General features: G+C 44.4%; 2 protein-coding genes across 3 annotated transcripts; one reads left to right on the top strand and one right to left on the bottom strand.

Moving 5' to 3' along the window:
- Nucleotides 1–21881: 21881 nt before the first annotated feature.
- LOC137419591 (uncharacterized) lies at nt 21882–23838 on the bottom strand. Its single transcript, XM_078766474.1, has 4 exons — nt 23824–23838; nt 23286–23400; nt 22837–22938; nt 21882–22459 (listed from the first exon to the last, which is right to left on the bottom strand). Exons 1-4 carry the CDS (start codon nt 23836–23838, stop codon nt 21882–21884), a joined length of 810 nt encoding a protein of 269 aa, XP_078622600.1.
- A 46650-nt stretch (nt 23839–70488) lies between these two features.
- On the top strand, nt 70489–137495 carry LOC137418014 (uncharacterized). Of its 2 annotated transcripts, XM_078770743.1 has the most exons (5): nt 70489–70628; nt 86912–87096; nt 87220–87344; nt 121950–122090; nt 132607–137495. In XM_078770743.1, the coding sequence occupies exons 2-5, from the start codon at nt 86924–86926 to the stop codon at nt 134259–134261; spliced, it is 2094 nt and encodes a 697-aa protein (XP_078626869.1). In that variant the 5' UTR covers nt 70489–70628; nt 86912–86923; the 3' UTR covers nt 134262–137495. The 2 variants fall into 2 exon arrangements, with proteins under 2 accessions (XP_078626869.1, XP_067960087.2); XM_068103986.2 differs by having other exon boundaries at nt 70491–70628; nt 86912–87344.
- Nucleotides 137496–144179: the final 6684 nt, after the last annotated feature.

The raw sequence follows: 144179 nt of genomic DNA, 5'->3' as shown, positions 1-144179 counted from the left end.
AACGCCGTGTCCATCTGCTCAGTCAAGGTAACGCCGCCTTTGCCCGGCTTACCTCGGAGAGCTTCGTGCAGGGGGCGCAGGAGCTGGGCGATACGGGGCAGGAACCGATGGTAAAAGTTCACCATGCCCAGGAACTCCTGCAGCCCTCTGATCGTGCGGGGGTGCGGAAACCCCTTCACCGCCTCCACCTTGGCCGGCAGGGGGACGGCTCCGTTCCTGGTGACATGGTGCCCCAGAAAATCGATTATGGCGGCGCCGAACCGGCACTTTGCGGGGTTCACAATCAGGCCATGCTGGCCCAGGCATTTGAAGAGCGTGCGGAGGTGGCGTAGGTGCTCTTCGCGGGACGCGCTGGCGACGAGGATATTGTCCAGGTAGACGTAGACAAAATCCAAGTCACGCAGGACGCTGTCCATCAGTCGCTGGAACGCCTGAGCCGCATTCTTCAGACCGAAGGGCATGCGCAGGAACTCGAAGAGTCCGAATGGCGTGATGAGCACTGTCTTCGGGACGTCCTCCGGCCTGACGGGGACCTGATGGTAGCTGCGTATGAGGTCCACCTTCGAGAAGAAGGACATGCCCGCCAAACGGGCGGAAAAGTCCTGAATGTGGGGGACGGGGTAGCAGTCGGGAGTCGTGGTGTCATTGAGACGGCGATAGTCCCCGCACGGTCGCCATCCCCTGCCGGGCTTCGGCACGATGTGCAGCGGCAACGCCCAAGCGCTCTCTGAGCGCCGAACGATGCCGAGTCGTTCCAGGGTAGCGAATGCCGCTTTTGCCACCGCCAGCTTCGTCGGCTCGAGGCGGCGTGCCCGGGCGTAGACCGGTGGCCCGACGGTGGGGATGTGATGGGCCACCCCGTGCTTGACGGCCCCCGCCGAGAAGGTGGGCCGCATGAGGGCCGGGAAGCCGGCGAGGAGGCGGGTGAATGCGTCCGCTGCCGGAAGCGTACAGACCAACGTGGCCGGAACCGAACCGTTCGGCAAGCCGCTTGGCAAGCCGCTCGTTGAGCTGCTCGACGAGCTGGGCAACGCACAAGCGAGCGAGCTGAACGTCTCGGCCTGGACAAGATGTCTGCGCTTGACATCGACCAGGAGCCCATTAGCGCACAGGAAGTCCGCGCCAAGCAGTGCCATGGGCACGTCGGCGGTGACGAACGTCCATCGGAAAACCTGCCCTCCGAACCGCAGAGAGAGGCAGCGTTTTCCGTATGTACGGATGGGCGTCCCATTCGCGGCAAGCAGAGCGGGGCCCCCACTCGCGGCGTGCTTGTCTGACGTGCCGGCGGGAACGACACTCACCTGCGCTCACGTGTCGCACAGGTAACGGCGCCCGGAGAAGGTGTCCGTTATGAACAGCAGGCTGCTCGAACGGCCGGCGCTCATCGCCACTATTGAGCGCCGGCCCGGGCGTTTCCCGACCTGTTGAAGGAGCATGGCGGATGACACTGCCGAGCTTCGTGGCCGAACTTGGCGTGGAACCAGCACCAGGTGGTGGAGCTGGAGGAGCGCGGCTGGCTCCGCCAGGCCGGTGGAGTTGGCGGGTTTCCCCGCGGTGGCGGTTTTCGCCGCGGCAGTGGGCGGGGCGTGGCGGCGGTCACGAGTTGCATATCAGCATGCTGCGTATGCTGTATAAGCTGATGCTGTGGATCAGCAGCATCAGCAGCAACAGCAGCATCAGCCTCGAGGGCAGTGACGGCCACGCTGACTCTCGCCCGCGTGTCCGAAGCGGCGAAGTACCTGTCCGCCTCGGCTGCCAATGCGCGGGGTTCCGTTAGCCCGGTTTCGGCCAACGCGAGGCGAACCTACGCTGGAAGTTGGCGACGGAAAAGCGCCCGGAATAGAGAACCGGGGGCTTCGTCGCCCAACAGTGACAGCATATGGTCCATTCGGACCGACGGGCGCATGTCACCGAGCTCGGGGAGATCCAGGAGGCGGTCGGCCCGTGCGTCGTCCGTGAGGCCGAACGTGGCTAGGAGTAGCCGCTTGAGTGCCTCGTACTTGTGGCCGTCCGGTGGGTGGCGAAGGACGGACACAACTCGAGCGGCCGTGCCGGGCCCGAGGGAGGCGACGACGTGGCAATAGCACGTGTCATCGCCGGTGAGGCGCCGAAGCTGAAATTGGGCTTCGGCCTGGACGAACCAGACTTCGGCCTGAGCCTCCCAAAATTCAGGAAGTTTGATGAAGTTGGCCATGGCAATGGCGTCGCGTGTGGAAGGATCGCTCCGGCAGATCCAACGTCGAGGGGGTCACCAGTAAAGCGCGGCGTTACGCGCGCTGCTTGCGAGCAAGGAGGAAGCAGACAAGCGGTAACTTATAAGCGTCTTTATTTCAGGAGCTCACTGTAACACTGGCGCGCTCCGGGCTGCGCGCCCGGTGTATATCATGAGGCCACGCCTACCCCTCGGGCATGGCCACCGCCCACTTGGTGTGCGGAATGATGTCACCACGCCAGTGGGCTTTTGTGTCCGCCACAATAGATTAGAAAAAAAAATGAACATTGAAGACGACGCTGCTAAAATTAATACACCGCTCTAACGCACAACCATGAGTTTAAACTACATTTACAACAAATATGAAAACTATTTTCATATCACAATGTTAAATATAGAATATATATATATATATGAGATAACATTTTAAAATTTTTTTAAAAAGAGCCCTATCTTCCAATGGTAAAAAATCCTTCAAAAAATTCCTGGATCCGGAATAATATCCTGAGTTTCACCAAAAACTAATCAATTCCTTCTTATTGCAAGGGCAATCATCCCACCAACTTTCATCCAAATACGTTCAGAACTTTTCCAGATATCTTGTTCACAAACGCACGAACATGAACGAACGAACGAACACACATACATACACACACACACACACACACACACACACACACACACACACACACACACACACACACACACGAACGAACACACACGAACGAACGAACACACACGAACGAACGAACGAACACACACGAACGAACGAACACACACGAACGAACGAACACACACGAACGAACGAACACACACGAACGAACGAACACACACACACGAACGAACACACACACACACACACACACACACACACACACACACACACACACACACACACACACACACACCCACACACACACACACACACACACACACAGGATGGAATGCATTACTCCCTGGCGGGAGTAACAATGACAAAGGAAGGTTCATTAGTTAATGGAATAACCCGTGAGTGCAGCGGAACGCTGCGGTTTTTAAAATCAGAACTCCTGACCCGAGGATGATAATGCAACCAAACTACCCGAGCAGTGATGATGCAACCAAATTACCCGAGCAGTTATGATGCAACCAAACTACCCGAACAGTTATGATGCAACCAAACTACCCGAGCGGTGATGATGCAAACAAACTACCCCGAAGGATGATGATGCAACCAAACTACCCGAGGATGATGAATTTGCATGACATTTCGGGCGCTAAAAAGTTGAGATCTGGCGATCTATGAATTGAATGCAAATCGGCGCTCAGAGGGACTAGGTGTTGAAAAGGTCGGGACGGGGTGTTGAGAGGGTCGGGACGGGGTGTTGAGAGGGTCGGGACGAGGTGTTGAGAGGGTCGGGACGAGGTGTTGAGAGGGTCGGGACGAGGTGTTGAGAGGGTCGGGACGAGGTGTTGAGAGGGTCGGGACGAGGTGTTGAGAGGGTCGGGACGAGGTGTTGAGAGGGTCGGGACGAGGTGTTGAGAGGGTCGGGACGAGGTGTTGAGAGGGTCGGGACGAGGTGTTGAGAGGGTCGGGACGAGGTGTTGAGAGGGTCGGGACGAGGTGTTGAGAGGGTCGGGACGAGGTGTTGAGAGGGTCGGGACGAGGTGTTGAGAGGGTCGGGACGAGGTGTTGAGAGGGTCGGGACGAGGTGTTGAGAGGGTCGGGACGAGGTGTTGAGAGGGTCGGGACGAGGTGTTGAGAGGATCGGGACGAGGTGTTGAGAGGGTCGGGACGAGGTGTTGAGAAGGTCGGGACGAGGTATGGAGAGGTTGGGGGACGAAGTGTCGAGAGGGTGGGGACGACGTGTCGAGAGGGTGGGGACAAGGTGTTGAGAGGGTGGGGAAGAGGTGTTGAGAGGATGTGGAAGAGGTATTTAGAGGATGGGGACGAGGTGTTGAAAGGGTCGGGACGGGTTGTTGAGAGGGTCAGGACGAGGTAATGAGAGGTTGGGGACGAGGTATTGAGAGGTTGTGGACGAGGTGTAGAGAGGGTGGGGACGAATTGTTGAGAGGGTGGGGACGAATTGTTGAGAGGGTGGGGAAGAGGTGTTGAAAGGGTGGGGACGAGTTGTTGAGAGGGTCGGGACAAGCTGTTGAGAGGGTCGGGACGAGTTGTTGAGAGGGTCGGGATGAGGTGTTGAGAGGATTGGGACGAGGTGTTGAGAGGGTCGGGACGAGGTGTTGAGAGGGTCGGGACAAGCTGTTGAGAGGGTCGGGACGAGTTGTTGAGAGGGTCGGGATGAGGTGTTGAGAGGGTCGGGACGAGGTGTTGAGAGGGTCAGGACGAGGTGCTGAGAGGGTCAGGACGAGTTGTTGAGAGGGTCTGGACGAGGTGTTGAGAGGGTCGGGACGAGGTGTTGAGAGGGTCGGGACGAGGTGTTGAGAGGGTCGGGACGAGGTGTTGAGAGGGTCGGGACCATGTGTTGAGAGGGTCGGGACGAGGTGTTGAGAGGATCGGGACGCCGTATTGAGGATCGGGATGAGGTGTTGAGAGGGTCGGGATGAGGTGTTGAGAGGGTCGGGCCGAGGTGTTGAGAGGGTCGCGCCGAGGTGTTGAGAGGGTCGGGACGAGTTGTTGAGAGGGTCGGGACGAGGTGTTGAGAGGGTCGGGACGAGGTGTTGAGAGGGTCGGGACGAGGTGTTGAGAGGGTCGGGACGAGGTGTTGAGAAGGTCGGGGGTGCGAGGTGTTGAGAGAGTCGGGACAAGGCGTTGAGAGTGTCGGGACGAGGTGTTGAGACGGCCGCACTTTGACGAGGTACGGGTTTCATGTCAAATTCCTAGGTAAATGAAGGAGAGCGCCGGAGTAATCCATGGTGTGGATCCGTCCATGGAAATTGATGATATTAAGTGAAACTTTGCGGACAGTGGAGTTATCGACCCTCAAAGATCCTGTAGATGTCTCAGCACAATCACGAGTAAAGATCTCAATACGGGTGTCTTGTCTTGAACTTTATTCTTCCAACAATATCACGATCACACACACCAAGAGGAAGTTACGAACTCCTATCGACACCATGTAAACGATTACAATGCAAACAAAATACCAAAAGTTAGAACAATGTCACATGATCTGATGTGCACCTCGATAGAAAAACTTTCCAATTGACAGAGACAAAGAGCATGATACATGAACTCAAAACCACGTGGTTTGGGCCCAGAAACATGAGGCTGAGGAGAGATTGAAACAAAATAATACAAAAGCTCGATAGAAAAATACCCCCTTGAAACCACAAAATACTTTGCTCCATGGATGTCCTACATATTTATACACTGAATTATAACGAAGGAATACCTTGTTACCTCTTTATTCTTGGCTCCAAAGACGAGTTTCCTTGCTTAGATTCGGCGGCTTCTCTTCCGTTCAAAGCCGTTTGGCGAATGAATAAAAGCCATTCGACCTATTTTCGAACATGGTCTAAATAATCACACACGTACATTACAAAGTATTCCAATGCATGACTCTGGGCTTGACAATCACTTCTTGTGGTAACAAAGTGTTCAAACTAAAGTACATCGATGCAAATCAATGGTAATACACAGCACTATTTCCTGATCACGTATGTACACAAACTTGTGAGTTGTGATGCGCTCCTCGCCAAGAACATTGTCCTGCATGACCGGAAATGCGTCAGAAATTAATCAAGATAACGGTTAATTAAATTTAACATTACCAGTTGCAGTACAAATAAAATTAAAATATATCATATCATGAAGTTATATTTAACAACCAGTAACAGCAACCATAATTAAGTCGATGTTATTTACACCGATCCCTCTGCACCCACGTGTGGTGAGACGCCCGCGCCACGTCAGTATCATTAAACCTTTGATTGAGGGATCTTCAAACATTGAAGCATTTCTGATGACTGTCTCCATCCACCCTCATCCTGGTGTTGATTTAACGGTTATGGTGGAGATCTTGGGATGAGAGGGTCCTGAGTTTGAATCCCGATCAGCCAATGAATTAACACCAGGTGGGTTGATTCACCTGTCATCCTTCCGAGGTCGGCAAAATGAGTCCCAACTCACCTGGTCCTCTCTCAAGGAGGTTGGTGGCAGGATTTGCACTCCGGATGCTGTAAAACACCTCATTCTGTAGCACACACAGTGGGGTGTGTCGGGGTGGTGCTGAGGTCACTTTGATGGTGTTGACGAACTCACCAACATATAGAATAAACCAGGATCTCAATGCAATCTCTTCGTTTCCATGGTGACAGACAGCTTGGAGACTTGGAGTACTTCAAAATAATTGAAAACCTTACATTATTTACGAACTGGTATCTCCGCCCAGGTTAGACTAGCCTCTTCAACTAAAGTATCAAACAAGTCCGGATACGCCGCTGTTAGACTGTCTTGTTTTGTTTGTTTTTGTTTACATAGACGAGGCTCATGGAAGAACAAAAGGTTTGTCGTCGAGTGCTCGCCAAGTGTTTTAAGCACACAAGCAAGAACTTCATCAAAACCGTCGGTAAGGAACGGATGGCTTGGCAACCGATAGCAAGCTGCTTGGTAACTGAACACACAAGCTCGACAGACCGAAGACCCTTTTGTGATTCTGTCGTTTGTGTAATAAACAACATATTGTGGCGGCACAATGATCAATAATTCCGCGCACCAGTGGGTGGCGCAAGCGTCCAGGCGTGGAACTGAAATACATGCCCCGCCTTTCGGCCGACCGGCAATGCCCGGGGGCAAGGCGTGGCCTCGGGGCATATATGTGGGCTCGAAGGTCGAGCCCGCCGAGTGCTGATGTGCGAGCTTACAATAAAGTGCTTTCGTTTGTACCATGCGTTGTGGCCTACCTTTTTGGCAAACAAGTTGTGTATGCACAGCACCACAGTATATTGCAGGTGATATTCAACCATTTACACCTTTTGTTACCTCCGCAAAAGAAGGTGGATGTAGGTTATGTTTTCACCCGTTTGTCTGTCTGTTTGTGAACAGAATATCTCAAAAAGTTGTGGAGAGATTCGGATGAAATTTGGTGTATGAGTTGCTAAGCGACAAGAACAACCCAGCGGGCACACGACGTTGTTTCAACGTCGAATAACGGTTGGAATTAGGTCGCGACGTCGGACAACCAAAACCCAACTTGAGACCAACGTCGTTTTGTCAACATTAATACCTACATCAAACCCCGACAGTCATTCAACGTTGTTTCACCATTGGCAACTTGGCTTGATTTTTTAATCGAATAAATGACATTGTTTCAATGTTGGTTGTTCGACCCTACATCGACGTTGGTTGTTGGTTGTTCGACCCTACATCGACGTTGAAAGTGTGACATTGTATCAACGTTTATTCGACGTTGTTTCGACGTTGTTAGGATAGCCAATTATATGTAGTAATTTGGTAGTTTTAATATGCTTTGATTTGATTTTGTTTTGTTTTATTATTTTCTACCTATGTGGATGTACTACTATGTGTTTTATCCAATAAACAAATTCTGATTCTGATAAACAATTTCGTGGCACCGCGTGACGTGGCGTGACGTATCTGGGCCAGGTCCAGCCTCGTTTTAGTTTGAAGAAGACGCTGCCATCTTGGAAAAAAACGGAAACAAAGGAGACAAACTCGTCTAGAAAATCGACAATATCATTGGGTAAGAGCGGTCATCCAAATGCAGCAATGAATCAGAACTTTTCTTTAGTATGTAGGGATGGTCCTGAAAGAATATTTTGCCGTTTAATATAGAGATCAATATGTATTTTAAAGAAATGATTGTGGCGGCAAACTGGCCACGGCCCACGCCACACATTGATTGATTAATGATATGGCCTACATCAGTACATGCAGCCGGCCCCAGCTAGCGTCTGGTTGCCGGCACATAAACATTATGATTCTATAGCCAGTACTGGAACATTGCGTCAGCTGTGAAAGTTATTGTAGGCCTAGCTAGTACGGATACGTATGCACATCATCTGTCAGTTAACGTAATCAGGCATGAGATTTGTCTGTCTAAATATGTAAAATTCCGTCTTTTTATTACGGAGATCTCATCAGTCCTTCCCTTGGCCTGGCCTAGGCTAGGAGTTTAATAGCTCAGCCGCAGTAACCACAATTTATAGCACCAGAACATTGCCTAATTAGAGTGATGATGTGTGGGATCAGATACACAGATAAGGGCACCGCAGGAGTCATTACGTAGATACCTGTATAATCCGAGTGCTATTGGTTCTCTGTGGAATATAATACTGGATTTTCAACACCTGTGAAGGCAAATTTAACTCTCAAAAACACCTAAAAAGTTTCTGGAGCTGTAAATTTGGTCCCAGATGTCACCAAATTGCACCTTCCAAAATTTTCCAAAATTTCCCGGGGGAGCATAGCCCCAGACCCCCCTAGTCTGTACGGATAAGGGGGAAATCCAGTAACCTATTTAAAATATTAGAGGTAGTTGCGAAATATCACACACAAAGTATGTGTGTGTGTGTGTGTGTGGGGGGGGGGGGGGGAGTGCACAGAGCACACACCCTAATCTTTGGATGCTGTGTTTGTCAAGGACATTTCCCCCAACTTTCCCACACATTAGAGGTTGCATTTAGGCCTTTATACTTTGTATAGCATTCAGATATAGCTAGTCCAGATGTACGCAAGATCTTAGCAATTCAATGATATTGACATCATTGACTTCTGGTACACAACCCCAAACGACTTTATTACCATTGACTTTGTCAGGTGCATGGTGCATGTTATTAAATTGATTAAAATAGGTAGATCTATGCAGTCTAACAAATAGCATGTTGTCCTCAATATTCTGCATGTCTTAGAAGAAGGTGGGGATTAAGCCCATGCCATTGGGCCTTTACACAAGCAAAATGGTCGTGGATGAAACTGAAAATTACATCCGGGGTTGCATGCTATTCTTTGCAGGTAAGGATGACAAGCTACAACTATAAGCAGTGGCGGAAACGCAACGCAGAAGTACTGGCACTTGCTGCTGCAGCATCTAGCAGCAGTGAGGAAGACAACCACTCCATTGAAGGGTTAGGTGCATGTTCGAGTGAAATTGAATCGCCTGCCACTTCACAGGACACAGATTCAGATCTTCGATTATCTGAGTCTGACCGAGTACTGTCATCGGAAAACTCTGAGTCCGAAAACTCTGAGTCTGATGTTGAGTCTGAAGAGTCAGCCACAGACATTGGTGTAGACATTGCGGCATGGGCAGCAAAGAATAAATGCACCAGATCTGCATTGAATGAACTACTCGAACTTCTCAGACGCCATGGGCACCAACTGCCAAAAGATGCACGGACATTGATGCAGACTCCACGAAAAATAGATTCAGTTGTGAAGTGTGGTGGGCAGTATGCTTACTTTGGCATTGAAGCAGGCATTTTGAAGGTACTGACCCAGAACCCATCTTTTTCCCAGCAGAACTCAATTAACCTGAACGTCAACATTGATGGTGTGCCACTTTTCAAATCATCTGGTGCTCAATTTTGGCCTATTTTGTGCAGCTTCGCCACTTGTGAACCATTTGTTGTTGCATTATATTGTGGGGATGCCAAACCCAGTGACACGGCTGAGTACCTATCCGACTTCATTGAAGAATATGTAGGCTTGAAAGAAAACGGGATCACATATGGAAACAAGAAATTCAAATTCAACATAAATGCTTTCGTCTGCGATGCTCCAGCTAGAGCTTTCTTGAAAGGGACCAAGAACCACAATGCCTACTTTTCGTGTGAGCGGTGCACAGTAAAAGGGTCCTGGAATGGCCGTGTTGTCTTCAATGGTAAGGCACCCTGTGAGTGTCGCCCACGGACCAAAGAAAGATTCAACACTGTTAGTTACGACCATCATCAAATACGGGAGTCGCCATTGATACAAATTGGAATTTCTTGCATACAGCAGTTTCCACTAGACTACATGCATCTTGTATGCCTGGGCGCAGTAAAGCGCATAATTAGCCACCTGAAGCAGGGCCCTGCTGTGTGTCGTTTGTCTCCTCGACAGAAATCTCAAATATCAGAGAATCTGGTATCCTTAAATGGACACATGCCAAGCGAGTTTGCAAGACAGCCCAGGTCCCTCTTCGAAGTAGACAGGTGGAAAGCTACAGAATTCCGACAGTTTGTATTGTACACTGGACCTGTGGTATTGAGAAATGTTGTATCAACTCGACTTTACAAACATTTCTTTACATTGACAGTCGCGCTATCCATTATGCTGGATACTGAAAGAAGAATCAAGAAATGGCTATCTAGCCTATGCAAAGGAACTACTGGTGCACTTTGTGAAAAAATGTGAAACTCTATGGTGACACTTTCACCGTCTACAATGTGCATGGCCTAATTAATCTTCATGAAGATGTGCAGTATTTCAAGAGTTCACTCAATGACATTTCAGCATTTCAATTTGAAAATTACCTACAAACATTGAAAAAGTATGTCAGGAAGTCTAAAAATCCAATAGCTCAAGTGGCCAAACGACTGACAGAGTTGGAAAAGGCAAATGACCATCCTGCTCCCTCCAAGAGCATGTTTACACGCATATCAACAAGACTAAGGGATAGCTGTTTCCTGCTGCACACTGATGAATTTGCCTTTGTGGTGGACACTAGGCAGGATGGCATGTTTGTCTGCGATGTCATCAAGCAGCGTCACATGTCAAATTTCTTCGACAGTCCTTTTGAATCTAAGCTCTTTAACATCACATACATCAGGAACCTACATGACCGAACGAAGAGGAGGGTGCTGGAAAGACGAGATTTTCGGCGCAAAGCAGTGTGCTTGCCATACAACCAAGGGCATGTGTTATTTCCTATGCTTCATGAGGTGGAGAGGGCATCCATGACAACATGAGGACATATTAACAGCCAGAGTAAGCATTACTAGACAACCTGCTTCATCCTTTGAATACCATATCCTTAGATGTTCCTCTATTTTCCAGTATAGATTATTTCTGATTAGTGCTAGTATTTTAGTGTATTATAAATACATAAATTGGCATTGAAGGCTCTGCATGGTACAGGTCGCATGCTGCCCCTCCCTAAATAATATTTTTGCCCTGGAAATACTGGTACATTAATAACTGGTATTATACTCCAATAGTCCTATGCACAACTGTTTCAGACGCAGCATGTCACAGTGGTCAAGAGCTGTATGGGTTGAGGGAACCACAGAAGAAGAGGGTGTCAGCCCCTCTGTCTGGGTCACAGATGGATCTGTGTACTGGCCGCCAGGTGCCAGTGCAGCCCAGGCTATGAAGGACCAGCGAATGCCAAACAAGAAGTGGCAAAAATTCCCCCTGGTCAAGATCAAATTAACCTCAGGTGACTGTTTAGTCACATATGTAAACTAGTTAACCACTGCAAAACATGTGCTCGTGCTTCAAAAGGTTAATGGTAAATTGAAACAATTTCCCTATGATGCGTTTCAGCGAGTAAGGCAGAGTGCGAAAGATATGACGACACAACAACAGCAGAACTAGATGACAGCGATGAAGAAGAAACAGGAGAGAAACGCAAAAAGAAGAAGAAAATCTACAATGACTGTATCATGGGTGTGTATGTGGAAAATATTAGGAAATCTGTTTCTAGTTATTTTTCAAACATAATGTTAACTATAACATCTGCTTTGCATGTTAATGTTATGTTCAGGTTTGATCTCTCCAGACTCTCCAGTGGAAAGTGACCATGAGAACAAGGATGACAGAGATTCCGCCCAACTGGAAATGGAGAACCTCGATCTGCCATCACCACCTCCGAAGATTGCTCGTAAGGTTGCGTGTCATTCGTCACCCATCCCGTCCACATCGAAGCAACAATCAAGATCATCCCCCAGTGGCAAGGAAAGGTCAAGGTCCTGCACACCTCCTAGCCACAAGGAGAGGTCAAAGCCCCCAGCACCTGCCAGCCACAAGAAGATGCCAAGGTCCCCAACACCCCCTAGCCGCAGGGAGAGGTCAAAGCCCCCAACACCCATCCCGTCCACATCGAAGCAACAATCAAGATCATCCCCCAGTGGCAAGGAAAGGTCAAGGTCCTGCACACCTCATAGCCACAAGGAGAGGTCAAAGCCCCCAGCACCTGCCAGCCACAAGGAGAGGTCAAGGTCCCCAACACACACCAGCTGCAAGGAGAGGTCAAGGCCCCCAACACCCGCCAGCCACAAGGAGAGGTCAAGGTCCCCGACACACACCAGCCGCAAGGAGAGGTCAAGGCCCCCCAACACCCGCCAGCTGCAGGGAGAGGTCAAGGCCCCCAACACCTGCCAGCCACAAGGAGAGGTCAAGGTCCCTGACACACACCAGCTGCAGGGAGAGGTCAAGGTCCCCGACACACACCAACTGCAGGGAGAGGTCAAGGGCCCCAACACCTGCCAGCCGCAGGGAGAGGTCAAGGCCCCCAACACCTGCCAGCTGCAAAGAGAGGTAAAGGTCTCCGACACACACCAGCCACAAGGAGAGGTCAAGGCCCCCAACACCTGCCAGCCACAAGGAGAGGTCAAGGTCCCCGACACACACCAGCCGCAAGGAGAGGCCAAGGTCCCCAACACCCCCTAGCCACAGGGAGAGGTCAAGGTCCCCGACACACCCCAGCCGCAAGGAGAGGTCAAAGTCGATATTGAGGTCCATGACGCCCATTAGCGATACAGGCCATGAATATAGTTTTGCTGTATGGTCGGGCAAAGGGAAAGGAAAGGGGAAAGGGAAGGGGAAGTCAAACAGCTACATGTATAGGTCTATGTCTAGGTCCTTGACACCCTTGGCCCATGGCTCAAGGTCACAGTCCATGTCCAGGTCGGTGTCTAGTGGGCGATCTAGGTCCAGATCCTGGTCGAGTCAAGACGATGGCAGAAGAATTTCAAAGACAACTTCTGCCCGGATTGGGCCTGCCAACCCGCCGTCGGCAAGACAGGGACATTCAGATGTCTTCCCAATGACTGAAGCAAGTAAGCTTTGAAGTGTTTCTCTTTTGTGTGTGTAAGAAATATTTAACAATATTGATGGAAAATTCAAAGTACATTACATCCTCCTTCATATTATTATACCAGCAGCAAGGAGGTATGTTAAGAGTTTTCTGGTAAATACATGTAGAGGTCCTTTTTGAATGTTCTAAAACATTGTGCCCTTTATCTTAGAATTCCAGCGAAAGGTGATGTTTCTCCTGACAGAAATCAGGGATGAGGTCAAGAGTCTTGGCAAGAGAATCGAGCCTGATGGGTCCATCTTCCATCTCGTCAAGATGGACACAGAAGACGAGTTCTACGAGATGGAGGAAACCTTGGCAGATCAGAACAAACAACAATTACTGGTGAGGAAAGAAGCAAAAACAAGAAAACAACACTGGAATAAATAGTGTATAGTATCTAGTAGAGTAATCAAATCGGCTTGGAAGGATGCATAATCTGATATATCAGTTCGGTAAAATATATCAATCTCTGGCTAATACCTGATGGCTGAAGATAGATGCACGGTTTTCTTTTCAGACTGCCCGACTGAAAACTATTGGTGGTGTTTCGGTCAAGGTCAATGTCAAAGAAGTGATGAAGAAGTAAGTTCCGTGACAATAAATTGCCAGGACTGAAATTTGTTCTTGACTACAAAAATTCAAATGTTACTACCTACCCTTTTTATAATTTTGCGTTTTATGTAAGAATATAACAAAAAACAAAAAGACAATAATAGTTATAATTTTCTATGCTTTGAATTTATGAAATATTTTGTTTTCTCTCAACAGATTGATGACAAACAAGCTCATGGCTCTGATGAACATGTCGGGGGCAGGAGGCAAGTTGCCCTTCAGCAGGACGAGGCTTTTCAATGCTGTCCAAGGTGTGCTACTTTGCACAAGTTACATACTCAGTGTCCAGCTGTACCTACAAACCACCTGTGAACTGATTTTAACTAAACATTGTTTAACACTATTTTGTGAAATCCTGTTGAAAGCTTCATGTTCTCTACATCATAAACATGGTGATATCCATCATTAACTTTCTGTTCTTTCTGTTTTGTTCTGTAGCTGGTGTTCTGGCGCAGCAGAAAGGGAGCAGCGAAAGCATTGAGACGCATGCCGGAGGAAGTAACCTGAAACACGCCCCGGACAGGAGGGGAGGTGGTGGCACAGAGAAGACAGAAGAGAACTGAAATTCAAATAGCTTTGTACAGCAGTGGATAATAAAAGTGTTAATTACCACTTGATCCTACTTTGTCACGTTATGATTTTGCATAAATTACAGAGTTCTGAGGTGAAATAATGTTGAAATGAGGTTGAAAACCGACGTTGATTCCATGTTGATTCAATGTTGAAAACTAACGTTGATATCCAGTCTAAACCTGACGTTGGATCAACGTTGGAAACCAACGTTGTATCAATATTGGAAAAACGACGTTTATTCAACATTGGAAAAATGACGTTGATCCAATTTGCAAATCCAACTCGTTTTCAACCTCGGATCCACGTCGAATCTTGACGTTCATTCAACGTGGATCCAATGTCTGTGTGCCTACTGGGATGTTATTAAAATAATCACGTGACCTGCTGGGAGACTCGAATGTGCGGGGGTTCACACGTTCATGCTACGAGGCTGCGTCATCACGTTGTTCAAGACGTCACTGAACGAGGCTCCACCCCCTATGACCTCAGTTCGCGGAAGTTTTTACGCGATGCAAAATCTTCATCAGCTGAAGAGGTAACATGTCCGTACTCGTACCCAGGTTAAGGAGTTATCAAGTTATTAATGAGAAATGTTGAACAATGATCGTGTTTGGTTCACTTTGGTAATGAAGGAGTGTGTGGAGAGTGCGATCGGGAAGATCCGTGTGGTTCGGCAGGATGACGTCAGTTTTAGGGAGTGAGAGGCAGACAGAGGTGCAGGTTCATTCGTTTCACCACCGTTAGATCGATGGAGGTTTTGTTTTCATGTCTGTTTATCTATTTGTGAACAAGATATCTCAAAGAGTTGTGGACGGATTCGGACGAAACATGGTGGAGACGCTGGGTGTGGGACACGGACGATTTTATTTTTATACCAAGTCGAGGCTCATGTAAGAGCTAACATGTGGAACATATAAAAAAGGGAGCGGGAGGGGGTGAGGGGGAAGTACAATCACAGTGGAAAACAGGAATATCGGGAGATTTGTGGAAGAGAGAGGGAGGGCTGGGTGCGAGGTTGAAGGTTCGAATCCGGTAAACGTTTGAATCAGTTAACGGTTCGAATCCAATAAACGTTTGAATGTGTTGAAGGTTTGAATCTGTTAATGGTTCGAATCTGGTAAACGTTTGAATCGGTTAAAGGTTCGAATCCGGCAAACGTTTGAATCGGTTAAAGGTTCGAATCCGGTAAATGTTTGAATCGGTTAAAGGTTCGAATCCGGTAAACGTTTGAATCTGTTAAAGGTTCGAATCCGGTAAACGTTTGAATCTGTTAAAGGTTAGAATCCCGTAAACGTTTGAATCAGTTAAATATTCGAATCCGGTAAACGTTTGAATCGGTTAAAGATTCGAATCCGGTAAACGTTTGAATCGGTCAATGGTTCAAATCCGGTAAACGGTTGAATTGGGTAATGGTTCGAATCGGGTAGACGTTTGAATCGGTTAAAGGTTCGAATCGGGTAAACGTTTGAATTGGTTAATGGTTCGAATCGGGTAAACGTTTGAATCGGGTAATGGTTCGAATCCGGTAAATGTTTGAATCGGTTAAAGGTTCGAATCGGGTAAACGTTTGAATCAGTCAATGGTTCTAAATCCGGTAGACGGTTGAATTGGGTAATGGTTCGAATCCGGTAAATGTTTGAATCGGTTAAAGGTTCGAATCCGGTAAACATTTCAATCGGATAAAGGTTTGAATCGGGTAAACGTTTGAATCGGTTAAAGGTTCGAATCCGGTAAATGTTTGAATCGGTTAAAGGTTTGAGTCCGGTAAACGTACATGGGATAAACAAGATGGGCACTACAAGGGATTTTAGGGGGAAAAAAACACGGAATTTGAAGGAGGTGGGTTTGAGGTCGGTTAACGGGGGTAGAAAAGATCAAGGTTTCGGATGGGGGAAGATAAGAGATGGTGGTGAACACCTGTTTTGCAGACCTGGAGGGAGGAGTGGGACTAGTTATACTAGTTATGCTAGTTATACACCAAAACAAACAACAAAAACGACCGGGAAAGACTTATCTTTGAGGAAGTTGGCAGAGGTGGTGAGGTGGTGAGGCAGTCTTGTGGTGAGGCATTTGCCCTGAAACAACTTGCCTTTGCCTCTTGGAAGGCTAATCCAACTGAAGGAAATCTCAGTTCCTTCCACCAAGCTCGGAACAAGTGTGTGTCTACCCTCAGGAGTGCCAGGAAGCACTATCTCTCCTCACTCAAGAATGAACTCTCAAACCTGTCTCCTTCCTCCAAATCCTGGTGGCGTCTGGTCAAATCCGTTTCTGGTGTTTGTTCCCCCTCCATCCCCTCCCTTACCTCAAATGGCCACACAGTTGACATCGCACGTGACAAAGCCGAATGCCTCAACTCTGTGTTCGCCTCGAAATCCTTAGTCCCAAACCCATCTCTCTCTGTTCCCACCTTTCCCAGTCGAACCCAACTGCTCCTGGACTCTGTGTCCTTCTCTCCTGACAAGGTGGAGGAGTTTTTGTCAAACCTCGACTCTGATTCTGCAACTGGACCAGACGGCATCAGCCCACGGGTCCTAAAATCCTGCTCTGCCGCTCTATCTCACCCTCTCTCTGTTCTTTTCGCCCTATCTTTTGCTCAAGGTCATCTGCCAGCATCCTGGAAATCAGCTAACATTACCGCTTTACACAAAAAAGGTGCAAAAACAGATCCTTGCAACTACAGACCAATCAGCCTGCTCCCAATTATCAGCAAAGTCATGGAATCCATCATTGCTTCGGATATGAAATCCTTCCTCTTCTCCAATGGCTTGATCTCTGATCATCAATTTGGTTTCAGACCAGGTCACTCTACTCTGGACATGCTGCTTCTGCTGTCTCAACAATGGATGGAGGTCCTCAATGCCAAACAGGAAATCAGAGCTGTCTCCCTTGACATATCAAGGGCCTTTGATACGGTCTGGCACTCAGCTCTGCTCACCAAACTCTCCTCCTATGGTATCCATGGAAATCTCCATGCATGGCTTGCGGACTTCCTCTCTGGTCGTAGTCAACGTGTGGCCCTGAATGGATTTCTCTCATCTCCCCTTCCTGTTCAGGCTGGAGTTCCCCAAGGAAGTGTGCTGGGCCCTGTGCTTTTTCTGGTCTTTATCAATGATCTCTCTGACTCTCTGGAAAATCCTCTCTATCTCTTTGCTGATGACTCCACTCTCTGCCGCTCCATTCCTCTTTCCTCAGATCGGCAGTCTGCAGCCTCCTCACTCTCTGAAGACCTGGACAAAATCACAGACTGGTCAAACAAGTGGAACATGTCTTTCAATCCTGCCAAATCTCACTCTCTTACTATGTCTCTCCGAAAAGATCGACTGGACAACCCTCCCATCTACTTTCTCAACAATCCTCTCCAAGAAGTTCTGTCACTCAAGCTTTTGGGTCTCACTATCTGCCATGATCTTTCTTGGGAAAACCACATTTCCAAGCTGGCCTCCAAAGCCAGTCGCCGACTGGGCATCCTCCGTCGTGCGAAGTCCTTCCTCGGCACACCTGAGCTCCTCACCACATACAAGGCTTTCATCCGCAGCTCAATGGAATACTGTTCTCCCCTATGGGCTGGTGCTCCTGCCTCACACCTGGCTCGGCTTCACGCTGTTGAATCCAAAGCTTTCAAAATCATTGGAATCTCCCGCGATGAAGCTATCTCTGAGGGCCTTTCACTCACTCACCGCAGGCAGGTAGGTGGTCTTTCTGTCTTCTACCGACTCCTCTCCGGCCTTGCTCCCCCAGCTCTCTCTGTGCTCTGTCCCCCAAATATTCCTACAGGTCGCACAAGATCTGCCAGCAACCCTCTGATGGTTAAACTGCCGAAATCTCGGCTCTCTGCTCACCTTCACTCTTTCATTCCTCTTTTCTCCCGCCTGTGGAACAAACTCCCACACTCCCTTCAATCCCTCTCCTCCCTCCAGGTCTTTAAAACAGCTGTTCACCACCATCTCTTATCTTCCCCCATCCATAACCTTGATCTTTTCTACCCCCACTAATTCACCCCAGATCCACCTTGTTTGAAATTCCAACTTATTTCCTGGAAATCCTGGCAGTGTCCATATGTTTATACCTCTCCCACCCCCCCCCCTTCACATGCCTCCCCCCCTTCACATGCCTCCCCCCCTTCACATGCCTCCCCCCCAAAGCCCTCTCCCTCCCACAGATCTCTCGATGTCTCCATGTCTCTCGGTCCCTGCTCTCAAATGTTGTGTTTGTGTCCTTCCCCCTCTCTCCCTATCTTGTCTACCGCTCCCGATGTTATTTGTTTTATGTGTCTGTTTGTCTTTCTGTGTGATTAATGTTCGCTCTTTCACGAGCCTCGATCTTGTATACAAAAAAAATAAAAAAAATAAAAAAAAAAATAAAAAATAAAAAAAAATAAAAAAAAAATAAAAAAAAAAGGTGAAAATCGCACATCCACAGCTCAGAGACTGGAACCGGAAGTGATGATACGAGGTGAACCTTTCGAACTTCGTTTTACTAAAACTCCCATTGAGTGATGGATCAGATGTTTGCAGTCTTGTAGTGTTTAAATTATTTTTTGGGTATACTCCCTTATACTGATAACTCAATCCTCAAATCACCAAGCCAATGACGAGGCGCTGCGCCGTGGTGGTGATTCACAAACTCAGTGCCCCCCAAGTGACCCGACCCTGACCAGATCAAAATTACAAAGAAACAAACACAAACAAATCATCTTTCACAATAAATATCACCTCAAAATTTTAATGTAAGGTTTTGCAAAAGGCATCAAAATTTGAAGCATTGGTGAGTCATATCTTCAGACCAATCCTTGCATAAGGCCTAACTATATGTCTAAATTATCAAGACACAAAATAATCCAAAAATGATCAAGCCGTTGTCATAATATTGATTTTCTAGTTTGCAATACTCATCAGTCATCACATGTAATATCATAAAGTGTCTGAGGTAATTTAATTGTTTATACAGATTTTTATAAGACACACTGTCATAGACCTCCAAATGTCTTGTTTGGTAAAGAGGCAATGTACAAGTAGACCATATCCTTACTCATTTCATACATTTTGTTGTATAGCTTGAACAAAATATTCATGAAGATACATACCCAGTGTTAATAACATTCACTTTTTACTTTTGTACGTGTAATTTTGATTATTAAACACAACAAACTGTTCAACAATTAACTATGATTGAGTTGTGCTTTTTTAAGCCTGAATTAGTTGTAGAAGTGAAAATACAAGTAGTAAGTTTGCAGTTCATACAATGTAACATTCACATTGCCCTGATTATACACGCACATTCAAAAGCATTTGGATACTTTACTGAGGAAAATTGCAGAGAAACAACATAGGAACACAATATATTTGTTGAGAATTGTTCTTCTAAATAAATGGGTAAATATGTCTCCAGACATTAAGGTATCAATTCAAAGTGCTTATGCAACAAAAATATATGCATAGGGATGATATTTGATCACCTGTTGATGGTAAAATGTAATGAGTATGACTTGACTCCATTATAAAGTATCAAAATACTTCCGGATGGAAGTGTAGTAAGGGCTGTAAGGCTAAAACAAATTCCAAATGGCTTGGTATCTGGTGTTATTTTTCACGGTGGCAACACGGGTTCTGTTATCTTGAGCACTGCGATGGTTTCTTACCCATTTCTTGACATACTTTTCTGGCCTAAACTTGCTTAATGGTGGTCCCACAAGAGAAACAAAAATTAAGTCAGAAACATGCTGCACCGTCAGCTTATTTCGCAGTTTATAATCAATCAAATTCATTTGAGAGAATCCCCTCTCACAATCAGCACTCGTGACAGGAAGCGTATCAATTGTTCCTTTCAGCATTTTTATGTGATGGGGAACAACACATGGATCATCAACATAATCTCTGAAAGCACATTTGGTGTCCTCAAAGGGTACTTGCAGACGTTCACACAGTGGTTTAAGTTGTTGTTCTCCTGCAATCCATGGGCTTTCAACATCTGAGGGCCATTTTGCAGGATTGATAGTGTCAATCTGCCGAATCAACAATTTATATTCCGTAGATGATGCTCCACTATCCATGCCGCTCCTCTGCGATGCTACATTGCACTCCAAACGGCTTGACAGATTGTCTATCAATGATTGCAAAAAAGCATTTTTGTTTAACTTAGGTTGTCGTCGCCTGCCCTCTTGAATCATTACTCCTTTGAAACTATCCTCCTGCATAGCCTTTACATGCTGTGTGTAATATGGATAATCTGTTCTTTCACTGAGCTCATTCTCTCCATCTTGGTCCTTTTGTTGAGCCAATGCCCTGATGGTCCTTTTCACAGCTTGGTAAGCTTTTACAATTGTGGTACTCTCTGATTGTAGGATCAAAGACAGTTCAGATATCTCTGATATGGCATCCAGCATAACTGCCAAACTATGAATGAATGCATCAGTCTCAAGAGTGGCCTTCAATCCACTGTATGTAGCAGTTTCATTATTAGACTTTCCCGTATTAGATTCATCAGTAAAGTGCTTGTGTAGAACCTTGTAATTGTTCCACAAGGCTCTGAGAGTACGAAAACTGGACGGGGTCCATCTTGTGTCAAGAACCCGCTTCATCTGCAAAACTTGTTTTTCAAGTTCTTTCGCACACTCTTCTAATTTGCGCCGGGCTTTGGGCGAGGTATTGTACAAGCTGTACAATTTGTCTATAAATATCTTTATATGGTTCACTGCAGTAACAGAATCCACCGCATCTCCGACAGCAAGCTCAAGTCTGTGACACATACAGTGCCATATAATAATATTTGGAAACTTTTCTTGCAATCTGGTCATCACTCCAGACTTTTCCCCCACCATTGTTGAGGCACCATCTGCACAAACTCCAACAAGGTTTTTCTTCAAGTAGGCTTTTGTAAATGTATGCTTATCTAACGTGGAGAGATCATTGTTGGTTATGGATTCTGCTGATAAGCTCTCTAGTTCAATTAATTCTAATGGAAATGCAAATGCATCAGTCGATTTGGTTTCTGAATACATGAATGTTCGTATATATAATATTAATGCCGATTTGTGGCTTACTGTGGTTGATTCAGAATATCATGAGTGAAATCTTACAATTATCACTGATAATTGCTGAACACAGTTCACTCCGCATGTTGGACGCGATGGAAGACAAGATCTCTGTTGCTGAGTATCGTGAATGTAGTCCAAATCCTAAGTCAACACCATTTAGCATTTGTAACTCACACAAGTTGACATGATCTGCAAAAGGTCTATTTTGTTTCACTAAGTAGTACACAGTTATAAAAACTTTTTCAGTGACACTTGAATGGTGCGATTCACTTATCGTGAAAGCAGAAGCTATTTCATGTTTGTTGGTTTTTTTACAGACATGTTTCTGCTTTTTGATGGCTTACAGACGTCTTATGTCTTTTTATTTTGTTTCGTAATGAAGCCAACTGTGCCTTTTTAGTATCACCATTGGGAAACACTGCTACAGATAACCATTCAGGTCTAAGATAGACACCTTGGGTCATGACAACTCCACAATGTAGTTTTTTTAAACCTTTGAGCAAATATTACATAATAGCCCCCCTTCATGTGCCACCAACCATGGATATTTGGCACGAAATTCTTCATATTTCGCATCATTCCAGCATGCAGGTAAGTGACAATTGGGATTCAACTCTTGATATTCTGAAGGTTGCTCTGGAGTAGTGTCCAACTCCTTGTGATCTACAGGTGTCATGGCATCACTGTCAGCTTCCTGGCAACCCATTGGTGTGACTGGTGTCATGGCATCACTGTCAGCTTCCTGGCAACCCATTGGTGTGACTGGTGGCATGGCATCTCTGTCAGCTTCCTGGCAACCCATTGGTGTGACTGGTGTCATGGCATCACTGTCAGCTTCCTGGCAACCCATTGGTGTGACTGGTGGCATGGCATCACTGTCAGCTTCCTGGCAACCCATTGGTGTGACTGGTGTCATGGCATCACTGTCAGCTTCCTGGCAACCCATTGATGTGACTGGTGGCATGGCATCACTGTCAGCTTCCTGGCAACCCATTGGTGTGACTGGTGGCATGGCATCACTATCAGAACGATTTGGTGGTGCAGAAGACATCATGCTTGGACTGGCTGTGGGTAAAAAAAAACAAATACAGTAGTGATATAGCAAAAGTGCCTTTAAAAATGTGTTTAATTTACAGCAACCCCCCACCCCCAACAGCATTACCAGCACTTCTCGTGGTCTACGGGATTTAGGTGTATTATTCGGTACAAATTTATATCACTGGCATTGCTTTTGTCAATGCAATACCTAACTAGTATTTAGCAGATAATCCTTCACATAATGAATTGTTGTAAGCCTGAAAATATGCTTTTTGGATGAATATCTTTTCAATTCAAAACGGCTTCATATTTCAACATCGCTCTAAAGATACAGTATCAAGACAATGGCATGAACCTATTTTTTTTACAGCTTGCAAATATAATATAATGCGACAATTGCTTACCCTTTGTAAAATATGATGTGATTGTGTTTGTTGTGGCTTTAGTTCTTTTCCTCTTGCTTCCAGGCTTATTTGGTTTCATGGAAGGACGCTTAGCTCCAAGTTCTGAAATATAGAAATGAATCAAGATTCGTTTTGCTAAGAAATTATAACAACGACCACATATTATGTATTGAATTATGTAAAGGAAACTTAGCAATATATTACGCATAAATATTTTAGCCAACATTCAACTGACTGTACGTGTGCAGAATTACAGGAAAAACCCACCGAACCAACTAAGAGATAACAAAAATGGAAGTAGGGATATAGTCCAAAAAAAAAAAATCGACTCAGGTGTGGTCTTTTAAATGTTTACCTTCAACTTCAAGAAGAAATATTGTATCACTTTCGCTTTCCCCCTTTATAAAATAGATTTCTGTATCATTTCTGTAAAAAGAACACAATCCTACTTTTAGCCGATTTTTGTGATGCTGATTCCCTGTGTCCATCGTTGAATTTTCCCTTATTGGACGTCAAGTCGTTCTCATCTTTCTTTGCATCAGCTTGTGCCGCATTCTGCCAAACCTGTTTTCAAAACAAAGAAAATTTATAGGTATCACAAGTATCAGCATTATTACTAGTACATCAGTTAATTTCATTGTATTTTAAGGTATTATACGGACATGTTAGTGAATGAAATGCATGCATTCTAAAGCACTTACTGATTGTGTATTAAAAACAACGTTCATTTTATAAGGGCCGAGGTCCACGCGTGTGCTCTTTGACCTGTCTTGCCGCGCATGTGCACGTTGTCCTCGCGCTTTGACAATGTGCAACTGCACTCGCTCTTCCGGTCGCTTTGCTTTCTCTCAAAGAAACACGACATCTTGTCAAATGAGGTTTAAATTATGCAGTAATTTACGACGATTTCATTCTGTAATTACGACGTAAGTAATTCTGTAAGTTTCATTCTGTAAGTAATTTACGACGAGTTTCGATTCCACTTACGAAATCGAAACTCATGCCACGGGACGTGTTGACGTCACTGCGTTTTAGCCTGAAAAACACTGCGCTTAGCCCGATCCCTGCAGTTAAGCGCGCGACATGCCGACAGCCGTCCAAACTTTTAACTTATGAAATTGAAGGCTGTCCTTCAGTCTTTTTGAATAATTTCTGAATAAATGGTAAACTATCAAATTACGCTAATTCGTACATGCAAGGTAAACAAAGTAGCACAGGAACGCCTTTAATTACAACAGAGCATATCAATTACGTACCTCAATTTTCCTCAAATTCCTTAATTGGTCCTAGCAATTTGTCGGCACGAAATCAGCTCCGTATACGGAATGCTGGCCTAGCCTGGGGGCCTCCCGCCACGCGCGCCCCGCCGGCCCCGGGAGGCGGATGCGCAATCATCAATGTCGATAATACTATGTTTGATTTGTCAAAAGTTAGTCACGTATATGGATAGCCAACACAAACTAATGCGATGGAACACCACGCGCAGCGTATGAATGGAGACGTTTTTAATAATAATACAATTCGTACTACATTTCTTTTCTTTTTTTATTTATAGTGTAGCGGCTACCGCTGGGTTTACACAATCGCCTTGCACCTACCAAGGACGCGGAGCGATCACCATGCCGGGCTCGTCCAGGACGCCTGGGCAGGCCCGCGCTCAACTTGCCAGGCCTCGGCCAGGACGCCCGGGCATGCCCGGGCACGCCCGGCCACGCCTGCTCTCGACTTGCCAGGCCGCGTCCGGGACGCCCGGGCATGCCCGGGCATGCCCGCCCTCGACTTGCCAGGCCGCGGCCAGGACGCCCGGCCACGCCCCCTCTCGCCTTTCCTGGGCAAACGCTCCGGGATAATGTGTGTATATATATTGCTGCCCGATAAACGGGCTTTTCAGAGTACCCGAGTTGTTTTGAGACAATAAAGAAACTCGGACGAATTCCAGCTTTTTGTCGCGTCCATTCTTCCGACTACGTGGGAGCACAGCTCATTCATTGGTGACCTACCGACATGGACACGGCAGTTGCCCTTAAACTGCCTACCTTCTGGGAGGCTCACACGGCGGTTTTGTTCGCTCAGACGGACTCCCTGTTCGCCCTGTGGGGCATCACGGCCGACGACACCCACTTCCACCATGTGGTAGCAGCGCTCAGTTCAGCCACCGCGGCCCGCGCCCTGAGCCTCCTCGAGAGCCCGCCAGCCGCTGACAAATATGGCGCGATTAAAAAGCTCCTCCTCGACGCTTTCGCCATCCCATCGGCGGAACGCGCACGGTGCCTGCTCGACCTGCCTGAGCTCGGCGACACACGCCCGTCCGAGCGAATGGACTACATGCTTTCGCTGCTCGGCGAACACTCTGACATTCCTGTTCCGGGAGCTGTTCCTCCGTCAGCTGCCTAGCCCAGTACGCCTCGCCCTGGTGAGCACGATGATCACGGATCCCCGCGCCCTCGCCAGGGAAGCCGACAAGATCTCCGCGGCAGGCCAACGCATTGCAGCAGCGACCTGGGGCCCACCGCCGTCCGACGCAACGCCCATGGCACCCGAGCACCCGGCACGGTCGATGACCGAACTGCCGACGCAATTGGTGGCCGCAACGCCGAGCCGACCATCTCCAGCACGACGACCGGGGCCTCCACCTGACCAAGCATGGTGTTACTATCATGCCAGGTTCGGACAGAAGGCCTGGACATGCCGACCCCCGTGCACCTTCGGCAGGCCGGGAAACGGCCGGGCCGGCGTTCATTACCAGCCATGAGCGCCGGCCACACGGGCAATTTACTTTTCATCACGGACAAAGCGTCCGGACGGCACTTCCTATGCGACACCAGCACCCAACTTAGCGTCATACATGCCTCCGATCAGGACAGGCAGTCCGCGGTTTGCGGCCCCTCCTTGGTTGTGGCCAACGGATCGGCCATCCGCACCTTTGGCCCGCGCAACGTCACCCTCTGCTTCGGCGGCCAATGCTTTGCTTGGACTTTTGTAACCGCCAGTGTGCCCATGGCTCTGCTAGGTGCCGACTTCCTCTGCACACACGGACTGCTGGTGGACGTCCAACGGCGTCGCCTCATCAACGCCGAGACCTTCAGCTCCCTGGTATGCACATTGAGCAGCTCCGCTCCGACCGAGCTGGCATGCGCCCTCCCGGCGGCGAACGAGTTTGCTCGCCTGCTCACGGAGTTCCCCGCCCTCACGCGGCCGATGTGTTCGGCCGTCGCAGTACGACATGGGATCGAGCACCACATACCAACCACGGGCCCGCCGGTCTACGCCAGAGCCCGCCGCCTCGACCCAGCCAAGCTCGCCGTGGCCAAAGCCGAGTTCGACGCTTTGGAACACCTCGGCATCGTGCGGCGCTCCGATAGCGCGTGGGCTTCGCCACTACACATCGTCCCAAAACCAGGGGGCGGCTGGCGCCCATGTGGCGACTACCGCCACCTTAACAACGCTACCACCCCCGACAGGTATCCGATCCCGCACATCCAAGACTTCTCCGCCCGTCTGGCAGTACGGGTCATTTTTTCAAAAATCGATCTCATACGGGGATATCACCACGTACCTGTCAGGGCGGCCGACGTCCCTAAAATGGCCGTCATCACGCCGTTCGGCTTATTCAAATTCCTACGGATGCCGTTTGGCCTCAAGAACGCGGCTCAGGCATTCCAGCGCTTGATGGACGGCGTGCTGCATGACCTGCCATTCCTCTTCGTTTACCTGGACGACATCCTTGTCGCCAGCACGTCCCGGGCCGAGCACCTCCTCCACCTCTGTACACTGTTCGGTTGCCTCAGCGAACACAGCCTCATCGTCAACCCGGCCAAATGCCACTTCGGCACGACGGCCGTTGATTTTTTGGGTCACCACATCACCAAGAACGGGGCCGTGCCGCTGTCAACCAAGGTCGAGGCCATCACCACGTTTCCGCGTCCCCGCTGCATAAAGGCCCTGGAGGAATTTCTGGGAATGGTGAATTTCTATCACCGCTTCATGCCCCACGCTGCTCAACTCATGCGGCCCCTCTACGAAGTCCTCCGGGGCAAGCCGGCCAAGCACGACATCGTCTGGTCCGCAGCAATGGACGCGGCCTTCCAAAGCTCAAAGCGGGCCCTCGCCGATGTAACACTGCTCGCTCACCCGGTGCTCAACGCTCCCATCGCCCTCACCACAGATGCCTCCGACTCCGCGGTGGGCGCCGTACATGAGCAATGGGTGAACGGGGTTTGGCAGCCACTCGCTTTTTTCAGCCGGCAGCTCCGGCCGAACAAGCTCAAATATAGCACGTTTGACCGTGAGCTCCTCGGTCTACACCTGGCCGTTCGCCATGTCCGCCACCTCCTGGAGGGCCGACCCTTCACAGTGTTCGTCGACCACAAGCCGTTGGTTTACGCAATGGCCAAGGTCACGGAGCCGTGGTCGGCCCGCCAACAGCGCCACCTCTCCGCCGTGTCGGAGTTTACCACGGACATCCGGCACATCGCCGGCAAAAACAACGCCGTGGCCGACTGTCTTTCTCGGGCCAGCGCGAACGCGGTCCACCTCGGCATGGACTTCGTGCTTATGGCGGCGAACCAAACCACCGACACCACGGTGCAAGCCCTCCGGGCGGCGGACACGGGCCTCCGCCTGGCCGACATCCCCTTCGCGGACACTGTCCTGCTCTGCGACATCTCCCAAGGCCAGCCTCGCCCCATCATGCCCATTACCTGGCAACGCCGCATCTTCGCCTCCCTCCACGGCCTTTCCCACCCGGGCCGGAAAGCTTCCCAGAAGCTGATGTCGGCGCGATTCGTCTGGCACGGCCTTCGACGGGACGTCCGCGATTGGACCAGCACCTGCACAGCCTGCCAACAGGCCAAGGTCCACCAACACACCCAGGCCCCGCTGGCACCTTTCATAGTGCCCGAACGACGTTTTGACCACGTCAACGTGGATCTGGTGGGCCCCCTCCCCCCATCACGGGGGTTCACACACCTGCTCACCATGGTGGACAGGACCACCAGGTGGGCAGAGGCCGTTCCCCTCGTCTCCACCACCACCGCCGACGTGGCGCAGGCTTTCATCCCCACCTGGGTCGCCCGCTTCGGCGCACCGGCAAACATCTCGTCGGACCGCGGACCGCAGTTCACCTCCGAGCTGTGGGGCGTGGTCGCCCACAACCTGGGGGTCAAGCTCCACCGTACTACGGCCTACCACCCCCAAGCCAACGGGTTGTGCGAGCGATTCCACCGCGCCATGAAGGCCGCGGTCCACCTCGGCTTATGGCGGCGAACCAAACCACCGACACCACGGTGCAAGCCCTCCGGGCGGCGGTCACGGGCCTCCGCCTGGCCGACATCCCCTTCGCGGACACTGTCCTACTCTGCGACGTCTCCCAAGGCCAGTCCAGCTCGTGGGCTCGTGGGCACGTGGGCTCGTCCAGCTCGACGCTACCAGTCCCTGGTCCGCGCTCATGGCCGTCCTTCAAGACAGCGGTTGGGCCGACTGGCTGCCGTGGGTCCTTTTGGGCCTCCGCACGGCCCCCAAGGAGGACCCCCGGGCATCCACCGCCGAGCTTGTCTACGGCCAGGCGCTACGTGTCCCGGGCGAATTCGTGCCTGACGCTACCAGTCCCTGGTCCACAGCTCACCAGCGCTCGGACCTCCAGGAGTCCACCCGACGGTTTGCCCCCGTGCCAACATCCCACCATGGTGACCCCCAGTCCTACGTCCCCCCAGCACTTCGCACAGCGGAGTACGTTTTTGTGCATCATGACGCACATCGGGGGCCACTCCGGCCGCCGTACAATGGGCCCTTCCGTGTCCTGCGACGGGACGACAAGTCGTTCGTCATCGACATCGGCGGCAGGTCGGACCGGATTGCGGTGGACCGCCTCAAGCCGGCGCACGTGGACATCGACCAACCGCCACGGTTGGCCCTTCCGCCACGGCGAGGCCGCCCCCCATCCATGGTGCCCCCCACTCGACCGCCCACCACCACACCGGACCCCCCCCCCACGACCCACCAGGGGTCGCTTCGGCCGGGTCATCAGGACCCCCCTCAAATTGACCCTGCCGGTGCAAGTCGATTCTGGGGGGACGTGTGTAGCGGCTACCGCTGGGTTTACACAATCGCCTTGCACCTACCAAGGACGCAGAGCCATCACCATGCCGGGCTCGTCCAGGATGCCCGGCCACGCCCACTCTCGACTTGCCAGGCCGCGTCCGGGACGCCCGGGCATGCCCGGGCATGCCCGCCCTCGACTTGCCAGGCCGCGGCCAGGACACCCGGCCACGCCCCCTCTCGCCTTTCCTGGGCAAACGCTCCGGGATAATGTGTGTATATATATTGCTGCCTGATAAACGGGCTTTTCAGAGTACCCGAGTTGTTTTGTGACGATAAAGAAACTCGGACGAATTCCAGCTTTTTGTCGCGTCCATTCTTCCGGCTACATGGGAGCACAGTTCCTTCAATAGCCAAATTTTTTTTTTTTAGGTATACGTGTGTATACGCAAAAATGTCCTATATTTTTTTTAAGTATACGGCATATACAAAAGTATAGCCTCCACTACATCGGAGTCTGCTTCTCATCTGAAATATGTTTCTCTCTCTCTTTTCCAGAGTAATAAATTTTCCTTTGTGGTGAAACTTTTTTCCCAAATGTTGTTCGAGAATTCTCACCTTTGTGTAATTCCCTGCTATCTAATCGGGACTCGAACAGAACTTCACACCTGTTACACATCAATGTTCCAACATTCTTCAAAATGAGAATATCCAGCGAGGGCTTCGGGGGTCGAGCACAAGGGTCTTCATGTAACTTGTGGTGTTGAACTTCTCTGTGCAGGTAAAAAACTCGCTTTGCTGTTGTACACCGCTCCTTTCCTATGCCACCTCCAGGCATTGCAAATCGTCATTGCCGGGCACCGAAGGGGGCTCGGCAGTGACGCACGCTGAAAGAGAGTACTCAGTTTTCACTCTGGTTGTTGTACACCGCTCCTTTCCTATGCCATCTCCAGGCATTGAAAATCGTCATTGCCGGGCACCGAAGGGGGCTCGGCAGTGACGCACGCTGAAAGAGAGTACTCAGTTTTCACTCTGGTTTCTTTCTTGTTTGTTTGTTTGTTTGGTTGTTTTCTTGTTTGTTTGTCCGGACGATATCTCAGCCATCCTATGAGCTAGGAAGCTGAAATTTCGGCACAATAGTGAGCAAGTCCTTTATCAAAAACGGTATTTTTTTTTTTGATTAATCAATAAATTGAGGAGTTATTTAATTATTAGCGATTAATTAAGTACAGTGGTACCTCGGCTTACGAGTGCCCCAACGTACGAGTTTTTCGGGATACGAGCCGTCGCTCGGGCGGTTTGTTGCTTTGGGATACGAGCCGAGATCCGATGTACGAGCTCAAAAAATTTATTTTTTTGAATTTTCCGGTCGTCCCCTTAGTTCCGGTCACGGTCGGTTCCGGTCCGGTCACGTGGTTATCTTGCCGTGAAAGCATCTCTGCTTGGATATAAAACACGCAATCGTCGAAATACATTAGCGAGGAATCTCCTTGCTCCAGCCGGTGACGTCATCGGCGGGGATCCCCGCCTCCAGAGTGGCTGGTCACGTGACCGCCAAAGCGTGTCGCGCGTGCGGGTATAATGAGCTACACCTGTGGATCACGTGACCACGGAAGCACGCCTCGCTTGAGAGGCATGGCTTTCGGTTTGCGTTTTGCTTTATAAGGCGCGATAAATGGGCTTTTGAGTGTTAGCGGTTCATGGCGTTGACGGTTCATGACGGTTCATGGTCAAAAACCCATTACATCAATTTTACCAGGCACTGTACAGTAAGTACAGTGGACACCAAATGCACGGTGGAAGGCTAGAAGTAGAAGATCGTCCAAGACAAGTGAGAATAAGCCATACTTTGGAGATGACGTCATTCGCTGGTCCGATAACCAAAGATGTGGTATAAAAAACCAGGTGAGCTAACAATGCAGCAATGAAGGAATTCGGCCAAGGCACCGGCACACAACGACCTACCTACATCGAAAGACTCAATGCCAATGGTGACAGAAGCCAAGACGGCCGGCTTAAACACCGCCGAAAGACCACGGTGTACCAACTTACGATGCAGAACATCTTGCACTTAATATGATGACAACAGGTGCCATCCTCTGACGTACCATTACAGGTACAGGTACAGTACACGTGAGCACAGAGCAAAAGTTCACTGAAACCGAGATTAAGAAAAAAGAAAAAACACCTCGTGGTCTGTGCTCGATATCCGAGTTTCAATCTTTTCAAACACATGATGCTCTCGGTCACGGTATCTCCTGCGAGCTGCTTCTCCTTCAACCACACAAACAACAACTTCTCCATATCTTCATGGATAGAGGTCCAGTTTATTTCTTTACATTCTCTTGTATTATGTACAGTATATACGAGGTCGTGCTTGTTTATACATTATTTGTTATTTATAAAGTACATTTTTGTTATTTAAAAGCACCTAACAAAAAAAATTGGTGTTTTTTTTTTGAGGCTGGAACGGATTAATAGCATTTCAATGCATTTGAATGGGAAAATTTGCTTTGACTTACGAGCGATTTGGCTTACGAGCTCCGTCACGGAACGGATTAAACTCGTAAGCCGAGGTACCACTGTACTTATTTAATTAATCAAATTTCCTTTCTCTTCTGACCATTAACTCAGGCACCTTTTGAGTTAGGAAGCTGATATTTGGACATGCCAATGACCAGGTGATTTGGCTGCAAAGGATATTTTTGATTTATTAATTAATCAATTAATCGATTAATTATTTCATTATTTGATTAATGACAAAAAAAAATTTTTTTTTTAAGTTACAGATTCTGATGAAATCGTGGTAGTTTATGTGTTCTCTGACCAAATTGATTAATAATTTAATTTTTTTATGATTATTATTAATTTCTTTTCATTATTAATCATTTATTTATTTTCTTTCTCATTTGGCCAATATCTCAGGCACCTTTTGAGCTGGGAAGCTAATATTTGGACATGAGTGACCAAGTAATGTGGCTATCAAGGATATTTTTGATTTATTGATTTATCATTTCATCTATTAATTATTATTGATTAATCGATTAATTATTTATTGAGTAATCAATTAATTATTTAATTTTTTATAAATGACTTATTTAATTAGATTTCTAAAAGATACATCTTCGGATGAAGCACTAGTGGTTTAGTTATGCGATTAGCCAATTGATTATGAAAATATTTTGTGATAATCTTTTATTGATTTTAATTATACAATTAATCAATCAATTAGTGTACACCTCTCCCTCCCAATGCAGCCTCAATGAGCTGCACTGCGGTATTGCCGGACGCCGGAGGCACCCCGGCAATGCCGCGCTGCAGCATATTTAATTATTTGGCATGGGGCGGTGTACTTTGAATGTATGTGTACTTGTTTGTTTTCTTGTTTTCTTTCTTGTTTGTTTGTCCGGACGATATCTCAGCCATCCTTTGAGCTAGGAAGCTGAAATTTCGGCACAATAGTGAGCAAGTCCTTTGTCAAAAACGTTTTTTTTTTTTTGATTAATCAATAAACTGAGGAGTTATTTAATTATTAGCGATTAATTAAGTACTTATTTAATTAATCAAATTTCCTTTCTCTTCTGACCATTAACTCAGGAACCTTTTGAGTTAGGAAGCTGATATTTGGACATGCCAATGACCAGGTGATTTGGCTGCAAAGGCTATTTTTGATTTATTAATTAATCAATTAATCGATGAATTATTAAATTATTCGATTAATGACCAAAAAAAAAATTTTTTTTAAGTTACAGATTCTGATGAAATAGTGGTAGTTTATGTGTTCTCTGACCAAATTGATTAATAATTTAATTTTTTTATGATTATTATTTATTTATTTTCATTATTAATCATTTATTTATTTTCTTTCTCATTTGGCCAATATCTCAGGCACCTTTTGAGCTGGGAAGCTAATATTTGGACATGAGTGACCAAGTGATGTGTCTATCAAGGATATTTTTGATTTATTGATTAATCATTTCATCTATTAATTATTTATTGATTAATCGATTAATTATTTATTGAGTAATCAATTAATTATTTAATTTTTTATAAATGACTTCTTTAATAAAATTTCTAAAAGATACATCTTCGGATGAAGCACTTGTGGTTTAGTTATGCTTTTAGCCAATTGATTATGAAAATATTTTGTGATAATCTTTTATTAATTTTATTTATACAATTAATCAATCAATTAGTGTACACCTCTCCCTCCCAATGCAGCCTCAATGAGCTGCACTGCGGTATTGCCGGGCGCCCGAGGCGCCCCGGCAATGCCGCGCTGTAGGATGTTTAATTATTTGGCATGGGGGCGGTGTACTTTGAATGTATCTGTACTTGTTTGTTTTCTTTCTTGCTTTCTTGTTTGTTTGTCCGGGCGATATCTCAGCCATCCTTTGAGCTAGGAAGCTGAAATTTCGGCACAATAGTGAGCAAGTCCTTTGACAAAAACGGTATTTTTTGTTTTTTGATTAATCAATTAATTGATGAGTTATTTAATTATTAGCGATTAATTAAGTACTTTTTTAATTAATTAAATTTCATTTCTTTTCTGACCATTAACTCAGGAACCTTTTGAGTTAGGAAGCTAATATTTGGACATGCCAATGACCAGGTGATTTGGCTGCAAAGGCTATTTTTGATTTATTAATTAATCAATTAATCAATTAATCGATTCATTATTTAATTATTTGATTAATGACCTTTTTTTTTTTTTAAGTTACAGATTCTGATGAAATGGTGGTGGTTTATGTGTTCTCTGACCGAATTGATTAATAATTTAATTTTTTTATGATTATTATTTATTTATTTTCATTATTAATCATTTATTTGTCTTCTTTCTCATTTGGCCAATATCTCAGGCACCTTTTGAGCTCAAGCTAATATTTGGACATGAGTGACCAAGTGATGTGGCTATCAAGGATATTTTTGATTTATTGATTAATCAATTAATCAATGTGTCGATTAATTATTTAACTAGGGCATGCCCGTACGTGGGTGCCCGTTCCTTGCCAAAAAAAAAAAAAAACGCTACCCGTACGCTCTACCCCGCCCGTACGCCCGTACGCCCGTAAACAAAAAAAACAACGCTCTTCGCTTCCGCCCTTCGCTCTGACTGAATTGGGAGAAATAATGCGCATAAGAAATCGAGAAATTATTATTTTCTCCGGAAGAAATCGAATTACGAACCGTAATGGCGCACGCGCTCGGCTCGGCTCGGCTCGCTCTCACATCGGCCACGCCTACGCAACAACGCGTTCTGTGATTGGCTGCCGGAAGTGCAGTCTTCACTGTCCGGAAGGTCGCATATCGCAGTTACGATGAATCGCAAATTAGTTTTAATTAGTTTTAAAACATAGTTGAACGCCAACATAGTTTGCCAACGTGAAATAAATGAATACGCTCTCAAATGTGCCGTCCGAGGCAGAGTCTGTTCGCCACTTTCGGCACACGTGATAGCTCGCTGCTCTCTGATTGGTTGAATCGTTTTTTGGACATAGCTCGGTAACTACTTCTCCGATTAATATGAAACCTTGAAAAGGCACATCCTCGGGTCCCCAGCAATATACCTGGCAAGTTTAAAGTATATCGGACCGGTAGTTGTCGAGAAACAGCGGTCACAGGCAAACAGACATACATACATACATACATACATACATACATACATACATACACACAGAGATTACTGGAATTATAGATAGATTATTCGATGAATTACTAAAAATGTTTTTTTTTTTTTCAGTTACAGATTCTGATGAAATGGTGGTGGTTTATGTGTTCTGTGACCGAATTGATTAATAATTTAATTTTTTAATGATTATTATTTATTTATTTTCATTATTAATTATTTATTTATTTTCTTTCTTATTTGGCCAATATCTCAGGCACCTTTTGAGCTGGGAAGCTAATATTTGGACATGACAGTGACCAAGTGATGTGCCTATCAAGGATATTTTTGATTCATTGATTAATCATTTAATCGATTAATTATTTATTGAGTAATCAATTAATTATTTATTTTTTTATAAATGACTTATTTAATTAAATTTCTAAAAGATACATCTTCGGATGAAGCACTGGTGGTTTAGTTATGTGATTAGCCAATTGATTATGAAAATATTTTGTGATAATCTTTTATCGATTTTAATTATACAATTAATCAATCAATTAGTGTACACCTCTCCCTCCCAATGCAGCCTCAATGAGCTGCACTGCGGTATTGCCGGGCGCCAGAGGCGCCCCGGCAATGCCACGCTGCAGCATATTTTATTATTTGGCATGGGGCGGTGTACTTTGAATGTATGTGTACTTGTTTGTTTTCTTTCTTGTTTTCTTTCTTGTTTGTTTGTTTTCTTGTTTGTTTGTCCGCACGATATCTCAGACATCCTATGAGCTAGGAAGCTGAAATTTCGGCACAATAGTGAGCAAGTCCTTTGTCAAAAACGCTATTTTTTTTGGATTAATCAATTAATTGAGGAGTTATTTAATTATTAGCGATTAATTAAGTACTTATTTAATTAATCAAATTTCCTTTCTCTTCTGACCATTAACTCAGGCACCTTTTGAGTTAAGAAGCTGATATTTGGACATGCCAATGACCAGGTGATTTGGCTGCAAAGGATATTTTTGATTTATTGATTAATCAATTAATCGATTAATTATTTAATTATTCGATTAATGACAAAAAAAAATTTTTTTTTTAAGTTACAGATTCTGATGAAATAGTGGTAGTTTACGTGTTCTCTGACCAAATTGATTAATAATTTAATTTTTTTATGATTATTATTTAGTTATTTTCATTATTAATCATTTATATTTTCTTTCTCCTTTGGGCAATATCTCAGGCACCTTTTGAGCTGGGAAGCTAATATTTGGACATGAGTGACCAAGTGATGTGGCTATCAAGGATATTTTTGATTTATTGATTAATCATTTCATCTATTAATTATTTATTGATTAATCGATTAATTATTTATTGAGTAATCAATTAATTATTTAATTTTTTATAAATGACTTATTTAATTAAATTACTAAAAGATACATCTTCGGATGAAGCACTAGTGCTTTAGGTATGCTATTAGCCAATTGATTAAGAAAATATTTTATGATCATTTATATATTTTAATTTCACAATTAATCAATCAATTATTGTACTCCTCTCCCTCCCAATTCCGTCTCCATGTGGCTGCCATATATACCCCTGCCACCGAAGGTGGATGGAGGTTGTGTTTTTGCCCATGTATGTCTGTCTGTTTGTCTGTGAACAAGATATCTCAAAAAGGTGTGGACGGATTCGGACGAAATTTGGAGGAGAGGTAGCATATGTGACAAGGACGAAATGATTAGAATTTGGTGAAGATCCGGATTCGGATCCGGCTGGTCGAATGTTTTTAATGATTCTCCACCATTGGGAGATAGGGCCAAAAACGATACATAGTAGGACATTTAAAAAAGTTGTGGACGGATTCAGACAAACTTGGTGGAGAGGTTGGATGTCTGACATGGACGAAGTGATTCAATTTTGATGACGTTTCGAATCCGGATACGGATCAGATCATTTTAAAGTGATTTTTCACCATTGAGTTGTAGGGCTAAAATCGATAGATATCGATAAACACGATATCTCAAAAACGTTATGGACGGATTTGGACGAAAATTGATGGACAGGTTGGGTGTGTGACAAGACAGAATCGATGCGATTTTGGTGAAGATGTGGATATGGATTCGGATACAAGTATTATTTAATTTCCGAAGTAATTCTTCACCATTGAGAGATCGGACCAAAAGCGATATATAACATGATATTTAAAAAATTATGGATGAGTTATGTCTAAACGAGGTGGATGAGTTGGTTCGGTGATCAGAACAAGCCGATTCGATTTTGGTTTAGGTCCGAATCCAGATCTCGTCTATCAGTGCATACAAACATAAACTGTTTAGCCTGGCGGGGGTCGTTCTACCAAGTGCCGTTGTCGTTCACCATATTTTGGATAACGCAGCCTTCGGCTCAGGCATTAAACATGGAAACGCAAATCGATTACAACTCGCCACGGAAGGAGGCAAAACGCTGATGCACATGACGCCGGAAAGGACATTAATGACACCACCCAGTCGTAGCCATGGTGAAGCTCGTGACTGAAACACGCGAGGATATTGTGGGAAATTGTGAGACTGCAGCCAAAACGCAGGCTTCTCATCGACTACGGAAAAGGGGTTTCCTGCAATAATTGTCCTCAATTAGGTAAATTTATTTCACCTTAACAGTTGACGAAGCACACCTGTAAAGAAATGATCTGTAAAGATGACACATCAGAAATGCCTTTATACACATTCACGTCAGAAATGCTTTTGTTATAAGCCTACACATTCACCTCAGAAATGATTTTACACACATTCACGTCAGAAATGCTTTTTTTTATAGGCCGACACATTCACCTCAGAAGTTCAAATGATGCGATTACAAATCTCCCCTCACTCTCTCCTCAACTCCTCCACCCCCCCCCCCCACCCCACCCACACTCAGCTTAGTCACTGGCATTCTCACAGTACCGTGTGCACGGAGGTATATAATAAACCTGGAGAGCCAATGATGGCTGTCGGCTGAAGCTAGCGGAAGTTGCTTGGCGGCCATATTGGGAAGCCGATTGTGTCTGCGTCCGTGTTTGATCTCACAATCAGCTGATCTCACAATTTCTGATTCATTTTGGATGCTTACCGACTGTAAGGAGTCTTATTTGTGAACGCGCTGTTTCAAAATGCCACAGTGTGTTGCATTTGACTGCACAAATACCTCAGGGAAGGCCTCCACATGCACATTTCACAAGTAAGTGACAAACCGCGATCGCGGGTGTTCTGCTTTTTCAGTTTTTGGCGTGGTCACGGTGGTGGGGCTAGGTAATTAAGTTTCAATGAAGTTTCAATGAAGTTTGAACACTGTGTTTGAATTTGATGATGTTAGACCATGCGCAGGGTGTGCAATACGACACAGATCTCAAATATAACTGTATTGTGTATTCACTAGGGCTATGTGAGTATGTCAGACTGATGTCTGATTGACTCATTCATTGATTCAGATTGAAGTATCGAGATTGACTCGTCAGCTCGTGATCATTGTCAAGTGATTTAATTTGTGATGAGCTTAACTTAATTGTCCAGTCTACTACTGTCAGGGTTTCCATGCCCTCCTGTGTCACTCGTGAGCAGAAAGAGCAAATGGGGGTTACTTGTGGAAGGTACGAAAGTCCGACACATGGCAAACATTAGCAGATGAAGTTGTATTTAACTATACATATGAAACTCAAAATATTATTTTGATATGGAGTCGTTTTGACTCGGATGTTGTGACTGCCCTCTGAGGTTTTGACCCGCAACCACATTTTGTGACCACAATGTATTTTGTTTCAAGGTTTCCAAAGGATAAGGACTTGTGCTCTCGATGGACATCTGCCCTGAGAAGGGAGTCCTTCTACCCCACCCCAGGCACCACAGTTCTGTGCAGTGATCACTTCAATGAGAGTGACTTCGACAGGACTGGTCAAACCGTCCGACTGAAGCCGAAGTACTCGAAGTACTCGATGCATGTCACATGCTTAAACTTGCAAGAAACTGTCTTGGATCCATGAAAATGATGGAGGATGGCAACAAAAAAGTCATCGCGTGGAAATACATCCAGGCACTCTTTGATCTGCAGAAGAGGGAAGGCTTGCGTCTGGGGAATAAGCTCTCCCGGAAACACATCGAGTGGAAGAGCAATGTCATGAAGATGGACACAGCGCTCAGACATTGAGCACTAGTGTGGCAGATGCAATTCGGTTTTGCAGGGACACTTTGCAACTATCAGAATTTCAGGGCAGTGAGGCTACCTGCCAATACATTGAAACATTGGACAAACTGTTTGACATTCTAAATTCTCGCAATCCATTGGCACGAAACTACAAGGCACCACTCATGACATCACGAGAAGGACTTTTCCTGCCATTCCTGGATACTGCCTACAGTTACTTGTCCAACATCAAAAACATGAATGGTCAAGTTATGACCAATACGCGTTTGAAAACCCCCTTCATTGGTTTCATGATCTGCATAGAGAGTGTCACAATTTTGTATTTCACATATGTCAAACCTGCCTCATCTCCCCTGCGATACCTGCTCACGTACAAAATGAGCCAAGACCACTTTGAACTTTTATTTGGAGCGGTCCGCATTGCATGTGGAAGTGGGAATAACCCAACGGCCCGGCAGTTTGTTGCCGCATATAAGCGCCTCTTGATGCGACATGACATCAAGTCTGCAAGTGGGTTGCCCTTTGTCTGATATGGCGAGTTCACCAACACTTCATCTAAATATTTAAACTGTAAAAGATGTGTTGCATGAGATGTCTATATCTCCGCTCCATTATTCATGTAACAATTACCATGTCCTGCTGAACGTTCCATTGCAACATGTAAGTCTTGTATGTTATGAATAGCAAAAACTTCCGAAACCCAAGAATTGTGTGGGTTAACTACATGACAGCGTTTCATGTCATTTATGTGACTGGTTTCTAACATCTCGGTAATAGAAACATACACATCTTAGTTACAATATAATGACTGACTTAAGTAACATCATATAGTGTAGCAGCATAGCAAACCTGTTGTGCATTTTGTGATACAAGCACCAAATTTGGCACAAATGTACATTAATATGTTGCGAACATTTTCAGATATTGGGCCACTTGAAATTCCGTAATTTTTTTTTTCAAATTTTTTCAAATTTCGTAATTTCAAATTTTTCGGGTGACACCGTCACAATTTCGGTCTTCGAGGCCGGCCGATATAGTGGGGCGGCTTAGCCCAAATATTCAAAAGAATTGTGCATTTTGTGATACAAGCACCAAATTTGGCACAAATGTACATTAATATGTTGCGAACATTGTGTGGTCAGCAATGAAGACGAGAGTCTGAATTACATGTATGCAAAAGACCTTGTGAACCAGTGAAGCAAATACACGGGTAAGCATGAATTAAATCTAGGGCATGATATAATTTCCATGATGTTTACCTCTACACTCAATGGTGGAAGGAGGTAATGTTTTGATCCCAGCTTGTCTGTATGTCTGTTTGTCTGTTAGTCCACAAAATTCCAGACAAAGCTTGTAGTAGTGGTAGTTGTAGTGGTAGTGGTGATAACAGAAATTGTTATATAGAACTGAACTTATATTATTATTATATGCAGAAAATAACTTCATTTCTATATGCCCTGCAGTGGACAGGTTAATTGGTTTATGCACTGAAGGGGTCACCCTGGTGTGCACTGCTGTGTTCTGCCTCACTGAGTTGTTCAGGTATGATGTACTCAGCACAAGCTTCTGGTCGGCCCGGAGGTGGGGGTGCGGGGCCTGTCACGGAACGTCAAAACAAACGGCCTGCCGGGGCCGCCCAAAAGTCGGGCGTGAGGGGCGCGTCCACTAATGGAACGCCTCTCGCTTCCCAGATCGAGGGCCACGTGGTCAGGAGAACCTCGTCCCTTCCGGTCACACTTTGCCTATCGGCCGGCCTCGAAGACCGAAATTGTGACGGTGTCACCCAAAAAATTTGAAATTACGAAATTTGAAAAAATTTGAAAAAAAAAATTACGGAATTTCAAGTGGCCCAATATCCGAAAATGTTCGCAACATATTAATGTACATTTGTGCCAAATTTGGTGCTTGTATCACAAAATGCACAATTCTTTTGAATATTTGGGCTAAGCCGCCCCACTAATATAACATGACAACAAATCAGATCTTTATATTGAGGAATATTATAGAACAAGCCAAAGAATGGCAAACGACGATGTACCTCAATTTTATAGATTTCTAGAAAGCTTTCGACTCCTTGCCGAGAGAAAGTCTGGGTCATAATGAAGAAATACAGCATACCTGGAAAATTAGTGAACCTTGTAAAAGCCCTTTACCAAGACTTTCAATGTGCGGTCGTCGACCAAGGTGAAACAACAGAATGGTTCAAGGTGAAGACAGGAGTTAAACAGGGGTGTAACATGTCAGGATTCTTATTCCTACTAGTGGGTGATTGGGTCATGAGAAGGACGATAAAGAACACCGAGCGGTAATTTTGGGCACTTTTTTTTTCAAACAAGCTCTAAACCATTGGATTCCCCAGGAAAAATGCGTCTGGAATCAACTTCAAACTTAATGAACACCATTTCCTTAAAGAACGGGATTCTGAGCCCGAATATCAGTTCAAATATTAGTATTCTATATTAATTAAATAGTCGGCGGTCCTAAAATTCGCTCCAGCTGCATCATCAGTGCGCCACGCCTTTGCTTTGACAGGCTTTGTTTACAAAACAATCGGCTTCCCAATATGGCTGCCAGACTATTTCCGGTGGCTTCACGGCGGCTAATGCTGTGAGGTGGCCAATTGGCTCTCCATATTATATACCTCCGTGACCGTGTGGTGCAGCAGAACGAGATAGCTCTTCGGTGAAGATGACAAAGCAAACCACCTGATATTCACACCACGAGCGATTGAGGAAACGTGCTCAGTCCAGGAAGTTCTCCCTAAGAGTCAGAACAATGAATTGCATAGTCATTTGACTCCAGGATCAGGATACCTGACCCGGTACGTGGTGTTTGTTTTGTACGCAGACCCGGTCCGTGATGTTTGTTTTGTACAGAGAACTTATGGTTCCTGAAAGTTTGGTGTAAATGGAATGTTTTTATTCACCGTTTATATTTTAGATTCTGAAAAGAAAGTGAAGATCAGGTCTGAGTTTGGCGCTGATTCGTTCTCTCAATGCAAGTTTGAACCGCTGCCACGTGAAGTGCGGACATCCGGTGTTGCACGAGCTTCATTGTTTGAGCTCCTTCACTTGCGGAGAGACTTTCCATACAACTTTCATTCCCGATTTAACGAAAGAGATGGCTGATCACACACATATTTCTGGTTTTAAAGGCGGTACAAGGGGCAGACCAAAAATATCCCGATTAACCTCTTCTGAAGATAAAGGTGATTGTAAATTAAGTCAAGAATACTTGAATAGCCAATCTTCCCCAAATACCTCAAAATATTTGAGCCTTCGAGAAAAGTATGGAATGAACAAGGAATATTACAAGCAATCTAAGGAAGCTACTCGGAAAAGGAAGTCAAGAAGTGAGGAAACAGTGGAGGAAATGGAAACAAGATTAAAAAAACAAAAATGTCGTGATCAAAAACGGATAGCTACAGAAACTGAGGTAGAGAAAAGTCTCAGATTAGAAGAACAAAAATCTCGTGATCAAAAACGGATAGCTACAGAAACTGAGGTAGAGAAAAGTCAAAGATTAGAAGAACAAAAATCACATAATCAAAAACGGATAGCTGCAGAAACTGAGGTAGAGAAAAGTCAAAGATTAGAAGAACAAAAATCTCGTGATCAAAAACGGATAGCTACAGAAACTGAGGAAGAGAAAAGTCAAAGATTAGAAGAACAAAAATCACATAATCAAAAACTGATAGCTGCAGAAACTAAGGTAGAGAAAAGTCAAAGATTAGAAGAACAAAAATCTCGTGATCAAAAACGGATAGCTACAGAAACTGAGGTAGCGAAAAGTCAAAGATTAGAAGAACAAAAATCTCGTGATCAAAAACGGATAGCTGCAGAAACTGAGGTAGAGAAAAGTCAAAGATTAGAAGAACAAAAATCTCGTGATCAAAAACGGATAGCTGCAGAAACTGAGGTAGAGAAAAGTCAAAGATTAGAAGAACAAAAATCACAATCAAAAACGGATAGCTACAGAAACTGAGGAAGAGAAAAGTCAAAGATTAGAAGAACAAAAATCTCGTGATCAAAAACGGATAGCTGCAGAAACTGAGGTAGAGAAAAGTCAAAGATTAGAAGAACAAAAATCACAATAAAAAACGGATAGCTACAGAAACTGAGGAAGGGAAAAGTCAAAGATTAGAAGAACAAAAATCACATAATCAAAAACGGATAGCTGCAGAAACTGAGGAAGAGAAAAGTCAAAGATTAGAAGAACAAAAATCACATAATCAAAAACGGATAGCTACCGAAACTGAGGAAGAGAAAAGTCAAAGATTAGAAGAACAAAAATCACATAATCAAAAACGGATAGCTGCAGAAACTGAGGTAGAGAAAAGTCAAAGATTAGAAGAACAAAAATCTCGTGATCAAAAACGGATAGCTACAGAAACTGAGGTAGAGAAAAGTCAAAGATTAGAAGAACAAAAATCTCGTGATCAAAAACGGATAGTTACAGAAACTGAGGTAGAGAAAAGTCAAAGATTAGAAGAACAAAAATCTAGTGATCAAAAACGGATAGCTGCAGAAACTGAGGTAGAGAAAAGTCAAAGATTAGAAGAACAAAAATCTCGTGATCAAAAACGGATAGCTACAGAAACTGAGGTAGAGAAAAGTCAAAGATTAGAAGAACAAAAATCTCGTGATCAAAAACGGATAGCTACAGAAACTGAGGTAGAGAAAAGTCAAAGATTAGAAGAACAAAAATCTCGTGATCAAAAACGGATAGCTACAGAAACTGAGGTAGAGAAAAGTCAAAGATGAGGAAGAACAAAAATCTCGTGATCAAAAATGGATAGCTGCAGAACTCATATACCATCTTTTTGGATACAAAATGTGTGCCTTCTCAAGGAAACAGAAGTTTATAAACACTGCTCCACGTTCTAAAAGAGACGGCCTGCTAAAAGGAAACATTGAAGATCTTGGTGACATTGACGACATATTCTACCCAAATATCGTGCAATATTATGAAAACAGGCCAGCATCACTTGACAAATTGACCTTGGCAGAGTTCACAAGTGACTATGACATTTATAATCAGGGTAACAAGAAAGACAATAACTTGGACAATATTCCGGAAGATGATAATTCTGATGTTGAGGATGAAAAATGTGAATTACATTCTGGCATTCTTGTCTTAATGAACAACATGGGGACACTCAGAAAGCGAAAGAGAAGGGCTATCATAAGATACTTCCTTAGCAGTGCTGATGAGAGTTCTTACATGAAGGCACTAATGATGCTTTTTTGTCCCTTCCGAAATGAAGTTGCTGAAATACATGATTATAACAGCATAGTTAGTAAATACCGAGATGTTCATGAAGAGGTTGATAATAAGCGGAAGGAATTTGAATCAAATAAGGACCTCTTGGTTGAGCTTGAGAATTTTGATATGACTGACGATGATGAAGTAGAGGAACCAAGTGAATATGTTGAAGAAGAAACAACAACAAATGAGGAAATTCTTGATTTTATGAAAAAGGCATCAAGGATTTATGATCGAAAATCAGTCAATATTGAAGAAAGACGAAAGCTAAACAAAAACATCAACTCTTTAAATCAGCAACAACGTAAAATATTTGATGACTTGATTGAGATGCCAGATGACCAACAGTTCAGCTTGTACATGAGTGGTGATCCTGGGACTGGAAAAACGTACCTGATCAATACACTCATTCAAGCACTGTGGGTGAAACACATGAAATCAGGTGTAGATCTAAACAAGGAGCTCCTATTGGTCATGTCACCAACAGCTGCTGCAGCCAAGCACCTGAAATCAGGGGATACAATCCATGGGAAGTTGCAAATGATGGGTGGTGAAAACTTTGAACGACTTCTGAACTTTTCAAGTGAGGCCAAGCTTGCAAACGACTTCTTGCAAGTAAAGATAATAATTCTTGATGAAATAAGTATGGTGGGAAGTAATTTGTTTTTCAAGATAAATCAAAGGTTGGAACAGATTCTTGGAAAACAAGATGGACCGTTTGCAGGTTTGAGCATAATAATAACTGGTGATTTATTACAACTACCACCTGTTCGAGACAAGCGAATATTTGAAACACCTACAATCAGAGCACGTGCAAATTTTACAGCTGTGAATACATGGAAACGATACATCAGAATGTATATGCTAACTCAGAAAATGAGATCTAAAGATGACATTGCTTTCTCTGAACTTCAGACACGTATAGGTAGGGACGAAGTAACATATGAAGACATAGAGGTCCTCAAATCTCGGGTTAAGGAATGTCCAACGAGAAATGAAAATGCTTGGTACAAAGATAGGAAGCAAGTTTTGATTGCAAAAACACATCAGGTCAAGGATGCTTTTAATGATGAACAGATTCAGAGGCTATATGGAGATTCGTATATTTTACCAGCAAAATATATTCCAAGTAAGAAAAGTTCTGTTATGCCTGATCTCAGCAAAGCTAACGAAACACAACTCAAGGGTCTTCCAAATCTTCTTCACCTAAAGAGTGGTGCACCTATTAAAATTACAAGCAACATCAACAAAGTTGACAAGCTAACTAGTGGCACATTTGGTTATGTAGTTGATGTGGATACCAAAAATAGCATTGTTTGGTGTAGGTTTGATGATGATACCGGTGTCATGACAAGAAGTATCTGCAACGCTAAGTGTAGCCTAGACAGGTATGCAGTACCGATAAAGCCATTGAAGGAGATTGTAACATGGAAAAAATCAACAGAGAGAGTAAGTTTTCGGCGGACTCAATATCCATTAGTACTTGCATATGCCATTACCTGCAATGCAGCACAAGGAATCACGAGAGACAGAGTTATGGTCGACTACACAACAAAATGTCAAAGTTTTACAAGACAACATGGTTGTTTCTTTGTTGCTGTCAGTCGGTCAAGAACTTTAGAAGGTGTGTTTCTGAAGAATTTTCAAAGAGGTTATATTTATTGTCATCCATCTGTAAAACAAGAATTAGCTCGACTGGAAGCATCTGCTGTTCATGAATGTTCACCCAAATTTTTGGATGAGAAGGCATTCGAGTGCTCAAAGGATGATATGGTGTTAACTGATTACAAGGTTTCATATATCAATATTAACGGTTTGCAAGATGCTGATCATCTTGAATGTTTAAGAAAAGATAATAATTTAGGGTTTTCTGATTTATTGTGCATAGCTGAGACCAAACTAGGACCTGATGTAGACAATTCAATGATTGCACTTGAAGATTTCGAAATAGTTGAAAGAATCGATGTTTCGTCGAAATCAATGGGATTAGTCATTTACAAGAAAAAGAATACAGATTTAGTTTGGCTTTCATGCTCAGGCTTTAAACTAGCTTCAGGAAAAGGTCAAGCAAGTCAAGTGAATCCACTTGGATTCCGCCCAGGTTGGCACATGGAAATTATTAATTATTCATATGGTACTTTCCATGGTGAAGTAGTTCGCAGCAGAACCGGCAGCATAATGATGTAGCATAATTATCATCTCGGGTCAAGATTTGAAATTATGCCATGGTTTTTGTAAAATTGCTACTAGTATTCACATTATGTACTTTTCACGAAATGTATTCACATTATGTACTAGCGAGCGGCCGCGTACCAGCCAAAGGGGTAGCCCATGGTTAGCCTAAATATAGATTTGATGACGTCATGTTTACACATCTGAGCGACAGAAACTGTTTACACATCTGAGCGACAGAAATGAGCGACAGAAACTAGCTTCACTTTTGGAGAGACAGAAATTCCCAGGCAAACGCTATAACGCACCAGGTTTACAACCTGTGCGTTAATAATCATATGTAAGTTAAATGTAGCCTTAATTATGTTCTTCTACCTTCACCCAAAATATGAAAGAAGTGATCTCGCAGATCTTACGAACTTCATTGGAGCACCTGAATGCAATTGAAATGCAAAGATTATAATGGGTGACTTCAATATGGATACTCTCTCAGGTCTTACACATAAGGAAGATCATTTGAAGTACATTTGTGAAAGTACTGGGTGTGTTCAAGCTTTGAAAGCCATGACACATATAAATGGAGGACAACTAGACCATATCCTATTGGATTCGAAATTTCCCTTTACATTTGTTTCTAGTTGCTTCACTAATTTTTATAGTGACCACAAAGCTATATCAGTGCGATTTCCTACCAGTGAAGGAGTTACAGCAAGGAAAGACAAAGTACATGTTTGAAGAGGAGTAAGAAAGTGAATGTGGTTGTACCAACAAGCTTTCAAAGCAGTTACATAATATATAAATGGAGGACAACAAGACCATATCCTATTGGGTTCTTTATTTCCCTTTATATTTGTTTTTCGTTGCTTTACTATTTTTCATGGTGACCACAAAGCTACATCAGTATGATTTTCTACCAGATATATAGTTGTTGTTATGTGGAAAGTAAAGGGTTGTGAGTTATGTAGAAAGTAAATGTTTGAAGAGGATTAAGAAACTGAATGTGGTTATACCAATATTGTACATGATGGACAGAGAGAACTTGCTCTAAAACAAAAATGTTTCGAAACACAGTCTGTGATTCTTGATGATACTACCATGGTTCTGGAATTGTTTGAATTTATGACCATTTTTGCATGCTAGAGAGAGGTTTGGTAGATTCCTCCAATAGCAGTATGTTCCTCCAATACCTACTAAGAGGTATTGCGTATGCTGTTACCTGTTATCTGTGTTTGCTACATTGTTACCTGTTATCTGTACTTGTTTCACTCCTGTTATTATGCTCTATGGGTGAACATATGAGTCATTTTGCTATGCATTTAAAATGTGGACAATTTGCCAACTTAGGTCATTTCAATAAATATAATACCAAATCGTTATGGTCTTTTTTGTACAACAGCCCCTCCCAATTCTGTTTCAAGGTGCCACATGGTGACATCGGCGGGCACTTTAGTTGCCCGCCAATGTCACTCTCAGAAGTATTATTTGTGCACATTTACCTCAGAAGTGCATTTGTACACAATGCACGCAGTGCAGCATCAACGGACGCCAAAGTGCATTGTGCACCTCTCCCTCCCAATACAGTCTCTATGAGCTGCACTGCGGTATTGCCGGGCACCGGAGGCGCCCCGGCAATGCCGCGCTGTAGCATATTTAATTATTTGGCATGGGGGCGGTGTACTTTGAATGTATGTGTACTTGTTTCAACTCTTGTCAATCAATTTTACTCTGAACCTGATTGTATATTCTTCAACAACAGGTTAGGGTGACTCATCAATGCGCGCACCGTCCCTCGGATGCACGTTAAACGGGCATCCTGTCTGACGACATGAGTTGGTGGACGTTAAAGATCCCACGGTCTCCTTCGTGAAGAGTTGGCGAACTATCGCCGGCATCCTGAACAAATTACAAATTCCTGACCTAACTTGCAGGAGTGCAGGAGGTGCCCACAAAGAGAAGCCACCCACAAAGAGCAGCTTCCCACAAAGAGGGTCTACCCACAAAGAGAAACCACCCACAAAGAGGGGCCACCCACAAAGAGGGGCGATCCACAAAGAGGGGCTACCCACAAACAAAAGCCACCCACAAAGAGGGGCTACCCACAAAGAGTAGCCACCCACAAAATAAACCACCCACAGAGAGAAACCACCCACAAAGAGGGGTGACCCACAAAGAGGGGCCACCCACAAAGAGAAGCCACCCACAAAGAGAAACCATCCACAAAGAGGAGCCTCCCACAAAGAGGGGCTTCCCACAAAGAGTGGCTACCCACAAAGAGAAGCTAACCACAAAGAGAAACCACCCACAAAGAGAAACCACCCACAAAGAGGAGCCTTTCACAAAGAGGGGCTTCCCACAAAGAGAAACCACCCACAAAGAGAATCTATCCACAAAGAGGAGCCTCCCACAAAGAGGAGCCACCCACGAAGAGGAGCCTGCCACAAAGAAAGTGTGACGACGTGAGTCCAGTATACGCATGCATGACACACTGGACCAGGAACGTGGAGCTGAGTGCAATGCTAATAAAGCGGACATAAAGTTGAGTGCCTTCATTGGTCTGATTCTTCGTGCTTGCAGACATTACAAGTGGCGATGAGGTGAAGAACCGTTGGTGTCTCGATGGCGACGATCGGCATTCTCCAATAATACTCTGATGGGGAGGATTGGGTGGGTTTTGTGGAGAGGCTGGACCAGTACTTTGTAGCCAACAACATGGCGGTCGCTGGTGATGTCGTCCGTCGTCGTGCTGTGTTGTTGACTGTGTGAGGGCAGAAGGTGTACGGACTCATGAAAAACCTGCTGCCACCATGGCGACCAACCGACCTTTCCTATGAGGAACTCTATGAGCTTGTAAAGCTGCACTTCAAGCCGAAAGCTGGTCTCATCATATCAAGGTACAAGTTTTACACACACACTCTACGGGAGGATCAGGACATTCCGGCTTTGTTGCTGATCTGCGCCGTTTAACAGAGCCATGTCCATTTGGTGCTGTACTTGATGAGATGCTCCGAGATTTCTTTGTCATTGGGGTAAATCACGATGTCATCTGACGAAAACCTCTTGCTCAAGAAGACTACCTTGACCTGGGAAGAGGGGTGAAGATTGCACAGGCGTATGTGACAACTGCTGAAAACCTGAAGGAGATCTCGTCAAAAGGGCAGAACTCTTCGAGTGCAGATACTGTAAATAAGATAGCGATATCCTCGTTTCAGGCTGCGCAGTGCGCCTGGACCAGTTGTGTTTTCGAAACCTGCTTCCTTGGTAGCGAGAGGCCCTAAGAACATGTGTTGGCGTTGTGGTGCGAATCATATGGCTCACCAGTGCCGTTTCAAATGGCACACATGCAACGGATGTGGCACGATTGGGCATCTTCAAAAGAGGTGTCTCCAGTCCAGCAGTGGTGATGGTACTGCCACCGCCCATCATGTGGATGATGGCGATAATTTCGCTGGTGCTGATGAGTCATTGCTGCATGATGGGGAGTATGAGTTGCATTCGATTTCTGGCGGCCCCACACCAATAACGGTTGATCTTCAACGAAATGGCAAGCAGGTGTCAATGGAAGTGGACACAGGGGCGAGTCAGTCGATTATGAGCAAGAAAACATTTGACAAGCTGAGGGGCTGTGAGGCCGTGAAGCCTAAATTGACCCAGGTGAGGGCCAAACATCGGACTGAAACAAAGGAAATCGTTCCGGTGCTTGGCAGCACAGCTGTCAGTGTGTCTTATGATGGTGTACTTTATGAACTGGCCATGTGGGTTGTGCCGGGGGCAATGGCCCTACATTGTTTGGGTGGAACTGGCTTAAGAGCATAAAGTTGAACTGGCATGTGATCAAAGAGCTGTGTACAATGGAGGCTCCTGGTTGTGCTCAAGTGCTGGATAAATTTCCATCTCTTTTTGAGCCAGGAATTGGTTCCTTCATGGGGATGAAAGTTAAAATTCATCTGAATCCGGAAGTGCAGCCCATCTATTGTAAAGGTCGGTCTGTTCCCTACTTGATGAGAGAAAAGACCGAGTGTGAACTTGAGACTCCAGAATGAGGGGTCATCTCTGTTGTTGAGTTAAATGAATGGGAAAGTCCAATTGTTCCTGTGTTGAAAAGCGGTGGAGCAGTGAGGATCTGCGGGGACGACATGGCGACCATAAATCACCACTCCATACAGGATCAGTATCCACTGCCCAAAGGGGATGACCTGTTTTTGATATTAGCTAGTGGGAAGTCATTCACCAAGTTGGATCTAACACCTGCCTACATGACACAAGAGCTGGATGAGGAGTCAAGCAAACTCACGTGCATCACCACTCACAAAGGGCTGTTCATCTACAATTGCTGTCCTTTTGGAATCCGTTCAGCAGCAGCCATCTTTCAAAGAAACATAGAGAGTCTATTGAAATCTGTGCCAAAAACTGCCATGTTCCAGGACGACATCCTGATCACGGGCTGCAACACTACAGAACACCTCAGTAACCTGGAGGAAGTTCTGTGTCATTTGGACAAAGTAGGGCTCAGAATGAAATGTGAGAAATGCGTGTTTATGTCGCCCGAAGTGGTGTTCCAAGGCAGAAGAGTCACTGCCGCTGGAATCATGCCATGTGATTCCAAAGTTGAAGCAATCAAGAACGCGCCCATATCAGAAAATGTGTCACAATTACGTTCCTTCTTGGGTTTGCTAAACCATTTTGGCAGTTTGTTGCCACAGGTGAGCACAGGAACCCTTGAATCAGCTACTTCGGAAAGGAAAAATTTGGGTTTGGGGCAAAACTCAGGATGATCCCTTCAAGGAAGCTAAAGGTCTATTGTGTTCTGACAAGTTGCTTGTTCTTTATGATCCATGTAAGTGTCTTGTATTGTCGTGTGATGGCAGTGCCTCTGGGGTTGGCTGTGTATTGCAACAAGCCAATGAGTCGGGCAAGTTACAGCCTGTTGCGTTCCCTTCCAGAACCTGGACGAAAGCCGAACAAGCCTATGGTGTGATTGATAAAGAGGCTTTAGGCTGTGTGTTTGGGGTAACCAAGATGCATCAGTGTCTGTTTGGTCGTAAGTTTGAGCTTGAAACCGACCACAAACCGCTCACTTTCTTGTTTTCAGAGAACAAAGGCATCAACACCAATGTGTCATCACATGTTCAGCGGTGGGCCTTGATGTTGTCTGCTTATAATTATACTATTCGTTACAGGCCTGGCACTGGGAATTGTGCTGATGCACTGAGTCGACTGCCGGTGCCTGTTGCTGATCGCAACAAGCTTCCTCAACCCGCTGACGTTGTATTGGCTATGAATGCATTTGAGAGTGACAGCTCTCTGGTCACTGCTGCTCAAGTTAGGTTGTGGTCTAACAGAGATCCTGTGTTGTCTGTAGTCAAGCGTTGCATTATGACTGGCGATTGATCCGGCATACCAGACTCGGAGTATAAACCATATTCATGTCGTAGAGATGAGCTACCTGTCCAATCAGATTGCCTCGTTTGGGGCAGACGTGTCATCATGCCAAAACAGGGGAGAGAGAGGTTGGTCTCTGAACTACATAGTACCCATCCTGGTATTATGATGAAAGCTATTGCAAGGTTTCATGTTTGGTGGTCTGGTATTGATTCTGAACTTGAATCTTGTGTTCGTTGTTGTGATACCTGTACGCAGCTCAGTAAGTCGCCAGCGAAATCGCCGCTGAGCCTGTGGTTGTGGCCTTCCAAACCTTGTCCAGGATTCATGTTGACTTTGCAGGTCCGTTCTTAGAGAAAATGTTCCTTGTTGTCATTGATGCATTTTCCAAGTGGATTGAATGCTCTATCATGTCTACCAGCACTTCTGCTGTTACCATTGCGAATTTACCTGTCATGTTCGCTACTCACGATCTACCAGATGTGTTGGTAAGCGATAATGGTTCGTGTTTCACATGCCAGGAATTTCAGGAATTCATGAGGTAGAATGGCATCAGACATGTCCGTTCTGCTCCGTTCAAACCCGCTTCTAATGGCCAGGCAGGGCGTGCTGTACAGATCATCAAGGAAGGATTGAGGCATTTTCTCAAGGTTCACTTCAAACGCGTTTGTGACGCATGTTGCTCGGGTGTAGATCACGACCACCTACCATAACTGGAGTGCCTCCAGCAGCATTACTTATGAAGCAAGACCTCAAAACTGCACTCTCTCTTGTTTATCCTGACGTCGGTGAAACTGTTGCTAGCAAGCGTCAGTCAGAAGTTCTATCATGATCGCACGGCTGCGTTGCGAGACTTTGCAGTAAAGGATCCAGTTTATGTGTTAAACAATGGCCTTAGAGCGAAATGGCTGCCAGGTGTAGATCTTAACAGGGAAGGCACCCATGTTTTTTGTGTCGAGCTGAAGGATGGGCCGATGGTCAGGAAACATATGGACCAAATCAAGCGGCATCATATTGAGTTGGAGGATAATGCAAATCCTGCGGTTCATCCAGTTATTGTTCTGTTGTTCGAAAGAGCAACTGTTGTTTCCGAGCCTGCAACTGAAGCCATCAGTGATGCCTCACCGCCCGACGTTCCTGTACCTGTGCCTGCCGACATTCCGGTACATTTGTCCATGTCACATAGATCTGTGCCTGCAACAACTCCTTTGCGTAGGTCATCCCGCACATCTAGACATCCAGACCGGTTGGATTTGTAATTTAGGGGGGGGAGATATTGTGATGTATGTGAGTCCGGTGTGTGCATGCGTGACATCGGGGACCAGTAACGTGGAGCTGAATGCAATGCTAATAGAGCGGATATATAGTCGATTGCCTTCATTGTTCTGATTGTTCGTGCTTCCAGACATCACAACGTTGTAAGTCATTTGCATATCAGAACATGAGTTTATAAGATGTTTGTTTTTTGCCTACAAACTTGTGATTGTTTCGTCTGTTAATACTGTAGTGCTGGGCCGATTAGAAAATTTGACTTCAACTGATTTAAAAAACGTTTTATAAATTGGCCAATGATGATTATAAAGTGGTAAATAATGACTTCATTGTGCACGTCTGGATATGAAGTGGATTCACAAATCTAAATATAACTGGATCATTGGTTTGCTGAAAACGCTGAATAGTGTGGTCAGTTATGGCAAAATACCCAACGAATATTTACCTGCTGGACAAAAGCACCAAACTTGGCATGTGTCTTCTATATGTACCCAAGAATAATTTTTTATGAGACAATCGCGACCTTGACCGTGAAGGTCAAGGTCAAGGGCAAAAGGTCAAATTTGGTCGTTTTCAAAGAAACGTATTATTCATTAGCCACAAACCGGGTCTTTCAAAAAACGAAGGTCCTGCCAAAATCTAATTAGTTATTGCTCATTTGTGAGCAGTTAAAGATGGCAATTTAATTGAAAAAACGTTACGTCACTGACGAAAAAGTCTACTTTTCTCGAAATGTTTCTCCAAAGCCATGAGTGGCTACAAGATGTTTCGTACATGACAATCGGTGTTCACCATGAGGTTTAACAGGCAATAAGGTGAAATTTGGTGAGTTTTACTGTACATACCACAAGACTGGATGCTTGAGGAATATTGCAATTATGCAATAGGGCTCATTTTTGGCACGCACATTTGCAGAGACTGGTGCACTTCAAATTAGCACGGAAGCAGTGGCAGACTTTGCATGGCATAGCACAGGCACACTTGATGAACTCCCGACATGCCAAGGAGACCTCGGGCTGCGTCATCCACAGAGGTTGCCACCCGCCATCACACCTGACCCATCCGAATTCCGAGGGCACGATGTTGGTCTTGTTGGGGTTGTGCTCATTGTCCATATACCTGTCTGATATACGGCACGTCTGGTGTGGTGTAGCAACGCGTTCTGAAAAGAGGCAATGAAGATAAGAAAGTCAGAAAGTGAAATGAAATTGAGAATGTGCATGCGAAAAATTGAGGATTCATTACGCGTCTGTGTTGTCGCTGTCTTGATATTTTCAATCCTACCTGTGTTGGTGGCAGTTTGTTCAGTGGTCTTGGGTTGGTCTTGAACATCATCATCCTGGCTTCATTGATGGAAGTTGTACTGAGTTTGCTGTCGTACAATAAGACGACAAACCTTTCCAGGACGGCAAAGACCGGCGATTCCGTTGTCACATTCAAAAACGGTTCTCGTGCTATAGCCAGAAAAGCATCAGTCAATTCGGGTAGCATGTCCCATACGCGCCAGGCTTTCTTCTTACTCGACCAGTGAAACCCAGAAGTGGTGTCACATCCAGTAAAGGCATGGAAGGCTGTAAGCGCTTCGGCACGATCTCCGAGAGTAGCAGAGAGCGATCCTATGTCCACACAAGTGTAGTGGGCACCCATGCCAAATGCTGCCCAGAGCTGAAGGTCATCGTGTTGAGACCGCAGTTTACTGTACACGCCGAGAAGAATCACAACCACATCCATATCCACCGAGCGTACTTGAATAAGGCTGTGTCCACTTTGCAGGGCATCCAGGATGTGAACCACAATGCGCGTATCGGCCTCTTCATGATCACATCTGGCTAAATCGCTTTCAGCATCTTGCCCTGAAATGAACACAGAAATGCAAAATTAGAAACGAGAACGCTTTCACAAAATGTAGTTGGTAGGAAATCGTCATATAATGGTTTCTCATCAGAATTCCGAACCTGTCATAACAAGTCGTTTTCCAGGTGGAAGCGCCATCTTCGTAGCTTCAGCCGTGAGGTAGGCAAATAGTTCCTCTTTGTTTTCTGAAACTTTCAGGAATTCCTCCCACTTGGCAGGAATCTTAGTCTGGTTAGCAACTTTGAGTCGGGAGCCTGTACCGCGCTTCTCGTGAGTTGCCTCCTTCAGACTGTCTTGAAGAAATCTATCCCAAACGACGTCAAGGCGGTTGGATGTACGGAGTTGTTGACATAGATATGGGTTGAATATGTGCTGAGTGTAATCTTGGAATGTCGACGCCGATTTTCTGGGTAGCGAATGAATCATTACGGCTCCATCGATTATTTTGCAATCATAGACGCTCGGTGGTTCCTCACTGTCATTTTTCGGTAGTAGGCATTCGAGAAGCTGGGATTTTGTGGTAAAAAACATCTTACCCTGATCAAAAATCGAAGGAGGATAGGATTTGCTTTCACGCGAAAAAAATTCCGCCATGTCTCCTGATCGATTCTGGACTGACACGTACAACTGTCCAAACACAGAAATATCATCTTTCAGTTCTGCCATCTTTATTTTTGTCTTGGAAGCCACTTTCGGTGTAGGTTTGAAGAGCTGGATGTTATTCCTCTTGATGGTTTGATGAATAGATATCGACTTTTCGGTGAGTACATCCTTGACGAAACACTGGAATTTCTCAGTTCCGATCTTATCTAGCGTCCGTAGGCAGTCAATGGCGGTCTCCGAGGCACATGTTCGATTCAGACTGATCAGCTCAGGGAAATGGTCCGAAAACGGAATCCCCATATCTGCAATAGCTCGGTACAGAAGCCGAACTTGTCTATGAAAGGTTTTCTGACTGGCGAATCGTGAATCGTAATTCTCATCTGATAAGTCCGTAGTCAGTCCCAGATCCGCTTCAAATTGCATTAATAAGCGTGACTGTTCCGGGGCACACAAGAGCCATTGTCTCAACATTGCCGGGTTCTGAAGGAGACCAATGGCACCGCCACATCCCTTCACGATTTTATTCATTTGTTCGTGTGCCTCGTCGATCGGGATTGTTGGAAATTTCTTCGAAGTCTTTGCAATCACCCATCCGCCATTCTGGAATTCCGTCGCTACCTCGTCCGGCAGCAGTTTCATGTCCTTCAGATACACGGGCAACCACCGAGTGTAGTTTGTCTGATTGAATGCGAAAGCGAATGGGATTACCTCCTCCAAAACTCTCAGAAAGAGTTGAAAGTTACGCTCCCTGTGCGCCTTCACCATGGTCAAAATGAGTACCTCATATCGTCGGACCAAATCCCAGAAATAGTAGGTCGGGTGCTGCCTGCACATGAGTTTTCGCCAGGATTCCAATGTAATCGTGTCGTCGTCCGAAGCCCCGTCAGCGATAAAGGCGTCTTGTTCCAGCAGAGACAAGCAGATGACAGTAACCTGGTGTGCATGTCTAAGTATAAAGATGAGGAAATTGATTATGTGTTCATAATAATAGAAAAAATCGTTAACATGGAAAAAATCGTCAGTGTCGTCACTTTACAAACTACATACTCAGAGCAAACTCACCTGGTTCTCTTCAGATGAGAGACATTCAAGAATGACTTGGCAGTACCGGACCCCGTGATGTTTGCCTTCGTCAGAGCGTCTGTCCACCCAGAATGGTCAAGGAGATTTCCTGCGATATTCCAGAGAGACATTTCTATGTGTAGCCCTCCCAGCATGACGACGAAATGTTCCGCACCGTATTCCAGAGGCCATTTCCATTGTATTGACTTGGCAATGGCATAGAGTGGCTGATCGACTGTAAGAACCGCGACCTGTCCAGGGTTCAAGAAATTGATGGCCGTTTTAACAACGTACATACCATGTTTGATCATCGACGGTGTTGCAGACTTTTTGTAGAACAGTGGAAGCATAGCTGATATCGTTGTACAATTTATGGAGTCTTGGAGAGCGGCGTGTAAGGCAGACCATGTTACCATATCTCCCTGAGAAATTTCGCATTCTCGCATTTTTTGGATGCAGTAATCTATCCACTTGCTGAGCTCCGGTGCGGTTTCGCCAACTGTTTCCGTTTCTGCGGGCGTCAAAGATGGCTGGGTAGCGGGAGGCATGTACTCACATTTTGTTACGTTTGTTGGCACTTCCAAGACATCATGATAGCTCTTGAGCATCAGCGGCTGAGTACCCTTTGGTGGAAATCCTATCGGTTCTCTCACTTCACCGGGATTGGTTTCTGAAATCTTCTGGAACAATGAAATACCAGTGCCGTGGAATGAAGATGTAGCGGATGTGGAGGATAAATTGTGGTCAATATTGTCCAGAGCTGCGACAGTAAAAATCTGTTTTCTGAGCTGAACTGGGCACACGACACCGTCCTCAATGAATCGCTCACTCAAAGACACAGCCATTGCCGACTCTATTTCCAGGACACGAGAATAAGAAATGCTGAGCCCTAACTTGAAGAGGGCCTGAATGAGTATTTTGTCTCGAAACTGTGCGTGAATTCTCAGGCCAATATAGATCGGCAGCGGTGGAGGATACGTGTGCCTGTGGCCGTGATCTGTGTCAGTTCCCTTTTTCTTAGCATTAAGAAGTATTGTTTGACACGCAGTCAAACACGCTTGTGACTCCACTTTAGTTTGGTCCTTCAAGTCCGACCCATTCAAGATCATTGCGATCATTGACAGAAGAGACGTGGGTATGGCTTCCTTTTGGCATCCCGGATGAAAATTTCCAGAAAAGGTGAATTTCTTGTGTTCGAACAGGTCTCTGCGAATGATATTGGCAGCTTTCATGAGTGTACGACTGTACGTGCTTCTTTATCATAGTCCCGTGACGTCATATGGTCCTTCAGCAAGTACGATAGCGAATCTCTGTAAACTATCAACAAATTGCGTCCTTCAGAAACTGTCGTTGCTTCCGGAAAGTATTCCAGTATTTCATTCTTTAGTCTGCTCCAGTTTGTCAGCTTGTCTATACCGAGGTCACTAAGGCGAGCTTGATACAAGTCATACAATTCACTGAGTTTGAACACAACTTGACCGTTCATAACAGAGTTTTCAACATATGTGAAAAGTTCAACACGAGCTCGCGACTGGGACATCATTTCCGACTCATCTGCTGATGTCTTTTGTTCATTTCTTTTCAGCGACCGATGGCGATTCCGAAACTTCGTGAGGCAATCGAAATGATATTTTGCTTCGATTGAAATCAAATCAGAACCTCCAGTCAATCTAGCTAATAAATCGCCGTCCTGCAATTCTGTGGCCATTTGGCGAATTTTTTTATCAGCACCAAAAGTCATGCACTCGTGAAGATCAGTTCCAACTGTACCGTCCCTGCCACAGAACAAACATTGTCGCTTTGTGTCGTCCACAGACCCGTGACGTTTGCTACGTTTTGCAGTTGCAGCGGCATCATCAAAGTCCAGGCTGGCCCGTTTCCGAATTCGTTCAAGCTTTTGATCGTTGAATTTTGAGTAGCACGATTTGTGCGACTTCGCGGTGTTTGAGATCAGCTTGCTAACGTCCTCCGGGATGAAGGGCACATATACTGGCATAGCTTCAAGCTCTCGGAATATGCGAACATTCTCCAGGAATTTAGTATACACTTCCGACTTTTCATCCCTTCTGTTGAACGCATCCAGTGGGCATCTCAGATTTTCCTGAGTTATCTTCTGACAAATCAGGCACTTATTCCAGTCGGTAGGCCGGCTGGTCTCGGCCTCCGTGAGTAACTGAAAGAGACCAAAAGATACAATTAATATCTCAATACAGAACTGTATCCCAAAAAAATTTGTTGAATAAAATACTTGTTTTGTTATAGTGAAAATTCTGGAGCATGCCCCCGAACCCCAGCAGCTCGAGGCGCCCTGACCTACTCATCTAAAATATCTGCCACCCCTCATAATAAAAAGTTCCTATCCACCCATGAAAAGGTTTGAAGAATTGATAGAAATATGTAATTATGTAATTTAACTACTTCACTTGAAATAGCTAATTGCTATATAGAATATATCCATCAAAAAAGCAATTTCTGTCAGGTTTGCTGTCACAACAGGGGATGGTCTGTTTTACTAAACTAGGGCATGCCCGTACTATATCTATATCTAAAATTATATTCCCCCCCCTCTATTTACATGAAATGGTTTGGTCCAAAGCGAACGGCTTGCGGAGTTTGGTAAAGAAATCGCCATAGCGTGCACAAACGCGCAGGAAAGCGAAAGAATCGCAAATTAGTTTTAATTAGTTTTAAAACATAGTTTAACGCCAACATAGTTTGCCAACGTGAAATAAATGAATACGCTCTCAAATGTGCCGTCCGAGGCAGAGTGTGTTCGCCACGTTCGGCACACGCGATAACTCGCTGCTCTCTGATTGGTTGAATCGTTTTTTGGACATAGCTCGGTAAGTACTTGTCCGATTAATATGAAACCTTGAAAAGGCACATCCTCGGGTCCCCAGCAATATACCTGGCAAGTTTAAAGTATATCGGACCCGTGGTTGTCGAGAAACAGCGGTCACAGACAAACATACAAACACACATACAGAGATTAATGGAATTATAGATAGATACACAGCAGGCTTGCCTAGGAGAAAGATGGGTGTTCTAAGCATTCAGTCTATTTTTCTCTGGGGATGGTATTTTTTTCAAAACCCCATTTGGAGAGTCGCGAGAGCAAAAAATAATGGTAGGATGACTTGCCTTACCCCTCCCTTTTTTACATTCGGGCCCAAAATTTATCGTGGTGGGAGGGAGGTTAACAGAGAATAACTCCACATAGAGCACATAAATGGCATATTATAAAGCTGAAATGGCTCATGTGCAGACCCTTTTCGCCAAATTACTTCCCTGCTACCCACACCCGCTCACTATGGGTGTAACAACATCGTTTATTTTCGGAAATAACAGAAAAAAATCCAACCAAAAAAAACGTCTTGTTCATCACATATTGCCCACAACAGATGTGTATTTAGGATTAAGACTCACAAATACTACGTAATACATCAGCTAAACAGCTAGTTTTACTAAATCTGAACCTTCAAAATGTCTGAACTGCATCAATAAATACTCAAAACAATTCAAAATTATTCAAAATCGCACTTACCGCCGCCATTTTGCGAAGAAATGCTCTGCCTCCATCGGAAAATGAAGCACGAAAAGGGCGTACCCGTCGGTTCCGCACTGCGGCGATGCCCATTTTCCCCTACCGTACATATCGCCCTCTTGTGGGCGTATAGTAACCGATCTCGATTGTCTCCTCATTGAAATTGCTTGTAGGCATGAAAGGGAACCCACACACAAAAATGGTACTTTTGTCCAGCAGGTAAATATTGTTCCCTTATCTGACCACACTAGAAGTCATCCGCTGCCATGTTGGTAATCACCACAACATGAAAAAGGCTGATAAAAATTAAAACTCACACTTTATTTAAAAACATGCTCTTGGTAGTCACCACAACATGAAAAAGCCATACAAAAATCAAAACTCACACTTTTTAAAAAAACATGCTCTTTGTCGACACCACAACATGAAAAGCCTGATAAAAATTAAAACTCACAATTTATTTAAAAACATGCTCTCGGTCGTCACCACACCATGAAAACCCTATCAAAATTAAAACTCACACTTTATTTAAAAACATGCTCTTGGAAGTCACCACACAATAAAAAGCCCAAGAGAAATTAAAATTCGCACTTTATTTTAAAACCTGCTGTTCTGTGATTTTTTTTCCACGTTGCTAATTTATGCAAGATGGGGAGAGATGGGGAAGGACACAAACACAACATTTGAGAGCAGGGACATCGGGAATGTGTGAGAGGGAGAGGGCTTGGGGGGAGGTGGCATGGGGAGGGGGGGGGGGGGGTGGGAGAAGTATAAACACAAGGACACCAAGCACTTCCAGGAAGGAAGTTGTTATTTCAAAAAAAGTGGATTTGGGGTGGAATTAGCGGGGGTAGAAAAGATCAAGGTTTTGGATGGGGGAAGATAAGAGATGGTGGTGAGCAGCTGTTTTAAAGACCTGGAGGGAGGAGTGGGATTGAAGAGAGTGAGTGAGTTTGTTCCAGAGGTGGGAGAAAAGAGGCATGAAGGAGTGAAGGTGAGCAGAGAGTCTTGATTTTGGCAGTTTAACAATCAGAGGGTTGCAGGCAGACCTTGTGTGACCTGCAGGAATATTTGGGGGACAGAGCCCAGAGAGAGCTGGAGGAGCAAGGCCGGAGAGGAGTCGGTAGCAGAGAGAAAGACCACCAACCTGCCTGCGGTGAGTAGGTGAAAGGCCCTCGGAGGTAGCTTCATCGTGGGAGATGCCAATGATTCTGAAGGCTTTGGTTTCAACAGCGTGAAGACGAGTTAGGTGTGAGGCAGGAGCACCAGCCCAGAGGGGAGGGCATTATTCCATTGAGCTGCGGATAAAAGCCTTGTATGTGGTGAGGAGCCCAGGTGTGCCAAGGAAGGACTTCACACGATGGAGGATGCCCAGTCGGCGACTGGCTTTGGAGGCCAGATTTGAAATGTGGTTTTCCCAGGAAAGATCATGGCAGATAGTGAGACCCAAAAGCTTGAGTGCCAGAACTTCTTGGAGAGGATTATTCAGAAAGTGGATGGGAGGGTTGTCCAGACGGTATTTTCGTAGAGACATCGTAAGAGTGTGAGATTTGTCAGGATTGAAAGACATGTTCCACTGGTTTGCCCTGTCTTTGATTTTGTCCAGTCTGCCGAGAGTGAGGAGGCTGAAGACTGCCGCTCTGAGGGATGTGGAATGGAGCGGCAGAGAGTAGAGTCTTCAGCAAAGAGATAGAGAGGATTTTCAAGAGAGTCGGAGAAATCATTGATGAAGACCGGAAAAAGCACAGGGCCCAGAACACTGCCTTGGGGAACTCCAGCCTGAACAGGAAGAGGAGATGAGAGAAACCCATTCAGGGCCACATGTTGACTACGACTAGAGAGGAAGTCCGCCAGCCATGCGTGGAGATTTCCATGGATACCAAAGGAGGAGAGTTTGGTGAGCAGAGCTGGGTGTCAGACCGTATCGAAGGCACGTGATATGTCATGGGAGACAGCCCTAATGACCAGTTTGGCATTGAGGACCTCCATCCATTGTTGAGACAGCAGAAGCAACATGTCCGTAGTAGAGTGACCTGGTCTGAAACCAATTTGATGATCAGAGATCAAGCCATTGGAGAAGAGGAAAGATTTCATATCCAAAGCAATGATGGATTCCATGACTTTACTGATAATTGGGAGAAAGCTGATTGGTCTGTAGTTGCTAGGATCTGTTTTTGCACTTTTTTGTAGCTTTTTTTTTGCACCTTTTTTGCACCTCGTTGCTTCTTTTTTTGGCACCTTTTTTGCATCGAGTTGCTTCTTTTTTTTGCACCTTTTTTGCACCTTTTTGCACCAATCTTGTTGGCTGATTTCCAAGCAGATGGCAGATGACCTTGAGCAAAAGAGAGGGTGAAGAGAACAGAGAGAGGGAGTGAAAGAGCGGAAGAAAAGGATTTTAGGACCCGTGGGCTGATGCCGTCGGGTCCAGTTGCAGAATCAGTCGAGGGTTGACAGAAACTTTTCCACCTTGTCAGGAGGAAAGGACTCAGAGTCCAGGAGCAGCTGGGCACGACTGGGTACGGTGGGTACAGAGAGGGATGGGTTTGGGACACAAGATTTAGAGGCAAACACAGAGTTGACGCATTCAGCTTTTTCACATGCGGAGTCAGCTGTGGAGCCATTTGAGGGGTTAATTGAGGGGATGGAGGAGGAACAAACACCAGAAACAGATTTGACCAGATGCCACCAGGATTTGGAAGAGGGAGACAGATAAGAGAGTTCGGTCTTGAGAACGGAGAGATATTGTTTCCTGGCTCTCCTGAGGGTGGACACACACTTGTTTCGGGCGTTGTGAAAGGAAATGATATCCTTCCGTTGGATTTGCTTTCCAGGAGACAAAGGCAAGTTGTTCCTGGGCAACAGCCTCACCACAAGATTCCGTGTAACATGGATGGGAGGAAGAGTATGACAACTGAAGACGAGATGGGATAAATCTGTGCATGAGAAAGAGAGCAATTTACTTTGGAAGAATTCCCAGGATGAGTTGATGTCAGAGGCGGTGGAGATGGGAGACCAGTCCAGATGATTGATGGCTGCTTGAAGACCGTGCCAGTTGGCCTGAGTGAAATGCCAGACTTGTCGATGCTGAGGGGGCTCCCTGAGAATGGTCAGAGAGATGTCCACTTTAACAAGCACATGATCAGATGAGCCGATTGGAGCAGAAGAAGAGCAGCAGACATTTTCAGGGAATTTAGTCATAACCAAGTCCAGAAGATAAGATGCTCCGTTGACTGAGATCCGGGTCGGGAAATTGACAGATTGTGTCAGTCCCATTGAGTCGCAGAAGTCCTTTGCTGAGGAGCCATGGCTGGTGAGAGAGGAACCCACACCCAACCAACTGGCATGGTGACAATTGAAATCACCACATATGAGGAAGAGAGAGTTGTGATGAGTAGATAGAAGTTGGTCCATATTATCAGACAGTGAGATGTAGATGGAGTCAGCACTGTTTGGTGGACGGTACAACACACATATGAACAAGAGTTGGGAGCCAAGGGGAAGCCATAGCCAGAGGTATTCCTGGGGGTGTGGTGGAGAGAGGGCAGTGCAGGGCGAATGCAGGGCGAGTGCAGGTTTTAAAAAGTTGAGCTCAAGGTGACCATTGACCGAAAAAATCAATAGGCTTCTCAGTTGTGACTGCCTCTACAACTTGGTAACGTTTCATGACGATCAGGTTGGAATTGTAACTTGTGGTCAATTCAAAAACAGAAACAAGAAATCTGTCGTGCAAGGAACGATAATTGGGAAATCCCTGATATAGGTTGTTGGTCTTTGGCTGATGTTGACCTTTTGGCCTTTGTTGACATAGGAAATAGGTGGCTGAATTCATTCTCCTGGTATGCAAATCTTCTTTAAATTTCAAGTGAATCGGATAAAAATTGAGGATTTTTAGAAATCTACTAATATTGTTGACCTTTGGCCTATCCTGACCTTTTGACCTCAAAATCAATGGGTTTGTTTTTCCTCATGGCCAACTCTATGATTTGGTGAGGTTTTGTAAAGATCAGTTGTTTGTGCCCAGGGTTTGTGCACAGTGCCCCAAAAAATGTTAATCCACCTCTGCCTGACTGACCACACACTGACTGACTGACTGACTGACTGACTCACTCACATATACACACACTCACTCACTGTGAATCACTCACTCACCCACTGACTAAGTGACAACTCACTCACACAACAACTCATACTCACTGACTCACTGACTGACTTCATCACATACTCTCTGACTGCCTCACTTAGTCATGTGAAAAAGTAAGTACACCCCATGTAAAGTTTTGACTTTTTCAACATATTTCAACATACAGCTATTTGATCTTCATTTCCACAATACTGATAGATAAAGGTGATATAATATAACAACTATCATGAAAGATTTACATTTTGTAGTCCATTGTATAATTTAAATAAACATAAATGCAAATTTCGCATGTGGAAAAAGTAAGTACACCCCTACATTTATCACTACTTCAAATACCTAAAATTAGAATCAGGTGCACCAGCTCAGGTGCAAATGATTAGACCATCGTTATAGAGGATCTTGGAGGAACCTGTCTTATTTGAACCTCAGACATTTCGTTTGGTTTGCTCTTTGTTGTTGAAGTGTGCGGCATCACCATGCCCAGATCAAAAGAGCTCTCTGATGCCTTCAGAAAGAAGGTTATAGATGCGTACGAGTCTGGGAAGGGATTTAAAAAGATCTCCAAACAATTTGAAATCAATCATTCGACTGTCCAGAAGATCATCTACAAGTTGAGAAGATTCCAATCAACTGCCAACTTGTTCAGGCCAGGCCGACCCATCAAGTTCAGCCCGAGAGCAGACTGCAAGATGCTGGAAGAAGTCTCTAAGAACCCCAGAATGTCATCAGGTAGCTCTTGCCACTGTTGATGTCAAAGTGCACGAGTCTACCATCAGAAAGAAGCTGCACAAATTTGATCTACATGGGAGGTGTGCCAGGAGGAAGCCTTTACTGTCCAGAAAGAACATCAGGGCAAGACTAAAGTTTGCAAAAGAACACCTCAGCAAAGACCAGCACTTCTGGAACAATGTGCTCTGGACAGATGAGTCAAAGGTAGAGCTATTTGGCCACAGTACCAGAAGACATGTTTGGCGAAAACCAAAGATAGCATTTGACCACAAGAACCTGATAACTGTAAAGAATGGTGGTGGAAATATTATGGTTTGGGGCAGTTTTGCTGCATCAGGGCCTGGGCAGCTCACCATCATATAATCCACTATGAATTCTTCATTGTACCAGAGGGTGCTTGAGGATAATGTGAGACCATCTGTCGGAAAGTTGAAGCTCAACCGAAGGTGGACTTGCAACAGGACAATGACCCTAAACATACCAGTAAATCCACCAAGGAATGGCTGAAAAGAAAGAAAGGAGGGTTCTGGAATGGCCAAGTCAAAGCCTGGATCTAAATCCCATCGAGATGTTGTGGGAGGATTTGAAACGAGCTGTGCATGCAAGAAACCCCTCAAACATCGCACAGCTGAAAGAATTCTGCATGGAGGAGTGGGCAAAAATTTCTCCCAGTCGATGTCAGAGACTGGTAGCCAGTTATAAGAAACGCCTACTTGAGGTTGTTTCTGCCAAAGGGGGCAATACCACCTATTAGAGCCAATTCCCCCCCCCCCCCTGTTCTGGACCCGATGCTCCCCCTTCCTCTTCATTAACGGTATGGACCTCAAACATCCGGGACCTTCGCTCAAACTTGACTGATCTCTCCATACAGGTTGCTTCTGACAAACCAGATGTGATCTGCTTAACAGAAACTTTCCTCCTTCATGATGTCTCTGATGCCTTGGTATCTCTCCCAGGTTACTCCCTCCTCCAGTATGATAGACCTGAGCCTCGTCCTGGAGGTGGGGTTGCTATCTTTATAAAAAACTCTTCCTCACTCGCCCTCCACTGCCCTCTCTCCACCTCACCCCCAGGAATACTTTTGGCTACGGCTTCCCCTTCGCTCCCACCTTTTGTTCATATGTGTGTTGTACCGTCCACCAAACAGCGATGACTCCATCTACATCTCGCTGTCTGATAATATGGACCAACTTCTATCTACCCATCCCAACTCTCTCTTCCTCATATGTGGTGATTTCAATTGTCACCATGCCAGTTGGCTGGGTGTGGGTACCTCTCTCTCCAGCCATGGCTCTTCAGCAAAGGACTTCTGCGACTCATTGGGACTGACACAATCTGTCAATTTCCCGACCCGGATCTCAGTCAACGGAGCATCTTCTCTTCTGGATTTGGTTATGACAAACTTCCCTGAAAATGTCTGCTGCTCTTCTTCTGCCCCAATCGGCTCATCTGATCATGTGCTTGTCAAAGTGGACATCTCTCTGACCATTCTCAGAGAGCCTCCTCAGCGTCGACGAGTCTGGCATTTCACTCAGGCCAACTGGCACGGTCTTCAAGCAGCCATCAATCATCTGGACTGGTCTCCCATCTCTACCGCCTCTGACATCAACTCATCCTGGGAATTCTTTCAAAGTAAATTGCTCTCTCTCATGCACAGATTTATCCCATCTCGTCTTCAGTTGTCATACCCTTCCTCCCTTCCATGGCACACGGAATATTGTGGTGAGGCTGTTGCCCTGAAACAACTTGCTTTCGTCTCCTGGAAAGCAAATCCAACGGAAGGAAATCTCATTTCCTTTCACAAAGCCCGAAACAATTGTGTGTCCACCCTCAGGAGAGCCAGGAAACAATATCTCACCGTTCTCAAGACCGAACTCTCTTATCTGTTTCCCTCTTCCAAATCGTGGTGGCATCTGGTCAAATATGTTTTAGGTGTTTGTTCCCCCTCCATCCCCTCCCTCACCTCAAACGGCTTAACGGCTGACTCCGCACGTGAAAAAGCTGAATGCCTCAACTCTGTGTTCGCCTCTAAATCTTGTGTCCCAAACCCATCCCTCTCTGTACCCACCGTACCCAGTCGTACCCAGCTGCTCCTGGACTCTGTGTCCTTTCCTCCTGACAAGGTGGAAAAGTTTCTGTCAACCCTCGACTCTGATTCTGCAACTGGTCCTGACGGCATCAGCCCACGGGTCCTAAAATCATGTGCTTCCGCTCTTTCACTCCCTCTTTCTGTTCTCTTCACCCTCTCTTTTGCTCAAGGTCATCTGCCATCTGCTTGGAAATCAGCCAACATCACCGCTTTGCACAAAAAAGGTGCAAAGACAGATCCCAGCAACTACAGACCAATCAGCCTTCTCCAAATTATTAGCAAAGTCATGGAATCCATCATTGCTTCAGATATGAATTTTTATTTTTTTTATTTTTTTTGTATACAAGATCGAGGCTCGTGAAAGAGCGAACAGTAATCACACAGAACGACAAACAGACACATAAAACAAATAACATCGGGAGCGGTAGACAAGATGGGGAGAGAGGGGGAAGGGCACAAACACAACATTTGAGAGCAGGGACCGAGAGACATGGAGACATCGAGAGATCTGTGGGAGGGAGAGGGCTTTGGGGGGGAGGCATGTGAAGGGGGGGGAGGGTGGGAGAGGTATAAACATATGGACACTGCCAGGACTTCCAGGAAAGAAGTTGGAATTTCAAACAAGGTGGATCTGGGGTGAATTAGTGGGGGTAGAAAAGATCAAGGTTTTGGATGGGGGAAGATAAGAGATGGTGGTGAATAGCTGTTTTAAAGACCTGGAGGGAGGAGTGGGATTGAAGGGAGTGTGGGAGTTTGTTCCAGAGGCGGGAGAAAAGAGGAATGAAAGAGTGAAGGTGAGCAGAAAGCCGAGATTTTGGCAGTTTAACCATCAGAGGGTTGCTGGCAGATCTTGTGCGACCTGTAGGAATATTTGGGGGACAGAGCACAGAGACAGCTGGGGGAGCAAGGCCGGAGAGGAGTCGGTAGAAGACAGAAAGACCACCTACCTGCCTGCGGTGAGTGAGTGAAAGGCCCTCAGTGGTAGCTTCATCGCGGGAGATTCCAATGATTTTGAAAGCTTTGGATTCAACAGCGTGAAGCCGGGCCAGGTGTGAGGCAGGAGCACCAGCCCATAGGGGAGAACAGTATTCCATTGAGCTGCGGCTGAAAGCCTTGTATGTGGTGATCTTTCCTCTTCTCCAATGGCTTGATCTCTGATCATCAATTTGGTTTCAGACCTGGTCACTCTACTCTGGACATGCTGATTCTGCTTTCTCAACAATGGATGGAGGTCCTCAACGCCAAACAGGAAATTAGAGCCATCTCCCTTGACATTTCACGTGCCTTCGATTTGGTCTGGCACCCTGCTCTGCTCACCAAACACTCCTCCTTTGGTATCCATGCAAATCTCCATGCATGGCTGGCGGACTTCCTCTCTGGTCGTAGTCAACGTGTGGCCCTGAATGGGTTTCTCTCATCTCCACTTCCTGTTCAGGCTGGAGTTCCCCAAGGTAGTGTTCTAGGCCCTGTGCTTTTTCTGGTCTTCATCAATGATCTCTCTGACTCTCTTGAAAATCATCTCTATCTCTTTGCTGACGACTCTACTCTCTGTCGCTCCATTCCTCATCCCTCAGATCGGCAGTCTGCAGCCTCCTCACTCTCTGCAGACCTTGACAAAATCACAGACTGGGCAAACAAATGGAACATGTCTTTCAATCCTGATAAATCTCACACTCTTACGATGTCTCTCTGAAAAGACCGACTGGAAAACCCTCCCATCCACTTTCTGAATAATCCTCTCCAAGAAGTTCTGTCACTCAAGCTTTTGGGTCTCACTATTTGCCATGATCTTTCCTGGGAAAACCACATTTCAAATCTGGCCTCCAAAGCCAGTCGCCGACTGGGCATCCTCCGTCGTGCGAAGTCCTTCCTTGGCACACCTGAGCTCCTCACCACATACAAGGCTTTCATCCGCAGCTCTGTGGAATACTGCTCTCCCCTCTGGTCTGGTGCTCCTGCCTCACACCTAGCCCGTCTTCACGCTGTTGAAACCAAAGCGTTCAGAATCATTGGAATCTCCCGTGATGAAGCTAACTCCAAGGGCCTTTCACTCACTCACCGCAGGCAGGTTGGTGGTCTTTCTGTCTTCTACCGACTCCTCTCTGGCCTTGCCCCCCCAGCCCTCTCTGGGCTCAGTCCCCCAAGTATTCCGACAGGTCGCCCAAGATCTGCCTGCAACCCTCTTATGGTTAAACTGCCAAAATCAAGACTTTCTGCTCACCTTCACTCCTTCATTCCTCTTTTCTCCCGCCTCTGGAACAAACTCCCTCACTCTCTTCAATCCCACTCCACCCTCCAGGTCTTTAAAACAGCTGTTCACCACCATCTCTTATCCTCCCCCATCCAAAACCTTGATCTTTTCTAACCCCACTAATTTCGGTCCCCTTGTGTTTTATACTTCTCCCACCCCCTTCCCACGCCTCCTGCCCCCAAGCCCTCTCCCTCCCACACTTCTCCCTGCTCTCAAATTTTTGTGGTTGTGTGCTTCCCCTTCTCTCCCCATCTTGTCTTCCGCTCCCTCTTTTTGTATATTTTGTTTGTCTGGTTGATTTGTTTGTGAAATAAATGTTAGCTCTCTCACGAGCCTCGATTCAGTAAAAAAAAAAGAAAAAAAGAAAAAGAAAAAAAAAAGAAAAAAAAAAAAGGTTGTACTTACTTTTTCCACATGCGAAATTTGCATTTATGTTTATTTAAATTATAATGGACTACAAAATGTAAATGTTTCATGATATTTGTTGTATTATATCACCATTATCTATCAATATTGTTGAAATGAAGATCAAATAGCTGTATGTTGAAATATGTTGAAATATGTTGAAAAAGTCAAAACTTTACATGGGGTGTACTTACTTTTTCACGTGACTGTACACCCACTCACTTGCACACTCATTGACTCACACAACTCAATGACTGACTCACACAATGCACTCACTGTCTACCTCACTGACTCACACTCACTGACTTCTCAATGACTGACTGACTCACTGATTCACTCTGAATGTCTCTTAGACCCACTCACTCACTGACTCACTCCATTCACACTGACACACACACACATTCACACTGACACACACACACATTCACACTGACACACACACACATTCACACTGACACACACACACACACACACACACACACACACACACACACACACACACACACACACACACACACACACACACACACACACACACACACACACACACACACACACACACACACACACACACACACACACTTACCGATGGATGGACACTGCTCGATCGATAAGTTTACTGGACTCAGGTCCAGGTGAGCTAAAAACGAGCTTGTTACCTGGTAAAAAGTAAGACACGTTTTTGGAATCCTTTTTAACATCACACGAACGTAGGTACACGTGGTCATCGTGGGGAGTGACATTTATTTTATTTCAATAAATTATAAAAAAACGGGGAATATCAATTAATTATTTTAATTATAAAAGGAGAAAATATCAATCAATTATCTCATAATTTCTACCTCAAATTCAGTGTTACGTTACATAATGTCGGATATGATTTTACATTGATCATTTCACAGGGAAGCACATGATTATTAGATTCGATGAAACTTGTGTTGTAATGCAAATATACAATGTATTATACAAATGTACAATGTACAATGCAAGTATGCACGTCACGGACGTTGTTACGGATGTTAACTTGTTGCATTACGCATACACCGCCTGGTGGGTGATTATGGCATGCGTGGTAATACGGTGGGGATGTACTTCCGGCGTCACTTCCGGGCTGCTCGTGGACCATGGCTTGCTTGAACTGACATCGGCTCCGTGTCCTTTTCCACAAGCGGCTGAAACAGTGATCGGGTCGGAGCTTCTGAGGAAAAGGTTTTGTTCGGAGTTTCTCATTTTATTATTAATACTGAGAAAGATATTCCATAAAACGATCATTTGAAGCGATTCTTGATAATATTAATAATAATATTAAGAGAGATAGGGCGAACATTATGATTGTACATAGCACGATATGACAGAGAGATGTGGATGGATTATGACGAAACGAGGGGATGAGATGGGTGGGGGAGAAGAAGAAGAAGAGCCGAATAGTATTAGGTTCAGGTCCGAATCCAGATCCGGTTTATCAGTGGATACAAAACGTTACCTGTTTATCCTGGTGGAGGTTTCTGCGATACCGAGTGTCGTTATACTTCGTTACTTGTGAAAGTAATCCTGTTGTTGGCTTCATGTTTAATGTGGCTGGTTTAAGATGTTAGGGTCACGCCGTTAAAATAACACCAAGTAGGTTGAGTCAGCTCGTCCTCCTTTTGAAGTCGGCAAAATGAGCACCAGGCTCCCGGAAACAGGGGGCACTGCATCAGCGGCGCGCGAAACTGGAAGTGTTTTTTTTGAGGCAACAGGTCTTTGGTCACGTGACATAAATCATCACTTTTCAACAGATTCACTTAATGTGTATTTATATTTATATTCTTGGGCAAAATGCCAGGGGTATAGAAAAGGCCCCTCTATATGGTATTGGTATGTGCCATGTGGCAAACCATAGAAAAGGCCCCTCTATATGGTACGTGCCATATGACAAACCATAGGCATAGAAAAGGCCCCTCTATATGGTACGTGCCATGTGACATACCATATGCATAGAAAAGGCCCCTCTACTCTATTTGGTACGTGCCATGTGACAAACCATAGGCATAGAAAAATCCCCTCTATATGGTATGTGCCATGTGACAAACCATAGAAAAGAAGGGACATTCAAAAAAAAATGTGTACATGCTGGACTACCCTCATGTTATTAGGAGGAACCAAGTAATGCTCTAGTCTAGTGTCTAGACTAGGTTACGAAGTTCACATAAAGGGGAGCCCTACATCTGGCAAATAAAATACATTCATGTATCACATCACTTCTTCAAGCAGCTGCATGAATCAAATTGGCATTTTCCCCAAGAATGAATGCGAGCAGAACGGACAGCCCGACAAGCCCTTACCACATTGGACAAAATACAAAATAAAAAACAAACTTCTCTTTTTCTTAAAATACAGTTTTGTCAAAAAGGGTGGCTTTTTATTAGAAAGGGGATTCTGGTGTGTGTGTGTGTGTGTGTGTGTGTGTGTGTGTGTGTGTGTGTGTGTGTGTGTGTGTGTGTGTGTGTGTGTGTGTGTGTGTGTGTGTGTGTGTGTATATCTATGTTTGTGTGTATATCTATGTTTGTGTGTATCTATATGTGTGCGTGTATGTATCTATGTTTGTGTGCGTGTATGTATCTATGTTTGTGTGCGTGTATATATCTGTGTGTGTGTGTGTGTGTGTGTGTGTGTGTGTGTGTGTGTGTGTGTGTGTGTGTGTGTGTGTGTGTGTGTGTGTGTGTGTGTGTTAAAATTGGCATATTATTTATTTATCATTGAAAAAGGAACATATTTCATTTATCACTCATTTTGGGAACTCAAATGGTTAGTGTCATGTTCAAATTTGATGTGATGGTCGATAAAATCTGGTGATGATGTCACGGCCGACACATTTTTGCAGGGCTTCGGTACCTCAAAATTTGGCCCAACACAACTGTGTACATTACTCATAATGATGCTGAAAATCAGGTTGAAGAATTAATACTTTTTAAATACGAACAAATTGCAATTTGTTTATCGTTCAAGACTTCATTCAAGATGATAGAAAAGATTTGAAAAATAAAGAAGAAAAAAATTATTCAACCCAGATGGGACTGAAACCCACAATCCCCATCTTGAAAGTCTGATGCCTCATCCATGAGAACAATAAAGGGGTGCCAATTTGATTCATACAGCTGCATGAATAAGTAAATCTATTTTATTTGTCAGATGTAGGGCACCCCTTCATATGAACTTTTCTGGAGCATTACTTGGTTCCTCCTAAGAACACAATGGTTGTCCAGTATGTATATCAAATTTTTTGGAATGTCCCTACTTTTCTATAGTTTGCCACATGGGACATACCATATAAAGGGGCCTTTTCTATGCCCCTGGCATTTTCCCCAAGAATGCCTCTTCTTGTAACATGTTAGAATGATAAGGTGGTGCAATAGCCGCTGGATAAAATGGTGGTAAATACTGGAATGATTTTGCATTTACACCTTTAAACCTTCAAATTAAATTGAATGACATAATATTCTGTCTGTCTGTGAAACGTCTGTCCAGGGGAGTGGCTACACCCAGTCTGGGAGGGGCTTCAAAAACAAATATCCACTTTTTTTTTTTTTTTTTTGTACACAACATCGAGGCTCGTGAAAGAGCTAACATTAATCACACAAAAGGTGATATCGACACATACAACACAAAATAAGTGGAGCGGTAGATGAGATGGGGAGAGAGGGGGAAGGACACAAACAGAAAATTTGAGAGCAGGGACATCGAGAGAAATGTGGGAGGGAGAGGGCTTGGGGGGAGGTAGGAGAAGTATAAAACATATGAACACTGCAAGGACTTCCAGGAAAGAAGTTGGAATTTTAAATAAGTGTATTTGGTGTGAATTAGCGGGGGTAGAAAAGATCAACGTTTTGGATGGGGGAAGATAAGAGATGGTGGTGAGCAGCTGTTTTAAAGATCTGGAGGGAGGAGTAGGATTGAAGGGAGTGGGGGAGTTTGTTCCAGAGGCAGGAGAAAAGGGGAATAAAAGAGTGAAGGTGAGCAGAGAGCCTAGATTTTGGCAGTTTAACCATAAGAGGGTTGCTGGCAGATCTTGTGCGACCTGTGGGAATATTAGGGGGACAGAGCACAGAGAGAGCTGGGGGAGCAAGGTTGGAGAGGACTCGGTAGAAGACAGAAAGACCACCAAACCTGCCTGCGGTGAGTGAGCGAAAGGCCATCAGAGTTAGCTTCATCGCAGGATGTTCCAATGATTCTGAAAGCTTTGGTTTCAACAGCGTGAAGCCGAGCGAGCTGTGAGGCAGGAGCACAGGCCCAGAGGGGGTAACAGTATTCCATAGAGCTGCGGATGAAAGCCTTGTATGTGGTGAGGAATCTCAGGCGTGCCAAGGAAGGACTTCGCACGACGGAGGATGCCCAGTCGGCGACTGGCTTTGGAGGCCAGATTTGAAATGTGGTTTTCCCAGGAAAGATCATGGCAAATAGTGAGACCCAAAAGCTTGAGTGACAGAACTTCTTGGAGAGGATTATTCAGAAAGTGGATGGGAGGGTTTTCCAGTCGGTCTTTTCGGAGAGACATCGTAAGAGTGTGAGATTTATCAACTCGGGTTGATAGAGAGGATTTTCCTGATAGAGAGGTTGATAGAGTTGATAGAGAGGGACACAAGATTTTGAGGCAAACACAGAGGTGAGGCATTCGGCTTTGTCACGTGCGGTGTCAACTGTGTAGCTATTTAAATTAAGGGAGGGGATGGAAGGGAACAAACACCAGAAATGGATTTGACCAGACTCCACCAGGATTTGGAGGAAGGAGACAGGTTTGAGAGTTCAATCTTGAGTGTGGGGAGATAGTGCTTCCTTGCACTCCTGAGAGTAGATACACACTTGTTCCAAGCTTGGTGTAAGAACTGAGATTGCCTTCAGTTGGATTTGCCTTCCAAGAGGCAAAGGCAAGTTGTTTCAGGGCAAATGCCTCTCCACAAGATTTAGCGTACCATGGATGGGAGGAAGGGTAAAACAACTGAAGACGAGATGGGATAAATCTGTGCATGAGAGAGAGAGAGCAGTTTGCATTGGAAGAATTCCCAGGAAGAATTGATGTCAGAGGCAGTAGAGATGGGAGAAGGTGATTGATGGCTGCTTTCAGACCATGCCATTCAGCTTGAGTGAATTGCCAGACTCGTCGGCGCTGAGGAGGCTCTCTGAGAATGGCCACAGAGATGTCCACTTTAACAAGCACATGATCAGAAGAACCGATTGGAGCAGAAGAAGAGCAGCAGACATTTGCAGGGAAGTTTGTCATAACCAAGTCTGGAAGAGAAGATACTCCATTGACTGAGATCCTGGTCGGGAAATTGACAGATTGTGTCAGTCCCACTGAGTCACAGAAGTCCTTTGCTGAGGTGCCATGACTGGTGAGAGAGGAACCCACACCCAGCCAGCTAGCATGACGACAGTTGAAGTCATCACATATGAGGAAGAGAGAGAGTTTGGATGAGTTGATAGAAGTTGGTCCATGTTGTCCGACAGCGAAATGTAAATGGAGTCATCACTGTTTGGAGGATGGTACAGAACACATATGAACAAAAGGTGGGAGCGGAGAGGAAGCCGCAGCCAGAGGTACTCCTGGGGTTGGGGTGGAGAGAGGGCAGTGCAAGGAGAGTGAGGAAGAGAGTTTTTGATAAAGATAGCCACCCCACCACCAGGGCGAGGCTCAGGTCTATCATACCGGAGGAGGGAGTAACCAGGAAGAGATATTAATGAATCAGAGACATCTTGAAGGAGGAAAGTTTCTGTTAAGCAGATCAAGTCTGGATTGTCAGAAGCAACCTGAATGGAGAGATCAATCAGGTTTGAGCGAAGGCCCCAGATGTTTGAGGTCCATACCGTTAATGAGGAGAGAGGTGGAGCATCAGGTGCAGGCCAGGGGAGGGGAGGGGAGGGGTAGGGTCAGATGAAGGATGAGAGGTGGAGGTAGGGAGAGCAGTTGATAGTGTCAGAGATTGCAGAAGAGTTACTAGAAAGGGAAGGATGAGGAGGACGAAAGGTTTGATGGTGATGGAATGAGGCACAGTTAGGGGTTGTTTGAGTGGAGTGGGGGGAGCAGAGGAAAGTAGAAGGTTGGGGGACGTGGAGGTATGAGATAGAAGGGAGACGAAGTGGGGAGGAGGCAGCTTTAAGGAGGAGGCGGGAGGCGGGAGGCGGGAGGTGGGAGGGGGGAGAGTTGGAGAGTTGGAGAGGGATGGTTGGGGGGGGGGTGATTTGAAGGGGAGGGATTGGGGGGAGTTTTGAATGGAGGGGCGAGAAGGGAGTTTCGGAGGGGAGGGGAAAGGGGGGAGTTTAGGAGGGGAGGGGAAAGGGGGGAGTTTATGAGGGGAGGGGCAAGGGGCGAGATTTGGAGGGGAGGGGCAAGGGGGGAGTTTCAAAAGTGGATGATTAATGAAAGATGAACATTTATAACAATTTGGGTTTATTGTGATTTTCAAGTTAGCGATCCGTTTAACAACGATGGAGGAGGGGTGGAATGAATGTGAATTTAGAGCATGTAGTGAGAAAGAATTGTAAGAGATTGAATATTTTTTTGAAGTGGAATTAGTTGAAGAGGGAATTGAAAAACGCCTTTTAAATAGGAAGAAAAACAGCGTGTTGTAATATACCACTGAATAAAACACTGCAGGGGAAAGTTTAAAAATATTGTTACGGATTTGGTAGAGCAATATGTAGAGCAGAGTAGATCTGAGTCAGTAACATGCTTCGACTGTCGCGATAGGGAATCTACCTGTAATAAGTCATGTGTAGGCATTTTGTCGGCTAAGATGAACGAATGTGAATCTACCAGGAGATTCGTGTGTTAAGTAGTGTCGGGAATAATGAGTAGAGCCCTTGAATGTCTCACCTGGTAGTCAAGCCTTTGTCTATTTTGGCACTGCACACCACTTAAACATTAGTTAGGACCTTTAGTACAACACTAAATGACGCCTTCCCCCTCTGACATGACTTAAGAAAAAATCAGGCTACAACATCTCCTCAATTGGCTGCCACCATTTACGCCTCTGAGAGGCGTACCCACCTCGCATAGCACATGCTATAACACAAGGACCACGGAGTAGGGGACGAGAGTTTGAGTGACGCAGTGGGCGTGCACAGGGGCGAGTAGGTGGAGGCTCTGATTGGCAGACCAGTGCGCCAATGGTGACGTCACCGGCGAGAGATATTAACGAGGGCCAGATGCCATTTTCGAGACCAGAGTGAGGAGTGCAGATCTGATCAGGAGTTCGTTTTGAGGTGCGATCCTGACAGTCGAGTTCAGCACAAGTTGAGTTGAGAGAATGCCAGGCAGTTTGTTTGAGGTGCGCACGGGCAGAGTTGGCAGTGGATCCAGAGCAGTTGGATTCCTGGCAGTGCAGTGCAGAGCCCGAGTCCATTTTGACCAGTTGAGTTTGAGACGTGGCAAGACTTTGGGTCCGGTAGACCTCGTGTGGAGCCGCTGGCCTGCGTGGGACGAATGGCGCTTGGAGCGAGGCCTTGAGAGACTTGGAGCGAAGGACCTCGTGGTGTGCGGTTGGGGCCGAACCGAGCCGTGTGTTGGACAGCAGCCAAGGAAGACGACAAGACAAGCTAAGCCGAGCTCTGTGTGTACATTTTACAAGACGTGTTTCTTTCTTTAATTCATCTCTCTCGTCTCGTGTTTGATATCTGGTGTGTGTGGGATCCCAATTTAGTTACCTTAGGTTTATCGTCACATTTTCCTGTCCCTGCCTGTTATTCAATAAACCCTTATATTATTTTTTGTATATAATACCTGAATGCAGTTTACCAGGTGATTCATTTGATAGTTAAGGCTGCGGGGACTTGCGCTGCTTCCCTCCATTCCGCGTGCTTCGGGGTTTTAGATTTTGGAATCCGCTATTGAGCTTCCACCTCGGAGTTAAAGCCTTCCTGATCGGCATCCGCGATCGCCAGATATTAATTTCGGCGGTTGCGTGACATTTGGTGTCAGGAGTGGGATTCAAACCTAGCGGACAATTTTTTTGTCTGGAGGTGGCGAGTCGACGCCGGCTGGGTGAAAAACCCCGCCCAGCATTTGGAACCGAAATTTTCATAATCGAGGCAGAGAAATTTGTAGAGTCGATTGGACATATGGAGCGCGATATCGCGTCTTCGACATATTTTAATTTTGTTTTCGGAATTAAAATAAATACACGCGCGGAAACGACCTTCCGAAAAGCGGATGTCGGAAGTCGACGAGATGGATGTACGCAGCGAGGCCTCTGTCAGTGTAGGGAGTGATCCGGAAATGGGGAAATGGAGGATAGCGTTGGAACTTCCCCCGCCGGAGAGATGGCCCCCATAGACACCCAGGCCTTAATGGAATTTATGCAGGGAATGAAAAGTGGGTTGGAAAATAAAATGGAGGGAATGAGTAAGGAGATGGGAGAAATGAGGGCCGATAGTGAGCGATTGGGAAATCAAATGGGAGAAATGAAAAATGAATTAAAGGGAAACATGAACACACAGGGTGAGTGAATGGAAAGCAAAATGGAGTCCCAGCGGAATGAATGTAGGGAAGGAATGAAGGGAATGAGTGATCGATTGGAGGGAAGAATTGAAGGATTGATGGAAAAAAGTGGAGGGGCAAATGGATAGATTAAAGGAGGGATTGAAAGAACAAATTGAAGGGATGAAAAATAAAATTGTTGGATTGGAGGGAAAAATGGAGGGGATGAATGAACAAATTAATGGACAAGGGAAGGAAAGGAATTGAACAATTGGAAGGAAAAATTAGGGAAATGGCACAGCAGCTGGGGGAACGAATTGATGGCAGAGAAGGGAGAGTGCAAAGTCAAATTACGAACCGAATGGGGGAATTGGAGGGTGAAGTAGGTACTAAAATGAAGAAGATAGAAACATCCATGGGGAAAATATGTAAATCAATACGGACAGAATTAGTGTCAAAAATAGAGGAGGGCGTGACCAAGGCTGTCCGAATGGGGGAAAAGTTGGGGGGTAGAATTGAGGAAGTAAATGGCGACCTGGAAGGCTATCAGGGCCGGGTGGATGCCAGAATGCGACAGCAGAGTGAGGAATGGGGACTGCTCAAACAACAGGGGGACAAATTGGCCGAGGAGGTAAAAGGGTTGGAAGCCCGCATAACAGAGCAGGAGAAGGGGTTAATTGAGAAAGGCCTGTGGGGGCCGTGAATGGATAATGAAAGGGTGAGTGATTTGGTGCAGGAGCGACTGGAGACCTGGGACAATACCATCAAGGCAGAGGTTGTTCAGGTCCAAGAAAACCGAAGGGAAGAGGTGAGTCGGTCTGTTAAACATCTTCAGGATCAGATTAAGGTGACCCAGGAGACCCTCACCATGAGCCACATTTGGACACCAGAGGCTCCGAAACTGAATGCCCAGTTGGGGAGGTGTTTTGGCCCCAGATTGGATTTGGACAGAGAGGCATCGGGGAATAGAGTCTCTGGAAAAACAATCGCCCTTGTACATTTTGATGGGTCAGGGAGCCTCGAGGCTTTCCTGACACAATTTGAGTGTGTGTCTCAGCTCAATGGTTGGGGAGAGCGGGACCGCATGGGGAATCTGGTGGCGGCACTGCGGGGGTCAGCCGCAGACGTGCTAAACGTAGTCCCAGAGGGAATATTGACCAGCAAGGCCATCTGTGAGGCCTTGAATCATAGGTACGGGACAGGCACAAGGTGCGATCTGGTCAGGGCACAGCTGCTGCATCGCAGGCAAAAGCCTAATGAGACGTTGCAGGAGCTGGCCCAGGATATATACCAATCTGTGAGGATAGCATATAGAGACCTACCAGCACAGGCGTGGGACAAGCTGGCGATAGAAAAGATTATGGCTGCTCTTCCTGATCCCGAGGTCCGGACGTTGGTGGAGTTACAGGACCCACCCACGGTGCACAGGGCGGCAGAATGTGCGGCGAGACTGACCTTTCTGAGGAGGGAGGAGGGATTTCTGCCAATATTGGGATGCGGAGAGGTGAGGATTGAGTTGGGTGGTCTGGTTGTCAGCGTGGTTGCATGGGTGGCAGAGGTGTGCGATCAGTGTCTATTGGGACTGAGTTTCCTGGTGGAACATGACTGCCAACTAGACCTTGGGCGTGGTCATATGTGGTTGGGCACTGAGAGGCTGCAGTTAGTGGGACTGGGGGATGACGAGGAGGTGCAGGGGACGTGGCTGGAGGTGCCACGCACTGTGACCGTGCCTCCCAGGTCCGAGAGAGTGGTGATAGCGGAGTTAGCAGCAGGTGCTCAACCCATTGGCCAGCTGGGACTAGTGGAGTCGTGGTCCTCACAGGGGACGGAGGGATTGATGGTGGGTCGCACCCTCGTAGACACCCGTGGGCCTATGCTGGCAGTCAGGCTGCTCAACTTGTCCGATAGCCCCCGCACTGTAAGGGGCGGAGCCATTGTAGCCAAATGCAGTAGCATAGTAGAGGTCACCAGAGGAGTTGGATCCACATGCTTGCCAGTACAGCTTGAAAGAGGGCAAAATTTGGGGAAATGTGATTGGCCAGAGGGAGTGCGGGACATGACGACACGCTCTGAAGAGGGCCTAACATCGGAGCAGGTAGAGACATTGCACAATTTGGTTGGTAAGAACTTGGATGTTTTTTCTCTCTCCCCCGAGGATGTTGGACGCACGAGTCTCGTCAGGCACCAAATTAGTACTGGCTCGGCTCGGCCTGTTCGCCAACCGCCGAGGCGGCTCCCTTTCGCTGAGAAAGAGGAGGCAGAGGAACAGGTGAGCAAAATGGAAAGAGGCGGATTTATCGAGCCCTCGGTGAGTCCTTGGGTGTCACCCATTGTGCTGGTGAAAAAGAAGGATGGGACCACTCGGTTCTGTGTGGACTACCGCCAGCTCAATCATGTGATGCTCAAAGACTCGTATCCCCTGCCAAGGATTGATGACACCCTCAATGCCATTTCAGTCTCAAAATGGTTCTCTACATTGGATTTAAAGAGTGGTTATTGGCAGGTGGAAATGGATAAAGAGGCGAGGGAGAAAACAGCGTTCACCACAGGAAAGGGTCTCTGACAGTATGGAGTTATGTCTTTTGGATTGTGCAATGCCCCTGCCATGTTTGAGCGTCTGATGGAATGTGTTTTAATTGGCTTACCATGGCAGACTTGCTTTGTCTACTTGGATGATGTATTGGTCCACGCTCCCTTATTTGAACATGCTGCTAAAAATTTGTCAGAGGTTTTTGAGAGATTAAGGGGTGCCGGGTTGAAATTGAATCCGAGCAAGTGTGAAATTTTCAGGAGAGAGGTGACTTACCTGGGCCACGTGATTAGTGAGAGCGGCATGGCCACTGACCCTGGGAAAGTAAAATCAGTAAAAGAGTGGCCCGCCACCAAAAATGTAGGGGAGGTCAGAGGATTTTTGGGCCTCTGCTCTTACTACAGGAGATTTGTGGCAAATTTCGCAGAAATTGCAAGACCTTTGCACAAATTGACAGAGAAAGGAGCCAAATTTATATGGTCAGAGAGCTGCATCGAGGCATTCAATCACTTAAAACAATGTCTGGTGGAGGCCCCAGTTTTGGCATACCCGACGGATGATGGAAATTACATCCTGGACACAGATGCGAGCCAGGAAGGATTGGGAGCTGTGTTGTCACAAATGCAACAGGGAGTCGAGAGGGTTATTGCGTATTGCAGTCGGGCACTTTCGAGGCCCGAACAAAATTATTGCGTTACCCGCAAAGAACTATTGGCTCTACTGTCTGCAGTTGGACACTTTCACCCTTACCTTTATGGGAGGGAGTTTGTGATCCGAGTGGATCATGCCTCCTTGCAATGGCTTCTTTGGTTCAAAGAGCCACAGGGGCAAATTGCAAGGTGGCTTGAGAGGCTGCAGCAGTACAATCTCTCTGTGCAACATCGGCCTGGCAAAGCACATGCCAATGCAGACGCTTTCGCTCAGCGCCCCTGTTGGGAGGTACAGTGTAAACTTTGTGATAGACAAGAAGCCAAGGATCCAATTGGGCAGGACCAAATTGATGCATGCCTATATGCAGCGAGAGTGACCAGACAAACTTTGCGACAACCCCAACCTGAATTGGGCGATGTGAATTGGCGAAAGAGTCAAAGGGAGGATCCTGTTTTGGGGCCCCTTTTTCATTGGCTAGATGAGGACAAAAGACCTTCTTGGGAGGAGATTGCTCCACATGGGGCCCAGGTAAAGGCCTATTGGGCACAGTGGCAGATGTTGGGGTTGAAAGATGGCTATTTGTTCAGAAAGTGGGTGACACCAACGGGCGATGTAGCTTCCTGGTTGATAATTGTACCAAACAAATTGAAGGAAGTGGTTATGGGGCACGTGCATGGGACTAGGACAATGGGGCATTTGGGCATGGCCAAAACTTTGTCCAAATTGCGGCAGAGGTTCTACTGGGTGAATTCGGGCAGGGACATTCAAAATTGGGTGAGATCCTGCGACCTCTGCCACGGTAAGAAGGGACCCCCACATGCGCACAAGGCCCCGCTCCAGGTATACAATGTAGGAGCACCACTCGAGCGGGTGGCAGTAGATGTGGTCGGGCCCCTGCCAGCCACCCGCCGAGGGAACTGGTACATTATGGTGGCAATGGACTACTTCACCAAGTGGCCACAAGCCTACCCATTGCCCAACCAGGAAGCCCGGCTGGTAGCTCAAGTTTTGGTTGAGGGATTCTTCTCCCGATTTGGCGTTCCAAGGGAGCTACACACCGACCAGTGCCGGAACTTTGAATCCGCCCTCCTGCAGTCGGTGTGCGAGCTCCTCCAAATTCACAAGATGCGGACGACCCCCCTTAGGCCTCAATCGGATGGGATGGTAGAGAGGTTCAACCGGACACTGTTGACACAATTGCCCCTCTTTACATCCGAAAACCCACAGGATTGGGACGAGCACCTTCCCTTAATTTTGATGGCATACCGGACCGCCCAGCATGCGACCACTCGGTGCACCCCCGCCTTGTTGATGTTCGGTAGGGATATGCGAGTCCCCACAGATTTGTTGATGGGACCGTCACCAGGGGAACCAGGTGAGCCATCTGTGGAAAGCTATGCAACCAATTTGAAAGCGAGCATGGAAAAGGCTCATGAGTTTGCGAGGAAGCAAATTGGCTTGGCTTCTTCGCATATGAAAACGCGGTATGACGCTCGGGCGCACACACCTCGGTTCCTTCCCGGAGACCTTGTTTGGCTCTACTGGCCACGGAGAAGGAAGGGGGTGTGCCAAAAACTCACCTCACCTTGGAAGGGCCCCGGGGTGGTGTTTCGGCAGGTGACTGATGTGGTGTTCAAAATTCAGATGGGCCCGCATACCCTTCCACAGATAGTTCACGGGGATAGATTGAGCTCCTACATGGGTCGGGAGGCTCCGGGGTGGATTGGAAGGGTGAGGGGGAAATTATGTGTGGTGGATGGCACTCTTGGACCCGACCAACCTGCAACTACCTGCAATTGAGGTGAGTGTTTTGAGGTGTGCTGTCCCAGGCTCCAGGATTTGCTTGGAAATTTTGGGGACATGTAATTTGGAGTTGGGAGGCGGGTGAGAGTGATGAAATGGCCGGTGAGGGGGATGGAATGGGGGCCACACAGTGTCTTGTGGGTGGCGTATGTTTTGGTGTTGTGGTTATGTGTTTTGAAGTGGTCGTGAGAGTGGAAACTGGAAATGGATGAGTGATGATTATTGGAGGAAATGAGTAAGTGGTGATTATTGTGTTTTGGAAATGTGTAATGATTAAATGTGAACTGGGGGATTTCACATGTAGCAGGCCATGGCAAACCTTTGTAACATCTTTTGAACCATTTCTATGAATTGTGCTGAGTTGTGCTGAGAATTGAATGGCAGCGGTGGAGGAAGTGTGTTTTGGGGTCTTGTGGGTGGGGAAGGTGTGTGTGGGGAAGGATCAAGCTCTGAGGAGCGAGTCTGCGGCCCCCCTCTGCGGCAATTACCCCTGGCAGCCGGTGGTAACTGGAAATTGGAGCTCGTCGGTGGAGGGTCTGGATGGGTGCCGTGGGGTGAGGAAGTCCCCCGGTGACCCGTGTTGCTACGCTGGAGCAGGAGGCCGTGGAGGAGCCTGGTGTGTGTGGAGACCCATAACGGCGGAAAGGGGCTGTTGGGCTGCCGTGGGCCAAGAGGTAAAGGGAGGGTGGGGGGGGGGGGGGGTGGCAATGAACTTGTAAGTCGGTTGACTTGTTTTGGGACTGCGGGCACCACAGCCTGAAGCGCCCCCACCATCTTGTTGTGCGGTACCTCCCGGCTGCCTAGTTGAGGAATGCACACACATGATATGACATCGATGCCATGGTCCTGCAGGGGGGTGAATTGAATAAGTGCTTTGTTGATTTTTGAAATGTAATGATGAGTTTCGGAATGAGTATGAGTGGATAAGGGGTTTGTGTTGTACGAATGAGGGTGAAATCCACCGAGCCGTGTCACTCACTGGTAACACCTGGAAAAAGCCCGTGGAAATTTTGGGGGTGCATTGGGGATGGCCCCGCAGGTAAGGTTGTTTCTTGTTGCATCCACCGGGGGGACACGATCTGTAGATCGGGGTATGTAAAAATGTTTAGAGTCTTTGGAATTTTCTGGTTAAGGTTAAGTTTTGTGGTTAATGTAGGAGTTTTGAGTGTTGTTTGTTTCCTCCCTCCATAGGAACAACGGATCGAAATCAATGTACATATTTGATTGCATGGCTGTTAAGGGGTTTAGTTGTTAAGGAAGTGTAGGTAGGTAGTCAAACTCACTTCCCACAGCCCTTCCTGATTTATTTCATAGGTTAATTAAGTGTGTGACAGTAAGTGTTAAGGCTGGAATGGTAGCACCTGCAGTGAACATTGCAGGAGCTATGGTTCCGGGGGGGGGGGGGGGGGGGGAGTGGGAGGTGGACTGTGTTACGAATTTAGTAGAGCAATATGTAGAGCAGAGTAGATGAGTAGGTAACATGCTTCGACTGTCGCGATAGGGAATCTACCTGTAATAAGTCATGTGTAGGCGTTTTGTCGGCTAAGATATATGATTGTGAATCTACCAGGAGATTCGTGTGTTAAGTAGTGTAGGGAATAATGAGTAGAGCCCTTGTATGTCTCACCTGGTAGTCAAACCTTTGTCCATTTTGGCACTGCACACCACTTAAACATTAGTTGAAGTTAGTTTAGTTTAAGAAGTTAGGACCTTTAGTACAACACTAAATGACGCCTTCCTCCCTGACATGACTTAGGAAGAAATCAGGCTACAACACTGCCACAATTGGCCGCCACCATTTTCACCTCCGAGAGGCCTACCCACCTCGCTTAGCACGTGCTATAACACAAGGACCATGGAGTAGGGGACGAGAGTTGGAGTGACCAGTGGGCGTGCACAGGGGCGAGTCGGTGGAGGCTCTGATTGGCAGAGCAGTGCGCCAATGGTGTCGTCACCGGCGAGAGATATTAACGAGGGCCGGACGCCATTTCGAGACCAGAGTGAGGAGTGCAGATCTGATCAGGAGTTCATTTTGAGTTGTGATCCTGACAGTCGAGTTCAGCACGAGTTGAGTTAAGAGAACGCCAGGCAGTTCGTTTGAGGTGCGCACGGGCAGAGTTGGCAGATGGTCCAGAGCAGTTGGATTCCTGGCAGTTCGCAGTTCAGCGCAGTTGATCCCGAGCAGTTGGATTCCTGGCAGTGCAGTGCAGAGCCCGAGACCATTTTGAGCAGTTGGGTTTGAGACGCGGCAAGACTTTGTGTCCGGTCGACCTCGTGTGGAGCCGATGGCCTGCGTGGGACACCTGGCGCTTGGAGCGAGGCCTTGAGGGACTTGGAGTGAAGGACCTCGTCGTGTGCGGACGGGGCCGAATGGAGCTGTGTGTTGGACAGCAGTCAAGGAAGACGACAAGACAAGCTAAGCCGAGCTCCGCGTGTACATTTTACAAGACGTGTTTCTTTCTTTAATTCATCTCTCTCGTCTCGTGTTTGATATCTGGTGTGTATGGGATCCCAATTTAGTTACCTTGGGTTTATCGTCACATTTTCCTGTCCCTGCCTGTTATTCAATAAACCCTTATATTATTTTTTTGTATATAATACCTGAACGCAGTTTACCGGGTGATTGATTTGATAGTTAAGGCTGCGGGGACTTGCGCTGCTTCCCTCCATTCCGCGCACGTTGGGGTTTTAGATTTTGGAATCTGCTATTGAGCTTCTGCCTCAGAGTTAAAGCCTTCATGATCGGCATCCGCGATCGCCAGATATTAATTAACGTGGTTGCACGACAATATTTAAACAAAACCGTGAAGAACAGTCTTACATTCACAAAAATACCAACGGGGAGAGGGAGCCTAGAGGGACAACCACGAGTCACGTGAACAGGGGAAAAGGTGGAAGGCAAGGAGATAATGGGGGTGGGCGAGACAGCGCACGTGGAATGAAGCACACGATGGGATAACTTCACACGTGGAGAATGGGAAATAAATGTTGTTGTTGGTTTTTTCTGTTTTTGTTGTTTTTTTGGGGAGGGGGCGGGGGGATTAAAACGTTAGATAAAGAGTGGATGTTCGACGAAGTTTGTGGGAGAAGGGAAAAATCTAAGAACCTAGCACAAACAGCGAAGGATGGAACAAACTTTGACGGTGGACCAGGGAAGCCTGAGGCAAGGCCGCACATGCACGGCAAACAGAAACGATTAATTTATGAAAGATTAACACCGAGAAACCTCCTTGGGACACACTATAGCTTCACACACTGAAAGATAAATACAGTTTCGACAAAATACAATTGTGAACAATGACTTAACTTCGAAAACGTGGAGAACGTGTACAGCTTCGAAAATCTGTGCTGTCGTCGTCAAGATCTCATGAGATCTCCCCAATCTTGTGAGGTCTTGACTAAGAAACCAAGTAAAGTTATTATAATTCTTATTATATTTTATTTAAACCATTGCTGCAGACAGCTACATATAACTAAGTTTCTGAGATGACAGGATTATGCGTGTTGAACCTGAAAAGTTCAACTTCCAGCAAAGTGGAGACTCCTTGGTGCATGTGTGTGAGACAATTGCAGTGAGAGGAAAATAAAAACAGGTTTTATATGTATGTGTATTAAAAAAGAGAACCAACTCTGACCCTGAACGCGACAATTGCGACATGATGATGATGTCGTATGCATAAATTATACTAACACATCACCTTCAAACTAGGATAGCATCCATGTGCTACTCAGGTCTTTGAAGACAGAGATTTTTGGTCACAAATACATGGAAATAGAGCGGCCGATGCAGCTTACGCCATTATTATGGGCACATCAGGATAACGTTCTGGTCAATCATTTAGTTGTGACCATGCTTCACAGCTCAAAGGTGAGTGTGGCTGTTTCTTAGGTAGACTATGAGTCTAAATGTGGTGATCAAGCTGGATATGTTTACTGTTTCACTGGATACGTGATCAAATTGGATAAGATAATAACTCACAAAAAATTCCAAACAGAGGAAAGAAAATAACATGTGTAACTTTTCTGTGACTAACATAAGCATTGTATCCTTGGCAGGTCATCGGTGAAATGGAGAGCTTCTTGGAATGGCTCAAGTCCCAAGGCCTGAGAGCAGAAACAGCACAAGCAGTGATTGATAAGCTTGGAATTGAGGATCAGAAGGTTATTCGAGCTTGTACCGAGTCGGATGCATTGCGGACCGAACTCCTATCTCTCTCCAAAGATAAATTACAATTTGCAATGTATGCTGACTTCTGTAAATTTGTGAATTCTTTTTCGAAGCCACAAGATGTCCTGATTGTGGGTTCTTCTCTTTTGGGAAGTATTTTCGTCAACTTGGAGAATGTTATTCTGGAACTTTCCAGTTTCTGTGAAAAGATTTTCAGATCCCAAAATGTGCAACGGGACAACGTTTCTGGTTTCTCTGGAATCGGGTTCAGTGATGTCAGCAGCCTCCACTCTCAGGATGATGGATCAAGACCCATGTCTGGTATGTGACTTTTGAATATGACATCGCATGTCATCAAATATCTTGATGTTCCACCATTGTTTGTTTTTTTCTTTTAACTTGTATAATCTATTTTGGTGCAGTTTTGTATTGTCTAATATGAATGTATTTTTGATGGAGGGTACAAGGTAAATTTGAGCTCACCTGGAACATATTTCTGGGGAGCTTATGGGATGGCGCGTCATCAACCTCTTCTTCTCCTTCACTTGCAACTTCTTCTCCACAACTGCTGATGGGATTGTGACCAAACTTGGCTAAGATTATGTTTTGTATGTTCGAACTCGTTTTTCACGGCATTATAAAACAATCGAGGTTTCAGGGTGCAGCAAAAAATGTAATTTGAGGCACATTTTAAACATTTTTTTAATGTAACCTTGTACATGCAATCAGCATTGGGGGACACATGAAATATCAACCTTTTTCGTTGACTTCTGCTTCATGTCCCAGGATTTAACATCACCGGTCAAAATGGAAAGGAAACCCTCAATTTGATTTTGGGTCTTTCCTGGTGGAATGTGTTGCCATCTTTCAACTTTGCTTTTGGTGTGAAGCGTAGGGATTTGCGATGGCGTGCCATGCTTTGCTCTTGTAGTTTTAGTACCTCTCTTTCACCTTGATTGGGTTCAACATTATTGTTGTTGTTGTTGTTGTTGTTGTTGTTGTTGTTGTATTTCCCTGGATAGTTCTCTTGAACAGGTCCATTGCACGGAGACATCCAATCAATATCCCAGGAGTGACCCAGGGATCCCCCACATCTAATATGATGTGCCCCACCATCTCTTATCCTTGTTTAAACAATGAAATTCATCGTATAATTCTTTATATCTTAGAAATATTTTGTTGAACAATGTGAACGTTAAAAAAAAACTTTCGTTTGACAACAAACTCCAACCCACTCGTTAATAAAACAAACAAAATGTGGAAATTGCTTTTTTCGAAAAACAATTTGGTCTTCTAAAGAAAAAATTATTATTAAATTTTGCAATGTTTATTTAAACCTAAATCAAGTTTTGAGTTGTGATTAACTAAATTTCAGGAACTGCAGTTTGGAGATCGACCATCTATGTGCAGTATTGGGTAAAATCTCTTATCTTCTCTTATTCACCATCTCTTATCTTCTCTTATCCACCATGTCTTATCTTCTCTTATCCAACATCTCTTATCTTCTCTTTTCCACCATCTCTTATCTTCTCTTATCCACCATCTCTGATCTTCTCTTATCCACCATCTCTGATTTTCTCTTGACCACCATCTCTGATTTTCTCTTGTCCACCATCTCTGATCTTCTGTTATCCAACATCTCTGATCTTCTCTTATTCACCATCTCTTATGTTCTCTTATCCACCATCTCTGATCTTCTCTTATCCAGCATCTCTTGTCTTCTCTCATCCAACATCTCTTATCTTCTCATCCACCATCTCTTATCTTCTCATTCACCATCTCTTATCTTCTCTTTTCCACCATCTCTTATCTTCTCTTTTCCACCATCTCTTATCTTCTCTTATCCACCATCTCTTATCTTCTCTTACCCACCATCTCTTATCTTCTCTTATCCACCCGCTCTTATCCACCATCTCTTGTCTTCTCTTATCCAAGATCTCTTATCTTCTCTTATCCAACATCTCTTATCTTCTCTTATCCACCATCTCTTATCTTCTCTTACCCACCATCTCTTATCTTCTCTTATCCACCCGCTCTTATCCACCATCTCTTGTCTTCTCTTATCCAAGATCTCTTATCTTCTCTTATCCAACATCTCTTCTCTTCTCTTATCCAACATCTCTTATCTTCTCTTATCCAACATCTCTTATCTTCTCTTATCCAACATCTCTTATCTTCTCTTATCCAACATATCTCAGCCTCCCCCATCCAAAACGATGATCTTTTCTACCACGTTAAATAACCCAAAATCCACTTTTTCAAATTCCATTTTTCTTAACTGAAAGTCCAAATAGTGTCCATTTGTTTTATACCGTTTGCCACCCCCCTCTCCCTTACACAGATCTCCCGATTTCCTGCTCTTCTGTTGTTGTGCTTCCCTGTCTCTCCCCCTCTTGTCTCCCACTCCCTCTATTGTATGTTTTATGTGTTTCTGTTTATGTTTTGTGTCTTATGTGTTAGCTCTTACACGAGGCTCGACTCTGTATTTTCAAATGGTAACAATGTGTTGGCTCGAGTGAGGAACATCGTTTGTTTCACCTTTCAAGCAACCACTGCTGACGAGTGTTGGAGAATGCTAAATCGATGATATGCAGAATCTGTTTGTAATTATATCTCAAATAAACAGCTCAGTTCTTTGTTGCGGAAACCAATTTGTTGCGGACCTCGAGCCCGTCGACATACAGAGGTGGGTTCAACCCTTTTCCCCCTCGGGCCTTCGAGTCCACGACCCACTTTACACTCGTGGGGTGGATTGCGGAGCAATTCCAGCCACCACCCCCGTAGCGAGCGTGCGGAAGGGTATCGGGTCAAATCCCCACGTACCTTCTATACACACGCTGCCATGAAGACGGGTGCTGGACCTCGCACGGGTCACGCTGGTCTGATACGCCCGAGTGGTTTGCGTGTCACGTGACTCGTGTGCCGTTAATTCTTATTGAACCCGATTGAGCGGTTTTATTCATACAGTGCGAAGCCAATGGTGGGAAATGACGTGAACGGTCAAATGGATGCGAAAGAACACAGGTTTATTATACAATTTATACAAATTATCAGGGCAAAGAGACACAGAGCAGAAACGTATCGTTGTTAATCCCCGGACTAGCGCCCACTCACTCACGCGGGGAAAAGGATGAAGAAGGACGACTCACTCCAAGCACGGTCGTTGGTGCTGTTCACCCCGATCAGCTCGTTCGGCGTGTCCCTGGGATGTTCGCGGCATGTGCAGGGAGTTCAGGCAAGGAGATCGTTGGCGTCTGTGGCCCCGGGAGAGATCGTCCTCGCAAGTGCTGTAAACAGGCAGCCGAGCGCAGGGCAGGGAGAGTTCGTGCTTTCTCTTTCGACACACCTCTCTATGACCGAGGGAGCTTAGCACGGAGGAGATCGTTCGGGGGCAGCGATCAAGAGAGACCGTTCACAGAGAGAGCTGAGGGCAGAGAGAGCTGGGGGAAGAGAGAGTTTGGGGGCCTGGGGCAGGGTCTCATAGCCCCTCCCCAGAGTCTTACCCGAATGTTCCAAGCCCCTCCCCCGGCTGCCGTTGTTAGCCACTCCCCTTGAGCGTTCATTGGCTGCCTGCCGCTTACCGGCCACTCCCCTGCAGCTCCTCCCTTGGGCCTTCTAGGCTTGTTCTGGGCAAAGCACATGGCATTCCAGCCCAATTGAGGCCTACACTTACTGGCCTGCTCAACGTATACTAACACAGGAAAGGAGACTATGCTTACATTTAATATGAAATAACTGAATGAAAGCGAGGCTACATGTTGTGGTGCAACTACCTACGAGGGGGTCATCCTTTATTCGCAAAACTGCAACACTACCCACCTCTCTCCCCAGACTCGTCCCGAGTCGACCCCAACAGTGGAACGACCGGTAGAGCCTGGCATGCAAATTTACCATTACTTTTACATGTGACACATAGGTGTAATCCCCCTAGCATTTATTCTGACCCATGTGTGCGACATTTTTAACACTAGATATGTCCCCCCTAATGTGTTGAGCAGCTACTCTAACAGACTCACACCCACAACTATCTGGGTATTTTCAGAATTTTCAAATTAAACACATAGCCGGTGGGCAACATTCTTATGTTTACATGCACATATATTTACAATACTACGACCCAGGACCTGGATTTAATGAAAGAATTGGAGGAAAGAAAATCGAGCACTTGATATGGCACTTGCTGCTTGCATTTTGCATCTTGCATCTTCCGTGTGCGGCTAACAAAACCGGCTGGCCCTGACCGGTATACAGGCCATATGAAGCATCAGGGCCATCTAAATCTTCATGTCTTCGCACTTGGCACACAATAGCCCACAATTTCCTTTTATTTTCCATTGCCAAGCAGGGCCACTCTCACGTGGTCCAACTGCGTGGCGTCAGTGCCACTCTAACAGTGGTCCGAAGGTGCAAGATGATTTGCAGCAAGATGCTGCACAGCAGAGGTGCGAGCCTGTGGTCCATAAGTGCAGCAAAGGTGCAGCAAGGTGGGTTTGGCAGAAAAGTGCTGCACAGGTCGGCCGCACAGGTGTAACATGGCAGAGTGGATGCTGCACAGTTCGGCCTCCAAAATGGTCCTGGGGCGGGGAGGGAAGACAAGGCACAACAAGCAAAGGGAAAGGCATGCGGTAGCACACGCAAAACAAGGTGACCTGGCACCACCATACCTGGTGCGGTGCGAGGGACGTGGAAGAGCGAGCGGAGCAAGCTCGTCCCTAACCATCCGTAACCCCCACCGTTGGCTACACTACCCTAGCCCCCCTTGTATTTACAATTCGTCTCTACGTCTTGTCTCCCATATCTCCCTCTATACCAAATTCGTCTCCAAATCCCTCCCAGGAAGGAAGGGATGGAACAAAGCAATGTCTCACTTACGTCATGAAGCGTCTTACTTCCAAACAGCTTACAGAGCTCTGGTGTGAAGCTCGTCCTCCTCGGTGACTGGCTGTGGATGGTGCGAAGGGATATCTCATCCTAACTACACTAATAACATTACTCATTTAAACTACCCGGGGTCGTACCCTGCCAATCGGCCTCTTTAAACTATGTGGTTCGAAGAACCCGAATTTCCACTGCCCATACTGTGGTGCCCTCGGAATTTGGGTCTCACCCCACAAACTTTCTCGCTGTGCCCTCGCACAATTTTGGGGCTGGGTCGTGTGGCTCTACCAGCAGGTCTACCTACCTGCGCACCTCCGCCACTGAAGCCGCCTCCCAAGCTTGCCTGCTCCTCACGACTACTCTAACCGGGGAAGGCCCTCCCTGGCACTTACCCCCTATATGCCCACCTCGGCATCGGGTAACCCGGGTCCTTCCCTTGGATCCTCGGGCCCCACTCACACACTATCCTAACCGGCTCCCAGAGCCTACCTGCGGCCTTACCTGGCCGACAAGCTACCAGTGACGGAGTGCCCCAATAAACACACGCACTAATTAAGCCACACGCCCAGCCATTCCTCAGTCTACTGCACCCTACAAAACACTACTTTCTACTACCTGCACCACAGGTGTCAATATCCATGCAATTTACCTCTGCCCTCTACCTGGCTTTACACTACCCCCCCCGGGCTTTCGCAAATGGGTTCCACTCCCCTCCCCCCCCACCATTCAATCCTTCGCACCATGCATTCTAGACCAAGCGTTCCACACCTTTTATCTTGCACACACATCTTATTCTTACACCTCAACACAATTCCATCCACACTACTACACAACTCTGTTTATTCTCACTCACAATTCCTCAAACACACAGCATCATCTACCTAATTAATTTCCCCTAAAACTCGTGCTTCCCTCGTCAGCCCTTTACACTATGCACACCCTTTTCTTTAACAACCACCTAAACTCTCTATGTCCCCTCTACAGTTCAGGTGTCACTACTTAATTATTGCCCCTAAAGTCACTCTAAATCCCTATCATTATCCTAGCCCTCCCTCGGCTAGCTTCGGTGCCCCATGGAGGCAACCATTGCTGGCCCCTCCATGTGCCTAATACTGCCATCCCCCTAAACTAATGCTCATGCCCCCCCCCCCGTGTGAGGAATGGTCAGTACCGCCCCCCCCCACGTGGGGTGCAATACTCACATTCCTCTAAACTACGAACCCCTCCATGTGGAGGTACGTTGTCACGGCTCGGCCTCGAAGGGCCGAGCATTCCATGCCGGTGGTTGGTCGCCTGTATATGGTGTCCATCCGGCATTGACGAGCCGAGGGGGGAGGGATTGATGGGCCCAAGTGCCGGGCTCCATCCCTGCACGGGGCCTCGCGGTCCCACGCACGATGACCCAACCGGCCATCATCCGAGCACCTCACCCAATAAGGTGCGTGGCTCCGAAACTGTAAACCACCCCTCGATCCCGGCCAACCGCCCTTGCCACCATACAGCGCCAACCATACGGTACGGGGGCCGGAGGCACGAACCGTGCACACCGGTCCTTGTGAGACCGATGCAGCACCGATCCCCTCAGGTCCCTGCGGCACGCAACTCACTGGGGGCTCGCGTATGCCACCCGTCCCACTAAGCGCTACCCCGGTCGGTGTCGATGCTTGAGCCGCGTCCTCACCACTCGCGACCCACTCCGCACTCGTACACCCAGGCGCACATGCGCCCCTCACACACTCCGCTATCACACACTCCAGTGCACACTTCCCACACACACTCCGGTGCACACTCTTCCCACACACACTCCGGTGTGCACTCTTCTTTCACACACTCGGCCATCGCATACTCCAGTGCACACTTTTCTTCTACACACTTGGCCATCACACACTCCGGTGCACACTCTTCCGTTACACACTCCGGTGTGCATTCTCGCTCACACTCTGGTGCGCACTCCCACTCCTCGCACTCCAGTACGCACTCTCTCTCACACTCCGTACCATCCTCTCACTCCACGCACTCCTGTACGCTCTCCCTCTCACACCGCACAATGGGCCCTTCGCGAACGCCCGGGTCTCGCCTCTCTCCCAAGCTCGCCGAGCACCCGTTCACGCCAAACACATTCCCGCCATTAGCGCCACTCACCTCGGGGCTCTCCTTCCCCTGCTTCTCCGCCAGCACCTGCAAACTTTTAATGGGGTTACCAAGCACAGCATCACGGTGCAAACACGAACTTTGCGCGGATTCCATCTCTTCTTTCCGTGACTCCTTCTCTGTCTCACCCGTCTCTTCAACCCCAATTGTTTCTTCTTCTAACACGACAATCGTCGGCGCCCCTAGAATTTCCTTTTCCAACTCGACCTTCGCCGGCGCCCCCAAAATTTTCTTTCCCAATTCGACGATTGTCAGCTCCTCCACACCCCGCATCACTACTCCCATAGCCCCAGTCAATTTGGCTGTGCCCCGCTTTAACTCGCCCCCCAACGCGCTCCTCGTATCGCTTCACCCCTTCACGTACCACCGTGACCTCCTCGCTCATCTTACGCCCTATCTCCTCCTCTGCCTTTTCATATCCCTCTTTGACGCTGCCCTCATCCTTTGCCTATCGCACCTGGTTTCGTCCCTCTGGGTATCCATTTTGTTTTCCAACCCATCCTTCATTTCCTTCATGTCTCTTCTTGATTTGTCCCTCCTGGGTATCCAATTTTTCCTTCATTCTATTCATTTCTTCACCCATATATGCTCTGAGTTGCACCATAAAAAGGCCCATATCCATTGGCACTGTGGGCTCGGCTTCTGCCGCCACGTGCGAGGCGCTGCCATTTTCTTCCCCTACTGCCGCACCCTCAACAATTTCCTCCAATACCAACTCTTCCTGCTGGTCCTGGGCCATTAGTTTTTCCCAATTTATTATTCCCACCGGCATTTGGTCGCCTTGGCCAGCCATTGTACGAATTTAGTTTGATTTTAAAAACTAAATTTTGTCCACTCATAATTTCGAGCACGTCAAGTGCACTCTAGGTCCAAATATCCCACTCCCGGACACCAATTTGTTGCGGGTCTCGAGCCCGTCGACGTACAGAGGGGGGTTCAACCCTTTTCCCTCTCGGGCCTTCAAGTCCACGAGGCCGGGACCCACTTTACACTTGTGGGGCGGATTGCGGAGCAATTCCAGCCGCCACCTTCGTCGCGAGCATGCGGAAGGGTATCCGGTCGAATCCCCATGTACCTTCTATACACATGCCGCCACGAGAACGGGGACTGGGCTCTCCTTATATATATGCAACGTCCGCTCGCGCTCCACGATACGTGCTCGCTGCCTGCCAGGGTTTCCCGCCACGACGCGAATCCACTCCTGGAGCCGGACCTCAACGCCCTACCGTCTGCCGGGACCTTCTTTTCCTTCCAGCCATTCCTTCCTGCCATTCCCTGTCATGTAAGTCTGTTTGTTTGTCCGGGGTTATAATATAAGACTGTTTTAAGGCTTGCCCTGTGTATCTGCTTCTTCCTCTTCCTGTACAGTCTTACCTTTCGTTTCTTCTTCATTTCGTGTGCATAATTAATAAATATCTGGTATTCCTTTACTTTGGTTTCTTCTTCCCCCCAATCGCTTTACTCCTTTTCCGATTGAGTACCTGTGGCGCGATTTGGCCAACTGCTATAGTCGGGTTTAGTCTTTTGTTAACGGCCTGAGTCGTGGCTCGCTTTGCTCGGCGTTGAGTTGTGGCTACAGCCGCGGCTTGGGTGGGGCTCATTTCCTAGCTTACCGGAAGGCGCTGGTACTTAGGTCATAGGAATAATTGGCCTACTACCCTATTCAGCGCTGACCGGATGTGACGTCATAGCTCCAGGACTCGGACGGCCAGTGTGATAGACGAGGGGATTAAACCCCCCTCGGTAAGGGGAGTGCCGAAACCGAGATCCATAACAATATTTATGGATGTGCATTGAGAGTGCGTACTGCATTTGGCACCGCCAAACCGTTTGGCACCAAAAGGAAACACGTTTGTAAAAGAGCAAGAACCCTGCGTCCAGAACAATTGAAGTCAGGAGTGAGAACCGAATCTGGGACGCCATCAGCGGCACCCCAAAAATTATAAGGAGTGTCGGGTGAAATTCTGCTTCAAATAATTATACAGGTATGTCAAGCCAAGGTGAGCAGGACCTGGTGGGCTAACTTGAGGAGGATATGGAGGAGCTAATGGCCCAGGAAGCTGTTTATGAATGTAACATTGTGTGAGAAGGACCATGAGGGGCAGCAGTAGAGGTGCCGAAAGCGATCGAGGACCCAACCCTCCACTTACCCTCCCCCCCTCCTCCCCACAACAACAACAACATGCATTTTAAAGGCCATTTTCCCTGCTAGAGCGGGGGTTAGCCTTGCGGTCCCCATGACAATCTTCTCCATTTTGCCCTATTTTCTGCATCTCTCCTTGTTTAACCCCCTTGCCCGCATTTCTTCTTCCACCATCTTTAGCCAAGTCTTTCTCAGTCTTCCCCGTCTTCTACTTCCTTCTACATTCATTTCCATCACTCTTCTCAACCAGTCACTTTCATCCTTCCTCAACACATGACCAAACCATCTCAACCTGTTCCTCTTCACAGCATCAATCACAGGCTCTATTCCCATCATCTTTCGCAATTCATCATTTGTCTTCCTCTCTCTCAACGATACTCTGCACATCCGTTGAACCATTCGCATTTCCACCCTTTCCAACCTTCGTTGCTGCTCTACATTCATTACCCATGTCTCGCTCCCATAAATCATAACACTTCTCACACATGCAGCATACACCTTTCCCTTCAGCTTCAACGACACTCCCCTCCTTGTCAGCACGCCACTCAGTTCCCGAAATTTCTTCCATGCACATCTCACTCGAGCAACCGTTGCTGAGTCTGATCCACCTTCTCCATTCAGCATGTCTCCGAGGTAGCAAAATGTTTTCACACCTTCCAGATTCACGCCGTCTCCAAGATCCAACTCAACATTTCCGCCATCTGCAGCTCCCTCTGTGCACACCTTACATTTGAATGTAGCTGCCACACTGGTTAATGACCCTCTCAGACAACTACATTTTTGATGAACCCACTCAGCGCACATTGTACACTGAATGGAGTTCACTCCGACACCCTTCCTACACACAGCACAGGGCCACTTCCCAGTTCTTTCCACCTCACCACATGCTTTACCACTTGCCATCACCTTCGTCTTTCCGATATTCACCTTCAGACCTTTTATCTCCATACATTCCTTCCACGTGTTCATCTTTTCCTTCAGTCTATCCATACTTTCCGCAATCGACACCAGATCATCTGCATACAACAACTCCCATGGTAAACCCTCCTTTACGTTCTGAGCCAGCACCTCCATCACAGCTACAAATAGTAGTGGACTTAGTACCGACCCCTGACGCACTCCCACCTTCACCTCAAACTCACCACTGTTCCCGTCCTTCGTCCTTACAGCTGTGCACGCTCTTTTGTACATTGCCATCACCACTCTGATCAACCATTCCTCCACTCCTAACTTCCTCAATGCCCATGTCAATACTTTGCGTGGAACCTGATCGAATGCTTTCTCCAGATCAACAAACCCAAGAAACAACTTCTTCCTCTTCTCCATGGACTTCTCCTGCAACTGCCTCACAATGAAAAGCGCGTCTTTCCTTCCTCTTCCTGGCATGAATCCAAACTGCATTTCGTCGATCTTCACTTTCTTCCTTATCCTCCTCTCCAACACCCTTTCCAATACCTTCATTCCATGCTCCAATAACTTTATTGCTCGGTATGAGCCACACTCCAGAGGGTCACCTTTCCCCTTGTATAGAGGGATGAGGGTACTCAGTTCCCAATCCACTGGAATGCGGCCTTCTTTCACCACCAGATTACAGATCTCTGTCATTCTCTTCACACCCCAACTTCCTGCTGCCTTCAACATATCTCCCACAACTCCCGTCAGCCCTCCCGCTTTTCTACCCTTCATTGCTTTTATCACTTCCTCAACTTCCTTCTCAGTTATCTTCTCTGCCGGTCCTAAAACTGGGTTACTCTCTATGTTGCCATCCCATTCATTCTCTGTATTCAACAGCATTTCCATGTATCTTTTCCATCTTCCTTTAATTCCATCTGGGTCGACAACGATTTGTCCCACTTCATCCTTCAAGCAACTCACCCCCATCACATCACACCTCTCTTTCGCTATCTGCTTTGCAATCCTGAATACTGCTTTCTGACCCTCTTCCGAATCCAAGCGTTCTCCGAACATTTTCCTACATGCCTCCTGCGCCTTTGCTACCTCTTTCTTTGCAGCCTTCCTGGCTACCTTATAACTTTCATGCTCTGCTGTTTCTGCTCCCGTACCCTTTGCCTTCTGCCACTCCTTGAACTTCTTCCTATTCTCGTCAATCCTCTTTCCAACTTCATCATCCCACCACCATGTTTCCGAGTGCCTCGGTGGTCCTTTTGTCCATCCACATACCTCACCAACGGCTCCCAACAGTCTGGCTTTCATTGACATCCAACCACTTTCAAGCTCAACCACATCACCCTCGACCCTACTCAGCCTCTCTTTTAATGCCTCCCTCACTTTCACCTCTTTCAACCTCCACACCTTCATTCTCGGTTGGTACTTCACCCGCCGAGCTCTCCTCGCACCTTTCACCCTTACGTCGCAGACAACCAAGTGGTGCTGTGAAACAGCCTCCTCCCCCGGGATCACCTTTGTGTCCCGGACGTGCCCCCTATCTCGCCTACGCACCATCAGGTAGTCAACGGTTGTCGTCGACCCACCTGACGTGTGTGTAACAAGCTTATTATCCTCTTTCTGGAACTGAGTATTACAAATCAACAAATCAGCTCCATCAGCAAACTCCAAAATCCTTTCACCTACTCCATTACTCACACCATATCCGTAACCCCCATGAACTCCATCAAAACCATCCATACTCCTTCCCACATGTCCATTTAGGTCTCCTCCTACCACAACAACTTTCTCATCTTTCACATTTTCCATCAGCTTCTCTATCGCACACCAGAACTTCTCCTTCTCTTCATCGCTTCGACCAACCTGCCCAGCATATCCCGAGATGACGTTCACCAAGAGCTTTCCAATCATCATTTTCACCATCATCAACCTATCAGTCACTCTAGTCACACTCACCACACTGTCTACAAACTCCTCAGAAAACAGGACACCAACACCATTCACGCCCTCCAGGCACCCTTGCCACACAAACTTGTATTTCTATCCCTGCCTACCCTTCACCATTCTCACACCACTTCCCTTCCATCTCATCTCTTGCACACAACATATGTCTACTCTTCTTCTGACCAATACTTCCACCACTTCTCCTGATCTCCCTGTCAATGTCCCTACATTCCATGTCCCAAACCTCAGAAACCGATCTCCACTTCGGGCTTTACCCTGCCCATATGTACTTGTAATTGTCATGGTTCTCTTTTTGAGGCAATGTTTTTTATGGCCGGATGCCCTTCCTGACGCCAACCCTCTTAGTCGCCTCTTACGACATGCAGGGATACGGCATACCTATTCTTATCCAGGGTACACACTGGGAAACGTTTAAAACATGGAAATTCTGGGGGGTGGGGATGGCGGCGTCAGCATCACGGCTGCGGTTTAAATATATTTAAATAATATTTAAACAAAACCATGAAAAACAATCTGGGAAAAGTCTCTAAGTGAGAACGTGGATTTGAGAAAGCAGGAGCAGAGGTGAAAGAAAAACGACATATAGGGGGTGGGGCACAAGTCGAGACGAGGAGGCCGCATGAGACACCAGGCCGCACTAGGCACATGAGGCGCGAACAAAGAACGACTAATTACACACAAATTTGCAACGACTAATTACACAACTCACAGACACAGACAAAGGGATGGCAGAATGGGAATGAAAATAAAGAGGTGTGATTTTATGTGTAGGTTCTTAGCTCAGCGGAGGTGGATAGCATTCTCCTCGGGAATGGCGCCATCCCAGGCCGTTGGTGGGAACGACTCCTCCCCACAACCAGCCCCTAATGGCATGTTATAGTGGCTCGCCATTGCCATCGCAGTCTGGCAGCGACCAGGTGATGTTGTGGATTCGTCAACTAATGGCAAAGATTACGATGAAAATGGAGGATGGACAAGGTGGCTGACATAAGGCATGACATGCATGTGGGGCAGGCAGAGGTAAAGGCTGATATGAAGGCTATGGGCAATGAGATAGCCGCAACGCTCGAGGCTGTGTGGGGAGAGGTGACGAAGCATGTGGATGGTGTCCGGAACGAGATGGGGGCAGGTGAAGCTAGAATTATGGAGGAGACAAATGGAGTAAAAGAAGAGGTGAATGGACTTAAACAGGGGAAAAAAGAACTACGAGCAAATCAGAAGAAATACAGAATCTCAGGGCAGCTCATAAGGGCAAGTAAGAAAGAATGTAAAATGGGACATGATGACCTAACACAGAAGATAGAAGAAATGGGATGAATGATCGAGACAAAATAATGGAAAATGAAAGAGAATGGAAGACATTAAAGTAATCTTAGAATAAGAACTAAAAGGGGAAAGCGGAAAATAATAAAGATAGAAAAATGAAATGGATAAAAGCAAAGAAGAATGATTGGAGACAAGTGAGAGGACAAAGAATGTTGAGGAGTACATCATGGAATGTGTAGAAACAATGTGTAGGGATCGGGATAACGCATGGCAGTTGCAGGTGGAGAGGATGTGAGTGATCAAAACGGACCACGATGAGGTGTGGCTGTGTAAGCTGGAGTTAATGCATGATGTGAAAGGGTGCATGCCGAGCTGAGGTGGAATAAAGAACCCGGAATTTTTTGAGTGCCGAGCCTGAGTGTAACGGAGTGTGTGCCACGAGCGTGCAGAGTGGAGTGCATGAACGAGCGAGAGTACGGGTCATGTACCGACTCAGTCGAGGTTAACCGTTACCTTGACTAAGGGGAGGGGTGAGGTTACCGAGCAGGAAATATTTTAAATGCTGGGATGTTCTGGTCCTGTGCACGGGAGATTAAAAAGAACAGGTTTGTAATCCGTACCGGTCCAAAGAGGTCAGATTTCGAGGCATATTGTCACTGTGTGTTAAGCCTCAGTCACACATAGGCGGATATTTTGGGGACTGCCAGCGATCAAGATTTTTCGGCGACTACTGGCGATTTCGGGCGGTCAAATATGGTCAGGCGGCAGTATGGCGACTGCAGGCGGCCACATTGCGACTGCATTGCGACGACGCCCCGAGTGGGATGGCGACTGTTGAAGATCGACGACGACTGCATTGCGGATGCACGGCGGCAGCGTGGCGACAGTCTGGCGGCTAGATTACGACCGATGGCGGTTCGCGGCGACTGCATTGGGGCCGGGTGACGGTTTACTCCGACGTCTGCACGACTGCAATAAGACCGCCGGTGATTGGAGACGATTCACACAACTTTTAAAATCTTTATTTCTATATTTTACATTTCACTTTATTCATTTCAATGATGTATGACATGAAGCATAAAGATGTTTTATGTACAATAAGAAAGTTAATAAAGATGTATCATTGTAATGTAATAATCAAACTTTTCTGCAGGGAGAGAGAATGGAAATAAAGTCCAACAAATTATTTCCACTGGTCCCAAGTCCCATAAATAAAGTTTCCAAAGGACCAAAGTCCCAAAAATAAGGTTCCCAAAAGTCCCAAGTCCAAACAATAAAGCCATATCCTTGTCGGCACCACAGGACCTCACTCCACGGAGACCCTCACACCATCCTGTCTTGCCATGGAATCGTGGTATGTCGTAATGCAGTCGCCAGGCAGTCGTATCTCTGTCGCCAATGGCCGTAACTCGGCCGCCACTAGTCCTACTGCTGTCGTCGTCAGTCTCCCATAGCCGCAGGGGAGACGTGGCAGTTCTTCTGTCGTCGATATGCAGCCGCAACAGTGTCGGCCCGTAGTCGGGAAGATGCCGCAGGAAGGCCGTATGGCATTCGCATCTCTGCCATGCTAGCTGGTGGGGCGATTGCGGAAGACTATGAGTGACTGGGTTGCGGCCGCTTTATGGTCTTATTATGGATACCGACGACAGCATGGCGGTTCCATCACGACAGCATGGTGGATTTTTTTCGATTGCGACTGAGCGCGCCGTTTTTAAACATTTAAATATATATTTGGCCCCTTTGCGGCTCTTGCCGACTGCAGCCGACCTGGGGAGGATAACCACGACTACAGAAGACCGTCCATTACGGTTTCATTACGATTGTCGGCGGGTGGTGGCGATTTTTTCAGTGCCAGTAGTCGCCGACAAATCCGCCTATGTGTGACCTAGGCTTTAACGGTCCGTGCCAGCAAAACGTCCGAATGCAGATGATAGAAAAAAAATTCCCAAGGAATGGTGTGCGGCTGAGTGTGCGCGGCACAAATGGCAAATTCAGCTGCGGGATCTCTGCGGAAAGGCTCATATGTAAGTAGTGTGTAAACTGTCATGGGGTGACCCATGTGTGTGAATGGAGTGAGATTGACTGTGGAGTGGATCGTGTGAATAAATGGTGTGCGAGAGATCGTGAGATGGTCGGGGTGTGTACGTTGTGTGCGCTGGTCCACGAGGCAATTTGGGGATGTATCGGATGTACCACGGTGCGGGAAGTGGCGTGGTGAAGGTTACGGAGCTGCGCGTATGTGTGTGACATCTGTGGAGGTTCCACAGCATGAGCAGGGGATGTGGAGAACACGTCCGGGGTCCGGGTTCCCCGTAGGAAATCCGCCGAATGTCAGTGTGAACATTTAAATGAAATGGCAGGTTATGGTTGTGCCGCCGAACTTTCCCACAGGGGGAATCACATTGGATAGAATATTTAGTGCGGATGCGGATGAAAAGCTGGAACACCAGAGCAATAGCTGCTGTTTGAACGCGCTGGGCACCTGAGGAAAAGCTGCCTACCTGTTTATGCCATGGAAGGATCACCTGCCGAGATAAATTGTGTTGCCAGGTTTGGCGGTCTCAATCGGTGACAGTCGTTGCTTAACTTCCCGTTAGGCCGCAAACCTATCCACGGCACGGTGACCTGCGGGTCCAGAGGTCGGGGAGAGTCCGAGAAGTCCCACTAGTGACGCACCCCAAACCCAAAACCCCGAGTCTGCAACAATATTTTCACTCTATCTACTGCTTAGGAGTCAAACAAAATTGCAAATCATTCCAAACCAGAGAGTTGCTGTTTATAATAACATTATAAAGCACACAAACAACAGGCACAAATAACTAATGTGACGTGTTGGATTGAGTGATGTAATAGACACTGTGCAACGTCAGTAAATTCCAGGATTTTTTAAAGATGAATTTTACAATGTTTATTTTATTTATTTTGAATTAAATACTTGAACACTGTTGAACACAAATCGCCTTCTTGTTACTTCCACGAACCTTCAGGTTAGCATGCTTCAATAGTGCTTAACATCCGGAATTTTTATTTATGACAATATTTAACTTCATTTATAACTTGCTTGAAACGAAGTTCCTGGGAGCTTATGCGGTGGTGCGTCAGTAGTGTAATAATGTTGCTTCTGGGACACCTCCGTTTAACATGGGAAATCCCTATCTAATGTCATTTACCCCCTTGTCTTTTTCAAAAATCATAAACACCTCTATTTCTCCCACCCTCATCTTTATGAACCTTTTGTCTGTAGTACCTATCCTTAATGTTGTTCATTAGACCACTCAAACACTACAAATATTTGTTTTCTCTTATAGACCTATCATCCTTCTTCTACATATCATCTGGCAGATTAATCTTTGACCCATTCACTTCCATATTAATTCTTTCCCTCCCTCATTGCCCCTAAAGACCTCTATTTCTCTCACCCTGTTCTTTACGAACCTTCTAACCTTTTGACATGCTATCCTTATTCATTAGACCACTTAAACACCTGTGATCCTTCTGACCTTATGGACCTTTTAACCTTTTACTCTTAATATCATCTGGTGAATATAACCCACTCAAACAACGACCCTACAAATATTTGTTTATGTGTGGGAAATAATTTAATTCTCTTGCCACTCTCTTCACCATCTAATATATTAACAAAAAATATGTTTGAGTTTGGTTCTTTATCAAGATATTTTAACTGAGATAAAATAAAATGATAAACCTCCCTCAATGTTCTTGTCTGAGCACCTCCAGTGCCACATACCATTTTAAAATTAAAGTATATATTTTCCTGACAACCATCAAAGTTTTCCGTCCACTCAAAAATATTTCCATCTTTTTTACCCAATTCACCGGTATTTAAATTAATTCTCTTATTTGTTTTGTGAATTTTTTTACCAGTTGCCTTTTCAATTATACCTATTTGATATTTTTCACATTCATTATGTTTTCCATTTATATACCAAGGTTGATTACACCTCCACTCTTTAGTCTGGTTGATACTTGGTTCTATCATTTATATAATAGTAAAAAAGGCGGCGGTAGCCCGTTAAAATCCCCAACCCCCCCCCCCTTTTTAACTTATCACTTATATATATCTTATCACTTATATATATCTTATCACTTATGTATATCTTATCACTTATATATATCTTATCACTTATATATATATCTTATCACTTATATACTTATATAACCATAAGGGAGACTATCAATTCCATTTTCTAAAATAAACCTCTTATCATCAAAAGCCCCCAATGCTTTCTTATTTATCTCTTCTGAATATAATTGATGTTTATAACTTCTTATTCCATTAATCTTTCTAAACTCTTCTTTCTTTGTTGTTAAACAGTTATAATAATCCTTAAAGTTTATTGTTTCTTTAATAACATTTTTCTTTACACCTTTTAACTTCTTATCAGTCTTTTCAACGTTATTCACAATGTATTTATAAGCATAAGCCTTTGACCTCAATCCCACAAATTCACTCATAACATTTCCTCCTAATTCATCCTTGAACTTTCCAATCACCTTTTTATTTTTAGAAGAGAACAACTCACTCTCTGGACTGTAATTACTCGTGTCATAGATATTAATGTCTCTTTTCATGTCTGAATAAACATCGTTGGTATTAATTTTCAAAATAAAACTATCTGTATCCATATAAAGTAGATTAACATCATTTTGATATTTCTTCCTCAAGTTATTATAAAAGTAATCATACATTAATGACTTTGATAAATCAAGAATTGTTGTTCCAATATAAATAGGTTTGTTCATTTCAATACTCTCTTTAATCAAATGGATCGCACAAAAGTTCTCAGTAAAGACCTCAGCTCGAGTAAAACTCGGTCTATTAATTAATTTTGATGCTTGTTCCCAAGATGTTGATAGTCTGATATTTTGTCTTTTCCTCACATTCTCCATAGTCTTACCAAAGACCGCATTATTCATCAATTTATAAAAGTCTTTCTCAAAATCTGTTTTTGACTCTGTTCTTCTTTGTGTATTAAAATCAATGTACCCCTTTAACCAATGACTTTGATTGAACTTTAGAACCCTATGGATCTTCTCTACTCTTAGACCTTTTGATAAATATTGTCGCAAATTTCTTTGGTGTAGAACATAATTTTTCTTGTTATATAATGTAGTAAGTAATTTTTCTGTTGATTCACCTATATCAAACGATCGTTGATAATCACTCAACCATTCTTTCTTTGGACTTTCTTTCTCACAAGCAAATGGGAGATCTTTGTGTAGGTTATGGAGTTCCTCTGGATATTTTAAATCAATTTCAAAATAATAACCAACTTTTTCTTCATCCAATTCTTTTTGTGTAGAGATACATACATCTTGTAAAACGTTTTTGTAGTCTTTTTCCTTTACCCATCTAAGTTTTCCATAAGGAAGAGCCTGAGACATTGCCCAGCCATACAGGTTGTTCGCGTCATAGTACATCAAGTAAGAACTCTCTTTCGTTGGATCATAATTTGGAAGATATTTGTTATTTGCTTTTGCGTATCTACTCGAGCAGACTTGTGAAATTCCACCTCTTTTTGCCTTTTCAATCATCAAAAGCATATCAACATCGGTTATCAAATCCAAATCTTGTTTTGTCATTTTCAACATCGCACTCCAGGCCAATCCAGGTGCTGTGTAGTAGTGAGCAGGATCCAATCCATATCCAGTGCGACAAACAGATCTAAAGGCTTCAAATACATCGGCCAATAAAAGCACATCAGTTTTGAGATACAAATCGTGATACTCGCCAAGATTCTTGATGTTATATTTTTCCCAAACATTTTGTGCGTGTACATAATCTTTATCAGATATATGACTATTATTTAATTTGTTATAGAAATTTTCTTTTGAAGGAAGTTGTGTTTCATTGAATCTCTCAAATGAGTCCATATAGTCATAGGGGTAAATTCCCTTTTGTGTTAGAAAATCTTTATCTAAAAAATACTCTGAAAGACATGGAAACTCTTTTAGATTTTGAACCAAGTTAACCAATGGACTTGCCATGAATTTAAATGTATCAAGAAATCTGATATGAGTAATAGGAGATGTGTGAATTGTTTTTGTGAATGAAATGTATTTCTGATCCGTGTTTGGAATTGCTGAGATACTTCCAGAAGTCTTTGAGAGTTCCTTGATAAATAGATGTGTATCATAATGAGCGTTGTTATGAAGAAAGACAGGAATGAAAGAGGGGAGTTGATAATTAATATTACAACTTTGATGAGCCGGACCTCTATATTTACCAGTGAGATGACAATGGTCTCTAACCTTTAGACCTTTACCAATTTTCTCCTCACAAATATGACAGACATTGTTTTTTATAAATTCCCTTTTTTCTTTACTTGTTAAGGACATTGGTTTATTGGTTTCTCTCATTATCTTGGTTAATCGAACACAGTCTTTTTCTAGTCGTTTCACAAACTCCTCTGGGGTATTTGAGCCTCTATACATCTCTAACTTGTTATATTTATCACCAACGGATGATTTGATATAATAACAAAAACCACAAGGAGTATGTTTTTGATATTTATTTGTGTATGATTCTTTTGGATCTTGAGAAGCAGTATCAATTTTTTCTAAAATACTTTCAAAATCAGCATATATAACAAATGGATGTTTGATCTTTTTATTTTCATCTTTGAATGTGATCTTTGAGCCTTCTTTAGGCATATTGATTACCGTTGATTTATGTTCGCCACAATAATTTGAATGTTTATCTAATCTTTCTTGTGAATTGAAGAAGTTAAGACAACGCAAACAAATATATATTTTATTTGTTCTCTTACAGACTTGTGGTTTTATTAATTTAGCAATATCTTTGATGTATGTATAATGTGAATTTTCGTCTGAATTAAAATATAGAAGATTAATATGAGTTTGTTTACAATTGTCAGAAAGCTTTAAAACCTGAATGTTGTTTGTTTCTGTTAGACCATAAACATTAACTGATAAATTATTCATCTTTTCAAATTTAGGAATATCATTTAAAGTCATCGGAAACTTTAGATCTTTCGTATTTAATGTATTCTCATATTTTTTATAATGAGATACTCTTTCATCATGAAAATGTGGAGGATGTAAGTGTGCTAAAATAGACCAGAGAAAACATTTATTGTCTTTATTTTTGATATTGATAACTGCTTTTCTATTTTTGATAACACTGGGTAAATCAATGTAAGAAGAAGCTTTTAGAGGATCTGATTTAAGAATATGAATGTCTATGTAAATAATTTTTCCTATATTGAATCCACTTCCTACGATTGAATTATCCACATCTTGCTCTTGTTTAATAAGTTCATCATAGACTCCTGATGTTTTAAAATCTTGATATGAAGATATAAAGTGTGGCTCAGTTCTCATGTATGGTGCATCTATAACTCCTTCATCCTTTGTCATTTCTAATTTTACTCCCATATAAAATTTAAGTGGTTTCATTTCCTTTAGTGTTTTTTCAATCAACGTTTGAACAGCAGGTTTAACTATTTCTACAGCATCAACTATAGACTCTGGTTCAGGAGGTTTGAAGTTAAAGACTCTTATTTTAATATGTCCTTTGAATGCTCCATCAGAGTTTTTAGTTGTGATAAAATTTGATAAATGTAGATTTGTTTTAAGATGTATTTTGAAGCCTTTCTTGAGGATATTTTTATTACATGTAGAACAGTGTTTTGTTTCAGGTGGAAGAGGGGAAAGTTTGTTTAAAATGTTGTATGTATGTTTTGCGGTGAGAATATGTTGTTTATAATATTTTACTTCCTTCTCGCAAGTATCACAATAAACCATATTTATAGCGTGAGAAAACGTGGTGTTTTATATATATCACTGTGCTTAAAATAAAACACTTTTGAGCTTTACAGCTCCGTTTTATATATATCGCTGTGCTTAAACTAAAACACTTTTTCACTCAGAATCATCTAAGTCATAACTATCACATGAATACTCAGAATCATACTCAGAGTCATCAATAAAGCTACTCTCATAACTATCATTTGAGCACAAACTATTAGTATCATAACTATCATCTGTGTTCAATGAAATACTATCATCACCATCGTCCAAGTTCAATGAAATACTATCATCACTATCGTCTGAGTTCAATGAAATAGTAAAATCTTCACTGCTGTATTGACTCATATTTAATTAGCAAGAAAAATATTCCCATCAATATCTATATACTTTCTTTCATTAACAGATTCAATCTCTACAATTTTTATATCAAAAGTTATCTTTAAATAATCTCTAACTATCATAGAACGAAATGACATTTCACCAGAAATATTAACATCATTCATTTTACTTAGATCTACACCCTTTGGATTATTAAAGAAAATACAAATGTCTCCTCTAGAATTATTAATGGTCTTATCATTCTTTTTCAAAGTATCGTGGTCAATCACTTTTTCAAGCTTTGAATAAATTGCCAGGAGTAGAGGAGAAACTTTTGTTAGATTTACTTTAATGGATGTCTTTCCAGGTATAGTTAGAGCTCTTCCTTTAAATGAAATAGAGGGGCTCATGTTATTTTCCATAACTGGTTTTACCCAAAAATTTCCATATTTATCTTTGTTCAATTTAACATCTTTGACATATTTTTCTATATCTTCCACCGAAGTAGAGATTGATTGAAATTTGTCTTTTGTGCTTTGAAACATTGTATTTATTAATGAATAAACTTGCGTTTAGTTTAAGTAAAAATTTACCACATAAATATGATAAGTTCTGAAGGATATTTAGAATTTCCAGACTCTCCATATGATAAATTAGAGAATTGTCCGGCTTGTGATAGAGTGGGGCTTAATGATGAGGATTCATATAAACAATGTATTTTCTGTGATTTAATTTTAATTAATGATAATAAGAAATATAAAAAAATATATAACTCTTTTAAATTAGAACCAAAAATGAATTACTTTACAAGATTAATAAGAGAGATGAATGTTAAGTATTGTGATGATAATACACCATTTCTTTCAAGGGAAGAGACTAATTGTATTGAGGAAATGTATAAGGGTTTAATGATATTTATTATTCAAAATAATTTTAATGGAAATGTTAATACAAGATACTATATAAATAAAATAATGGATTATTTTGAAATTAAACCCGAACTCAGGATAAAATATAGAGTTTCTCAAATAGCTCAAAAAAAGTTGGATAACTTGTTTTCCAAATATATAAATGAATGATTTTTTACCCGTTTGGGAAAATAAGATAAAATTTAATAACCATAAAAACATTCCAAATTCATTGAGATGTCTAATAGTTGGTTCAAGCGGATGTGGAAAAACCTGTTTACTTTTAAAGATGCTCCTTGGTTCTAATTTTTTAGATTATGATAATTTAATAATTTTTACAAAGTCAAGTTTTCAACCCGAGTATCAACTACTCTCACAGGGTTTTAATGCGGGTCTTAAAAAGGAAGACATTATCGGTTTATTTAAACTTCAAAACAAACTAAATGATTATAATATTGATGATATAATACAATTATTTTGTGATACACAGAAATCAAAATCGAAACCCATAACTTGTATTCTCAGTGATAATACGGATGATATACCTTCACCTCAAGATTTAGATAAATCAAAAAAGAACCTTGTCATCTTTGATGATTGTGTTAATGAGAGAAACCAAACAGTAATGGATAGCTACTATACAAGAGGGAGACATTCTTCTTGTAATTGTATATATCTTAGTCAATCATATTTTCAACTCCCTCGACGCTCAATAAGAAACAATGCCAATACTTTTATTTTATTTAAGTTAAATTCAATAGATGTAAATAATTTTTGGAGAGATAATTGCTCTACGTTATGTAGTAAAAAAGAATTTGAAAATTATATGAAACACACGATTGGAAAATATAAATATATTGTTGTGAAACAAGATGAGATACTAAATGATATTTTTCAATAAATAAATACAGAAAATGAATACTGAAGAAAGAGAAAGAAAGTTTAAGGAACATCAACAATTAGTTTCAAAAGTTGTTAAACAACAGGAAGAGATAAAGAAGAAACGGAGACAGAAACTAACTGGTGAAGAAGCCTTTGAAAGAAAACAAGAGAAATTCTTTAAACCACTTTTGAAAACTCAACACCCTACAGTTCCCACGGTAGAATTTACTCCGAAAAAACTTCAAATGCTCAAAGATTTTAGTCAGATAACAAAACAAGAACTTGGTGAATTAGAATATGATGACGAGGGATTATTTCGGAAACTTGAGGAGGTAAATCAACCCCCTAATTATGTTGTGGAAGCTCTTCAAAACAATGAATATTCGGCGGGTTCAAAAACCAGAGCAGGTCTCATTCCAACAGAAGAACCAGCAGTGTTTCATCTTGTGGAAGAAAAGGTATTGATATTTAATGATGAATTGATGTTCTTGAGTTCTACTCAACCAAATGTTAAATTAACTCCAAGATTAATGTTTCTTCTAACAAACCCCGGATTCAGCGGTTCAAAATATTTTGAGGAACCACTTGATATGGAAAGAGAGGAAGATAGGGTATATATTGAGTTGCTAAATGCACTTGATTATGGAGTTTCTGTTGCTGGTAAAAGTAAGAAGAATGAGAAGGAGAAACATATTATTGATGCTTTAAGTAAGCTTGGTTCGGGTGTTAGTTTTCTTCCAAATGACCCATCACAATTAGTTAATAGGCTATTATTGTTGTTAGGTAGTAAGAAGGCTGGAAACAACAATTGTTTTAATGAATCCTCAGCCATTTTAGATCAGTTGATGAACATGAAAATAATTAATAAATGTCAATACAAAGATATTTTATTAGATATTAAATAAGATGAGAAGCACAATTCTTAGTTTTAATTTCACAACGAGCGATTACACAGCTTCATTCCCTTACCCACTACAACTTGACCCCCTTACCTCATATGAGGCATCTTTGTTGTCAATGGAAACTTACAATACCCTTTTTAATATCACAGAGAAAAACAACAAGTTTAGTTATAATCCAGGAAGTGGATATAAAACTATAACCGTTTCACCTGGAGCTTACGAGATTTCTCAAATATCTTCAGAAGTCTCTCGCCTTATGAAAGAAAAAGGTGATGAACCAAAAAATATTGTAATAGATATTCAAAAACACACTTCAAAATCAACTATTAAACTTAAAAATAATTATAAAGTTGATTTCACGATTGAAAATTCGTTTAGAGAGCTATTGGGTTTCTCTTCAAAAAAGATTGAAAATAACGGGACGTTTTACAGTGATAATGTTATCCAAATATCCTCCGGTATAAATTCAGTATTAATTCATTGTGATTTGATTGATGGTGCTTATAATGATGGAATAAGAACAAATACAATATTTTCATTCAGTGCATACTCAACCCCGATTGGTTATAAATTTAATATGGAACCAAAAAATCTTGTCTATTTACCTGTGTCAGGAAAAACCATATACAGAGTAAATTTTAGGATAACCGACCAAGATAATCGTATGATATCCTTTAATGATGAAATTATATCCATCAGAATTCACCTACGTGAAGTTTTTCAATAAATAAATAATGGTTATTGTGAGAAAACACGAGTTGGGAAAATATAAAATAATTACAGGGGAGGGCATGTTCCTTTCACCAGACTATACAAGGTATGTGGGTAGAGGATACTATAAACCTAAGAGACAACGAGGTGTAGGTCATCAATTTCGAAATAAAGGAGATGGGATAATTGATACTCTAATGGGTATTGGTTCAACCATCCTTAAACATAAAGACCTAATTGGTTCAACTGCTTCTGCCGTGGGCTCCGTTGCGGGTGCTATAAAGAGTATAAAAGATGCTCAAAAGGAGTCTCATAAATTACAAGCAATCAAAGAAATAAAAAAAGGTAAAACTCAACTATCTTCACAAGAACGACAAAAAATCATTAAAATACTTGGGTCAGGGTTTCAACAATTTTAATGCTATATAAATACAAGTATGGAAGCGATTGATAGTATCTATGATTTGGATGATACGATTATCATTTCAAACTCCACTAAAAAGGAAGACTATTTTAAGGTAAATGCTATAACAGGAACAGACTGGAATTCAAACGGAACAAAAAGTTTTGAAATAAATAATCAACAAACTTACTTGAATATAGCTGATAGTTTCTTGCTGTGTAAATTTAAATTCACTAAGGCTGCGAATAATACTAATGCTACACTCGTAAATGATTTCTTCTGGAAAATGTTTGACAGTGTCCGCCTGTATATTGGAACACAAGAGGTTGAAGCGGTTGATTATGTCTCTGCTACATCTGAAATGATGAAATTTACACTATATTCGTTTAGTGATAGAATGGGTAAGGGAGCTGTTGAGGGTTTTATTCCTGATATGTCAACGGGTACAAACGCAGACCCTGGTTATAGTCAAAGGAAGTCAATGTATAATGATGACGCAAAAGCTGAGAATAGTTTTACCGTAGCAGTACCTCTGAAAGGTATATTTGGATTTTGTGATTATGATAAAGTTTTGTATGGGCTTAAAATTAGATTTCAACTACAAAGGAATGATAATGTAAATAGATTGCTTTTTGGGGATGAAAATGCTTTTGGAGAAAATAATAAATTTGTTATTAATGATTTGTGTTGGTATATCAGTGAATATACTCCTAATCTTAAAACGGAAGAGATGTTAAATAGAAGACTTAACTCAAAGAAACCGCTAAATGTATCATACCTTAAAAGAAGATGTCAACACGTTAAACTGGAACACACTACCTACACTTGGAATTTAGGTGTTCTTCAAGGAAAGCCACGATACCTCTGGCTCATTTTTAAAAAACCAGATGGAGAGGACGGTACTAATAAGAATAATGCCCTGAGTGATAATGCAAAGGTGAAACAACTTCGGGTTTCTCTTGATGGCACATTTTATCCGCGAGATAGATTGGAAATTGATTGGGAAAAAAATGATTATGCGGAAGCCTACAAGTCCTACCAAAAGGTGTGTGAAAGTAATGGTAATAATGATCCTATTTTGGATATGGTTGCGTTTCAAAAACTTTATACAATCTACGCAATTGACCTGAGTTCTCAAAAGGAAACTATAAAGTCTAATCGAGTGGATACTTCTCTATACATTGAAAGAGGGGAGAGTGAAGAGGTTAATGCATATTGTTTGCTTTTGGAGGAAACAGAATTACAGATTAATACAGATAATGGTGTTATGATTAATATCACATAGGTTTTTTCTCATAAATAAATGGTTGGGGTATATGTTAATCAAATCAATCTTAATAAATTAACATCTTGTATTCAAAATCAAAAGCCTTGTATTATTAATGTTAATACAATTCAAAGAAAAGGAGCTGTAAGAATTGATGTTTTACTCACACACACACAAGTAAAAACACTAAATGATGTTGGATCACTTAAAATTAAAATGACGAAACCTATGTTAAAGAAATATTCAATAGACGAGTCAAGAGGAGGATTTCTCCCGTTTCTAATTCCTTTATTTGCTGGTTTAAGTGCGGCGGGAGCATTGACTGGTGGTATTTCAGCAGCGGTAAAAACTGCTAACGAAAGGAAGGCACAACTAAAAGCTCAAAAAGAATTGGAAAGACATAACAAGGAGTTGGAGAAACAAATTAGTGGAAGTGGTGTAATTGTAGATTTTGCTCAAAAACTTGAAAGTCTACCTGATAAAGCTAGATTGTTGGTTGGAGATATGCTTTCCTCTATCGCTCAAGCGGGTGTTAAACTAACTAAACGGGGTAATGGATTGTATCTTTCTCATAAATAAATGGATAAATGGTTTAAACAATTTGGAAAGAATACAACGTCAAATATAGAACTAGCTAAGTATTGTAAAACACTAAAAATTGATAATGTGGTTATTTGTATGAGAGATGAATTAACACATATAAATAAGAATACAAAGAATATTATTATGAATTTAGACACACAGAATGGTTCTCATTGGGTTTGTATTCATAATAGTCAGGATAAATATTATTTTGATAGTTATGGTATGCCACCACCTGTTGAAGTAATACAATTCTTACAGAATGGTGTTTATCAAACATTCCAAGTTCAAGAAATTAATTCTAAATGTTGTGGCCAATTATGTTTATATGTATTATTTCAACTCAACAATAATGAAAATTTTTATGATATCATTTTTTATCTAATATAAATGACCTATGTTGGAAAAGATGGTTCTATCTTTGGAAAATCCTCTCAGGATATTGATTTATCAAATTATTATACAAAGGCACAGGCTGAACGACAAAAATATAGTGTAAGTAAAAATATTAATATGAAGAATACTTATAAATTAATCAATTATCCAAACCCTACAGATGCGAATGACTTGATTAGATTCAGTGATTTATCACAATATATATCTTTAAAGAAAACAGCACGTTTTGTGAAACAAGTAAAATTTACAACCACAACACCTGGTTATACTGACCATACACCTTTCCTCATTGAATTTAACTACCTGCTTACAATTAAATTTTATAAAGAAGGACATTTAGTTAATATGCGAATTAATAAATGGGGGTATGATATGCCTGATTTAGGGTATAATTGGTCTTTTTCAATAAACATAGAAGACCTACATGATTTAAATCAGTCTCGTAAAGAAGAATATTATCCACTTGGTGAAGATAAGGATTTATGTGGAAGTACAATTAGTAAACAACAAATACGTGATTTTAAGAAAATAAAAATATATGATAGTATAGCGATGGTTCGCATGACAAAGAAGGAAGGTAATGAGATAAGGATAGAAAGCCGAGGAATACAAACCGATTTGGTAGTGGGAAGATGGGGTGGTATTACCTGTCATAATATTAATCTCACATATATTTCTGATACATAAATGGCAGGAAGAAGACTACAAGAGAATTATAATTTTTGTATTCAAGGATACCTACAAGAAAAGGGTGCTCGGTATTACATACCTTATGATTTGGAGCATATACATGGGAATTTTGTCATAAAAAACTGGCCTTATACTGATATTGTTAAACCCACAAATAGAGACTTGTTTAAAATATTAAATAAAAATGAACTTCTCAAAGTTATGAAATATAAAACTCTTTTAGAAATCGTCAACAAATCTTATTGGTATCCTATTATGAGAAAAATAATTATAGATACAAGAATATCTCAAAATCCAGATGAGTATATGTATAATATTCTTTGGGGTTCAAACTCAAGGGTAGCAAGGGATGAGGAAGGAGTTGAAGAAGAGAAGGAGGAAAGAGAGAAAAAGGAGAAGGAGGAAAGGGAGAGGGAGGAGAAGGAGGAGAGGGAGAAAAAGGAGGAGAAGGAGGAGAGGGAGAAAAAGGAGAAGGAGGAAAGGGAGAAAAGGGAGAAGGAGGAAAGGGAGAAAAGGGAGAAAAAGGAGAAGGAGGAGAGGGAGAAAATGGAGGAGGAGGAGAGGGAGCAAAGAGAGAGGGAGGAAAAATATAAAAAGATGGAAATCACTGAGATTCATAAAAGATTGAGTGTATTAAAGCAAATAAATCAATCTCAACGCACCGAAGAGGAAATTAAAGAATTAACAACTCTTATGAAGATAATGGTTTCAAAAATAAGAACGTCAATGTCTTCAATTTCAGGGAGGAGATTTAAACGAGAAAGTGGTGAAGAAGAAGAAGAAGAAGAAGGAAAAGATTATGTGATTGATGATGTTGGTGTCATTGACTTTAGTTAGTTTTTATTTGTAAATAAATGGAGGAGAGAGTGAAGGCATTCCTTAGGATTCTTTATGTTTTAAAAATAAAGATTGAAATGTATATGTTGAAAACCAAAAAGGTTTTGATACTCTGTCGGAATTTTTCTGATAAATAAATATGAGTTATTGTCTCAAATGTAAAAAGAAAACTAAATCTAAAAATATCTCTTATGTTAAAGCTAAAAATAATAGAGTTTATCAAAAAGGAATATGTCAAGTATGTGGCTCTAAAAAGTGCCAATTCATCTCTCCTAAAAGAGGAGGAGACATACAAAAGTTTCTGTCAGGAAGTAAATTTACAACAACTGGAATTCCAGGGGAATTACACCTTCCAGGGTATTCTTTCTGTGGTCCAGGAACAAACTTGGATAAAAGATTAGATGAGGCTGACAATCCTAAACCTTGGTCTAAACCTACAAATAGGGTTGACGAAGTGTGTATGAAGCATGATATTGCTTATGGGAAAACCACTACGTTGACTGAAAAACATAAAGCCGACAGCGAAATGTTGTATAATTTGTCTTTGATACAAAATCCAACGTTGAGAGAGAAAGTTGATAGGTTTATTGTGAGAAATTTGATAAATGCTAAATTGAAACTTGGTCTTGGTTATTCCTCAAAAAACTATTAGGCTCTAATGATGCCATCAAGACTGAGGAGCTTTTGGCTGAAGAATTACACAAACCTATAATCACAAAGTTTAAAAGAAGGAAGGTTTATTCTAAATACACTGACCACATATGGTCCGCTGATTTAATTGAATTGAATAATGACAGGGGATACAGGTATGCTTTAACCGTTATTGATTTGAGGAGTAGATTTGCCTGGGTTGTCCCTTTAAAAAATAAAAGGGGTGATACTTTAATGTTAGCCTTTAAGCTAATATTTGATCGGGATAAAAGGAAACCAAAGAAGTTATGGACTGATGAGGGAACAGAGTTCTATAACAAAATATTCATGAAATTTCTTAAGGGGAAGGGTATTAAATTATACAGCACCTTTAATGAAGGAAAGGCAGTTGTTATTGAGCGTTTTAATCGTACTTTAAAAGAGAAATTATATAAAAAATTCACACAACTCGGTTCTCAAAAATGGGTGTATTTAATTCAGGATATTGTAGATAATTACAATAATACAGTTCATTCATCAACACAATCAAAACCATCAGAAACATTTACAAAATTAGAATATGAAAAGGAGATTAATTTGAGAAAGCCCAAGTTTAAAGTTGGTGATATTGTAAGAATATACAAATGGAAAAGTCATTTTGAGAAAGGTTATACACAAAAATGGACTCGTGAATTATTTAAAATCATTGATGTAATGGATACAGTCCCTTGGACCTACAAATTATATGATTTAAATGGAGAAGAAATCTTGGGTTCATTTTACTCACAAGAATTACAAAAAACACAAGTAAGCAGATAATACCCTTGAAAATAATAAATAAATAAATAAAATGTAATGGGGATACGTTTTTAAATCTGTGAACCCCAAACACAGAATCCCACAACTTTTTAGTTGGGGCTTAACTTTTGTGTGTGTATAATGGGGATACGTTTTTAAATCTGTGAACCCCAAACACAGAATCCCACAACTTTTTAGTTGGGGCTTAACTTTTGTGTGTGTATAATGGGGATACGTTTTTAAATCTGTGAACCCCAAACACAGAATCCCACAACTTTTTAGTTGGGGCTTAACTTTTGTGTGTGTATAATGGGGATACGTTTTTAAATCTGTGAACCCCAAACACAGAATCCCACAACTTTTTAGTTGGGGCTTAACTTTTGTGTGTGTATAATGGGGATACGTTTTTAAATCTGTGAACCCCAAACACAGAATCCCACAACTTTTTAGTTGGGGCTTAACTTTTGTGTGTGTATAATGGGGATACGTTTTTAAATCTGTGAACCCCAAACACAGAATCCCACAACTTTTTAGTTGGGGCTTAACTTTTGTGTGTGTGTGTATGTGCGAGTGAGTCATAATAATATACAAACCCTAACCCAACCCAAGCCCTAACCCAACCCCATCCCTAACCCAAACCCATCCCTAACCCAACCCATCCCTAACCCAACCCCATCCCTAACCCAACCCCATCCCTAACCCAACCCCATCCCTAACCCAACCCCATCCCTAACCCAACCCCATCCCTAACCCAACCCCAACCCTAACCCAACCCCATCCCTAACCCAACCCCATCCCTAACCCAACCCATCCCTAACCCTCACATTCAAAATCCCAACCCTAACCCAATCCCATCCCTAACCCAACCCCAACCCTAACCCTCACATTCAAAATCCCAACCCTAACCCAACCCATCCCTAACCCAACCCCATCCCTAACCCAACCCCATCCCTAACCCAACCCCAACCCTAACCCTCACATTCAAAATCCCAACCCTAACCCAACCCCATCCCTAACCCTCACATTCAAAATCCCACCCAAACCCTAACATAATCTTTCTTTTCTTCTTTTTTAAATACGTATTTCTTTTTTTTTTTTTCCTCTTCCTCCAATTCTGTCTTTCAAGGCTTTTAAGTTTGAAGAAGTAGAAATGGGAAGAAAGAATTTTCCAGCATTTTCTTCCTCGAACTTTCTTGATATTGCTTAAATCAAGCGTCATTAAATAAAGAACATTGTTCATTGCTTTAGAATCCAAAGAGTCTCCAAGAGGAACCCCACAGGTAGAGTCTCCAAAATAAAACCAACTTTCCAAGTTCCCAAGGTATAACCACATTCCTGTTGAGCCTCCAAGATAGGTATCACATTCCGAGTCATCAAAACAAAACCCCCATTCCGAGTCTCCAAAAATATAACCATCTTTCCAAGTCCCCAAGGTAAAACCACAATTTTCAGAAATATTGGGGGTTTCCGTGATAAGTCTCACATAGTATAACTGCGGACCATCAGGGAAAACTTCCCTTTCCCAATTTTTTAGGGTTTCTATGATGTGTCTCACATAGTATAACTGCGGACCATCAGGGAGAATTCCCATTTCACAATTTTTTAGGGTTTCTATGATGTGTCTCACATAGTATAACTGCGGACCATCAGGGAGAACTCTCCTTGTCCAATTTTTTAGGGTTTCTATGATGTGTCTCACATAGTATAACTGCGGACCATCAGGGAGAACTCTCCTTGCCCAATTTTTTAGGGTTTCTATGATGTGTCTCACATAGTATAACTGCGGACCATCAGGGAGAACTCTCCTTGCCCAATTTTTTAGGGTTTCTATGATGTGTCTCACATAGTATAACTGCGGACCATCAGGGAGAACTCTCCTTTCCCAATTTTCAGAAATTTGTGGGTCTCCAATGTATGACTTGTATTCTGGCTCATCAAGGTAGAACTTGTTCAGTGGGTTTTGTTTTGATAACTCACAACAAGTATCATCATGGTAAAACTCTTTTTCAGGATTTTGTGGATCTCCAAGGTATAACTCTTTGGCTGGGTCATCAAGGTAGAACTCGTTCTGGGGGTCTTGGTTGTTCAAAATGTCTTCAAACAAAAAAATAACTTCATCCCAAGTTGTGTTAAAAGCAGAATTTTCATTTCGTATCTCAGATACAATTTCCTGTGAAAGAAAATAACAATGTATTAATTTAATACAATATTTTTTATTTGTATAAATCAAGCTCTATGAATATTAAAATAAACTTTGTTAACTCTTACACGAGTCTCATCTTAAAAAAAAAAAAAAAAAAATTAAATAAATAAATAAATAAATAAACAAACTTACCTCCATTGATAAGAGGTTCGAGTCCAGTTCATCAATCTGAAGGTTGAGTTCTACACAGGTAGTAGGACTCCATGGAATAGCAAAGTTATCCCATTCCATTTCGGCATAGTAGTCCATTCTCAAGTGAAGCAGAAAGCGTGTTTGAAAAAGCCTGTGTGGTCGGTGCCTTTTATAAGGACTGGGTGTGTCTTCCTGTGGAAATTCCCTGGGCGTGTCTTAACTGGAAATGATGTGATGGAAATTCCCTGAAAATGATGTAATGTATTACCTGGAAATGATACAATGCTGAAGAGTTTATAAAGTGGGTGGGACTTAGCAAAAGTGGGAGGAGCTTAGCAAAAGTGGGCGGGGCTTAGTAAAAACTGGGCGTGGCTTAACAAAAAGTGGGCGGGGCTTAGTAAAAATGGGCGTGGTTTACCAAAAAGTGGGCGGAGCTTACCAAAAAAATGGTATGTGGCACTGGAGGCGCTCAAACAAGAACATTGAGGGAGGTTTACCATTTTATCTTAGCTCAGTTAAAATATCTTAATAAAGAACCAAACTCAAACATATTTTTTGTTAATATATTAGATGGTGAAGAGAGTTGTAGGAGAATTAAATTATTTCCCACGCATAAACAAATATTTGTAGGGTCGTTGTTTGAGTGGGTTATATTCACCAGATGATATTAAGAGTAAAAGGTTAAAAGGTCCATGAGGTCAGAAGGATCACAGGTGTTTAAGTGGTCTAATGAATAAGGATAACATGTCAAAAGGTTAGAAGGTTCGTAAAGAACAGGGTGAGAGAAATATAGGTGTTTAGGGGCAATGAGGGAGGGAAAGAATTAATATGGAAGTGAATGGGTCAATGTTTGAGTGGGTCAAAGATTAATCTGCCAGATGATATGTAGAAGAAGGATGATAGGTCTATAAGAGAAAACAAATATTTGTAGTGTTTGAGTGGTCTAATGAACAACATTAAGGATAGGTACTACAGACAAAAGGTTCATAAAGATGAGGGTGGGAGAAATAGAGGTGTTTATGATTTTTGAAAAAGACAAGGGGGTAAATGACATTAGATAGGGATTTCCCATGTTAAACGGAGGTGTCCCAGAAGCAACATTATTACACTACTTGCGTCGCCAGTCAATCCATCCGTCCATCACTCCGAAAACACTTGCAACTTCTTCTCCGCAACCGCTGATGGGATTGTGACCAAACTTGGCACAAATTATATTTGTTAGGTTATGACTACAGTTTGTTGATGGCATTAAAGAAAGTCGGTGTCTAAGGGGGTCTACCGGGGATCAAATTGGATCCAGTTTGACCTCTTCCCCCCCCCCCCCCCACACACCCTCCCCAAAATAGGAATTGGCTTTTCCTCTGAAATTACACACACTATTTCGATGAAACTTGACCACAACCTTCATCACTTGGGATGTACCAATGTTTATTCACAGCACGAAGAAAATCGAAGTCTAAGGGACTCAACAGGGGGTGGGGGGCATTTGGGTCCCAGTTTGACCCCCCAAAATAGATATATGCTTTCTTCTCTGAAACTACACACACAATTTTGATGACACTTGACCACAACCTTCACCACCCGTGCTGTACCAAAGTTTGTTCACCATGTTAAAAAAAAATCTGCCCCTTTGGGGTTCTATGGGGGAGGGGGGGCAGGGGCTGCCCTCCAAAATAGGTATTTGCTTTCTTCTCAGAAACTACACATCCAATTACAATGAAACTTGACAACACCATTCCGTTCATCACCTATTATGTACCAACGTTTTCTCCCGGCATTTTAAAAATCAGGGTCAAAGGTAGTCTATGGGGGGGGGGCGGGGAGGTGGGGGTCGGGGGGGGGGAGGAAGGGAGGGAGGTTGCTCCTAAAAATAGTTTTTTTTCTTTCTTTGTTTAAAGACTTGTGATTATGTTAGTATGATTGCACATGCTGCCCTGTCTTCCAGCATCCATTGAAATTGGTTAAAAATGCCATGATACGGTTTAAAATACCTATAGACAGTGAAGTATACTGCTTTATTCTACCAGGTGAGCACCCAGAGGTATTGTTCTGATGGTTATTTTTAAAGTGAAGTATACATCCATGATGTAACATGTTCTGTGAACTCTCAAGATGGTTCTCAATCCCATTTCCCTGCAAAGGGCTGATGCTGATTTGTACACAGGTGATGTCGATCCTGTAAATGTGGAAGGCAAACAACACAACAACGATTTATCTGTCACAGATGATTCAAAATGTGCTTCTGCAAAGAAAGGTTCAGATGATATTCACATGACAAATGGAAGTGCTCCCTGTTTTGCAACTGGTGAGTGGAAATGTAAAAAATTAACATACTGTCGTGTGGTCTGGCTCAGTTAAGACTGAGCGTCACCACGGATGAATTGAACTTAACGAGGCATCGGGTCAATGGCGGATTTGCAATACACGAGCAGGAGGAAGGGGTAGGGGAGAGGAAGAAGCGGCGAGATTTACCTGACACGATCTCGCCGGCAGTCTTCAACCTGCAGGAAAATAAATCGAGCCAACGAAAACCTAATTCAATGCACAAAAAGAAACGTTTATTGAACGGAACCCGAGAACAATGGACGAGTCGATAAATAAATGTCCTAAATTGGGATCCCACACACAGCACTTACACAACAGCACAGGGGAAGGAATTAAATAAAAGGATCGTCGCGTTATGTTCTGTGGTGCGTCCTATCTGTCTCTGGATGTGTAACGTCCGTCTTCCAACGCGGCTCCGGTTGGCGTGAAGAAAGGCCTCGATGCACCCCCGTTTGCGCGCTGCTGGGCCCAAGCCCACCAGTGCGCGGCAGGCTTCGCGTCCCCAAACGAAGCGAGCGGGCGTGCAACCCGCCTCCGCAGCTGTGCAACGTCCTCCTCGGGTTCGACACGGCCCTCCGATGCACCCAACGTTCGTGGCGAGTGAGTCGCAGATGAAGGGACCAAACGAGGAGGGCGAGGGAGGAAGGAAGGTCTGGGAAGGCAGAAGCCAAAGCGAGAAGAAAGGTCGAGACGGAGGTCCGGGCAGAATGGATCCAGGAACGAGAAGGGAAAATGTTGGCACACATACGTTCACCACCAAAGCCCGGACTGAAGTGACAAAATGTCCGCCGCTCCAAGTCTCTTGTTCGGCGTGCTCTGACGTCAGCCGGGCCTCTCCCCAATTCTCGAGTCCCCTCCCACCAGTCGTGTGACCCAACCACCAACCCCTCGCTGTCCATCCATCGCGCGGTGGGTGTGGCCTTAGCCTGCCTTGTACGATGTTCCATTGCCATGGTGGCATACTGGGCGGCCGCCTCCTGCTTGTTGTCCCCCGTCGCACCGCGGAGCGAAAGGGGGACTATGGTTTTCCCCTCCGTCCATGTGTCAGTCCGTCCGTCCGTCCGCGCGGGCGTGCGTGCGTGTGGGCGGGCATGCATGCGTGCATGCGTAAGCGAAGGACCGCTTCCGAATTTGGTGTGTAGGTGCAACCCACGTCGAAATCCAAGATGGCCGCCGCCATGTATGTCTGATGCCATGTATGTCTGAACCTTTTGAGCTGAATATCTTGAAACATAAGCGAAGTACCAACTTCTAATCTGGTGTGTTGGTGTATCTCGGCATAAGGAAGAAAGCTGTTGAAAATTGGGTCGCCACGTCAAAATCCAAGATGGCCGCCGCCATGTATGTCTGAACCTTGTGAGATGCATATCTTGAAAAATAAGCGAAGTACCAAATTCTACTTTGGTGTGTGGGTGTATCTCGGCATAAGGAAGAAAGCTATTGAAAATTGGGTCGCCATGTCAAAATCCAAGATGGCCGCCACCATATATATGTCTGAAACTTGTGAGCGAAATATCTCGAAAAAAAAACGAAGTACCAACTTCTAATCTGTTGGGTGGGTGTATCTAAGCACAAGGAAGAACGCTGTTAAAAATTGGGTCACCACGTCAAAATCCAAGATGGCCGCCGCTATGTATATGTCTGAACTTTGTGAGCGAAATATTTTGAAAAATAAGCGAAGTACCAACTTCTATTCTGGTGTGTGGGTGTACCTAGGCACAAGCAAGAACGCTGTTTAAAATTGGGTCGCCACGTCAAAATCCAAGATGGCCGCCGCCATGTATGTCTGAACCTTGTGAGATAATATCTTGAAAAATAAGCGAAGTCCCAACTTCTAATTTGGTGTGTGGGTGTATCTCGGCATAAGGAAGAAAGCTATTGAAAATTGGGTCGCCACGTCAAAATCCAAGATGGCCGCCACCATATATATGTCTGAAACTTGTGAGCGAAATATCTTGAAAAATAAGCGAACTACCAACTTCTAATCTGGTGTGTGTGTGTATCTACGCACAAGCAAGAAAGCTGTTTAAAATTGGGTCGCCACGTCAAAATCCAAGATAGCCGCTGCCATGTATGTCTGAACCTTGTGAGATGAATATCTTGAAAAATAAGCGAAGTACCAACTTCTAATTTGGTGTGTGGGTGTATATCGGCATAAGGAAGAACGCTGTTGAAAATTGGGTCGCCACGTCAAAATCCAAGATGGCCGCCGCCATGTATGTCTGAAGCTTGAGATGAATATCTTGAAAAATAAGCAAAGTACCAACTTCTAATCTGGTGTGTGGGTGTATGTCGTCATAAGGAAGAAGGCCTTTGAAAATTGGGTTGCCACGTAAAAATCCAAGATGGCCGCCGCCATGTATGTCTGAACCTTGTGAGATGAATATCTTGAAAAATAAGTGAAGTACTAACTTCTAATCTGGCGTGTGGGTGTATTTCGGCACAAGCAAGTGTGTGGGTTTATCTCGGCATAAGGAAGAATGCTTTTGTAAATTGGGTCGCCACGTCAAAATCCAAGATGGCCGCCGCTATGTATGTCTGAACCTTGTGAGCGAAATATCATATCATAGCATGTTTTCTGCATCTTCCACTTTGTCAACTCGCATCACTTCACCGACCGGGGACCTAGGCGTATCGCTTGTCTTTCCGGTTTGTTTTATCGTCAGTCATTGTATGGGGTGGGGGGGGGGGGGGGATGGGGGAATTTAATCAATGTGGTGCACGAAGGGCCTATCTAATGTCTATGGGGTGTATTGCCATAAGGGACACAGGTATGCTCACAGAGGTAACGACACACAATGGAGTTAGCATATTCCCTACAACTACTTAACATGCCCCTCTCCCTCGTGGCGGGGACGAAGATACACTTAATCCGACATACGGGCTACAGGTCCTCTACTTATTTACATCGAGGTGGTTCTAGCTACCCACGACAGACGAAGCATGATACCGACACAGATCTACCTAGATCTAGATATTCCCCAACCCCTAAATTCATAACGCAGTGCCCCCCACCCCCTCCCCCCTGGAACCATAGCCCCTGCAAGGTACACTGCAGGCGCTACCATTCCACAACTACTCCACAACTACAGTCTTAGCACTTACCGTCTCAGACTCAATTATCCTCTGAAATAAAGCAGGAGGGCTGTGGGAAGTAAGCCAAATCTACCTACCTATGCTCCTTAACATGCTATCCCCCTTAATCATTAGAATTTGTTGTTCCTGCGGAGGGAGGAAACAAACAACAACACGCAAAAACTAACTTCACCACAAAACTTAACCTTATCCAAAACTTCAAAAATTCGTAAACTCAAATAAAACATTTGTACAAACCCCTTCCTACAGACTTCCATCATCCCCTGGTGGATGCCACAAAATGCAACATTACCTGCGGGGCCATCCCAATGTACCCCTAAATTTCCACGGGCCCTGTCCTGGTGATACAGGTGAGTGACATTGCTTGGTAGATTTCGCCCACATTCATTCAACAAAAATCCTATAACCATTCATTCTCATTCCAAAAATCGCTACAACACTAAATCATTACCAAGCACTTATTTCACCCCCCCTCCCCCACCCCCCCCCCCCCGCCCTGCAGAACCATGGCATAGATGTCGTATCACATGTGTGCATTTCTCTCAACTAGGCAGCGGGGAGGTACCGCACAATCATGATGGTGGAGGCCCTTCAGGCTGTGGTGCCCGCAGTCCCAAACACAAGTCACTTGGCTTACAAATTAATTGCACCCCCCACTCCCCTTTACCTCTTGATCCCGTGAAAGTTAAACAGCCCCTTTCCACCGTTACCCCGCCGGTGGGGGTCTCCACACACCAGGCTCTGTTGCCTCCTGCTTCTGCGCAGCACACGGGTCGCCGGGAGTCTCTTACCCCAGGGTGCCCAAACAGACCCTCCACCGACGGCTCCAATTTCCAGATACCACTGGCTGCCAGGGGTAATTGCCGCAGAAGGGGGTCACAGTCATCACTCCTCAGAGCTTGATCTGTATCTGCGGACACGCACACCTTCCCCACCCACAAAATTCCCAAAACACATTTCCTCCCCTGCTGCCATTCAATTCTCAACACATATTTCAGAGAAGATGGTACCAAAAAGATGTTACAAGAGTTGCCATGGCCTGCTTCATGTAAAATCCCATTCACATTTAACCAACACATTTCAATTATAACAGTCACTCATATTTCTATTTCCAAACTCACGACCACATAAAAACATATCACCTCAACACATAAACAAACGCCACCCACAAGACCCTGTGATACACATTCCATCTCCCTCACCGGCCATGTCATCACTCTCACCCACCCCCTACTCCAGATTACATGTCCCCAATTCAATAAGCAAGTCCTGAAGCATGGGACAGTAAACATAAAGGCCTTACCTCTACCTTGATGTGCAGGTAATTGCAGGTATTTACAGTTGGTCAGGTCCATAAGTGCCATCCACAATCAAAAATCCCCCAAATTTATCATCGGGTCAATCAAATTCCACCAAATTTTACTTTTGTCCCCACTGTACTGCCAGGTATGTGGATCCGCATCCAATGGTGAACTGTTCTAAACAACGACATGTGGCCACGACAGCTCCGCACCTCTACGTCCAAGGGTCATCGCGACAAGCTGAGCATTCGAAACGCCAACATGGCCCATGAGTGTCCATAAGGGTGTGACCCACCATCCATCTTTTGCCCCCCCCCCCTGCGAGGAAGACAGCTGCTCTCGCCCCAGCTGGCCAATGTGGCGAGTACCTGCTGCCAACAACACAACCACACTCACAACCTCCGCCCTGGGGGAGACGGTCGCAGTGCGTGGCATCCACCCTCACGTCACCTATGCCTCCCTCATCCCCCAGTCCACACAACTGCAGCCCCCAGTGCCCACCCACACTTGACCATGCCAAGGTCCAGCAGGCAGCCATGCTCCACCAAGAGACTCACCAGAAGACATGGTCCACACACCTCGGACACCCATAGCACCACGTTGACACCCAGGATACCCAACACCATCCCCTTAACACCGTGTCCAAAATATCGGCATAGCCAGTTGTAAGCTGTGTCTTGCTAATCTATCAATTTTATCACAGCCTCCAACACTTTGGTCTAACACACCGGGATCAATAATGGTGCCATTGATGTCAGTGACCACCACAGCTTCACAAAATTCACCCTTAAATTTGCATCTAACCCTCAGATTACCCATGCCAAACATTTTTCACATTTTACTAATCTCACCAAAGAAGGATGCTTTTCCAAACACATGCCAGCAGAGCTTGGCCCATATGATCGGCACGTTAAACATTCCCGATTCAACACTCCCATGGCTCTCTTCACAAGCCGAAAGTCCACAAATAATAACGGAACATATGTGGAAGATCGCTCTCACACCATCATGTTCCACAGATGCCCTCATCGTTGTCCAGTAGGCTATGTCCATGCAGTTCAACCCACGTCCATAGACCAGCACAGCATGGCAGGTCACCACATGCTGGCTGCCCCAGAGTTTCAGCGAGAGGGTGTCAGGCTCAATGCCCGGGCGGTCACCACATCAGGCCCAAGTTGGCCGTCCACAACGCCACCACCAAGGCACGATCCACAACACCTCCCACTAGTGGTCCTCAATATATGCCATCCCAGGCTTGCGAAACCACCTCTGACCCCCCCCCCCCCCCCGGGAGGTCTTAACCCCCACCAGGGTCCGGTGACCCTATCGAGCTGAGCCACCCACTTGGGCGGTGCCCCGATGGACAAGGGATGCCACACTACACCAGACCCCCTCGTGGGGCCCAAGTCGTACCTGCTGGCTGGCGTTACAAAATTTTGAAAGGGGCAACTTTTCCCCGAGGCCATCCCCAATGACCTCTCCTCGTCCAAATTCCGCAGCCCGGGGACCAACTCCCCCCAAGGCTGCTCCAAATCCAACTCGCATTTAAATGTAATTTTCATTTTTCTTTTAAAAATTTTCACCACCTGTGCCAAAGCGCAGTTGCAGGTAACAACTCCTCCCTCAGGTTGTTCTGCCCCTCCCTACAGCTGTTCCGCCCCTCCCTGCAGCTGTTCCAAATTCCCTACAGGGACCAAATCATCTGAGGCTCGATCTCCCGACTCATCTCCATCCGAATCCAGCTCGGAGCCAAAACACTCCCCCTGCTGTGTATGTAATTTCAGAGCCTCTTTTACCCAAATGTTGTGCATGGTGAGGGTTGCCTCGGTCCCTTCAACCTCCACCTCGAACCGACTCACGCCATCCTCCAAGCTCCTTTGGGCCTGGTCAAACTCCATGCTATTGTCCCAGGTATTCAGCTGCTGGGTCACATCATTTACATCCTCATCAATCATGTGCGGCCCCCACAGGCCTTCCCCAATAAATACCCAGTCCGGCTCCATTACTCACCCCTCCCTCCCCCCACTATTGTTACCCCGTCTTGCTCTGCACCTGTGCAGCAAGGATTCCAATCCATCCCCAGGTTGGAGTGTTGTGGCATCCACCCGGCCCCAACAACCCTCCAGGCCTCCATGTGGGAAACATTCCCCATTAAAATTTTCAAATTCCCCATTAAAATTTTCACATTCCCCATTCAAATTTTCACATTCCTCATTCAAATTTTCACATTTCCCATTAAAATTTTCACATTCCCCATTAAAATTTTCACATTCCCCATTCAAATTTTCACATTCCCCATTCAAATTTTCACATTCCCCATTCAAATTTTCACATTCCCCATTCAAATTTTCACATTCCCCATTCAAATTTTCACATTCCCCATTCAAATTTTCACATTCCCCATTCAAATTTTCACATTCCCCATTCAAATTTTCACATTCCCCATTAAAATTTTCACATTCCCCATTAAAATTTTCACATTCCCCATTAAAATTTTCACATTCCCCATTAAAATTTTCACATTCCCCATTAATATTTTCACATTCCCCATTAAAATTTTCACATTCCCCATTAAAATTTTCACATTCCCCATTAAAATTTTCACATTCCCCATTCACCTGTATGCACTCCCCATTCACCTCCAAACATGGAGTCTCCCGTTTTAATTTGATTTCAATTGCAATTCCCTGCTCCTGAGCCCCATGCACATCAGCATGGGCCGCAATCTCTTCCAATCCATTTATCAATTCCCCCTGTTCAGATTGAATATCGGCCACCCTTGGCTTCTCCTCTATTTCCTTCCCCTGTTCACTCATTCCCTTCATTTTGTTACTCATTCGCTCACTCTGAGCATCCAGTTTAACCAACCATCGTTCCTCACGCTCCTTCCGAGCATCCATTTTCTTTATCATTACCTTCATTCCCATCATCATTTGCTCAATTGCGGCCCGGAAAGACATTGGAGACATCTCTGTAGCAGGGGAAGTTCCATCCCTGTTCTCCAACCCATCCACATCTGACTCACTTCCAAGGCTCTCTGCACCTTCCACCCTTTCTTCTTCCATATCACGTGCCTCTTCCATCCATGGGGAAGAGGTAGCTTTCTTGCGCGTATTTTACCTCGGGAATCGATTTCAATTTAATGGCGTGCATTTCGCATCACGCAAACCCAATCGACTATTCCAATTTATCACCTCGACTATGAAAAAAAATTCTCAAAATTCTCTTCACTCTTGACACCAATTATACTGTCGCGCGAATGCCCTCAGTTAATACCGTGGGATCACGGATGGCCAAACGGGCTTTAACTCAGAGGCGACGATCAATTGTGGACTTGACTATGCAAGCACAGAAGGAAGAAGGAAGAGGAAGAAGCGGTGAAAGCTCTTTCCTGTAGCGATCTCACCGGCAGCTCCGATCCTGTAGGAAATGAACTCAAACAAACACGGCGGTAAAATGTACAAAAATAAATGATTTATTATGTGGAACCCGAGAACAATGGAAGCGACGGAAGAAACTAAATCCTAAATCGGGATCCCGCACACCTCACTTCAACAACAGCACAGGGGAATGAATTAAATAAAAGAAACCGTTTTGTGCACGTTTGTGGATGTGAGCTTATCTGTGCCGGGCAGTGTAGCGTCAGGGCGATGCTCGAGCACGTCGTCCGATGCAGCTCCTGTTGGCCCGAACTGCCCGGTCCATAGCACGTAGCGGCCCTCGGCATGCCCGCTCGTCAGAGCTCCAATGCAGGCCCCGCTCGTCATTCGTCGTTCGCACACCAATGCAAGGCAGAGAATCGACGGCGTTCCTTCTCACCACCATCTTTTGAACTGCTCTTTCATCCACCAGGTCCGAAGCAAGAGAAGGCCCAGTGCGAAGGGACAATGAAGAGCAAAAGGCCAAGGGAAGAGAAGCGAAGACCCAGCCAGCGAAGAGACAGCCACAAAGAAAAATGCCGGCGAGCCAGTCGTTTTGTCACTCGCGGTGTGACGCCAGCCCTCCTCTCTCCCAACCAGTGCATCATTTCTTTGTGGTCTTTCGCACCTTCTGATGTCACCGGCGCTTGTCCTCCAACCAGCAACCTGCTTCTAAGTCGTCGATTTGCGCCTTCTGCACTGAATGGCTGAGGTGTCAACGGTCGGTGGCCAATCAGTGTTCCGCCTCCTTCCACCTTCCTTTCACCAATCAGTGGCCAGACTCTTACACCAACCAATCACACGTTCTCCTGGGCATGGCTCCAGTCTGCCTGGCACGATGTTTGTCGCCCATGGTGGCATACTGAGTGACTGCTGCCTGTTGGCTCTTCCAAAGTCATTGTGGTGGGGGAATTATTTAATGTGTGGTGCGCTAATGGACCTATCTAAAGTCTATGGGATGTATTGCCATAAGGGACACGGTTTGTCACAGAGGGAATGACACACAAGGGAATTTTACCCATAATCCCTGTAAGGATTAGCATGCTCCGCCCCCTCATGGCGGGAACACAGCGACGCACTTATTCCGACATACGGCTAAACACAGAATTTATTACAGGTGAGGTTCCCTATCACGACAGTCGGACACCTACCTATGCAGATCTACCTGAATCTAGATATTCCTCCACCCCTAATTCATAACAATACTATAGGGTTCAATCCCACTCCTGACTACCAGTTGTCGTGTGGTTTGGCTCAGTTAAGACCGAGCATCACCATGGATGAATAGAGCTTAACGAGGCGTGCGGGTCAATGGCGGATTTGCCATACACGCGCAGTAGGAAGGGGGGAAGAGGAAGAAGCGGAGAGATTTACCTGACACGATCTCGCCGGCAGTCTTCAACCTGCAGGAATTTAAATCGATCGAACGAAAACCGAATTCAATGTACAAAAAAAACACGTTTATTGAACGGAACCCGAGAACAATGGACGCGCAGATAAATAAATGTCCTAAATCCGGATCCCGCACACCTCACTTCAACAACAGCACAGGGGATGGAATTAAATAAAAGAATCGTCATGTTATGTTCTGTGGTGCATCTTATCTTTCTCTGGATGTGTAACATCCATCGTCCAACGCGGCTCCGGTTGGCACAAAGAAAGGCCTCAATGCGCCCCCGTTCGCATGCTGCTAGGCCCACGTCCGCCGGTGCGCGGCAGGCCTCACATCCCCATGCGAAGGGAACGGGCATGCAACCCGCCTCTGCAGCCGTGCAACATTTTCCTTGGGTTCGGCACGGCCCTCCGATGCACCTAACGTTTGTGGCGAGCGAGTCGGACATGAAGGGACCAAACGAGCAGGGTGAGGGCGGAAGGAAGGTCTAGGAAGGCAGAAGCCAAAGCGAGAAGAAAGGTCGAGATGGAGGTCCGGGCAGGATGGATCCAGGAACGAGAAAGGAAAATGTTGGCACACACACGTTCACCCCCAAAGTCCAGACCGAAGTGACAAAATGTCCGCCGCTCCAAGTCTCTTGTTCGGCATGCTCTGACGTCAGCTGGGCCTCTCCACAATTCACGAGTCCCCTCCCACCAGTCGTGCGACCCGCCCACCAACCCCGCAGTGTCCATCCATCACGCGGTGGGCGTGGCCTTAGCCTGCCTTGTATGATATTCCATCCCTATGGTGGTGTCCTGCGTGGCCGCCTCCTGCTTGTCTTTGCGGTTTGTTTTATCGTCAGTCATTGTGAGGGGGGGGGGGGGGGAGGATTTAATCAATGTGGTGCACAAAGGGACTATCTAATGTCTATGGGGTGTATTGCTATAAGGGACACAGGTATGTTCAGTTCACAGAGGGAACGACAGACAATGGAGTTCGCATATTCCCTACAACTACTTAACCTGCCCCGCACCCTCGTGGCGGGGACACAGATACATTTAATCCGACATCCGGGCTTCAGGTCCTTTACTTATTTACATTGAGGTGGCTCTAGCTACCCACGACAGACGAAGCATGATACCGACACAGATCTACCTAGATCTAGATATTCCCCAACCTCTAAATTCATAACAATACATATGATCTTTTGTGTTGAGAAAATATAGAATTTTCGGAAAAGTGTTAAATATTTTGCATTTTGATTTTGACAAAAAAAGAAAATTGTTGTGTTCCTTCTTTCTGTAGAACAATCCAGAAGTAATATGGGACAAATATGGTTCAGTCGCAGTTTGACAGTGAGGAAGAAGCCTTTTTTGAAGAAACAATCACGAAAGCAAGACTCACTTCCTATAAAATACAAGTCTGGGCCTCGCAACACCAAGATTAATGTTAAATTAAACAAACACAAAAAGGTTGAAGAAAGGCGGCTACATTATAAGTGTAATGTGTGCAGAATGGATTTTGCCTCAATACGTAACATCAAAATACACATGAGGATCCACACTGGAAAACGTCCCCACAAGTGCTTTGCCTGTGATAAAGGTTTCTTGACAAAAAGCAATTTGAAGAAACATATGAGGATTTATACAGGAGATCGACCCCACAAATGCTCGATATGTGATAAGAGTTTCTCTCGAAAAGGCCATTGGAAATTACATATGAGGATCCATACAGGAGAGCAACCACACAAATGCTCGATATGTGATAAAGGTTTCTCTCGAAAAGACAGATTGAAATTACATATGATGAACCATACAGGAGAGCGACATTACAAATGCTCGATATGTGATAAGGGTTTCTCTCAAAAAGGCAATTTGAAATTACATATGAGGATCCATACAGGAGAGCGACCGCACAAATGCTCGATATGTGATAAAGGTTTCTCTCAAAACAGCAAATTGAAATTACATTTGAGGACCCATACAGGAGAGCGACCGCACAAATGCTCGATATGTGATAAAGGTTTCTCTCAAAACAGCAAATTGAAATTACATTTGAGGACCCATACAGGAGAGCGACCGCACAAATGCTCGATATGTGATAAATGTTTCTCTCAAAACAGCAAATTGAAATTACATTTGAGGATCCATACAGGAGAGCGACCGCACAAATGCTCGATATGTGATAAAGGTTTCTCTCGAAAAGACAGTTTGAAATTACATATGATGAACCATACAGGAGAGCGACATCACAAATGCTCGAAATGTGATAAAGGTTTCTCTCAAAAAGGCCATTTGAGATCACATTTGCTGATCCATACAGGAGAGCGACCTTACAAATGCTCGATATGTGACACAGGTTTCTCTCAAAAAGGCAGTTTGAAATTACATATGAGGATCCATACAGGAGAGCGACCGCACAAATGCTCGATATGTGATAAAGATTTCTCTCATAAAGGTAATTTGAAATTACATATGAGGATCCATACAGGAGAACGACCACACAAATGCTCGATATGTGATAAAGGTTTCTCTCAAACAGGCAGTTTGAAATTACATATGAGGATCCATACAGGAGAGCGACCTTACAAGTGCTCAATATGTGATGAAGGTTTCTCTGAAAAAAGCAGTTTGAAATTGCATGGGAAGATCCATGCAGGGGCCAGACCTTACAAATGCTCGATATGTGATAAAGATTTCTCTCAAAAAATCAATTTGAAATTACATATGAGGATCCATACTGGAGAGCGACCGCACAAATGCTCGATATGTGATAAAGGTTTCTCTCAGAAAGGCAGTTTGAAATTGCATATGAGGATCCATACAGGGGAGAAACCATACAAATGCTCGATATGTGATAAAGGTTTCTCTCATAGCGGCAATTTGAAATCACATATGAGGATCCATACTGGAGAGCAAACTTACAAATGCTCAAAACAACAACAACAACAGGAACTTTAAGGCCATTTTCCCTGCGAGAGCGGGGGTTAGCCTTGCGGGCCCCATGACAATCTTCTCCATTTTGCCCTATTTTCTGCATCTCCCCTTGTTATAACCCCCTTGCCTGCATTTCTTCTTCCACCACCTTTAGCCAAGTCTTTCTCGGTCTTTCCCATCCGCTACTTCCTTCTCCATTCATTTTCATCATTCTTCTCAACCAATGACTTTCATCCTTCCTCAACACATGACCAAACCATCTCAACCGGATTCTCTTCACAGCATCCATCACAGGCTCTATTCCCATCATCTTTAGCAATTCATCATTTGTCTTCCTCTCTCTCAATGATACTCCACACATCCACCAAACCTTTCGCATTTCCACCCTTTCCAGCCTTTGTTGCTGCTCTACGTTCATTACCCATGTCTCCCTCCCATAAATCATAACACTTCTCACACATGCAGCATACACCTTTCCCTTCAGCTTCAACGACACTCCCCTCCTTGTCAGCACGCCACTCAGTTCCCGAAATTTCTTCCATGCACATCTCACTCCAGCAACCGTTGCCGAGTCTGATCCACCTTCTCCATTCAACATTTCTCCTCGGTAGCAAAATGTTTTCACACCTTCCAGCTTCACACCGTCTCCAAGATCCAACTAATCATTTCCGCCATCTGCAGCTCCGCCTGTGCACACCTTACACTTGAATGTAGCTGCCACACTGTTTAATGACTCTCTCAGACCACTACATTTTTGATGAACCCACTATGAGAACATTGTACATTGAATGGAGTTCATTCCGACACCCTTCCTGCACACAGCACACAGCCACTTCCCAGTTTTTTCCACCTCACCACATGCTTTATCACTTGTCATTACCTTCGTTTTTCAGATATTCACCTTCAGACCTTTTGTCTCCATACATTCCTTCCACTTGTTCATCTTCTCCTTCAGTCCATCCATACTTTCCGCAATCAACACCAGATCATCTGCATACAACAACTCCCACGGTAAATCCTCCTTTACATTCCGAGCCAGCAGCTCCATCACAGCTACAAATAGTAGTGGACTTAGTACTGACCCATAATGCACTCCCAACTTCACATCAAACTCACCACTGTTCCCATACTTCGTCCTTCCAGCTGTGCGCGCTCTCTCGTACATTGCCATCACTACTTTGTTCAACCATTCTAAACTTCATTAATTCCCATGTCACTACTTCACATGGAACCCTATTGAATATTTTCTCCAGATCAACAAACCCAAGAAACAACTTCTTCCGCTTCTCCCTTTACTTCTTCTACAACTGCCTTACAATAAACAGCACGTCTGTCATTCCTCTTCCTGGCATAAATCCAAACTGCATTTCGTCGATCTTCACTTTCTTCTTTATCCTCCTCTCCAACACCCTTTCCAATACCTTCATTCCATGCTCCAATAACTTTATTGCTCGATACGAGCCATAGTCCAGAGGGTCACCTTCCCCTTGTCTAGAGGGACGAGGGTACCCAGTTCCCATTCCACTGGAATGTGGCCTTATTTCACCACCAGTTTACAGATCTCTGTCATTCTCGTCACACCCCAATTTCCCGCTGCCTTCAACACATCTCCCACAACTCCCGTCGGCCCTCCCGCTTTTCTACTCTTCATTGTTTTTATAGCTCCCACAATTTCCTTCTCAGTTAACTTCTCTGCCTGTCCTAAAACTGGGCTACTCTGTATGTTGCCATCCCATTCATTCTCTGCATTTTAATTATATGTTGTCATCCTAAAACCTTACAAATGCTCGATATGTGATAAAGGTTTCTCTCATAGCAGCCATTTGAAATCACAAATGAGGATCCATACAGGAGAGCGACCGCACAAATGCTCGATATGTGAGAAAGGTTTCTCTCAAAATGGCAGTTTGAAATTGCATATGAAGATCCATCCAGGAGAGCTGAAATCTGAAATACCAGGATATGAAAAATGATGTGAAGTGGATTTCGAAATTGTAGAAACCGGAAATTGTACCTGTGATAGCCGGAGCAACAGGGAAGGGATCCAGATGATCAAGAAAACCCCAACTGAGTACTTAAAAAGCATTCTGAGGAATATTTCGAGAAACAAGCTCCAGGTGGAATCTGTCAGACGTTCCGTATGGATTCTAAAAGGAGCCCTTAGAACAAAGCTATGAGAATGAAGTTTCTCAAACTGGTTCATGAATGATGATCCTTTTCCAAAAAAGGAGGTGAAGATGTTGAATCCTGGGAGAACTGCCTCCCACCTCCTAAAACCCACGTTTTGAGATAATAACCAACTAGAGCGTCATGACAAATGTTTTTTTTGTGAGAAGGATTTTATTTCCAAATGGAGCTTGAACTTCCATAGTGCAACACACACTGGTGTGCTCACATAAAAAGTGCGCTGACTGTGGGAAAAGTTTTGCTGATAAAATTTGTTAAATTCACATAGCATTACCCATACAGGGTTGTGCGTGCCCCCCTTGTAAGCGATCCTCAGCAGAAGGCAAGGTATTCAGTGAACCAGTAACGAGAAAGTTATCATGAAAGCGTATAGCCCTTTGGGCATCTACCTTGAAAGCACAACTCCTCAGAGTACCGTCTGTAACCCCTGACAACCAGCCAGTACCCCATATCCCCTGATGAAAGCCATACATCTGGCTGTCACCAGAATGTCCACAACAATGACTGCAAATTGCTGCAAAATGAAAAAGACAGCAATGCTAACCTCAAAATGCTCCAGTTTAAAGAAAATTACAGCTCATAAAAAAAATGTAAAATTTATCAATGTGGTTCTCCATATTCTCATAATGGAGAATTGTTGAAAATTTGATGTCAATAACTCAAATGGTAACAGAACTTAATCTCTCAATCTGATCTTGGATCTTATCATGCTTCCTTCAGGGTCTTCCTTAGGTTGCCAGTTTGTAATTCTTGTCTCTGTCCTTGCCATGTATCCAGCCAAGTTCCATTTGAGTTTTTTGATTGTGACGAGTGTTTAGGAATTTTGTTTTCTATCTGATTGTTGTTTTTCTTGTCCCTTTTTGTTTATGCTCAGATGGCATCTTTCCATGGCAGTTTAAACATCAGTTTTTACTCAATCTTTGCTCTAGTCCATGTTTCATTGCTATGTGTGATATGGGAAGAACACCCTTGTTGTAAAATTGTTTATCAGAACAAAACTCCTGCCTATATTTTTTGTGAAACTTGAATTTGTGAAAGGTTTCATAATAAAGAGAGGTCATCAAAGCACAATTGCACTGTCTGTGTTATTACCCTGTGCTCGCAAAGCGAAAAACGGGTTTAAGCAATTGGTTGTGTATGTGTGCCGTATGTGTTCCGTGTGCCATACGTGTGCCGTCTGCATTTATAAAAAAATATTTTCTCGGCAACCGTTGGTGCGATTGACATGAAATTTTACCGTAGGAGCGCCTCTGCCTGTAGATGTTTTTGCTGATATTTATGACGTCATATTTCACGTGGTACGGACTCCATCTTGGAAAATCGATAAACCTCTATATCTCCCAAACCGCTTCATGGAAAAAATTGAAACGTGGCTCATTGTCAAGTACACCCCATTAGGAATAAGATATGTTAATGATGATGTCATAGGTGCCTCCATTATGACATCATAATTCGACAAGTACACTCTTGATCTGATCAATATGAAAAAAAAATTGCCTCTGCAACTGTTAGTCCATTGAAACGAAATTTTCAGAATATGAGCGGCTCCTGTAGAATTGTTCTAATGATAATTATCACGTCATTGGTCACATGGTACAGGCGCCATCTTGGAAAAATCGAAAAATGTTGCACCTCTATATCTCCAAAACCACTCCATGGAAAAAAATTGAAATGTAGCTCAATGTCAAGCACTCCCCTTGGGGAATAAGATATGTTAATGATGATGCCATCGGTGCCTTCATTATGACGTCATAATTTGACAATTACAACGCTTGATTCAATAAGTATTTTTTTTTTTTTCTTAGCAACTGTTGGTCCAATGGACACGAAAAATATATCTCCGAAACCTTTACATGGAAAACAAGAAGGAGCAATCAGAGATCGCAGACCCTCACCAGGATGTGTTTATGTTTTTTTTAAGGCTTTTGTGTCGAAACAAATATGGCGCCCGAGACACGTCACCGATGACGTCATCTTTTTTTTCTCCACTCATTTATCCCCAGATGACGCTCAATAAATTTCATCTTGATCGGATGAATTTCTGTACTTGTCGAATTATGACGTCATAATGGAGCAACCGACATCCACACGCAAATCCGATCAATGCAAATCTTTAACTAATTGATCAACTACCTATGGGAAATATCGTTTGATAAAAGTGACATCAGTCACTGGTCTGGCAGCCATATTGGATAAAAAACCCTTAAAAAACGGAAGAGTTGGCTTGCACTAAGTCCTTCTCAAGACTGCGCATGGTAAATATTCCATGAATACCATCTAGTTGTGAATATGTAATGGCACATTATGATCAATTATATTATCAGTTAGCGGAGAGTTTGGAGTTGTCTATATCCCCAAAAGTAATCCTTATCAAATCGAGAGTTGATCATCAAACCAGTTGAAAGCCTTACATAGCATTTACCATCATGGCATGACTGCACTTCATGCCATCACTGATTGCTGCCAAGTTTAAATTACAAGTTTAAGTTATCTGTAAACAGTTTCAATGCATGGTATAACAGAATTGTGGAAGTCCTGGAAAATAGGATTAAGTTTTTTAGTAGTCGGGGCTTGTTTCCACTGGGTCGGTCTCAACCAGTGTTGGAGAAGGCGAGTGTTCGTAAAGATATTCAGGATCTGCATGATAGATACGTCGCAGTTCCAGCGGATAAAGCTGCTAATAATTTTGTGGAGGTTTTATAAAGAGAGTTCAGCTTCGATATGGTTACCTTCACTGGTATAGCAAATAGCACATATGTTCCTTGTCATAAGTCGCTCCAGGATATTATCTCTGAGCATCAATAAGTTTTAGTTAATAATTTCAGCGTTAAATGTAAAGGTAAATATTTGTATTCCTCGGCTTTTCTGGATCCCAAAGTTTCATAAGAACCCGTACAAGTATAGGTTTATAGCTGGTCCCAGGCAATGCACCATCAAACAGTTATCGGTTATAGTTAACTCAGGATTATAAGTTGTTTGGGAACAGTTCAGGAAATATTGTTTGGCAATTGAGAAGAATTCTGGTGTTAACACTTTCTGGAGCATTAATTATTCTTTGGAGTTTTTCGATAGGATTTGATGCCTCAATATCAAGTCAGTTGAGGTTTTTGATTTTTCAACTTTATATACAAATTTGGATTTAGCACTAGTAAGGGATTCACTCTTCAAAGTAATTGACAAGGTTTTAGCACTTTTAATAAGTTTTTATGTGTCAGGTTTGATAGAACATTCTTTTCGAAAAATAATACTCAAGTTTTCATTGTTTTGAAAAGCAGAAGTTTAAGGATGCTGTTAATTTTATTTTATTTTATACTTTTGTGTCCTTTTGTGGGATAATGTTTCAACAGATTAAGGGTATTCCCATGGGTGGGAATTGCAGCCGAGACAGGTCCAGATTTGAGAAAAATTGAATGTTGTAGGCATTTCATGTTAAAAGTGGGCAAACAAGTTTTTTAGGATAATATGAGGGTGCTGAATTCAAAAACATTGTTTGCGAGGCCCAATTTTGAGATTTTGACCCTCAAATATGAAAGAAAATGCCGGCCATTTTTCATCTTTTTTGCCTTATAAATCGAAGCTCATATAACTAAACATTATTGAAATTTTAAAATGGTGGCAATACTGATGTTTTTGATACCAATAATTCCAAATATGTTGTCACCTCAGTTGTATCTAGTTTGGTTTATCTGGCATCTTGAATTCCAAGATGGCCGCCATTATTCACCTAATGAATTAATCAGCCCATCGGCAAAAATAACACTTATGTTTAAAATGATGACAATACCCATGTCTGTAATACCAAAGTCCCCCCCCCAACCCCCTCCCCCCCCCAAAAAAAAGCTTCCACATAAGTTGTAACCTGTTTGGTTTGCCTGCCATCTTGAATTCAAAGTTTTATGATAAATTAGTATGACTTGAAATCATTATTCAAAGTACATATATTAATTAAGCACTTGCTGCCTATTAAAGTAGATTCCAGCGATCCTGGCAGATGAAGGTGAATTTGGACGTGTCCATTTGGTGAAATTTGGGGTACCGCGGTATGATTTGGTTTGAACTTGAGCAGTGCTTCAGAGAGATCATCGGTTGATTGCTGTGTATCAATGATAATTAAAATCTACCCATTGTCCATCAAAATCAATACGTAACCTACACCAGAATGGTATCTTGCACCTGGTACCCGGGATCTAGCTGCAAAGTAGCTGAATTTTACTTTAGCAGTGCTTTACCTGTGCAATACCCCTCATTTACCGACATGGAGTTTCAGATACAAAAGAGTAATATTGGAAACAGTTGTTCCGGAAAACCAACACCTTGCTTTGTTCTGTAGTACAGTAGGGTGTTTTGTATTACTATTTCTTGAAATAAGCACACAAAATCATTATTATTGGTTCCTCCTTTCTGTCCATCCACTCATTGCTTTGGTATTCATTCTTACTCTGAGTAAGTCCTGGTCTCATCTGTTTCTGCATTCTTCTTGTCCATATGCACATACGCATCCTCCAGTGCAAGGTAGCTTCCCTTTCCTGCAGCCGCAGTTGTTGCTTTGACAGGCTGTGGTGAAGCTGCATGTGACAATCTCACAGCACATCTTTGGAATAGGAGGAAGTGTCATTAACTTTGACACCAAGTGCCCATTGGCATGTGTCCAACCTGTGTCAGTTACTTGGGGGAGTGCTGTCGTGGAGATGTTTGCTTGCTTCCATATTAAGGCCTGATAATGTGCACGTCTAATGTGTAGTTTCACTGCATCAGATGTTGGTGGAAGTGCTTCCTGCGAACGACCCTTGCAGAAAAGCATGACACGTGCCTTGTCACAGGTGTCAACATTATCAGGCAGCTTGTACAAGCAGCATACAAACTTCTCCGCAGCTTTGATTACATCCTCCGTGGCATCTCCTGTACCTAGGTCTGTCAAAATTTGACTGTCTTTCTGGAATACTTTCCAGGCTGCCTTCTTACTATGGCCCGCAATCTGTGACACACTGTCACAGCCCGTAATGGCATGAAATGAGAGCAAGGCTTCCACCTGACTAGAGGGTAGTCCCTGGTGGATATTGTGGATGGGAATGTATTTAGGCTTCTTCGAAGTCCCTGCCTTCATCCACAGCTGCATGCATTGCATCTTATCAAAATGTGCAATTAGCAAGACAAGCACATCAGTGTCACGTGCTGAAACCACAACTGTTGCGGCATTGGTGTGAATGCAGTGCAGAATAAGGCATGTAACAGCCTCCTTCTGTGTAGCCTGTAGGAGTGATATGTCCATCCCTGGATCTGAAGATTTCAAATCTGTTATCTCCTTGAATCCCCCAGCCACCAAGTGTTTTGGATACAAGAGAAGAAGCATGTGCCATGAGCTGCTCAGAAAGAAACTCTGCCAAATTTGCTTTATTCTCTCCAAGTGACAGAAAGTTGGACCATTTGTCCGGTAGAGGAACAGATTCATTTTCTATTACCCTGCGTATGGGCCGAATGCCATGTGTTCGTTTCATTCTGGTGCCGGTCTTGATCGAATCCTGCTGGTATCTGTCAAAAGTTACATCAATCCTGTCAAACGCTGCACCCATGTCAAAAACTGACCACGAACACATCTGCATATTCACCAAAAGTAGTTACTCCGCGGGGCTTTCCAAGGGCCATCACTCGTGCTTGGCATTCGATCACTAAGCAAGTAGTTCCACTAAGTGTTACCTTTGCAGGGGTTGAGACATCTTGTGTCAGCACATCTGCTAGAAGAGATTTATTGCCTGTGTGAAGACTTCCATTCATTGCAGCAAGTGAAATTGGCACAGGCATTAGTTCATGCTGTAGTCTCTGGTCTTGGTTTATGGGGCATCCTGCCTTATAAACTGTCACAAGTCGCTGTAGAATGTTTCTATCAGCTTTGATGATTGTCTGCTTTGCTGTGGTTTGTTTGGAGTCGACAGCATATAGCGACAAAAAGGTCTCTGCCTTGTTCCTATGCAATGGAGCATTGAAATCCGTATGCTGTGCATTATCAGGAGGCTCAATGAGACATTGCTCAACAAACTCGTCCAGCTGCCTTTGCCCAAGTTTCTCTGCATTAAGCAAAGAATGCTTGATGCTCTCAGATGCCAGATCCTTGGTAGCGATATTCTGCAGTTCAGGAGAAGCCACATCCTTGCTGAATACATTGAATCGCCGGCGTCTTTTTATTTTCTTTTTTTTGTATACAAGATCGAGGCTCGTGAAAGAGCATTAATCACACAAAAAGTCAAACCGACACATAAAACACAAAAAATAAGGGGAGCGGTAGACAAGATGGGGATAGAGGGGGAACGACACAAACACAACATTTGAGAGCAGGGACATCGGGAGAAATGTGGGGGGGGGGGGGAGGTGGGAGAGGTATAAAACATATGAACACTGCAAGGACTCCCAGGAAAGAAGTTGGAATTTCAAAAAAACAAAATCTTCATCAACATTGTCACGGTGTTTCCTGGATGGCTTGAGCTCATTGTGTGCATAGTCCTTGTCCAATTCAATCAGCATTCGGTGAGTTAGAGTTGATATGCAACTTCTCAAGTTAAACGACAGAGCCCATCTGCTTAATGCTGTGATTGTTCTGGATATCCCCACAATGCCTCCACTCTTCTGCCCGATGCCATTCAGCCATTCTTGTCTGTGATCGGGATCCACCTGGGTTTTTTTTTCTTCTTTGTATACAGGATCGAGCTTCGTGAAAGAGCTAACGTTTATCACACAAAAAATCAAAACAGACACACAACGTTTACAATAAGGGGAGCTATATAATAAAGGGAGCGGTAGACAAGATGGGGAGAGAAGGGGAAGCACACAAACACAACATTTGAGAGCAGGGACATCGGGAGATCTGTGGGAGGGAGAGGGCTTGGGGGGAGGAGGCGGAGGAAGGGGGTGGGGGTGTGAAAAGTATAAAACACAAGGACACTGCAAGGATTTCCAGGAAAAAACTTGGTATTTCAAAAAAGTGGATCTGGGGTGTAATTAGCGGGAGTAGAAAGATCAAGGTTTTGGATGGGGGAAGATAAGAGATGGTGGTGAACAGCTGTTTTAAAGACCTGGAGGGAGTGGGACTGAAGAGAGTGAGGGAGTTTGTTCCAGAGGTGGGAGAAGAGGAAGGTGAGCAGAGAATGTTGCAGAGAGCAGATAATTTGAATTTGCAGAGAGCAGATAATTTGAATTTGCAGAGAGCAGAGAGAAGTTAATGATGCAGAGAGCAGAGAATATGAACTTTCGGTCTGATTCCTTCACTGCAAAGTTTCCATTCTGGAATTCCTGAAAGACTTCTGGTGGAAGGCGGTTCATTTCTGTCAGGTAAAAGGTTCCCCATCGAAATAAATAAATATTTATCCTCCCATTTTCAGGGAAATGATTCTTTGGTGACACCGTAAGTTGACCATCATTAAAACATAAAACACAAAGGGAATAACAAAACAATATAAAAAGATATAAAATATAAAATAAATATAAAATATGGAAGATTGAATAAACAGCAAAATGTCTAGGAATTTGAATTTAGCATTTGAATTGCACATGGCACAAATGACCTTTTGAAAATGTTCTTCTTCACCCTCCTTACACGAAAGCGTCTCCCTGATGGCAGTTTTTCAAAAAGCCCGTTCAAGAAATGACTTTCATCAGTACACACCTGCACCGCCTTCCTTTTGAATGAGTGTGATCTAGCATAATGAGTGTGATCATACCTGAAGAAGAAAGGGAGAATCCTTCGGAAGGCATGCATGCGCAGGT

Source organism: Myxine glutinosa, chromosome 1 (genome assembly GCF_964187855.1).
Source record: "Myxine glutinosa chromosome 1, kmMyxGlut1.1, whole genome shotgun sequence".
NCBI classification, from domain to species: Eukaryota; Metazoa; Chordata; class Myxini; order Myxiniformes; family Myxinidae; genus Myxine; species Myxine glutinosa.
This window is presented reverse-complemented; position numbering and strand designations above follow the sequence as displayed.

Excerpts from the sequence above, each read along its gene's own strand:
- LOC137419591 (XM_078766474.1), bottom strand. Across the intron at positions 22,939-23,285 it reads ATCACAAAAATCGGCTAAAA|AACTTGGAGCTAAGCGTCCT; the intron begins GTAGGATTGTGT and ends TCTATATTTCAG. Across the intron at positions 22,460-22,836 it reads CACATCATATTTTACAAAGG|CCAGTCCAAGCATGATGTCT; the intron begins GTAAGCAATTGT and ends TTTTACCCACAG.
- LOC137418014 (XM_068103986.2), top strand. The coding sequence starts at position 86,924 with ATGGAGAGCTTCTTGGAATGGCTCAAGTCCCAAGGCCTGAGAGCAGAA. Across the intron at positions 87,345-121,949 it reads TGGATCAAGACCCATGTCTG|GTGATGTCGATCCTGTAAAT; the intron begins GTATGTGACTTT and ends ATTTGTACACAG. Across the intron at positions 122,091-132,606 it reads TGCTCCCTGTTTTGCAACTG|AACAATCCAGAAGTAATATG; the intron begins GTGAGTGGAAAT and ends TTCTTTCTGTAG.